Source organism: Pelophylax lessonae (assembly GCF_965119305.1).
Source record: "Pelophylax lessonae genome assembly, chromosome: 12".
NCBI classification, from domain to species: domain Eukaryota; kingdom Metazoa; phylum Chordata; class Amphibia; order Anura; family Ranidae; genus Pelophylax; species Pelophylax lessonae.
In genome coordinates, this window is record NC_138779.1 from 54,041,021 (window position 1) to 54,185,199 (window position 144,179).

Here is a 144,179-nt window from a genome sequence, read left to right on the forward strand (position 1 = left end):
GATCTTTACTGCACTGGGAGCGCCATCTCTGATGAGACCCTTCCACATCCAAAGCTGGGAGAGAGATCCGTCCATCTAAGACCACACTACAAATGGTCTGGAATACAGGATTCTTCTTGGGTATACAGTACCAAATTTGGAGATGGTCAGATTACTTGTGTTTGGAAAACATATAGAATATCGATCCACTCCAAAAAAAAAAACATTATTGCACACAGACACGCTTATGTCAGTCCATCTGGGGGGGTTCCCCATGGGTCGAAAGGTCAAGGTCGAACAATACCAATGTTACCAAATCCGAATCTGAAGCTCGAGCCTCCATCCCACGTGTCACGTGACGATAGCACCGACTGTAAGGCTCGGGTGTACGCTGCCAAAAATAGACATTGTTGTGATCACTCGAGCTGCTTTAAAACATAGTAGATCAATATTCATCAAGACAAACATTTTTTTTCAGCATAAAGTTGCTTAGCTGCCTGTCAACACTGTACACTGAACTGCGTATGTGCATGTTTGTGATTGAGGTCCTCTCAGCCTGGCCAATTAAAATGGCCGGTGATTGATATCTGCAAGCCGCTGAGTTGAAGATGTAAGCAGCCGGTGTGGGAGCGCCAGAACATTGCAGCACTGGAGAGAGGACAAGTATAGCTCCGCTGTAATGTTATTTCTGAAAACCCATTTCTTGCACCTCTTTGTTTTTCCAAGACACTGGTGATGTCACCAATGACATCCAGCTGCCACCTGAGAAGGCTACATCACCAATGCCTTCCACTGCCATATGGAGTGCAAAGATTTCACAAAATCTCAGAGTGCCTGAACCCATGGTAAAATGTGATGCAAAAAAGGAGGCAGCTCCGAATTTTGCCTGCCCACCTTGGCACAGTTTGTTATTTATACCTTGGCCTCAGCAACAAGACTGTCTGGTGGCACAATGATGCAGACGCTGCTAAACAGTTAAACCTTAAACTGTTAATATCTGGCATGGATGTCATCAGTGGATGGCACAGAGAACCAGGAAAAGGAAGCCAGCCACCAATGACATATTTGGAAAATGGCAGCAGAGGTTTTCTAATGTTGGGTGGACAAAGCTGTAAACAACTTGTAGCTAGAAAAAATCCAGTATAAGAATAATCATAATTATAATGTTCATACTGGCAGCCAAGTTTGTCCATTTCATGCACAGCTTTACTACTGATTTTTAGAGCAATATATGGAATTGTCTGCGTTTCTAATTTTCTTCAAGCTGGACTACAGACAGATATAAAAAGACACAAATTAAACACAGCTCATTAAATTTAATTTTTTTTTTTTTTTTTAAGTCTTATCAGTGCATTTACCCAAATTCGACCTGGTATCAGCATTGTGCATTCTCTCTGCATAGCAAACCTCAGACTAACATAGAGAGAGGCAGGAACGGGAGCCAATCAGGTATACTGCAATCAAACTGACCAGAAACATGCTGATAGAAGACAGCGCAGTGAGCAGAATAATAACCTTACCTACTGCTGATTGTCTGCTGTCAAGGCAGCAGACTGGGGGGAAGAGAAATAACACCCCTATGTTCCTTCGACAGTGTATAAGTATAATGGGCCATACACAATATAAGATTTTCTGAAGACTTTTCCCTTTAGATTTACCAAAACCATAAAATATGAGGTCAAACCTAAACACTTTCAATTTGTATGCAATCTGGCAGGCCCTTGCACTACATAGAAAAGGTAAATCTGAAGGAAAAAGTCTTCAGAAAATCTTATAGTGTGTATGGCCCTTAACAGAGAAAGTTGTGTCATCCGACTGGCTGTGAGTCTCAGAACTGAATGTGCATATAGAACTGAATGCACACATACAAGTCCCTTGGCAGGTACAAAAGCACCCTTAATTTCCTCTGTTTATTTAGCTGTTCATCTGGAGGTTAGCCTTATTGCAAGTCTTTTTTTCTGCTGAATAAAAAATGTGTGTATAAAATCTCTGAATGGCTTATCCTGTAATTTACCCAACAAACAGATTGTAAAAAGTCAAAATTCATGCAAACGTTAAATTCTGAAAATGTCTTTACCCAAATTGCACGATTGCTTCCCTTAGAAACAGATCTGACAATGGCTCCCAAAAACTATACCTACAACTGTAGTCTGAAGATAAAAGTCTTGTTATTTGTCACTTAAAAATGTACATAGTGGGTTCTGATAAAAGTAGTTAAAATCCTGCACATAGCAAGCAATCCCATATTTAATACTCTGTACTGAGATAACCATAATCTGGCAGATGGAATCTGACTGCTTGCTAAAGGCAAAGAGAACCATCAGTGCACCATACCTTTGGGGTTCTTGTAGAAAATACAGTTATTAGCACATGTGTCTGGATGAGCGTCCCAGAAATCTGAACCGCAGCAACACAACGGTGGCAATTCGATATTATGCAGCAGCATCTTGTCCTTCATCTGAGCCCGCAGAGCTTCAACGTAACTGGAATATCAATATCAACAACCTTTTGACACAGATAAATGCAACATTGTTACAGCTCAATGCATTTAGCTCACACCAATAGTACTGGTTTCCTAAATAAAATTAGTCACACCATACGCACCTTCCTTTCTTCCTGCCCCCCCAGTGGACAAAGTGCATGCAGAATTTTGTCCGGTTTTCATAGGTGCGTGGGATGAAGAACTAGCATCGTTAACAGCATATCCTTCCCCCACTGCTGTTCAAACCACACAGTTCAGTAGGAGGCAAATACATCATTGTGACTGACAGTGCCGGAGACTAGCACTGCCCCTGCAGCGTGGGCATGTCAGAAAGATGGAGGGGGTGTGGTCAGCACATACAAAGGCCCATAGTGTGGTGTGCTGGGAAGAGGGTATGTTAGCCCACACACCTACACAGGATCCAAATGCAGTGTACTGAACTGTTTGACGAATGACTGATGTCTACACGCCTGACAAGCATGCCCAGAGACAGCCGAGGGGGTAGTGGCTACTGGGCACTGCTAGAGCATAGGAATACCCACAAAATCAGGCTTGAGGTTTGGAGCTCACAGGCAATGGTAAGATTCATAGATGTGGTTTTCTTCATAACCATTTAGCTTTTTTTTCTCAAGTGCAAATTTTGATTTAAAAGGATAAGTTTACCTTTGGGAACGTTTTTAGGGTGGAACATGTAACATGTTCCCAATGCTGCAGCTGCTGCCCTCCCCCTCCCTGTGGTAGCAGTACGGGAAGAAGTTTCCAGTACTAGCGGTCACTTTTAAAATCAGCACGGCCATGCGGGGGTCCTCACACATGGCCACGTCATTCCTTCATTCGCACAGCTCTGTGTGTGAATGAACTACAAGCCCCAACATCCTTTGCAATTGTCGGCATGTAGTTCTCAATGAACTACAACGGTGCTGTGGAGCGCCGTGGTAGTTCATTCATTTCTTGATTTCTTCCTATCGGTGTATTTGCCTGCCTGTATAGAATGTATGGGTACACAGATATATTGACAGATCTGAGGGAGACCTGCATGGCACCGGTGATCTTCTGATTGCTGGTGCAATGCTTTACAGGCTCCAAAAGAAAAAATGTTTGTTTGGTTTTTTTTTTAAAGGTGAACTTATCCTTCAGAGCCGGTTCTCACTACCACAACCAGAAAGTCGCCCCGTGACTTTGAAGAGACTTGTTTAGAGACTTGGAAGAGACTTGTGCACTACTTTGAAGAGACAGGCGACTTTGTCTGTGGGGAATGCCTGGCTAATCTCTTTCTTCTTCCTGGAAAGTCTGATAACAAGTCGCTTCAATTAAGATAAGGAGGCGACTCCCATTGAAGTATATGGGACAGTCGGATCACAGGTCGCCTCAAAGTAGTACAGGACCCTTTTCTGAAGTCGGAGCAACTTCAGTAGTGCCAATTAAGACGGCTTTAGTTATGTCAAGCGACCTGGGGCTACACAAGTCATGCTAGTGTGAATGGGCTCTCAAGCATAAATCACCAGACCCCTTTGCAGTAAAAAAAAAAAAAAAAAAAAAAAAAAAAAAAACAAACATTCTCATCAGTACTTGGTACTTTTGCTGCCATGTGACTGGGTATATGAGTATATAGTATAATGTTTTCTTTTTAAGAAAGTGTCTACATTGACAATTAGTAATGATATGAAATATACCGGTTATACTCTCTTGTTTTCTGTGCCCTCTCTCGATGCTTCAAGTTTCTCTCTTGCTCCTTCATTACCTCCACCTCAAAGGTCTGATTTTCCAGGCTGGGCTGAGCTGTGGTGCGAAGTCTCTCCTCCTCTATTAGGCGCTCAGTCTCTCGCTCTCTTTTCATTCTGAAATAGAAACAGAGGAGGTTTTTTTTTTTTCCCCCGCCAGCCCCGAAATGTGGGGCATTTATTATTGCAAATCACAAACTCATAGCCCATTACTCCTACCTACAGCTCCACCTTTACAACCTCATCAAAAAAATAAACAAATAAAATAAACTTATAATGCCTACTTCCCTAAGCAATCTGTAAAAAAAAGAATAAGCTGAAATTGGGGCTTACAGTTCTCAAGCTCCTGACCATCCCTCCTCCTAACCCCATTTCAACATCCTGAAGCAAGCTTTAAAATACATGTGGTGCCACAACGCAAGCTCTGACCTCTTGTATTGTCTGGGTACAGTTGGTGGGAACTATGAACTTGCACCTTGCTGTAAACGTATCACTGTACACCACACTGAGCCCCATAAATGTTTGGGATTGTAGTTGCACCACTGGGTGGTTCTTTGGGCAGTGTCAGGGAAGGTATTCTGTTACCACCCTTTATCTGTAATCAACTTTCACTTTTCTGCCTAAACAGGCAAATCTGGCACGATGGGCAGAGTTGGGCAGGAAGAGGTGCGAGGAGCCACTTTCACACAGTAAAGCCTAGTATACATGGGCTGAATGTCGGGCGGCATTGGCCGGTTCAATAGGACCAGCCAACATTCGGTCCATGGGTACTTCTTCTGGCTTCTGTCAAAGAGGCATGACCAAAAAAGGTCCGCCGATTGGCTCCCCGTCAGCGCTGCCAATGGTGGACAGCGCTGACCAGAGTGTTCTTGCGGGGGGCTGTCCTTGAATATTATTTCGAAATTTGACCCATGTATGGCCAGCCTTACTATTTTTGTCTTCCTTCCCACTGAGATCATCACACCTGCACAGCAGTCAGTGCAGGATCAGCGCTTTTTTAAAGCTCTGACCTTCCAGCAAAATCTGTCGTTGCTCCTCCACACATTGTGGCATTTTACCAGTTCATATTGAGGAGGAGAACAATTAGACATTGCACAGTATAGTGCATCATTATCCTTACTTCGATATTTTCCTGTTGTGCTCCCTCTGTCTTTGCGTTTCCTTAACTTGTTCTCGCTCAATGTCCATAAAAAGCCGTCTGTACATCAAGAACTGGTTTTGTCTCTAGGATACATAAGAGTTTCTATAACATGTCATGGATACAAAGTTTACAAGCACATAGACAGGAGATCACAAACTTGAAAATCAGGAGGACATGAACCCAAAAAGATTTGCTATGTCATAGGGAACATCTAAGAATGTAAGAAGTACCCCAAAAATGTGCCTTTTGTCTTTCTGTGCATAGGCACTTCTGTATCTCCATAGCTGTATATCTGCAGTGTGAGACCACCTCAAGCACTGCTGCCTCCGACTACTAGTGTCACCAGGTTTGGAGTGAGATTTGGTGACATCACTACTGTGCTGCTCCCTGTTCCCCTTGCTGGAGGAATAGATAGGTAGCATTGGAACCCTAGGATTATCTTACTGGTGTTTTATAGTGGTGTTTGGACTGGGAGTCTGGATTCTAGGCTGGTAGTCTTTTGGTTTGTAATACAACTAAATTAATCTGGGTAAGTGCTCCAACCAGTTGCTAACGAACACTGCTCTATTACTTTATGTGGTGATCCTTAAAGCTGAAGTTTAGTCAAAAACAGCTGCAGTCTCATTGCTTACTTGTAAGCAAAGAAAAAAAAAAAAAAAAGGAGAAAAAAAAAAAAAAAAACTTATATCTGTCAGGCAGCAGGCTCACATAGAAATCTTCTGTGCAGTGATAATTCATGTAACACGATCTGTAAAATGGGGACAGAATCTGGTCTTTTATCAAACTCTTCCCCATTCACAGATCGTGTAACATGTACGGTTGTCAATGCATGGTCACTTTCCAGTAAATGAGCGTTGAGGAGGGGGTGGTCCCGGTCAATTTTTTTTCCCTGCAACTCACAGAAGACTTAGAGCTAATAACTCCCACAGCAATAGCAGCTCTGCAGCAGGAAGGGGACCTGTCATCACCGGAGAAAACTCTACAGGATCCAGCTGCCTGACAGATGCGGGACATCATCTTTTACAGTTATATGGTGTGGCTGCAGCTATAAGAGAACAAATATTTTTTGACTAAACTTCATCTTTAAACCATAATAAAATGGGAGTGAGTTCTGTCCCTGGAAAACATATAGGCTCCTTCATATTAGTCTTCTACTTGATCTTACACTGGAATAAATCTATATATGGACTATTACTCCATGGTGTGGAGCTTCAGTCTCAGAGTCCTTTCTGGAGGGGAAGCTGTAATGAAAAGTTGCTGAGCAAGGATTCCCCTGCTTCTGGTTCATTCATTCTGTGAATATTGATGTAAGAATTCTGAATTGTAGGTTGAAAAATGGCAAATCAAGGCATCCAACACATAAGCAGTATACCCAACTTAAAACGTGATAAGAGAAGAAGGTGTAGCACACTGAGCATAATCAAATGTATTTCAAATGTTAATGTAAGTGAACACATAAAAATAAATACAGGTTAAAAAAAATATAAGTAAAAGTCCATGCATCATGATGCCATAAATTAGCAATAGTCAATGGTAAGGCAACCAATGCAGTGTGCAGAATAAATGGGTGTTCAATTAAGTGCCACCAGCATATGAATTGCGAACTCCCCAGATATCAAGGCTGCCGCTACAGCAGCAAGAAAGCCTCAAAACCCTTATGTGGGTCCCTCTGCGTATCATGACAGTGGGTATCTTCCGTCAGAAATTCATAACAGGTTCCATCTGGAGATAAATCAGCTCAGCCAGAGCCCAGAAGTATTGTGATAGTGTAGTAAAGTTTATTCAATCATAGTAAAATACATAGCATGTCCAGTTAAAAATATGTACATAAAACTCACATGGATTACTGCTGGCGACCTGGAATCACTCAGCAGCAGAATGTCAATGTCAAAAATAATGTCCTGACGCGTTTTGTCCTAAAGGACGTTATCAAAGGGTCATTTGGCACTGACATCTTGGCAAATATATAGGTTTTAGTGTTTCCAATTTGCAGATGCAATCAATTAGATAAACAAGACTACATGATTGAAATGCAGAACATACTAGGTGACACCAGTACAAATAGACCTTTGAATAAAAAAAATCAGACTTTACTATATAAAAAAGCACTGAATTGGGCCAAAACATGGGATATTAAATAAAAAGGAAAAATAATATCCCCCAGCTCCCCTAATTGACCAATCCTATTCTACTTGCCTAAAGTTTATAAAAATGCAACTAAACCCCCGGGGAATTCTTTGGTTTCCAGAATAGGGGAATATGTCGATTTTTTTTTTTTATCTGCAACCTTTTGGTTGTTCACACTAAATCCTACATCAAAGATACCAAACAAGTAATCAATGTTCATGACACAATACATATTCTGATGGGTGCCTATTTAGTTACGGCCAACGCCACCTCGCTTTTACATGAATATTTTACATGATGATGGTCTACAAGAAGTTGAGTTCTATTTACAGACTGTTGATTATATTCCTGCAGTTCAGAAATGGTTCATTTTACATCTTATCGATTTTGCGATGTCACACAATTATTTTTGGTTTGATAGCTAATTCTTTTTACAAATTAAAGGTTTGGCAAAAGGGTGCTAAATTCATGCCCAGCCTCGCAAATTTTGTTATGGCAAGATGGGAACATGATAGAATATATGGGAAATATTGGCCTGCATTAATGTTTTATAAATTGTATATATCAATGATATACTTTTAGTTTGGAATGATGACCTGGTGTCTCTTGATAGATTTATCTCATATCTCAATGATAACTATGTGAACATCACATTGACAAATACTTCTAGCCAACAAGAAATACATTTCCTAGATTTGACTATTTCAGTAGAAATATTTTTCAATATACAGTGTAGAATTCTTACATCAATATTCACAGAATAAATTAACCATTCTGTGAATAGGTACTTTCTTCACCTCTATAGCTACTTTAACATCATTATCCCACCTATCAGACCACTAGTCATCAGGGGAAAGCTCTGACATGAGCAAGTGAAGCCTTGCCTCTAACAAGATAGCGGCCTCCACACAGAGACACAGTGTAGAACAAGGCAAGGGAAGTCAGCAATGGGAAAAACTCAGCTGCAGTGAGACATATGGCAACACTAATACCAATGACTAGTCATTTGTCGTCTGCTACCTTTTGTGGGCACAGCTTTAAACATTACAGGTCCTTTTTAAAAGCTGCAAGAATATACCTGGCATATCATACATACAAAATTAAAAGTACATTATAGAACTTTGACTTAAGAATCATCCAGGTCATACTCATTACATCATTGTCATGATTTGGCTCACTAAAACAGATACAGTGGTTGCAACTGACACTAAATGATGTAAAAGCTGGGACACACAAAATCTGATGATGATTTGCATGAATTAAAACATGAAAAAATGCCTAATATGTTAAAGATCTAATCAGATTTCCCCATCTGAAAACATAAGAAATGCAATTATTTAGTCTAGACTTCTATCACCAATATCCCAGTGACATCTGTTATCACTGCAAACTGTACAATTACTGGGATTATATTGTACCTCCCTCAAGCAATGAATCTCTTGTTTACCTCTGTTGCAGCCAAATACAATCCCCATGTGAGTGTTTTATACAAAACACCTTATGTAATTATGGGGTTTATTTAACCTTTACAAAGTGTAGGTATTTTACTAGGCACTGGCTGTATAAAGACATCCTACCTGTACCAAGATAATTATCAAACATTGGAAAATGATTTCTGTATAAAGCAGCTATACCAGCTATTTATACAAGCATGTCCTGAAATACTCTGCACTGCTGGATGACTTTGCTCCTCCCTTTATCTAACTCTCCTCTTCTGAAATACTCTGCACTGCTGGATGACTTTGCTCCTCCCTTTATCTAACTCTCCTCTCCTGAAATACACTGCATTGCTGTAGGACTCGGCTCCTTCCTTTATCTATCTAAACTCTCCTCTCCTAAAATATTATGTGCCGTTGGAGGACTCCGTCTAACTCTTCTGGAATAATCTGCTCCTTTCTCTCCCAAAATACTCTGCTCTGTTGGAAGACTCTTCTTCTTCTAACTCTCCTCTCTTGATATACTGCTGGAGGACTCCTTTTTCTAGCAAATGCTTCTCCAGAAAATGGAATTAGTAGTTTATGGTATGGTATAATATATATATATATATATATATATATATATATATATATATATATATATATATATATATATATATATATATATATATATATATAGAGCTTGCAGCATGAATCAGACTATAGGGGGAAAGAAGCTCCTCTTGCATAACTAGAGCTTAACAGAGGGACTGAAAACAAATGTCTTAGGCGAGAAGCATATCCGCAACTGCCTTAGGTCAGGAGAAGGCCTGAACTCAACTTAGACTAAGAAGGAAATGGTAGTGCATGTCTTGAAAAGCTAATTTGTCAGATTCTCAAGTTGCAGAAGCAAGGACTGCCAGGGAAAGAACCCTTTGAGGGTGAAAGTAAGTAGAAATGCTGTTCCTCCAAAGAGTCCAAACAGCAGTTCCTCAGAATAAAGAGAAAACTGAAATTTGATTAGACACAAATGGGGGGAGGAACATGAGAACCCTCTACACCAGGGATGGGGAACCTGCGGCCCGCAAAATAATTTGATCCTGTCTCAGCTGAGCTGTGAGAACGGAGCTGATGTTTCCTGTATAGTTCTGGCTCCGTCCTGACAGTCTGAGTGAGTTTTAGGCGGAGTGATATCAAAATGCATTCCACCTGTGGAGGAGACTGACCAAGATAGAGGAAGCATCGCCACTCCTGAGTCTCCAGCCAGCATTTCCCGCCAGCAGTATCAGCCAGCACTACCAGCCTGAGCCAGCAGTAACCACAGCAGTACCAGCCAGCAGTGTACCAGCCTGAGCCAGCAGTATCCACAGGAGTACCAGCCTGAGCCAGCAGCACCCACAGCAGTACCAGCCTGAGCCAGCAGTATCTACAGCAGTACCGGTCAACAGTGTACTAGCCTGAGCCAACAGTACCCGCAGCAGTACCAGCCAGCAGTGTACCGGCCTAAGCCAGCAGTACCAGCCAGCAGTACCAGCCTGAACCAGCAGTACCAGCCAGCAGTACCCACAGCACAGTACCAGCCAGCTTTACCAGCCAGCAGTACCAGCCTGAGCCACCAGTACCAGCCAGCAGTACCCACAGCACATTACCAGCCTGAGCCAGCAATACCCACAGCAGTTCCAGCCAGCAGTACCCACAGTAGTAATAGCCAGCAGTATCCACCAGCAGTACCAGCCAGGAGTACCCGCCAGCAGTTCTTTTCAAAACCTACCACTGCAAAGAGTCGACTGCACTCCAGACTGACTGACGCAAACCTGGAAAACCAGTTGCGAGTAGCAACATCATCAATAACAGCTAACATCACACACCTCACCAAAGAGAAGCAGTTCCAGACATCACATTAGGGGTAAGGTAATTAAACGTTTGACAAAATATAACAGGCTAATTTTTAAGTTGATAATTTTGTACGGCCCCCGAATGATGTTATAAATTGCCAAATGGCCCATGGCAGAAAAAAAGGTTCCCCACCCCTGCTCTACACATAGTCCTAAGCTAGGGATAGAAAGTTATCAAGGACGGGTTTAGACATGATGGTGTTGAGAGCTGAGCTCTGGTCCAATACCATCTGTACAAAGAAGCATTGTAAAAGTACAGAATTAGAGATGCTCCCAGTTCCTCAAATACAATGAACTGTTAGAGCCCACAAAGCCATAGGAGCCTCACTTGATAAGCGAAGCACATTCACCTGGATCGTTTCAGATCAAGAAAGATCAGTGAAAGCTTTCCTTCTCAAGTATGAAAAACTGAGGAGGGAGCATTAGAAGGAAAGGCCTAGACGCAGGCATAAGGTCTTACCCAAGAGTCTCCGCAGCACCTACATCTACTACCAGAGGGAATCGAAGGGTTCACATATGGCATCCATCACCTGTAAACACAGGTCTTGGAACACACTCAGGTGTATAGATCATTCCCCAAAGTCCACATTAAACTAACTGGGAAAGCCTACCCCTCAACTGGCTACAACTGAGATAAGAATGTCCCGGTCAGGGTTCAAACTACCTGTATGGATGCATCAAGATCTCCTGTTCCTCCTAAATTGTTAAGGCACACCAGAGCTATGATGCTGTCCAACTGGATCTAGATCAGGAAGCCCACCCAAGGGTGATGTGAAAATGAATCACATTTCCTGAAATGTCAGAATAGACTGGGCAATTATAATTCTTCTATGATGGGATCTGACAGAAGGCAGGAAGGGAAGACTTCAGGGCTGGAAGACTGAATTGTACCAGGAACTACCTTGGTCCTCTGGGGCAGCCAATTTGGTTTGCTCAGAAACATGGCAAACAGAAACAGATTAACAAAATACACCCTCCCCAATTGTGGAAAGCGTTGGCATACCTTTATGTTAATATAGCCTTTTCTGAGAGTTTGGTGGATTTTCTACCCCAGATGGCCAGAAGACCTAGACAGTATATATACCAGGAGTAAAGCAACAAAAAGGCAGACTTAGTAGCCCTTACCTTAGGCTTCTTATGCGGAGGGAGGAGAGTTCCGTTGGAAAAGTGACATCCTTGAAAATAATAAGTGTGCCGACTGGGCCTCTCGGCTTGGGGGGTAGGGGGGGGGCACTGGCTGCTACTGGTGGTCAGGTTCCTGGTCTTCTCTCTCACTGCTGGATAATGCCAGGGCTCCGGGGTTCCCTCCTTTTCCCCTGGTATTGACATCTGTGTTTTCCTTTCCCTTGGATGCCACATGTGGAGCCGAGCTATCTCTGGTGCAGACCGGTGCTACTCTGGTGGGTGGCGAGTCTGGTGGGGTCCCTCTCTCTCTCTGCTGCAGGTTGTGGAGTGCTCTGCTTGGTGGTGACCCAGTGGTACTGGCGCAGTGGGAGTGTCCAATAGCAGTGCTTGACATTTTTTGGAGGTGGGTCCCCCTTTTTACTTATGGAGTCACAGGAGCATGTTTCCCCACCTGACCCCCTATCAGAGGCTGCAGGTCCCTCGGGGTCTCAGCCCTCCATTGATGCACTGATGGTATCTTTGTTTCCCGGGTGGCGGTGGCCTTTGGGCGGCGGGCTAGTATAAAGCTCCCCCCTTTCCCCTGCCTCGTTTGTCTCTTCAGATCCTGAATCTGACTCGGCCGCCGCAGACATGGCCCACCTTACAGGGTTTACAGCCACGCTCCCTTATTTATCCGATAGTGAGGATGATTCCTCCACACCTGTAGCTGCGCACGAGAAGGCATTAGTTGATGCACTGATTTCATCTGTGCGGGAAACTTTAAGATCGGAGGATGCAGCTGAGGCTGTGGCGGAGGTGTCGGCCCCCTTTGGCATTCACAAGCCGTCGCGCCTGGTAAAGGGGTTTCCCTCTCCCTCCTATTTTGACAAATGAATCTCTAAAGAACGGGAGCATCCAAAATGCCCCTTTGTGGTGCCTAAAAGCTTCGCAGTGAGGTACCCCTTTCAGGAGTCTCTCCTCAAGAAGTGGACTGTTCCACCAGTGGTGGACCCCCCTGTCTCTAGGTTGAACAAGGCAACCTTGATTCCAGTAGATACAAGAACAGAAAAGCGCCACTGAGTGTAGACTTTTTAATATAGTACATACTATAAAGACAAATGGCAACTCACAGAAGCCAGAAAACATCAGGCTATTTAGGATGGTGCAGTAATACGGCTTCTCCTGGTAAATTGTCCGTCTGTCCGTTCTACCCGATCCTACAGCCAGGGACATCGTGGTCTGTAGGAGATGATGATGACGGCAGGCTCCCGTTTACTTCCGGGTCCCAGGCGGAGGCCGCAAAGAGACACACAGCACGGGGAGAGGCGTGTGACGTCACCGGGGAGCTAGGCAAACAACGCGTTTGAGCGTGCGCGAAGCTCTAACTTAGCATGCGCGCTCTTTCTTCAGGTATAAAATAGGAAAAAGCACAATTCCTGATTATTATATATATAGGGTGCGCTTATAATACGTGGGTGGGAAGGGGAGGAGATAAGGAGTCTAATGTCAGTGAGCAAAACAATGAATGGCCGATGTCGGTTGTACAAAATAGCTATATCAAACATTAAGCAATGTTAACACATTTAAAACCATTTAAGAACATTCCTCTAAAGGGAATGTTGGCTTGTCATAAGAAATTATGCAAAATGTGTGATTTTTTCCAACACGGAAAAAAGGTAAGACGTATACCCTTTAGAAATGTTTTTTATAATTTTTCCACGGACTACGTTGTGTACTGCCTTTTTTGTCCTTGCAAACTTCTCTATGTTGGTCGCACCATCAGACCCGTGAGACAGCACTTTGGTAAACATCATGTCTTGTGGAGGGAGGAAGCGACCAACATAATGTACCACGACACTTTCTGGAAGTCCACAACAAATCCTCGGTGGGCCTCAAGCGTGTGGGTGATTTCCAGAGACCTATCCGAGGTTGAACACTTTTCTAGACTTTGCCTTTGTAAGACTTTCTGGATATACACTTTGGATACTCTTGCCCCTCGAGGCTTAAACGAGGAACTAGATATGCATCATATATTGTGATTTGTTTTATCATGCAGTTACAGCCTGTTCCTCACATATAGTAATCGGGTTTCAGGTTATATACCCTTCTAAGATCTCCGAGAACATCCTCTAGAACTATCACCTGTAAGTATAGACATATACATAGTCCCCCAGATTTAGACTACCCCTTCATCTCCCCCTACCTCCCCCCCCCCTCTTTTTCTTTCCCCTTATCTGAGGAATGCTTGGAGTCATATGAGGTAGGCTTATGACTTATACGTTGTATAGGTCTCATATGAAATTATACATATGTGTGGTTCTTTAATACATTTGGATTTTTCATATACCATACTAATATATATATATATATATATATATATATATATATATATATATATATATATATATATATATATATATATATATATATATATATATATAGTACTTTTCTTCTACAGTCAGGAAAGGGAAAAGAACCTCATTGCAGACGTGGCCTGTCTTTCTTGGCTCACAAGTTTTTTTTTGTCCCTCAGGGTCCACTGACAAGAGTTCAAAACCTTTCAAGTCCTCATCGGGAGGTTCCAAGTGGCCCTGGTCTTGCAAAATGAGTGCAGAATTCTCAAGAACTGCGGACAAGGCTCCATCAGCATGAAAGTGTGCACTCACCCATGCCTGGGGCAGGAAGGGGGGAGGGGACGTCTTTTCTGGTTTCCGGGCCCGTGGACCTCCTTGGTAAACAATAAGTGGGTCCTCGAAGGGATACTGTCCGGTTACAAGATAGAGTTTAATTCTTGCCCTCCGGAAAGCTTCTTCCCTTCCAATGTGCGTCTGTCCGCGGACTGACTGCAAGCTGTCTTTGGGGTGGTGCAAGACCTGTTGCTTCAGGATGTCATTGTCCTGGTATCGGAAGAGTTTCAGGTTTTTATTCAAACTGGTTCACGGTCCCAAAGAAGGAGGGCAAGGTACATCCGATTCTGGACCTCAAGGCCCTGAACTGCTTTGTGTGGGTGCAGAAATTCTGGATGGAGTCCATTCGCACTGTGGTGGCATCGCTTCATTAGGGGGACCTACTTGCTTCTAGCGACATCAAAGATGCTTACCTGCAATATGTGCCCGACAACACAGCTTCCTGTTTTGCTGTGTGAGAGGAGCATTATCAGTTCGTGGCATTACCCTTTGGTCTCGCCTCTGCTCCTTGGGTCTTGACAAAAGTGCTGGCCCTGGTTCTGGCGTTGCTACATGAGCAGGGGTTTATGGCACTGGGCTACCAGGACGACTTCCTCTTGTGAGCACAGTCCTCTGTACCCTGATGGACGACATGGAGATCACTATACAGACCCTGAAAGAGTTTGGTTGGCTTCTAAACTACTCTGATTCCATCCAGAAAATTGGATTATCTGGGTCTGCCTCTGGATTCAGCTCTAGCCAGAGTGTTCCTTCCTCTGGACAAACTCCAGAAGTTGCATGCTGCGATTCATCTAATGCAGCAGGTGGTCCTCCCTCTGGATTTGCATGCAGGTGCTGGGCCTGATGGTATCTACCTTTGAGGCGGCTCCTTTTGCACAGTTCCATACAAGGTCCCTTCAAAATGGGAGATCCTAGTGAAAATGGGACAAGTGCCCAAGGTCTCTAAACAATCAGATTCGGCTGAGCTAGGAAACCAGAGAGGTCCCTAGTCTGGTGGCTTCACTCTCCGGCTCTTCGGCAGGACAAATCGTTTCTCCCCTTGTATTGGACAGTGGTCACCATGGATGCCAGTCTGTCCGGTTAGGGAGGTGTCCTGGGACTGAGCTCAGCTTAGGGTGGTTGGACGCTGGAGGAATACAGACTACGGATCAATGTCTAGGAACTACCGGCGATCAGGCTGTGCCTGGTTTACTGGTCGGATTGACTTTGGGGACTCGGTACGGACCCAGGTGGACATTGCCACGGCGGAGGCCTATGTCAATCAGCAGGGCAGAACAAAGTGTGTTGTCAGCCCTGAAAGTAGCCGGAAATCTCCGGTGGACAGAACATTTTGTTGCGGCCCTTTCCGCCGTACACATTCCAGGAGTGGAAAATTAGCAGGCAGACTATCTCAGTCAGCAGGCGTTGGACCAAGGGGAGTGGTCCCTTCACGCGGACAGGTTTCATCAGATGTGTCTCCGGTGGGGCACCCCTGAGGTGAATCTGTTGGCGCCCCAGCTCAAAGTAGGGCCAAGATCCTCTGATTTTTACGCCTTTCCAGCTCTCATACTTCTGTTGTGGCTTTTGCGCAGGATCGAGGCCGAAGGGATTCCGGTCTTTCTAGTTGCCCCGGATTGGCCTCACCAGTCTGGTACGCTGACCTGGTGCGACTGGTCGCAGACGTCCCTTGGTGACTGCCTCTCAGAAAGGATCTACTGTCCCATAAGCTGATCTTATATCTTGATTTACAGTCGCTGACTTTGACGGCCTGTTGAAAGCCAGGTGCTAAAGGATAGAGGTTTGCCTGGGTCGTGATTTCGACACTGTTGAAGGCTAGGAGGTCTACTTCTAGGAAGCTCTACCATCGTACGTGGAAAGCGTACATTTCGTGGTGTGAGTCGATTAGTTTACCCTCGTTCTTTTTCGGTGGCTTGGATTTTGACCTTCCTTTAAACAAAGTGTCGAGCAGAAATTGTCCTCGAGTACCATCAAGGGCCAGGTTTCGGCCTTGGCGGTCTTCTTTGAGTGACCCCTGGCCACACACTCCCCGGTGCGTACTTTTATTCAAGGGGCTTAACATCTAACTCCATCGGTGTGGTCTCCTTTACCGCCGTGGGATTTGAACTTTGTGCTTTCAGTTCTCCAGAAGCCTCCCTTTGAAAATATGCGGGAGATTCCCCTGCTTTTGCTGTCCCAGAAGGTGGCCTTTTTTGGTGGCTTTTACCTCTGATCGCAGGGTGTCGGAGGTGGCGGAGTTGGTTTTGTCGTACCCCCTATCTGTTGGCTCACATAAGATGGTTCTTTGCCCATGACCTTCGCTCCTTCCTAAGGTAGTCTCTGATTTCCATTTGAATGAAGACATTGTGTTGCCTTCCCCGTGTTCTCAGTCCCAAACATCCTAAGGAATTTGCTTAGCATTCCTTGGATGTGGGTCAGGCGATTCAGGTGTATTTGGCAGCCACAGAGTCCTTTCTGAGGTCAGACTCACTGTTTGTGATCACAGACGGGCCAAGAAAAGGGATGCCTGCTTCTTCTGCGACCATTTCCAGATGGTTTAGACAGACTGCCTCAGGCCTACTCTATGAGTGGTCAGATTCCTCCATTCCCTGTAACAGCACACTCTACTAGGGCGCTTAGTGCTTCTTGGGCCTTCCGTCATCAGTGGCGCAGATTTGCAAGGCGGCCACTTGGTCGTTGATGCACACTTTCACTAAATTCTACAAAGTGGATGTGTTGGCATCTACGGATGATTCCTTTGGCCCCAAAGTTTTGCAGGCTGCCCCTCTTTGGGGGTGTATTGTTAAGGTTGGGCTTCAGTTCCTTTTTGTTGAGCTCTGGTTTACCTGCTTGGATATTGTATTTAGCCTTGGGATTTTATATTGTCCCTCCCCTCATGTTTGGCACTGCTTGGGGACGTCCCTGTGGTTCTGAACCATGGAGAGCTGTGTCCGTCAATGAACGAAAGAGAAAAATGGGATTGACGGACACAGCACCCACTCCTCTATTGAGTTGTAATACTTCTGACACTGCTTGTTACTAAACTGAAGACCTATAATAGAGAGGGGGGACGTATACCACCTAGGACTGCCCATAGGCGTAGCCAAGTCTTTTTTTTTGCCTAATGTCCTACTCCTGTATGGGGCAATATAACCCTGTGGTTCTGAATCATGGAGAGCTGTGTCCCTCAATGAACTCAGATAAATTGATTTTATCGTAGGTTAAAAATGCAATTTTTGGTCACATGTGGCTGCTGTAGTAGTACTAGTAGAGCAATCTGGAATAAGGATTGTTTATGACCTGCAGAAAACTCTCTCTGGTTTACAATATACAAATAATAGTGGGAAGTTGCCAATACCACTACCATTGTTAGTGGAACACTCCCAGAATAATTACACATCTTCTATTTTGATGACTTTTATTTAGGATAGCACAGGGTGATTAACACACGGGGCAGACATTACATTGGCAAACATGTTGACATAATCTAAAAGTGGGCTCTCAGACATATTTAGAGAGCTTAAGCCTTGTACTACAACTCCTGGCAGAAAGTATGGAATCACCACTATTGGAAAAAAATTTCCTTCAATCGTTTAATTGTGTCGAAAAAAAAAAAAAAAAAAAAAAAAAACACATTACAGACATGCCTTAAAGCTATTTTCATTTAACGTTCCAACCTTCTGGCTTTAAGAAACACTTAAAAAAAAAAAAAGAAAAATTTCCCGCTAAATTTTGGAGGAAAATATTATGGAATCATAAAAAGAAAAAAAAAAAAAAAAAAAAACACTGCAGTACACCACTAGTACTTTGTTACACCACCTCTGGCTTTTGTAACCGCTTGAATTTTCTGAGGCATGCATTTAACTAATCGACAAACAGTATTCTTCATTAATCCGGCTCCACCTTTCTCCTATTACAGTTGTCAGATCAGCTTTGCAGGTTGGAGCATGGTCATGGACCATCTTCTTTTACTTCCACCATAGATTTTCAATTGAATTGAGGCCCGGACTATTTGCAGGCCATGCCATTGACATTATATCCCTGCCTTTCTTGAAGGAAAGTTTTTTCCCTATAGCAAGATGCATTATAATCCTGAGAAATTATGTCATCATCACCAAACATCCTTTCAATTGATGGAATAAGAAAAAGTGTCCAAAATCCCAATATTACTTGTGCATTTATTGAAGATTGAATGACTCCTCTCCCCTGTACCTTCACCTGACCTGCAACCCCATATCATCAATAATTGTGGAAGTTTGCATGTTTTCTTTAGGCGGTCATCTTCATACATTTCATAGGAATAGCACTAAACAAAAGTTCCAGCATAACCCTGCCCAAATACAGATTCGGAATTCATCACTGAATATCACTTTCATCCAGTCATCCACAGTCCATGATTGCTTTTCTTTAGCCCACTGGAACCTTGTTTTTTTCTTTTTTGGTGTTAATGATGGTTTTCGTTTGGACTTAGTTCCGATTTCCTTTAGGCGATGTCTTACAGTTTGGTCACAGACATGCCCAAAAGGCGGTTCTTGGGATTCGCTACATTAGGCAGACGGAGGGCGGAGGAGATGGAGAGTTTATGTCCACCCTGAAGTCGTGAACCTAGGGGCAAGTCTAAACAGTGCATACAGTGAGCAACCTGGCCACATCCTTTGAATCATTCAGCTGTGGGAGATAAGCTCATCTTATTTAGTCTGGCAGATGTAAGATGGGACTGGTGGAAAATCTTAAGTTGAATATTAAGGTCTTTGGATGAAATAACAGAGGTTTTATAGGCCTCTCCAAACTCAGTCCAGTCTGCTTCTGTAAGCGGTCCATCTAGGGACGGTCATTTCTCTTGGGCCTTTTGAAATCTGAGATTAGACTCAATCATGAGAGCAGAATAGTAGAGGGATATAACTTTGGTGGGGGTCTGATCGCCTAAATAATTTCTCCAGGGGGGGGGGGGGGTACCTGAATAGGGTTATATAGAGAACCCCAAATTGTGCACGTACAGTGTGGCGCAGTTGGTAGTAGTAAAATAAGTACATGGTAAATCAAAGTCCACACGCAATTGATAGAATGTTTTAAAAAGCAATAAAGAGATGGCATAAATACGTAACCCCTTTGGCAGACCACCTTTGTGGGTCAGGTAGAAAATATAGCTCTGGGAGACTAGGCTTTAAACCACAAAGGGTTATTGGGGGGGGGGGGTGCCAGCCATGATTCAGAAGTTTTAGCCACAATGGACTTAAATAAAGATAGGGATGTATGTAGAAGAAGTGATGCATCTGACTAGGCTGGAACACAGCCTCTATAGATATTGCTGAGAGTTTCCAGGGATGAGGTAATGGCCACCTCCATTGCAGAGGCTGGATGCAACCAGTCATGGATAGGAACTAGTTGAGAGGCCAAATAGTATAAGAGAAAATTTGGAAATGTCAAGCCAACCATGTGGGTTGGAAGTCGCAAGGTTTCAAGCGCTATCCTAGGAGGACGGCCATTCCATAGGAATGCTAGGCATATGGAATCAATGCGTTTGAAAATTGTTTAAAGTATTCTGCATGGGGAGTTCGCCATAACAGAGCAATTTGGGTAGGTGTATCATTTTGACAATATTAACCCACCCCATTAGGTCTAGAGGTAGGTCCATCCATCACTTAGTTTGAAGCTGTAGTTGAGACAATAAAGGACATAGGTTGTTACTTATATACAAGGACAGTGGTAGTTGAACTGTAATACTAGATATCTAAAATGAGGACGCCACTTGTAGTCTGGAATCTGGGTGGACTATAAGAACTGCCATTTGGTCCAAATAGAAGAGGGTGGATTTGTCCTAATTCACCCAGAAGCCAGAGTAGTCTCCAAATATGTCAATTTCTACAAGAAGTGCTTTTTGGGAACCGCAAGGGTCGGCCAGGTAAACAAAGGTATCATCTGCAGAAGGTGAAATGCGTTCCTCAATGGTACCAATAGGAAGGCCTCTAATCAAAGGGGAAGTACAGATGCGTATGGCAAGGGGTTCCATGGCCATGGCAAACAAGATGGGTTACTTTGACACTGTCAAAACCTTTACACGTGTCTAATGAGGCAATCACACAAGTAGGGGAGCAATCATGTGGATATTGCAAATTGTGGAACACCCTATGGATATTCATTCCGGTAGATCAACCAGGTATAAAGCCACACTGATCACATTGCACAAACTTCAAAACTACCGTGTTTAGATGATTGGCCAGTACTTTGTCCAACATCTTGACATTGTTAATTAAAGAGATTGGGCACATTTAAGGGGGGTCTTTATGAGGTTTCGGTAACAAATAATCAGTGCTTCACGCATTGTAGGTGGAAGGATTCCAGCCTCTAAAGCCTTGTTGAATGTATGTAGAAGGAAATGGGCATATTAACTGGTGAAATTGAGCATACCTTTCGGCCGGAAAACCATCTAGGCCAGGTGTCTGGTGTGCCGGCAGCTGTGAAATAGCTAGGGAAATTTCCTCAATAGACAGAGGAGCATTCAGCTCCTCTCATGCGAACTGAAAGGGAAGGAAGAGACACCTGAGCCAAGTATTCACTTAATTGATCTTCCGAATACTGAACTCTAGTGTCATAAAGGTCTCTGTAGAAGGACAGGAAAGTCTCACCAATCTCAAAGGGTGTGTCACTAACATGGCACTGGAAGTCAAAATTCTAGTGTAACAGCTCACCAAGGTGTGCAAGCACTCTTAACTGCAGACGAATTAGCAGATGTAATCTGATGCAGGAGGTTGGTTTAAGAGCTGCAAAGTACACAGTGATTCCATAATACTTCCTCAGAATTGAGTAATTACATATTTTTTTTTCTCTGCATGATCTGCAAAAACAGTTGCAATTGACTACAGTTTTCCTTTTTTTCTTTAAGTGTTTCTTAAAGCCAGAGGGTTGTTATGTTAAATGAAAACAGCCATGGGACGACAGCCACGAAGACCAATTTGATGCAGTGTGCGGCGAATGGTCTGAGCACTGACAGGCTGACCCCCCACCCCATCAACCTCTGCAGCAATGCTGGCAGCACTCATACGTCTATTTCCCAAAGACAACCTCTGGATATGACGCTGAGCACTTGCACTCAGCTTCTGAGTGAAACCTGTCCTGTTAAACCGCTGTATGGTCTTGGCCACCGTGCTGCAGCTCAGTTTCAGGGTCTTGGCAAACTTCTTATAGCCTAGGCTATCTTTAGGTAGAGCAACAAGTTTTTTTTTTTTTTTTTTTTTAAATCCTCACGATTTCTTTGCCATGAGGTACCATGTTGAACTTCCAGTGACCAGTATGAGAGACTGAGTGATAACACCAAATTTACCACACCTGCTCCCCATTGACACCTGAGATCTTGTAACACTAACGAGTCACATGACACTGTGGGGAAATGGCTTATTGGGAGCCAATTCAGACATTTTCACTTAGGGGTGTACTCACTTTTGTTGCTAGCGTTTTAGACATTAATGGCAACCTGTGAAGCTCTGGTGAACTTGATGCCCAAGAGGGTTAATTAAGGCAGTGCTGGAAAATAATGGTGGCCACCCAAAATATTGACACTTTGGGCCCAATTTGGACATTTCCACTTAGGGGTGTACTCACTTTTGTTGCCAGTGGTTTAGACATTAATGGCTGTATGTTGAGTTATTTTGAGGGGACAGCAAATGTACACTGTTGTTCAAGCTGTACACTCACTACTTTACATTGTAGCAAAGTGTCATTTCTTCAGTGTTGTCACATGAAAAGATATAATAAAATAGTTACAAAAATGTGAGGGGTGTACTCACTGTGAGATACTGTATCTGTAGTTTATTTTTTCGCTCAGCCCACTGGATTAAAACACATAAATAGCTTGCATGTGTTATGCAGAGCACCCTTGACCAAAAGGAATAAAATCCAACAAAAGAAAGTGGCAGGGCAGGGCAGGGCAGGCTGGGATGGAAAGGTCTAGGTGATGCAGGACATTCTCTAGCCAGGAAATGAGGCAAGCTCTGACTTTCAAATATACACTATGAAACACTGACAGTGTGCTGTGAAATTAGAGTAAGCCAATTCAGTACAGAAGAAGAGCCTGTAAAACTGTGCAAGACTGAAGGGAAGGGTCAGCTTTAACAAACAAAGAAGTTATCATAGAAACTGAATTGCAGGGTCAGCCAGCTGCTATTCCTACTAATTAAAGTGCAATCCTGCAGCACAGTAATTAGAAAAAATAATTAGTCATAGATATTTTCACCCACTTGTTTTCGGTCTTCCTCTTCATCAGCTCCTGGGCGAAGTACAAGAGCAGCTCGGTAATCTGTGTTAAACGCTGGCGCCGGACCAGCAGGATAAGATACCTTCATTAGACGATTACATATCTGAAAACACACAGGTGTCAAAAGAACAATTAATGACTACTATGTGATAATCAGGAGAAACATGAAACGTGCCACTGCGTACAACATCACCACATATTACCTACCCCATGTTAACAGGCACTTTGGTCTGGGGTTCTATATGCAGCATACAAGGATAGGCCAAACTGTGTCATGAATCCTGCAGTGCTGAATAAAGGACTGGCTGTGTGGCTTTTTGGATTTTTAAAAAGACAATGTCTACACTAAAATAGAACTGAATTAAAAAACTACCCCCATTCCCATTTTGGATAGAATAAGGGAGTGTTATAACCCTTGTTGATTTTTTTTTTTTTTTTCCCCCATCTGGGTTCCATTGGGGAAATTTGCCTTCACTTCCTGTCCCATAGCCAGAACAGGATGCAAGAGGAAATCCCTACAATATAAGGGAATCTCTGGTTCTTACTAGAATTTCCCACTTGGAAGATTTCCCCTCCATTACTGCTATGGGAATAGCCCCAAAACTGGCATTTTCTTTCATTTGAGTGATAATGGTAATTATTAATATTATATAGGATTTAGAATTTATATAGTGCCAACACTTTGCGTGCCGCTTGTAAGCAAGTAGACAGGAGCCCTAAAATGAACTTTCTAAAGTAGACCAAGTTCCTGAACAGCTGTCCATTTGAAGCTAAAAATCCTCTATTCAGTTATATCATCATATTTTACATCAGTGCTTTGGGATGTTTTCACATAACTTCTGGATAGGACCCGGGAGGGGGCAGTTGTAGTCCTTCAAACCAGGATACAGACAAAATAAAAACATTATAATAAATATATATTAGAGATAGATATGCATGTGTATACACACACACACACACACACACACACACACACACACATATATATATTTATTTTATATAGAGATAGAGAGAGAGAGCGAGACAGAGAGCGAGACAGAGATTTTTTAGAGAGGGGTTGGAGTTCTATCAAGTTTTTGTTGTCTTTTATGCCCTATTGTGGAGACTTTACATAATTTCCTGTTAGAAGATAATTTATACTAAACTTACCGGCTTACTATACCCCACTCTGTTCTCAGTCTGCTCCTCGGGTTCTGGAACAAGCAGCTCCACTGGCAGATCATGATAACCCCTTAGAAGGGACCGGTCTTTCTCGGCATGTGGTTGGTGCAGAACAGGAGATCTCCGGGAGATGGGATTCTACAGAAAGAAACAAACAAACACAAACAAACAGTGAGCAGAATATACACATTGATGGCCATGCTTCTCCTGATAAATGTATGGGTTAATAATAGTATGGACACCTACTGTTTTTTTACACCTACGGGTACTGATACTTTTGGTCAAGTACTCGTCGATACAGATTACTGATACTTTTGTGGTGCAATTTGAGCCCATACAAAGCGAATGGAATTCAATTGCACTGCAAAGAATTGCATGAGATTTGAACAGAGGTGTGATTCCTGACCGAATTGCATACGCCCCCCCCCCCCTGCACAGATCCTGTGTGCAGTGTGGTAAACTGTCCTGTTCAAATCGCATGCGATTTGAGCCCATCCATTTTGTATGGGCTCAAATGGCACCTCAAGGGTATGGGTTTTAGCTATTGGAGCATTTGACACCGATACTAGGAACCGGGGCGCGTCCAAAGGGTGGTGATAAATAACGTGTACTCAGACTGGTCTAGAGTAGTAAGGGAGGTACCCCAAGGTTCTGTCCTTGGACCAATTCTGTTTAATTTATTCATAAATGATATAGAGGTTAGGATAAATAGCTCCATCTCAGTTTTTATGGATGACGCAAAAATAAGCAGGGCAATATCTTTACATCAGGATATAGAAATCTTACAGAAAGACCTGAACAAAATATTAGGGTGGGAAACTACATGGCAAATGAGGTTTAATGTGGAGAAATGTAAAGTAATGCTCTTGGGGACTAAAAACATAAACGCAAACTACTCACTGGGGGGGAACTTCTGGGGCAATCAAGGATGGAGAAAGATCCGGGGGTCCTAGTGGAAGACAGACTGAGCAAAAGCATGCAATGTCAAGCTGCAGCTATCAAAGCCGGCAGAATATTAGCATGCATATAAAAGGGATATACTCCATAGATCAAACTATAATCCTGCCACTTTATAAAACTCTGGTCCGACCACATCTGGAGTATTCTGTCCAGTTCTGGTCACCAATCCTCATATGGGATGTGCTGGAGAGAGCCCAAAGATAGGGCAACAAAACAAATTAGGGGATTGGGGGACCTCAATTACAAGGAACGACATCAAGCACTAAATGTATTTTCCCTGGAGAAGAGACTCTTGAGAGGGGACATGATAGCGATTTACAAATACCTCAATGGGGATCCCAGCATAGGAAAAAAGGTATTCAGTCTCGGAGTGTAAGAGGACACTTGGCCACACAATGAGTTCGGAGGAGAAACGGTTTAACCTTAAGCTGCGTAGGGGGTTTTTCCCCCTCTCAGGGCGGTAAGAATGTGGAACTCTCTTCCACAATTGGTGGTGTCAGTGGGGAGTATTGATCATTTTAGAAGACTCTTGGACGTGTATCTTAAAGAACACAATATACAGAGATATGGGAAATGATTATCGTCACTGACACACACACCTACACAGGTTGAACTGGATGGACTATTGTCTTTATTCAACCTTAACTACTATGTTACTATGTTACTATGTTACTATGTAACACACAATTATATATTTCTGTACAGTCACTCCTCTATGTTTTTCTGCTTTGCCTCCACAGACAGGGCTGCGCCTTCAGTTTTTATTCTCGCTTTTCAGGGAAAGGCGACCACTTTGCCTGTACAAAATGAGTTTTTCATGGCTGAAGCTGCAATCTGAACGGTTGATATGGAAAGCAACACCTGCTACTACTACTACCGCCACCTTATAATATAGGTCACTATCTCACATGCACACACATACATACTAGGGCCATTTTAGACAGCATCCAATTAACCTACTTGCATACCTTTGGATTGTGGGAGAAAACCTACACAAGCTACACAAACAGAGGAACCCAGTGCTGCAAAGCAGAAAGCTGTAAGCACTAAGACTGTTCATAACAGCTGGCCTGCAGCTCAATTTAAAGCAGAACTAAACCCTTCGACTTAACAGTTTTTTTTTTTGTTCTTTAAAAACAGTTGCATTCCCGACATGCCAGGAATGCTGTCACATTTGCTTGTGCTCTGAAACAAACTGTGAAACCATTAAATTGCTGGTCTGATACAGAAGAAACACAGGGAGCACCGACCTATTTCATTATCCTAAGACAAATTGTACGTTGGGTAAAAGAGTGGTAAGTATTATACTCACAAAATTGGCTGCTGTAAAAAGCACATCATAAGTTCCAGCATAATTCCATCTGTGGTAAAACAACTCAAAAACTAGAAATTTGAGGTCCAATGGTCTGACGCGTTTCGAGGGTTAACCTCTTCTTCTGAAGAGGTTAAACCTCTAATTGATAAAACAACTCCTAAGACAGAAATTTGAGGTCCAATGGGCTGACGTATTTTGAGGGTTAACTTCTTCTAAAGAGGTTATCTCAAATTTCTGTCTTAGGAGTTGTTTTACCATGGATGGAATTATGCTGGAACTTATGATGTGCTTTTTACAACAGCAAACTTTGTGAGTATAATAAGTGGTAAAAGATTTCCGCGCTGATGGGAAAAATTATATATGACTGCAGCCTACCTCAAAATATAGCAAGCTATATTTAACAAATATGGGTGGATGTGGAGGTAAGTGGCACTGTCAGGAATAGGAAGTAGGGAAAATAAATATATCGGTGGGTCACTTTATATTGAATAATAAATAGTTAAGTGTATTAAAATATTAAATCCTCTTAAGTAATGTGTGATATACAGTGAATAAATATAAGAAAATAAAAAATATATAAAAAATGTTTTCCCGTGAGTGAATAGTGGGAGATAAAAATGTAAGTGTATAAAATTATTCCAATATAAGTGTCACAAAATTAAATAAATAAATTCTGTATATAACAATCAAATGTGTAAAACTGAGCCACCAATAAAACACACTTGTAAAATCAATAAATGGGGTGGTACATTATTGCATAAATTGGGTGACAAATTTTAAAATAAAAATTAAGGTGCTCTGTTCAAGTGCATAAGAGTGCTAGTGATAAAAAGACTATATAGCAATATTTAAATTGGGTAAATGAAACTTTAAAAAAATATCAAATCATGAACAGTGTCCAAGCAAAGTACATTAAATGTCCATAATATTGCTATATAGTCTTTTTATCACTAGCACTCTTATGCACTTGAACAGAGCACCTTAATTTTTATTTTAAAATTTGTCACCCAATTTATGCAATAATGTACCACCCCATTTATTGATTTTACAAGTGTGTTTTATTGGTGGCTTAGTTTTACACATTTGATTGTTATATACAGAATTTATTTATTTAATTTTGTGACACTTATATTGGAATAATTTTATACACTTACATTTTTATCTCCCAATATTCACTCACGGGAAAACATTTTTTATTTTCTTATATTTATTCACTGTATATCACACATTACTTAAGAGGATTTAATATTTTAATACACTTAACTATTTATTATTCAATATAAAGTGACCCACCGATATATTTATTTTCCCTACTTCCTATTCCTGACAGCGCCACTTACCTCCACATCCACCCATATTTGTGAGTATAATACTTACCACTTTTTTACTCAATAAACTATTTGTCTTAGGATAATTCACTAAGTAGGTGCACCCTGTGTTTCTTTTGTATGATTGCTGTGTTTCAGACTTCCCGAGCCTCTGAGGGCAGCAAGACCGATATTATCTGTATAGAACCAAGATGGAGACATAACGTACTCATATGAAGTGGGTACTCTTCCAAACGCGGGAGATTGTGTTTGTGACTGTTTGCGGTTTCATTAAATTGTTGGTGTCATAACCGATCACATGTGCAGCAGCATGGCAGTTGCAGTTTAAACAGAGGCAAAGATAGCAGCTACTTTGGCTGAAAAGGATAGGAGAGTTTAGTTCTGCTAAGGATGCTGGAGCAGTTACAGGCTCTGGCAAGCTTCCAGTGCTCTCCTCTTCTCTAGGCAGGCCCATACTGTCCTCATGTACAATGCAGGGCATTTGGTCTTTTGTTGTATGCGACGACCTCAACGTATGACCACTGGTCAGTGCGCCTTAGAGAAGAGGCTTCAAAGAACTGGTCATTCTGCGTGGTGGAAGCCTGCCGAAGCAAGGACTGCAGTAGATGTTACATCCTATTTCTCTACCCCTTAGAACATGTAAAAACTTGCAGTGTGAGAAGGCCTTACCGCAAGGGTTTATTTTACAAAAATCTTTCACATGGGCTGTATTCATTATTAATAATAATAAAATGTAAAAGTTAATAGAATGTATTGGGATTTAAATATAATGCTGTAAAAGGAGAAGTTAGAGGGGTCAGAAAAGCATATGCTATACTTTGTTCCATTAGTGTGTAATCATGTGTGTGCCTCCATTTAAGGCCAGTTTGTGTCACTTAAGCGGAGTTCCACCCTGGGACATTTTTTTAAATAAAAATACCCCCGGGACAGTCAGGGCTAGTACATTCCACAATGGCTAGCCTCTGATCTGTCCCGGGTCGCACTTACCTGCAAGAAGAAATACTTACCTTGAAAATGTCTTCTCCAGCGCTGCCATCTCAGGTGTGGGCAGCTTGAAGCCAGCGCGATCCTCTGTGTCCTCTTCCGTCTTCTTCGGTCCCACGATGCCCTGCACCGGCCCCGCCGTCACTTTCGGTGCCGCAGAGTCATCCCTGCACAGCTTCTGGGCATGCCCAGAAGCTGTTTAGCAAGGTATGACGGTGCTTGCACTGGAACTGACGTCGGGGCCGGTGCAGGTGCATTGATTCCTGGGAGCGATGATGTTCAGCTCCCAGGAATCATTGCAAAGCCAGGAAGTGACAAATCGCCGTGGCCGCCGAGGGGAGGAAAAGGAAGTAAGGTGAGTATATTTTCTTCTAAACCAGGTAAGTAAAAAAAAAAAAAAAAAAAAAATTGCGATTATCCATTTGTTTTTCAGGTGACCCGGAGCAAGAAGATGGAGGCAAGTTTAATTTTAGGGTGGAACTCTGCTTTAACATAATTTTTATCCTTGGCATGAAGGTGCTGAAATACTTTACAGCAGAAGAAAACCCAGTAAAGGTTTTGCAACATACAATTACAAGAATAAAAATTTATGATCCGGATATTCAGTGTACACGAAGCATCATAAAAAGGAAATCTTGGATTAGGTATTGCATCCTGGCTGGTGCTCAGAGGGTGAAACCACTCTGCCCTTTGGAATGGTGTAAAGTAAAAGACAATAAAGGGAAGCTCCAAACTTACATCTCTGGTGGGGGAAACCTTCCAAAGGCCCCCAGGCAGGGTTAACTCCTCACTCTCCACAGTTTTCAGAGCTGCCAGACGGCCACGAACCTGTCTCATCGTTTCCTTTAGCTGTCAGTAAAAGAGGAAACAAGAAAGACACTGAGAAAATTGTGACAAGTGCCATGATTTGCTCCAGCTAACCAAATATCTGATTTGGTGCAGCTTCTAATATACATTGTGAGAGGCTTCATGTGTGCAGTAAAATCAAGTAAGAAATTTCAGTCCAGGAGATGAGCCTGTACACACAGTGCAAGACTGAAGGGAAGGCTGGAGATTTCAGCTTTAAAAGAGGTTCATAAACTGAAAGGCATCATCACTGCTTTGACAGGTCTGCAAACGAAAAAACACACTGGTGCAAGATGACATCTAATATATAAAAAGAAAGAAGAACAAAAAAAAAAAAAAGAAGGAAAGAACCTACTGAACATAATAAGTCATAGGTAAGCCCTAAAGAGCACCCCTTACTATGCAGCAGGTTGTTTCCAAACCATGTCAATGTCACTTTTTTATCCAGGTCATACTGCACACATCCCATATGTATGTACATATATTCTGCACACAATGGTAAAAACAAAAACATTTCCATGACAGTTATCAACGCTAAGGCTGTATACACACAGACTTCAGTATATACAGTAAGTGTACAACAAGCTTTTACTAAATATTTGAAAATCCTTTCTTTAAGACAAACTTTGGTTCCAGTCATGAATTCATATGCCTGTTCAGTGACATAATACTCACAGTTTTGGAATGCTCTTTAAATAAACGGTTTCCATTTTCATCTGCTTCCTCTGTACTGTCTCCTATCTTCTGCGCTGAGACACAACGGATGCGAGGACTGCCGATGGCGACTTGTGTGTTACGGTAAGTACAGGTGTTTCTCTTTGGAGTGAGGTGCATGGCAGCGTCTGAAGACTGCTTGACGATAAGACCCTCTCGTGCCAACTGATCAAGGGAACCAGAGACAGGAAATGAGTCTGAAACATGAAGTGTCTGATACGGCATCAAATAGTTCACAGTCCATTAGGTTAGGCTCACATAGGCAGAGAATGCCACTGCCATCTGCACCTATCATTTATATTAGCCCAACGCTATAATGGGCTGCCTTAATGACCAACAGGAGGGGGCAAACAAGCTTCATCACCATCAGGAATTGCTGTTGGATTGACTTTTAGAACAGCCTAGTATACAGTTGTAACTGCAGGCTTTTGGATCTTTCACTTAAAGAGCAGTAGTCCCTCCTATTTCAGAATTTAAGCATTTGCCCAGCTTGGGGTTTAAGGGTGTAACTGTAAGAAGTAGTGAAATACAGTGGGCCCCCCATAACCCCTTTCTGTCTTTTTTTATCAAGGGTAATAGCACAATTATCTGTCCCTTTCTATATGCCAGGGTGCAAAGTGTAATCCTGGACTTGGACCTCCTTTCAGCCCCACTGTATAAGTCACTGTTCAAATCTTGCAGCCTTCATAACATTTCCAAAATGTGCCCTTTCTTAACCAATGAGTCCTCAAATCTACCTCTTGTCTTAAATACTGCAACTGCCCCATTGTTGGCCTCTACAAAAGACTATGCCCCTTTCAGTCTACCACACTCATTCACCCATCCAACCACTGTCTGCTACCGCTCATCTAAGTTCTCATCACCCAAAAAATAAAATTCAAAATACTAACATAAAAAACAAAGCCATCCACAACTCTGCCCTCAGATACAACACTGACCTGGTCCCAAAACATCACCTAAAACACCCTCTCCGCTCCTCCCTAGACCTCCTCCTCCCCTGCGAGTCTCCAGGACTTCTCCAGATCCTCTCCCTACACCATTCTATCCAGCTATGTCCTACTCTGTCTGCCTTTAGGTAATCCCTGAAAATTCATGACTAAGAAAATCTCTGTCTAAAAGCTGAACTTTTACTTTCTCTATCAATCTATTCTCACACAGCTATTATATTTTCTATTACTTGCTCCTCCTCTTTAGATTGTAGGCTCTCACAAAGCAAGGCTCTTCTAACGGTCATGTCTTGATTTGTATTGTAACTGCAATTTTCCCACTATATTGTAAAGTGCTGTGTGAATTGTTTGCACTATATAAATCCTGTAGAATAATAATAGTGCAGTCTACCCAAGCCCAAATGCTGCATTATGTGTTCAGTTGCCAATTGTTAACTGTTCTATGTAGACATGAGAACAGATCCTTTACAACTACCTGTTGACTGATTTGAGGAGACAATGACAGGCCTCAACCATCTTGTGATTCCGGTAATCTCCATGTGAAAACTCTGTCCATTTATACGAGGCATTTGCAACTTGACAGTTTATTAGTAATTGGATAGTGAAGGAATCTTATTGGGAGATAGGAGACTGACTACCTGAAGGGCTATTCATTTGTTGGAAAAACTCTGTGTAAAGGAGTGTCACTGGAAAGAAAAGGAAGTGGTAATCCAGATAGAACCTCAGCTGAGTCACAAGATTTGCTGCGGCTGGTCCTAAACAGATCATCATCCCTTGTTCCTGGTGAGGAATATGCCCATCTAGGAGTGCCATAACAAATATACTCACAAATAAACCATGACTGTGCATGCTAAGAGATAGGATGGAGCCCTTGATATTTCCTTTTGATAATCATGTTGAGAGTCAATTCTTTTTCTAAGATCCCATCACCTGCAGTTTCATATACAATGTATTGTAAACCGTTACCTGGCAATAAAGAAAAACTGCTCCTGGATTTCTGCCTTAGGTCTCAAGCCACAGTTTACCATTTTTTGTGTGAAATTTCTGTCCTGCAACCCAAACATAGTGGCTGACCTGAGCACATAGACATGTCGTGCATAGGAACAACATCTTGTAACTCTGCCAGAGAGGCACTAAGTTGCAAACTGACCATGCCCCCACGGATCTGCTTCCATGCTTGGCATAGTCAAGTTGGAACAGCAAAAAATGTGGCCGGATAGGCACACTGGGTACTCCTAATAAAAGGACACAAAGCTTATAGAGTTTCACACACCAGGGTGAAAACACGGACACACGATAATTGATATGTGTCACACACAGATTGCCTATCTTAAGAGAATTTGCGACAAGTTTGCTGGACAGACACTCATCAGAGGACGTGGGCAGCTCTGGTCTTTCCTCATGTGGGGAGAGAGGAGAAGCAGCGATACAGTGAGCTGCTATAATTTCTAATATTGTTCCCTGCTCAGTGACAGTGTGCCGGTCACGCACGGTGAAATATAGGTCTCAGTTTATTAGAAGTACAGTGCGCATAGTTTATCTGGCCCAATAAATACAGGTGTAACATACACTATACTTTTTGGAAGGATCTGAGGGATAACGCCCTTGTTCACACCAATGCATTTGTCATGAGATTTGACAATTTAAAATTGCATGACAAGTGGCACCCTATTTTTAGCAATGGAATTGTTCAAATCAATGCAAAATTGCAGTGACATCAGAAAAGGTTTTTGCGCTACTTTTCTGTGATGTAATTGCAACTCCCTTAGATTTCTGTTAAATTAAGTCTCAATCTGAACTGAAATTGCGATCCAAATCGCACGGATCTGCAGCCTTGAAAAGCCGCACTGGTTAGAACCAGAGCTCATTAAGGCTTTCACCCATAAAGAGCTGGTATGTAACTACTGAACGGATAAAGGTGAAGAAGCACTCACAGCATCGTATGATTTCTGCAGCTGGAGACGTTTCTGCTGTTTGGCATGCTGATTAACCCTTCGCTTCACTTCCCCCTGGAAACGAATCAGTCTCTGCTCTTTTTCCAGCTGATACTGAATTATTTGTTCTTCAACTTCTTCTGCGGATACCTAAAAAACAAACAAACAATACATTTAAAGCTCCATTTTTAAATTAGTAAGAAAAAGAGAAATATAACTTTTTTTTTTTTTTGACAGCGGTGACATGGGCGAATAGTGTGACAACATTAGAGGCTTGTTGGCCCCATTTAACTTTAACAGAAAAAAAAAGTCTAACAAACAGCTTCCCTCACGGGAGGGGTTCCACCATCAATATGAAATGAACAATGTTCAGTCTCCTGGCTCTCTTTGGCAGCCCCACTGCTCAGGCCAGGTGCCTTGGTCCTCCTAAACATCCAACACAGCACCCCTGGGCTCTCCTACAGACACTGTACCTCTGTTGGCTCAACCACCTTTTTTTACCACCCCGAAGTGAAAGTGAAAACTAGACCATACTATTATATACATACTATCTATTCAAAATGAGAAGAAAAAAAAAAAATAGTTTTGCCTGAGTTTCTTTTTTTTTTTTTTTTTTTAAATGCGCTCGTTTAGGGACATTGACCCCTCCTGCAGTCTGTGCCTCTGATCTCTATATTAATACAGAACTACAGAACTACGCAAGCTGACAACTTTCAAGATCTGACACCTCTGGGAGTACTGTGTCCCCCCCACTCTGTGCTGTGGTTCCTCCTGTCGGCCCATTCTGAGCTGTAGTGATGGATGGAACCAAACCGTACAATGGGGGAGAGCAGACATCCAATACACCCCAAGTGTCAGCCATAGTAACTGCAAGGGTGTGCAGATCGGAGCCCATTAGGGGGCTGAAGTATTATTAACTCAGCACCAGGCAGAGGGTCCAGGGGTGTCTCCAGTATAATCCCCTGCCCGGGGCCCTCACTCAGCACTTACCAGGGCCCTGCTGGGGGCCCCCCTCTCAGCCGCCTCTATCCAGGCCCCCACAGCTGCCACAGCCCCCGGGTTCCTCTCGGCCAGTACAGCCTGGTTCACCACCAGCCGGCTGGGTCGTCTCCCTCGCTCCGGGCTCTTCCTCAGAGCAGAGGCTGCAGGCGGCGCCATCTTTCCTCCACAGGACACACAAACTTTCAAACGGCCGCTGTTCCGTGAGAATTACCTACCCCGTGAGAATTACCTACCCCCCGTCACTTCCGGCCAGGAACAGCTGAGCAGCGCAGCAGTGCGCATGCTCACAGGGCCGGATACCTAAAGGGACAACAGAAGAGCAGACTAGTGCGCATGCGCACTAGTATAGAAATAGCACAGTGTACCGTTGAAAAAACCTACCCACGCGGCGGTTAAATAAAACAGCGGGGCTGCAATACGAATCATCTCCGCTCGTGTGCCTGTCACTTCCCTGATCTCGGCAAGTAAATATAAAAGCGGCTGGCGTCTCCGTGATTTATGTTTACATACACCCGCCGCCGCTTTTATATTTAGTTGCCGAGATCAGGGAAGTGACAGGCACACGAGCGGAGATGATTCGTATTGCAGCCCCGCTGTTTTAATGTAAGCGCTGCATTCCATACAGTGCCGTGAACCGGAAGTGACGAGGGGTAGGTTTTTCTCACGGGTAGGTAATTCTCACGGAACACCGCGTCTAGAGGTTCCCACAGCAACAGCAACCGACTTCCGGTACGAGGGGAGAAGCCGGGATTGGCTGGCGCGTATTGATCCATTCACAGTGTTCGGCTTATACTGGGGGTGTCCGGGAGGATGAGACGAGGACGCTGATTGACTGTTCCCTCTCTATGTACCTTGCCTGGTGCTGAGCTGTGGGAGGGGTTACTGCGGGAGGAGACGCTCAGTGCTTGTTACCAGGGGTAACACAAGACAGTGCCAATTGCCAGAGACAGTACCAGTTACCATAGACAGTGCCAGTTACTAGAGAAAGTGCCAGTTACCATAAACAGTACCAGTTACCAGAGACAGTACCAGTTACCAGAGACAGTACCAGTTACTAGAGACAGTGCCAGTTACCATAGACAGTGCCAGTTACCAGAGACAGTACCAGTTACTAGAGACAGTGCCAGTTACCATAGACAGTGCCAGTTACCAGAGACAGTACCAGTTACTAGAGACAGTGCCAGTTACCATAGACAGTGCCAGTTACCAGAGACAGTACCAGTTACTAGAGACAGTGCCAGTTACCATAGACAGTGCCAGTTACCAGAGACAGTACCAGTTACTAGAGACAGTGCCAGTTACCATGGACAGTGGCAGTTACTAGAGAAAGTACCAGTTATCATAGACAGTGCCTGTTACTAGAGACAGTGCTAGTTACTAGAGACAGTGCCAGTTACCATGGACAGTGGCAGTTACTAGAGACAGTACCAGTTACCATAGACAGTGCCAGTTACTAGAGACAGTGCCAGTTACTAGAAACAGTACCAGTTACTAGAGACAGTACCAGTTACCATAGACAGTGCCAGTTACCATAGACAGTACCAGTTACTAGAGACAGTGCCAGTTACTAGAAACAGTACCAGTTACCATAGACAGTGCCAGTTACTAGAGACAGTGCCAGTTACCATAGACAGTGCCAGTTACTAGAAACAGTACCAGTTACTAGAGACAGTACCAGTTACCATAGACAGTGGCAGTTACTAGAGACGGTACCAGTTACTAGAGAAAGTGCCAGTTACTAGAGACAGTGCCAGTTACCATAGACAGTACCAGTTACTAGAGACAGTGCCAGTTACCAGAGACAGTGCCAGTTACCATAGACAGTACCAGTTACTAGAGACAGTGCCAGCTACGATAGACAGTATCAGAGACAGTACCAGTTACCATAAACAGTACCAGTTACCATAGACAGTGCCAGTTACTAGAGACAGTGCCAGTTACCATAGACAGTGCCAGTTACCAGAGACAGTACCAGTTACTAGAGACAGTGCCAGTTACCATAGACAGTGCCAGTTACCAGAGACAGTACCAGTTACTAGAGACAGTGCCAGTTACCATGGACAGTGGCAGTTACTAGAGACAGTACCAGTTATCATAGACAGTGCCTGTTACTAGAGACAGTGCTAGTTACTAGAGACAGTACCAGTTACTAGAGACAGTGCCAGTTACCATGGACAGTGGCAGTTACTAGAGACAGTACCAGTTACCATAGACAGTGCCAGTTACTAGAGACAGTGCCAGTTACTAGAAACAGTACCAGTTACTAGAGACAGTACCAGTTACCATAGACAGTGCCAGTTACCATAGACAGTACCAGTTACTAGAGACAGTGCCAGTTACTAGAAACAGTACCAGTTACCATAGACAGTGCCAGTTACTAGAGACAGTGCCAGTTACCATAGACAGTGCCAGTTACTAGAAACAGTACCAGTTACTAGAGACAGTACCAGTTACCATAGACAGTGGCAGTTACTAGAGACGGTACCAGTTACTAGAGAAAGTGCCAGTTACTAGAGACAGTGCCAGTTACCATAGACAGTACCAGTTACTAGAGACAGTGCCAGTTACCAGAGACAGTGCCAGTTACCATAGACAGTACCAGTTACTAGAGACAGTGCCAGCTACGATAGACAGTATCAGAGACAGTACCAGTTACCATAGACAGTATCAGTTACCAGAGACAGTGCCAGTTACTAGAGACAGTACCAGTTACCATAGAGAGTGCCAGTAACTAAAGACAGTACCAGTTACCAGAGACAGTGCCAGTTACTAGAGACAGTGCCAGTTACCAAAGACAGTGCCAGTTACCATAGACAGTGCCAGTTACCATAGACAGTGCCAGTTACTAGAAACAGTACCAGTTACTAGAGACAGTGGCAGTTACCATGTGCTGTGTGGTTGGGGAGTAGTGAGGTGATGGGCGAAGGTGCTGCAGGGCTAACAATTTTTCAGCACCCCTCTCTCTCTCCCCCCCCCATTCCCCTCTCTCTCCCCTACCCCCTCTCCCCCCCCCATTTTCCTCTCCTACCCCCCTCTCTCCCCCCATTCCCCTCTCTCTCTTATTCCACAATTCCCCTCTCTCACTTACCCCCTCTCCCCCCCATTCCCCTCTCTCTCTTACACCCCCTCTCCTCCCAATTCCCCTCTCTTACCCACCCCCCATTACCCTCTCTCTCTTACCCCCCCCCTATCTCCCCCCCCCCCCCAATTCCCTCTCTCTCTTACCCCCCTCTCTCCCCCCCTTTCCTTCTCTTAACCTCCTCTCACCCCCTTTACCCTGTCTTATCCCCATCTCCCCCCCATTCCCCTCTCTCTCTTAGCCCCCATTCCCTTTTCTCCCCCCCCCCCCATTCGCATCTCTTTCACCCTTTCTCTCTCTCATGCTCCCCTGTTCCCCTCTGTCTCACGCCCCCATATTTCCTTCTCTCTCTTCTACCCCATCTTTCTAACCCCCTCCCTTTTCCCCTCTCTTTCATCCTTTCTCTCTTACCTCTCTCTCTTACCTCTCTATTGCCCTTCTCTCTCTCACCCCCTATTTCCCTCTCTCTTTCACCCTCTCTCTATCCCACCACTCCCTCTTTGTCCCCCCATTCCCCTCTCTCTTACCCCTCCCTATCTCACATATCCCCCTTTCTCTCTGTCATTCCCCTCTCTTTCACCCTCTATTTCTCCGCCCTCTCTCTAATACCCATCTGTGATGATATTCACCGTCACTGGAAGTTAAAAACAGAAAATTAATGGTTTGAATTGCTTTAGATGGGACAGTCATATTTGTCAGCAATATCTCCATATAGAAATATGAAGATTTTTTTCCCATTGCCATGAAATCTGTAGTTCCTACATGATGTGTATTACATATCTTTCAATGTCAGACAGGTTTTCCCTATTGTTTGTGTATTGAAAGGGAATGTGGATTGCCCCTGTCTCATTGTTAAATGTTAATGACCTCACATTTTTCTGTCTGTCTTATTATGGGATGTATATATGTGTGTGGATTGGATGCTAAGGGGGAGGGGGGATTGTCCCACATTGCATATTTGTGTGTACACTGTATGGGAGTGTAAAACTCTATTTCTATTGGATTGTGAATGTCACGTCCAGTCCTCAACAAGGTCCACCTGGGCGGTAACCTTGTGGAGGAAAACTGTATATGTCTGTTTCTTGTTCAATAAAGTTGAGTTAGTTCACCCTCAATCTAGAGTCATGTCTCTTATTGGGGGAATATGCTACAAGGAATTGCTATGGTCTTCCATACCCCCTTGGATAATCACTAAGCTATTGTAAGAGCTTGTGTAAGAGCTTGTTCTGCTGCACTCTCTGGGGAAAGAGAGGTTCACCCACGGGAACCTGGGGCCTTGTCGTAGGTCCAGGCGGACGGTGAGACCCTAACCAAGCTGCGGTGGTTAGTGGGGTCTGAGGCGGTTACGGTGTCTGATGGAGTACTTTCAGCCCTCGGGAAGCACTAGGAGCATCCGTCAACGGAGGTGCCCGGCCGGGGTGCAGGTTGATCCATTACATTCCCCCTCTCTCACTCACCCCCCTCCCATTCCCCTCTCCTACCTCCCTCTCTCACCCCCCATTCCCCCCTCTTTTACCCTCTCTCTCTTACCTATCTCTCACCCCTCTCTTTTGCCCCCTCTCTCTCTTACACACCCTCTCTCTTACACCCCCTCTTTTCTCTCACCCCTTTCCCCTCCCTCTCTCATGCCACCCTCATTCCCATCTCTCTCTCACCCTCTCTCTCCTACCCCTCCCTCTTTCTCCTCCCATTCCCATTTCTCTTACTCCTTCCTCTGTCTCTTATCCTCCTTTCTCTCTCTCTCTCACCCACTCATTCCACTCTCTTTCACCTCTATTATCCTTCTCTCACCCCATTCCCTCTCTTACTCCCCCCTCCCTCCCATTTCTCTCTCCCTAGTACTCTCTCTTACCCTCCCTCTCTCTCACCAATCTCTCTCCCCCATCCCCCTCTTTCTCTCTCTCTCTTACCCCCTCTCTCTGAACCCACTCTCGCTACCCCCCTTCCCCTCTCTCTCATGCCCCCCAATTCTCCTCTTTCTCACCCCTCCCTCTCTCCCCCTCTCTCTCTCTCTCGCACCCCTAGTCACCCTCTCTCACCTCTCTTTTACCACGCTCTCTCCCTCCCATTCCCCTCTCTCTCTCACCCATCTCTCTCCCTCACGCCCCCATTCCCCTCTTTCACCCTCTCTTTCTCTCTCCCGCCTTTTCCCCTCTCTCCATTACCCCCTTCTCTCTATTACTTCCTCTCTATTACCACCCTCTCTCTATTACCCCCTCTCTCTTACCTCTGTCTCCCCCATCCATTCCCCTCTCTTTCACTCTCCCTCTCTGTCTCTCCCCCATTACCCTCTATTTCACACCTCTCTCTCACCCCTCCCATTTCTCCCTCTTCCCTCAATTCCTCTCTCTCTTACCCCCCTCCCACTCTCTCTCTCTCATACCCCCTCTCTCTCTCACGCACCCTCTTACCCCTCTCTCTCTCACCCCCCATTCCTCTCTCTATTTTCTCTCACCCCTCTGTCTCTCTCTGTCACCCCTCTGTCTCCTACTTTCACTCTCACCCCCTTTTCTCTCTCGCCCCTATTACCCTCCCCTTTCACTCCCCCTCAATCTTACCCCCCTATTCACCCTTCTCTCCCCCACCCCTTTCTCTCACCCCCCCCCCCCCCATTTAATTTGTTTTAACAAAAAAATGTTGTGTTTTCATTTATTTATTTCCATAAAAAGGGCCACCAAAATCCTTAACACCAGGCCCATGATGCTCTTAATCCGGTCCTGCTTGCCTCAGCATGTTATACCTTTTAGCACCTGTAGTTTCCTCTAACGTATTATACATCAGGTTGTGGGAAGAGATGGTGAGGTCAGGCAGCACTCAAAACATGGAAGGACGGTTTTCAAGTAAGCTTTTATTGGATTATCACATATAACTACTGTTTGCATTGTTACTAAAATACAGTATAAAATGAAAGTGAATGCTGTCACCATAAAACTTCTTTAAATCAGGTTGACAAGGGCACAAACTAGCGTGACGGTGACATTTTCACAGGTCTGAAATCGCTAAGAATTCGATTGGCAGTGCATTCACTTACGTGAGCATTTGATGGTTTACCAGTGACTGCAAACATCAACCAGATCATCCAACCTCATTGCCGATCTGCTGTCATTTTCTCCAATCTATGGACTACAGGGGGAGGGGCTGAGATCCCCCTCTGATGTCTTCTGGAGGTCACTTGACTGCAGATCGGCAAGGTGGAATAAGGTATTTAGCAGGAGAATTAAAAAAAAAAAAACACACTGTGTATTACATTTTGTCATAACAAAGGGGCTGGCAATAATTGTGGGCAGTAACTTTACTGCCACTCAGAACAGCGGGGGGGGGGGGGGGTTTGCGGCGGCTAACACAACAGGAGCTGACAGGCAGGAAGGGGAAGAGAGGAGAGCAGCAGGATGAGGGAGGCATGTAACCTGACCACAGTAATCATGGATCAGCAGCCATAAATACCATGGTCAAAACACACAGGGAGACACAGGAGTAGGCAGGATCAACCAGGTTTTTTACATCACAGAAAAGGAAAAAATGACAATGCACAAGCACTATGCAATTTACCATGCTTTAACCACTTCCCGACCGCCCTATAGAATATTTACTGCTACAGGGCCAACGCGCTGCGCAGAATCACATATATATGTGATTCTGCACTTCTGGGTTTTAGGCACTAGTGGCACTGCCGGCGGCTTGCTCCCGCTGTGATTTTACACAGCGAGAGCTGATCAGCGGGTCCCGTGGACTTAATGTCCGCCGGCATCCACTGATCGTTCTGTACACTGACAGAATGTAAATTTGCCTATGTAAACAAGGCAGATTGTCATTCTGTCAGTACTGAAAACATGGATCCTGTGTTTCTGTAAAGCAGGGACACCGATCCATGTATCCCACTAGTTAAAGCACCTCCCCCACTACACTGAATCACCAGCTAGGCACACACTTTGATCGTCCCTGATGTTAACCCCTTCTCTGCCAGTGTTAGAGAAATTAAGAATGTCTTTATAATCATGTCATTCGTACCGTGACAGTGCATATTTTTAGCAATGATCACTGTAATAATGTCACTGACCCCCAAAAAAAAGTGTCAGTTAGGTGTCTGATTTGTCCACCGCAATATCGCAGTCCCACTATAAGTTGCTGATCGCAACCAATACTAGTAAACAAATAGAAAAACAGATAAAAATATCCCATAGTTTGTAGACGCAATAACTTTTGAACAAACCAATGAATATATACGCTTATTGGGATTTTTTTTTTCAACAAAAATATTTTAGCTGAATACATATTGGCCTAAATTGATGAAGAAATTTGCTTTTTTTTTTAAGTTTTTTTTTTTTTATTGGATGTGTTTTAGAGCAGAAAGTAAAAAATATTGTTTTTTTTTTTTTCAAAATCGTGGGTCGTTCTTTGTTTCTAGCGCCAAAAAATAAGAAATGCAGAGTTGATCCAATACCACAAAAAGAAAACTCTATTTGTGGGAAAGAAAGGACATTAATTTAATTTGGGTACAGTGCCGTATCGCAGAAAATGGCCTGGTCAGGAGGGGGGGGGGGGGTGTAGTGTAAATCGTACGGAGGTGAAGTGGTTAAAAGAACAGGATCTCTCTTTTTTTTCTTTTTTTTTTTTTTAAGGGTTACAACCTAATTAAAGTAGGGAAGGTTGTAACCCCGGTCAAATGGCCTATCCTGCAGGCTTCCTCTGTTTCCTCAATAGTCAACTGGTTTTTCCTACTGGCTTCCTATGTTTCCTCACTGGTTGCCTGGCCCATCTCACTGGTGGTTCTATTGCATCCTCTTACTATGTCAACTTCTACTACGTCTAGTATCCAGGGAAGTGAACTGAATCCAAACCCCTGTGAAGGGGAACCTGGTGAATACCATCAACCCCAAAAATCTGCTCCCCAGTGAACCTAGTCGTAGTCAGGTCCACTTTTAAAGTTTTAGGTGACTGGCAATTTCTCTTTAAAATATAACTAAAGTAAGGTGACCAGATTTTTAAATTGAAATCCGGGGACATATATTTTGTGCTGGGTACAGGATTACATAATACACAGAGCGCTGGGCACAGGACTACATAATACACAGAGTGCTGGGCACAGGACTGCATAATACACAGAGTGCTGGGCACAGGACTGCATAATACACAGAGCGCTGGGTACAGGATTACATAATACACAGAGCGCTCGGCACAGGACTGCATAATACACAGAGCGCTCGGCACAGGACTGCATAATACACATAGCGCTGGGCACAGGACTACATAATACACAGAGCGCTGGGCACAGGACTGCATAATACACAGAGCGCTGGGCACAGGACTGCATAATACACAGAATGCTGGGCACAGGACTGCATAATACACAGAATGCTGGGCACAGGGCTACATAATACACAGAGCACTGGGCACAGGATTGCATAATACACAGAATGCTGGGCACAAGACTGCATAATACACAGAGCGCTGGGCACAGGACTGCATAATACACAGAATGCTGGGCACAGGACTACATAATACACAGAGCGCTGGGCACAGGACTACATAATACACAGAGCGCTGGGCACAGGACTACATAATACACAGAGTGCTGGACACAGGACAACAAAATACACATAGCGCTGGGCACAGGACTGCATAATACACATAGCGCTGGGCACAAGACTGCATAATACACAGAGTGCTGGGCACAGGACTACAAAATACACATAGCGCTGGGCACAGGACTACATAATACACCGAGCGCTGGGCAAAGGACTACATAATACATAGGAGGGTGTTAGGCATAGAGTGCAGGGTTCAGAGGTTTGCTATGCACAGAGGACACTTCTGCCCCCATATCCATAGCCCACCTCTGCACCCTTCTCTCACAGATTATCTCTGCAGCCACCTCTTAGACCTTCCCCCACAACAGCTAAACTCTCTCCATGCAGCTGCATCAGCTCTGACACTGCTCCTCCAATGCCCTCATCTGTGTACATACAGAGACACCCCCCCCCCCCCCCCCATCTGCTCACGTCCCGTTCCCAGCCCTCCACAAGGTCAATTTTTAGCTCTACCTCTCCTCCACTGAACAGCAGCAGGAGCGGCAGTGAGATCATCCAGCAGGGGGCGTCTGCATCTGAGCCACCAGGCTGTTTTTCAGCCAGCATGGGATGCCCTTTCTACATTACCCTAAATCCGGGGACAAAACCAGGGACAGACTTGGATCGGGGACAGTGTCCTCAATCCGGGGACGTCTGGTCACCCTAAACTAAAGGCAAAATCTTTTTTAAGGTTTTGGATAGAGGGGAGAGGGATGAGAATCCTTGTCAGTTTTTATTGCTGTCTGTGCCCCCCGTTAAGGAGATTCATCCTCTTTATTTATCCTGTTTACCATTATCATTGAAAGTAAAAGAAAATCCCAAATTTTGGGTTGTTCCCAGAAAAGTAAAAGAACTGAAATCTTCAGATGGGGACACTAGTTCTGGTGACCTGGAGGTCCTCAAGGAATTAACTTTATTTGCAGGGATTTCCTCTCACTTCCTGTTTGGCTATGGGACAGGATGTTAAGGGAAATCTTCAAAATGGGACACAGATAGGGGGAAAAAAATCTGACCGTGTTTATAACCCTCTCTTTCTTTGTTTAACCACTTAAGCCCCGGAGGATTTGGCTGCTCAAAGACCAGGGCCTATTTTGCGATTCTGCACTGTGAGACTTTAACGGACAATTGCGCGGTCGTGCGACGCTGTACCCAAATGAAATTGATGTCCTTTTTTTCCCCACAAACAGAGCTTTCTTTTGGTGGTATTTGATCACCTGTGCGATTTTTATTTTTTGCGCTATAAACAAAAAAATAGCGTAAATTTTGAAAAAATAACAATATTTTTAAAAAATTTTATATGAAATTCACAAAAAAAATGTAAAAATCAAATTTTTTTAACATTTTAGGCCAATTTGTTTTCTGCTACATATTTTTGGGGGAAAAAAAATCGCAATAAGCGTATTTTGATTGGTTTGCGCAAAAGTTATTGCGTTTACTAACTAAGGGAAAGATTTATGTAATTTTTATTGTTTTTTTTTTTAACTAGTAATGGCGGCGATCTGCGATTTTTTTTGCGGGATTACGACATTGCGGCGGACAGATCGGACCCCTGACTAACATTTTTGACACTTTTGGGGGTACCAGTGACATTACTACAGTAGTCAGTGCTATACATATGCGCTGTTACTGCAAAAATGACACTGGCAGGGAAGGGGTTGACTTTATTAGTGATCAAGGGGTTAAGTGTGTCCCTAGGGGCGTGATTCTAACTGTCAAGGGGCGTGGCTTTTGATGTAACCACAGAGACATACGATCCTACATATCAGGATCGTATGCTCTCTGCAGTTACACCAGGGAGAATGACAGGCGGCTTTGTTTACATCAGCCGCCTGCCTTTCTCCCTCTTCAGCGGGAGATCACGAGTGGCCGGCGTACATCGAAGCCGCCGGTCACTCGCGCGGGGATCCCAGTGAACGAGCGCCTCCAGCGGCGCGCGCTCGCCCCCTATTGGCTGGCGGGTGAGTGACGTACCGGTACGTCACCTTGCCCAGGAGGGGCTGACTGCCTCCGTATATGTACTTGCGGCGGTCGGCAAGTGGTTAAAATGAAAAAGAAGAAAAAAAGTTTTGCCTATAGTTCTACTTTAAGCCCCAGTGGTTTTTATGGATTTCTACATAAAGGTGAAAGGGACCATTGTTGATTGTAGTGCACAACATTCAATCTGGGACAATCATAAAAGATGGAGGATTATTATAAGTAAGTAAGTGAGAATAAGTATGGCACTGTATTCCGTAACATGATGGTGTTCTGACTTGTATGTCTCAGAAAATGAATTATGGGCCCAGCGGGGGACAGGAGGCTCAGCCTCTTTCAATAAATCATCCATGGACCCAGTGAGGGACAGGAGGCTCAACCTCTCTCTGTCAGTTCCCATAAGTGTTGTTTTTGTGTTTCAGAAGAAATACACCAACGTGTCTATGACGGAGGCCTCCACATGGGACAATGGGCCCTGCAGTGTTTTCCCAGACACAAATCACCCTGTGAATGGGACAGGGCGCAGGGCAGCCTCCCAACAATCCTTCACTGCTATGGCCATTTACAGCACGTTTACAGCTGAGGTGAACATTTTTAGTGGAACATTGGGTTTTGGTGTCGATAATGTGGTGACGAAAGTGTTCAGTGCAGATTTTAAAAGAATGCTAGTACTCCAGTACTCTACACCAGTGTTTCTCTACCTTTTTTCAGTCAAGGCACCTTTCAACCTCTTGCTGACCAGCCGCCGCAGTTATATGGCAGGTGGTCAGCAGGTTCCTGCGGCGGTCCGCAGGAGCAATCCTGGGGACATGCGTGCCCACTCGCCAGCGGGGAAGCCGATCCACGGGGCCAGGGGCCGCGATTGCCGCCGGGCACCCGCGATCGCTTCCCGTGAAGAGAGAAACGGCGGTCTGCTGTTGTAAACACAGCAGACCATTGTTCTCTCTGGAATCAATGCAAAGCTCCTGTGTTCCTCCTATTTAGGATCACAGGTCTCTGGATTGATTTACAAGCCCCCCCACAGTTAGAACCCCCCCCCTAGGCTCACACTTAACCCTTTGATCGCCCCTGGGTTAACCCCTTCCCTGCCAGTGACATTATTACAGTAACTGCATATTTTTTAGCACTGATTACTGTAGTAATGTCACTGGTCCCCCAAAAAGTGTCAAAAATGTCAGTTAGGGGTCCGATGTGTCGGAAAGTCAGAAAAATCGCTGATCACCGCCATTACTAGTAAAATAAATAAATAAATAAAAATTACATAAATCTTTCTCCTAGTTTCTAGATGCGATAACATTTGCGCAAACCAATCCAAATTACGCTTATTGGGATTTTTTTTTACCAAAAATATGTAGCAAAATACAAATTGGCCTAAAATGATGCAAAAATGTGATTTTTATATATATATTTTTTGGTAATGTTATATATTCAGAATTGTCGCTCTTTTTTTGTTTATATCGCAAAAAATAAAAATCGCACAGGTGATCAAATACCACCAAAAGAAAGCTCTATTTGTGGGGAAAAAAAGAACATCAATTTTATTTGGGTACAGTGCCGTATCACAATAAATGGCCTGGTCAGAAAGGGGGGGGGGTGAACCTTATGGAGGTAAAGTGGTTAAAGGAACAGGATCTTTTTTTTTTTTTATAGGGTTACAACCTAATTAACCTCCCTGGCGGTATGATTCTTTTGGATTTTAGGTGCTGAAAGCGGTACCATTATTTTGCATGTAATTCTTGTGAATGAGCAGTCCAAACCAACTGTATACATTTATTATATATATATAATGTATACAGTTGGTTTGGGCTGCTCATTCACAAGAATTCCGTGTATATGTATATATATATATATATATGTGTGTGTGTATATATATATATATATATATATATATATACGTATATATATATATTGTATATATATATATATATATGTATGTATATATATATGTATATATATATATATATATATATACATATATTTACATAAAAAGTACAGTAAAACTGCAGGAAAGGGCACTGGGGGGCAATGTAATGTGATTTTATTTTATTTTGTGTTTGGTGCATTTTACATTTGAATTTGCCGCCGGTTCCACCACCCGGCGGACGTCACGTCGCCGGAGACGGAAGCCGGGGCTCGCAGACGATCGGGAGAGAGCTCCACCGCCGCATACCGCTCGCAGTCTTCGCTGGATCCCGGAGAAAAGGTAAGTAAAACCTCCTCCAGCATCCAGCGATCTTCTTAGCGCTACCCCGAGTGTGACACGGGGTTACCGCTTTTGGCACTAAAATCTTACCCCGAGTCACACTCGGGAATACCGCTAGGAAGGTTAAAGTAGGGGAGGTCTGTTTCCTTAATAGTCAACTGTTTTTTCCTACTGGCTTCCTTTGTTTCCTCACTGGTTGCCTGGCCCATCTCATTGGTGGTTCTTTTGCATCCTCTTACTATGTTAAAGTAGCGCAGTGCCGAATCGCAAAAAATGGCCTGGTCATTAAGGGGGGAAATCTTCCGGTTCAGAAGTGGTTAAAATCCTGTGCAATCTTGGGTCACCCCATTCTAAAAATGTAAAAAACGACACTAATAGTTTTACACAACGTAACAACATCTATCAATAGAACACCTAACCTTAGAGGAGATGTATTCTTCCAAAGCAAGTACACCTTCACACACTGGTACTGACTAGTATTCCTGTGTTTTTCTTCTCCCCTTAGCTCCTTTCCCTCACTCAGCTAATGTGATCCCAGTGCTAATGAATAGGTGCAGGAAAGGGGAAAACAAGTATGATGTGGAGGCCTCCTGCTTATCAACCGATGAGGTCATTGGTTGTTAGAATGCCAACGACTGGAAAGCTGTAATGGTGCACAAACCTGTGGCTTTCTGTAACTAAAAGGCAGGCTTGATCCATCCGCTGGTTTGTCTACAAATTTTGGGTAATTTGTAGGCATTTTGCCAAGCCACCGCTGCAGAAACCTGAAGGCATCCTGTAGAAAAAGGCTGCTCTACACCCTCTGACTTTAACCCATCCCTTATTTGCAGTCTTATTGTACAATCTTCTTAAAGCGGTAGTAAAGTCCACTTTCTGATTTTTACCCACAAGTAAGCCTATAATAAGGCTTACCTGTAGGTAAAATAATTAACTCTTAAATGGGCACTGCTTAGGAGATACAGTATTCACGGTGGATGCAGCCAGTGACGTCACCGGCGCATGCCTTCTGAAGGTCTACCATACCGTGCCGGACCTTCAAAGCACCCCGCCCAAACCAAGGGCTCCCGCACGCATGACACAGTCAGAGTCCGCAAAACCCAGAAGGAAGACTGGGGGAAGATGGAAGCCTTGTCAGCGGTGACAGTGTGCGCCGCTGTAGGGCTTCGTTTTAAGTTAAGTATTTCATATTGTGCTAGTATGTGATGCATACAGGCACCTTACGCCATTGTCTTACAGGGAAACGTTTTTTTTGCTACATCCATTGACAACCGCTTTAAAGCAGAAGTATCGTCGCTTTTTTACGTTTTACCTACAGGTAAGCCTATAATAAGGCTTACCTGTAGGTAAAATTAATATCTCCTAAACCTGCAAGGCAGCAGCTCAGAGCTCTTTGCCGGCTCCTTGCCGGAAAGTGACTCCTGCGCGCATGTGCGGGAGTGACGTCATTGCGGCTCTGGCCACTCGCAGCGCCGGAGCCGCCGAACATGGAAGAGACGCAGAGGGAACATGACAGCTCCCTCAGCGTTGTCCGGGCGACCATGTCGGGGCTTCGTTTTAAGGTAAGTATTTTATAATGACCTAGTGTGCGATGCATACTAGCTCATTATGCCTTGTCCTGCAGGGTTTGTTTTTTTCGGTGAGGATACAACCGCTTTAAAGCTGATCACACATGTTAAAATTTGTGCAATCTCCTTTAGATTTAGCAACAACTACAGTATGGTTTGTATTAAGCAAAAGGGGGGAAAAAAGCGCAACCTCCATAGTGTAGTAAATAAGTAGGGTGAATGATATTTATTTATGATTAAAAGCACAGTTACAAAAGAGGAGCTTGTGCAAAGGGGTAAAAGTCAAAGCTGCTGCCAATGGAGCCGCCATGGAATTCCCCTGCTTCGGCCGTGAGCAGGGGGGGGGGGGGGAGAGCACAGACAGGAGGGAGCCGCTGCTGCAGGAAGACAACCTGACCAGGAATGGAAGCCAAGGCCTGCATGGAGAGGATGCCTGACACCCCTGGGAGTTATCTGGGAGATAGGGATGGGTTTCAAAGCATGCCCCTTCTTCCTCATCTTATCTAAAAGTAGCTACCGGCAGAAAATAAATGCAGCACTATCGGGGTGAGTTCAGGAACGGCTGCAAATGCTCGTAAGGGGTAAAAAAACCACAGGTGCTGCTGACAGGAGCCGGCTGGTGCTGCAAAAGTGTAGAAGCAAGGAGTGAACTACTTCACATACCATATACCCTAATAAGAGCAAATAATGAGGTTGTGGCTGTGTCATTGTAAAATCATAAAAAAAAAAAAAAAAAATTATTAAAAAGAAAAACCAAAAGGTCCTAAAAAAAATAAAAATACAGTTGTATTGGAATCAAAAAGTACCTGAAAGTTGCCAACTTTGCGAAGTGACTTGCTGGCGACTTGAGTACCACTTTGATGTGATTTGATGCGACTTTGAAGTAAGGGAAGGGCTACATCGCAAGGAATGCCTGGGTAATCTTCCTCCTGTAATGCTGGATCCAAAGCATATCAATATAGATTAGGATCCGACTTGGAGGCGACTTCCATCAAAGTCTATGGGCGCAAGTCGGATAGAAGTCACCTTGAAGTAGTACACAAACCTTTTCTAAAGTTGGAGCGACTTCAGTAGTACTAAATAGGACAGCTCTCATTGACTAACATGGGATTTCACGTTATGTGACTTGGGGTCTCACAAGTCGAGTCCCAAGTCACGGCAGTGTGAACTGAGCTTTACTAACAACTGTATACATGGTAAGGGCCTCCCTGATTAGACATATATAATATCCTAAATAATCATGTAACTATGAAGTTTATACTGTATGTAATGTTATATTTTATATGAGTTATGGCAATAATTTTTATTACAAGACGCGTAAATAATTTTATTTTTCTATACCTTTTATTGAATTTTATTTGCAATACATATTTGACATTCTGTATCAATTATGATTTTTTTTTTTTTTTTTTTACAATTTTCATCTTATTATATTTTATGACTCTTCGTTATTTTACTACTTTTTGTGAGCAGAATAATATTATATTTATAATATTATTGTAGTTGTAATATAATATTATAGTTATTATTATTGATGTGTCTATGTTATATATTGTGTACACATGATTACTCTTTATATAACATTGTATCTATATTTTGAATTAGAAGAGTTATTTTATGTAATATAATTTCTTAGCCCTGATAAAGGAGGGTACTGAGTCTCAGAAACACATTGGATTTTTCTTGTGAGCACTTGTCGTGTGCAATAAAGATTTAGGCCTCTTTCACGCGGCCTTTTTTTTCATGGACACGGATGACACTTGTGTCATCTGCTCCGTATGTCCGCATATCATCCCATCCGTTTGCGGATGATATACGGACATAATGTATGTCTATGGGGATTGCGGATGTCAGCGGATGACACCGCTGACATCCGATTTTGCTTCCTTTCCTTTTTTAAATGGAAGAAAAATAGGGTTCTGTTCCAAAAAACGGAACAGAACTGAAAGGACGCAAATCGGATGTCAGAGGATGGTATTCCGCTGACATCCGCAATGCCATTGACATGCATTATGTCCGTATATCACACGCAAACGGATGGGGCGATATACGGACATATGGAGCGGCCGTGTGAAAGAGGCCTTACTGGATTTATATTTGATATGTGGCGCTATAATTATTTTCACTTTTCTGAAGATCACTCTGGAAACCCCAAGGGATACCTCGGGTTAACAGAGACTGCCCCTATAAAAGAAATTGGACCTAGTGGTTGTAAACCCTTACGTATACCTAGTGAAATGACTGGCCACGGGTGATACACAGAGATTATACAAAGCCTGCTACATGTGTACCTGTTTATCTGCAGCCTCCTTTCTCTACATCCATTCAAATTACATAATTTATACAGCCTGTCTGAGCTTTCAGAAAACAGGGGATGGGGAGCCGAACTTACACTCTGCAGATCTCCGTGAGCAGAGCTCTGAGAGCTAATTGGAGGGAAATTACACACACACCTTTCTGCTGGACTGCTGAAGGCTGCCATGAGTAGTAACTCATAGGAATGAATGGAGCTGCGGCACATGCACATTCATAAGAAGATTTGGCAGGGCCATTTTCCTTGGAAGCGTTGCGGAGTGCTTGGCTGGGCCGCACAGTGAGGATTGCTGGATTGAGAAGGTAAGTTTTTGAACAGGTGGGCTACACTATTATTTTTTAAGTTCATGCATAAGTAACATCATTTAAATATATTAAATATTACAGTGAGATTACAGTATTCCCCCTGAAAATTCTTTCATCTGCTTTTCTCTCCAAGAGGATGGCACCATCTTTGTTCAAGACTCATCCAGGGGCACCATCTGCTTTCTAATTTAGGATATTGACTCAGAGATGACACAATTATTTAAATCATGTGCAGTTTATGCATGTGTTCACCAACGTCTGATACTGATCAGCACCTGCCTTTGCTAAAAAATGTACAATCTGATCACTGTGGGAAAGGAAGAAAACATAAAAGAAAGGAGGCGTAAGCACCTAGTGCATTACCCTTGGACACCTTTAAAATCTATTTAGAATGCCAAATACATACTTACAAACATGAATGAGTAAAAAACGCATAGAAAAAGTCCACCTCGATGTGGAAAGGGCATAGCCCTATGTAAGGACAGTTGACGCGTTTCGGGAGACACGCTCCCTTCCTCATCTTTTATTAGATATGTGCATGACGAAAAAAATTGTTTAGTTTCATTTAGATTCTTTAATCTAGCTATTTAGTTTCGTTAAATTTGGTTGATTTGTTAAATTCGCATTTGGGATAAGTATTCGGAATTCGTTTTATGTTTTTTTTTTAATTTTCTTCGCATATCCTGTTTCTTTTTTCAATTTGAAACGTTCAAATCAATAAATTTTGAATCGGTTGAATCGAAAAGTTTAGATTTTTTTTCCAATTCGAGTGTGGCAAAGTGAACAAACAAAAGAACAATCTTCATCAAATTATTACAATGACTCTTTAAATCATCTTTGGCTTAACAAAAACAGCATTATTTCCAAATGGTCCCCTGAATAACACTTTCAGAAATATGTTTACAGTTCGAATTTGACTGGAATTCGATTTAAAATTCGATTCAAACTTCAATTCGAATTTCTGAAATTTGGATGAATTTGAATTAATTATTCGGAGCATTTGGTAAACTTCGTTAATACTGTAATTTGGGTATGCAGATATATCCGAATCTCCGAATAATGAAAAATGTGTCCAAATATTTAATCGGAACGAAAGGAACCGCGCATGTCTATTTTTATTGTGACATGTCAGGAATAATTTCATGCAGGGTAGTAAAGTTACTGACAGGTCCACTCCAATGACATCAGCACTTATTGCCAGTAATGGTACAGTAAATAATAAAAGGAGGGTCTCTTTACAAAACAAATCCACGTTTAATTTGATTACCATGCTGGCCTGACAGCTCTATTCATTCCTGTGCCCAGTGACTTCCGCTCCACCACATCTGGACCACCATCTCTGTCAGCTTCTGCCAGTCAGTGCCCTTCCTATATGACGCTGGGATTTTTCTGTCTGGCTGCTGAACACTGATATACGTCCTTCTGTATGGAGATGTGAAGTCTCTGAGTGTTAGTTGTCGGGATAAATGTTGTTTTTTATGAAGAGTTTGTCCAGGAGAAAAGCCAGTGGACAGAGCGAAAAGGAGAACAAAGAACAGAGTCGGCTCTATTCAGAAGACGTTGGCATGGAACACCAAGCAGTGCCGAGGGACGTGCCCAGCGTGGACAAAACATGCAAATCACCTCCGGGAAAGAACTCTTCTACCAAGATGAAGACACGGCGAACGGGCGACTCACGGGCTTTCAGCTCCTCTGCTCTTCTTCCCCTGCTCTGGCTGCTGGCTATATACACAGGTGAGACTTCTATATACTAAACTTTAATAATATATATTCTGTATGGATGGTTCTGTGCACATCTTTAGACCACAACTATACAATTTTTGGCAAACGGTAACTATCCAAATTTAAAAAATATATTTAAAGTGTATGTTCAGCCAAAACTTTTTTTTTTAAGTTTTGGATAGAGTTGAGAATGATTACAAACCCCTGTCATATTTTTGATGCTGTTAAGGGCTCCTCTAATTTACTGTCCTGGTGACAACAGTTTTATGTAAATGTCCAACAGCAACACAGCTAAAAATAAAAAAAGCCTTTTTTCTATTATAGTAGGAAAGGTTAGATGTCAGCTTCCTAATACTGTATGTGTCCCTGACTTCCTGTCTGGTGAAAGCGTTGTCACCGGGACAGTAAATAAGGGGCAATCTCTTTAAGGCTACATGTACACTACCCCACCCTGACAGCGGTCATAGGAAAGTGGCAAACTGCAAACCGCGATTTTGCAGCGGTTTGCTTTTTTCTGCAATCAAATCGTTCCTATCCTGAATGTGATTCTTCTGCATTCAGGAAAAGGATGTTTAACCTCACCTAAATGTGGCAGCTCCTAAACTCTGCTTAAAGCCTATGTGTATATGGACACCTAGGATTTTATGGAGTTGAGTTCAGGAGCTTTGGCAAAAAAAAGGCAAAAGCTCCTGAACTAAAGTTTAGGAGCTTCCAGGAGTTGCTGGTGTACATGAAGCCTACCAGAGCCCTGGTTATAGCAGTAAAACATGACAAGGGTTCTTCTGCCCTACTATGTTCAAAACTAAAAGATAAATGTTTTGCCTGGACATACACTTTAAGGGCCAGTTCACACTGTAGCAATGCCAGAAATCGCATGTGATCCGCACCGCACCGCTGTGCAAATCACATGCGATGTCTGTGCGATGCAAATTCAGCCATACAGATTCTATGGCTGAATTTGCATTGCAGTCAGACCAAACTCGTGCAGGACCCTTTTTTTGGTCCGCACTAGAATCGGATCGCATGGGTGTTTACACCCATGAAATCGGATTCCTGTTCGAATAGACAGTTTGCACTGCGATATGCCAACTGATCTTGGGGTGTCATTAACTTTGTATTGACACTCCCAGCGGTTCACATACGGCAGTGTGAACTACCTGTGAGTCGGGTGCGATGCGGGAATCTGCAGTGGATTCACAGGGTTTACGCATTGCAACAATGTGAACTGAGCCTAATTTCTACAACAGCCTTTCTCAACCAGGGTGCCTCCAGAGGTTGAGTAATTAGTAGTGGTAATAGATTTCTTGTCTGATGGTGCCTACATGGTTTTGGCACCATTATCACCCATCAGAGCCAGTGGCAAAGGACCTGTAGAGACTCGGTTGTTTCTTAGGTATATAACCACTGATCACCAGTGACAATTTTTTGTGACTGTAGAGGGGACATACTTCTCACTGGCCACTAATGTAAGGAGGTCCATCCTCTACTAATCACTAATGTAAGAGGGTCCATTTTCTACTGGTCACTAATGTAAGAGGGTATTTTTCCAATTAACCATTGTTGTATGGGGACACATCTCCATTGACTGGCAATATATGGGGGGGGGGGGGGCACCTCCCCTGACCACCAATGTAGGGGGGCACTTCTCCACTGATCATCACTGCATGGGAGGCCTTCTACATCGACCGCCAGGGTAAGGTGGACACTTTTCCACTGACAATATAAATAAAGGGGACTCTTCTCCATCGGTCATCAATATAAGGGAGATACTTCTCCACTGACCATCAATGTAAGGAGGATACTTCTACACTGACTGTCAATGTAAGGGTGACCTTTTCAACTGACCATCCATGTAAGGGGAGCCTTCTCCATGACCTTCAGTGTAAAGGGTGCATTTCTCCACTGACCATCAGTGTAAGATGGACCTTCTCTACTGACCATCAGGGTAAGAGGGACCATCTCCACTGACAATTAATGTAAGGGGTGCAATTCTCCACTTATCATCAGTGTAAGGGGTGTTCTTCTCCATTGACCATCGTTGTAAGGGGGACCTTTGCCATTGACTGTCAATCTAGGGTGGACTAACCGTCAATGTAAGGGGGACCTTCTCCACTGACAATCAGTGTAAGGAGTGCAATTCCCCACTGAACACCAATGTAAAGGGGGCACGTCTCCACTGACCGTCAATGTAAGGGGAACCTTCTCCACTGACAATCGGTGTAAAGAGTGCAATTCTCCACTGAACACCAATGTAAGAGGGCACTCCTCCACTGACCATCAATGTAAGGGGGACCTTCTCTACTAACAATCGGTGTAAGGAGTGCAATTCTGCACTGAACACTAATGTAAGGGGGGGCACTTCTCCATTGACCGTTGATGTAAGCGGGACTCCTTTAATGACCACCAATGTAAAGGGACACTTCTACACAGAACACCAATGAAGGGGGGCACTACATTGACCACCAATTTACAACTCTACTACCGACTACTTAAAACGGAAACATCAGTTTTCACTGGTTATGTTTAATTTCTGGCAATTACTATTATTTTTCATTTTTATTACATAAGCGATCCATACTGTGGGGTTGATTTACAAAAACTGGAGAGGTCAAAATCTAGTGCAATTGTACATGGTAGCCAATCAGATTCTAACTTCAGCTTGTTCAATTAAGCTTTGACAAAAAAAAAACCTGGAAGCTGGTTGGTTGGTTTGAATACTGAGTTGCACCAGATTTTGCACTCGCTTCAGTAAATCTACCCCCTTGTATCAGATACGCTAGGTATGACACATTCCTTATTCTTTTATTTATTTATCTATTTTTACACAAATTACTGTTCATGTACAGTGAGGTGAGCTGTCAATATAATACATTTTTGCATTCATAATTTATTATTTCAAAGGTTCCTCCAATGTCAAAAGGTTAATAAAGGCTGATCTACAGTATCACCCTTATACAGTACTATACCATAAAAGACCATTAGGCTCCGTTCACATGTAGGTGTTTTGGGGCGTTTTTGAGGAGTTTTTCTGCTCTAGGATCAGCTCTCAAAACGCCCAACAAGACAAATCCTATTCATTTCAATGGCCCCTGTTCACATCTGAGCGTTTTGACGCTGTGAGCAAAACGCCCAACGCTCAAAAAAGTACATGAGCTTCTTTTTGGGCAGATTACAGGCGTTTTCCATTGGTCTCTATTTAATCTAAATACGCCTGCACAAAAACGCCTGTAAATCGCGGTAAAAAGAACGTGCGAAAACGCTACGCTCAGGTGTGAATGTAGCCTAAGGCTTAATTGGAGCAGATGCTGAAAGAAAACAACGCTACAACTTTGATCTCCCTTTACAAAGTTTTTAATCCTTCTTTTAAACATCATTTGCAGTTTCATTCACCAGTCATTCAGTATTTCAGTCCTTCTTATGGCTTTGTATCTGCTTCCAAAACTAGAAAAGAAAGACTGAAAGCAGATTATCTGGGGAATGAAATGAGCCCTGCGTATTTCATCTGCATCTCACTGAGTACAAAGTGAAAAACGGAAACCAGCAGGATCAAAACTGCAACATGTTGTATTTCTAATCCAGACTGTCAATGTGAAGGTCTGTGTACACAATGGTCGTGTTTATGTGGACAAACAGACAATGAACGACCTTCATTGAGCCACCATTTGTTTCCTGCCCATAAAGAGCCCATAGAAGTGTCTATGCAGAGGAAATGAAACATTTTGATATCTACCATGTACTTATTCTTTTAAATTACTCTTTAGGCAAAAAGCTCTATTTTTTTCAATTGGCCTTAGAGAATAGATTGTGTCTGCATTATACAATAATTGTTCCTATGGACCCTCTGGAACTTACCAGTCCCAGTGAAGAGTTGATCATCGGAAACAGATTCTCCCAGACAATTGTCATTGTGCCCACAGATCAGCTGGCACGAGGGACGCCTGTTCCTTACATAAACATACATCTCAGCCAAAAAACTGTGCAGCTGATGTCATAGTCATTCTACAAAAGCTTGGTGGCCAGACTGACTTTATTTAAAGCGGAGTTCCACCCAAAAGTGGAACTTCCGCTTTAAATAGTCCTAACCCCCTGACATGCCACATTTGGCATGTCATTTTTGGGGTGGGGGGGGGAGCGGGTACCTAGTTTCGACAGGTACCCGCTCCCACTTCCGCTCGGAGCGCTGCGGCGCCCTGAGCGGAAATTCTCCTCTCTCCCTCCCTCCCTGCAATCTTCTGGGACATGTCAGAGGTCCCAGAAGATTGCCGGCCAATCACGACGCGTAGCGTAACTCACGCATGCGCAGTGCGTACCCGGCTGTGAATCCGCAAACTGTCACAGCCGGGTGCCCGCACCAGTGATGCCAGCGCTGCAGAGCAGAGATGGAGTAGAGCGAGGCTTCGGGCGGCCGCATCGCTGGACCGTTGGACAGGTGAGTGTGTGTTTAGGCTGGAACTTTTGGGTCTGGGCAGCTTTAGACAGAAATCGCTGAAGCGATCACACGTTTCACAGTTGCATCTGCTGTGTTATTTTGTTCCTCACTACCCGAGATGAGGTATTGAGGCCTGGGGAAGAGGTCGCTGCCGCTGGTTCTGTCCGGTTATTCCGGCACCCCGCTGTGTCTTGTTTTGTAGCCGCTTGATATATTGCCTTGTTGTGGCTATTGTGTTACTGTCTTTATTATTTGTTTTCCCTGGATAAGTTCCTGCGATTTCCTTCACTGACTGCCAAATAAACATGTTCTGCATATACTCCTCCCTGACTGTGCTTAAAGACTGCAGCATGCCCTCCAACAGGAGGGGCCCACTGCAGGGGCCACAGAGGCTTCCCTCTAGAAACATAAAATTACTGCTAGGACATTTTATACCAATAAGATTTAAAGCTGAATTTTAGCAACAAAACTTTCATTTAAATATATTAATCAACAACCACAAAGGATATAAAATCTTTGTGTGAAAAAAAATGCCTGTACAAGCCCATATATTACCTTGTAAAAGTAGCAGTGATGTCATCTACAACAGGGATGAGCTCAGGTGTATTCAGATCCTAGACCAAACTCACCCGAGCTATCCAACCAGGAAGCTGTTACTACACAAGTGCACAGTGCCAATCATAAGCAGCCAAGGCTTCCCAGTCACACATATTCTGGCTTAGGATTAGAGATGGCCTTGCGGTTCGCCCAGCGGTCAGTTTGCTCGTTCGCTGTTCGCTGATCTCCATTTTATTCTCTAGGGTCTCTGCTAAAAAAATATATAATGTTTGGGGGTTCTACGTGATTTTCTAGAAGAAAATACTGATTTTAACTTGTAAACAACAAATGTCAAATAGGCCTGGTTCTTAAGTGGTTAGGCAGCCCATGTAAAACAATCTCTCCTGCTTAGATCTACTCACATCAGGGCCATCTTACCGAATGGGCATGCTGGGAAGTTGCCCGGGGGCTCCACCTGCCCAGCAACCCAGCCCCAGTCAAGCATTAGTTCCGATTCCCGTGTGCATCCCGCTGCCGAACATAGCAGGTGGCAAATGCCTGTCAGCCCTGCGCCTCTGTCAGGCCACTTGGGCTGTGGAGGGGGAGCCCACAACTGCAGGAGTTACCTGTCTGCCTCCACGGGAACAGGCACACACAGGACAGTTGAGTCTGACTCCCGTCCATGTGTGTGTTCACCGGACCCAGCCGCTGAACTTGGAAGCTGTCATTAGCCTGGCACTGCTTTACCAATAAATATCGCCTTATCGATAATTTGGATTTTTATTCTTGGGGGTGATTGTTTAGGTGGGGCCCCAGTGCACTGCTTTGCCCGGGGCCCTTTAATGCTCTTAAGATGGCACTGACTCACATCATAGACTATCCAAGGAACTCACAACATAGCTGTAGGTGTTAAAAATGTCCTGGGCTTAGGAGAAACCTAACGTACATAATAACATAAACAAAGATCCAGCTGATTACAGCCTAGCTGAAAAGCATGCTACATTTACCTAGGGACTCTCCAGCTTAAGGTAGGATTCCACCATATGTTAATGCTCAACTTGTTAACATTAACCAGCTACAGGCCAGACAATGTACATGTAAGTCATCCGGCACATGCGCACTGGTGCGCCCCCTGCACCGCTGGACACAGCGGATTGCGGTGGCCAAGATATCATGTGATTACTATGTGATAACATGATCACAATGTAAACACAACTGATATGAATGGGTTTCAATGAAAACAGCTGTACTTTGTACTGTGATTGGCCCACAACTATCACATAGTACCTGGGCCAATCATATATAAATTTAATTTGCGTGTAGTGTTGCATGATTGAGCAATTGCCAGTTAAGTTAGCACAGTGCTGAATAGCTAAAACTGCTCTGGTCATGAAGGGAGTAAAACCTTCCAGAGGTCAGTTGGTTAAGGAGTACCAAAATATCCCTATCCTATCCAGTCATAAAAAAATCTATTGCTCATTCTTGAAAGGTGATGGACTTTGATCTAGTAATACACATCTTACTCCAAGTCCCATGAAAGCTTGTGGTCCAGTTCTAACTTTCTAGTGCTAGAATGTGAGACTCCTGCCAGCCGCCACGTCCCATCGTAAAGCTGTGGTCACTGGTCCTGCAATGAGTACAGTACAGACATGATAGGAGGAAAGAAGGTTGGCAACCTTGACATGATAGGAGGCAAGAAGGGTGGCAACCTTGACATGATAGGAGACAAGAAGGGTGGCAACTTTGGCATGATAGGAGGCACGAAGGGTGGCAACTTTGGCATGATAGGAGGCAAGAAGGGTGGCAACTTTGGCATGATAGGAGGCACGAAGGGTGGCAACTTTGGCATGATAGGAGGCAAGAAGGGTGGCAACCTTGACATGATAGGAGGCAGAAATGGCAGCAACTTTGACATGATAGGAGACAAGAAGGGTGGCAATCTTGACATGATAGGAGGGAAGAAAAGTGGCACTCTTGACATGATAGGAGGTAGAAAGGGCAGCAACTTTGACATGATAGGACTAGGAGGCAAGAAGTGTGACAGCCTTGACATGATAGGAGGCATAAAGGGTGATAATCATGACTGATCAGAGACCAGCATGAAGATTAGCTTTGTTGGACTGGCTGTCGCAACTGGAACTGGCGACTGTGATGAGTATTACTGCATACTGGCTCAAAAAACAAGCAGTAGATTATTTATGTCCTGAGTGGGCAAATCACTAATTCACTGTAAGAGGTGGCAATCATTCTCCAGTTTGTTCAATTACAACCAAATCAGGAAACCATCCAATATCAGTGGGCAGGCTCTGACCAATGCCAACACCCCCCAGGTGGCTCCAGGTTGGAATTTCCCATCCAGGCGCTAACTTTTTTCCCCTAAGAAATCTACAGTACAAAATCTAATATAAAAAGTGCTGCACAGTGTGCTAAAAGGTATACATGAAATTGTGAAATACGTGAGATATGTAAATATTATATAAATAAAATAATTCATAAATCATAGATGAGACAAAAATATATCAAACAATACAAATTCCTGCGATAAGTGCTTAATCGGTAAAGCATATATGAAAACAATTGTGAAGAGTTCCTTTCAAAAATTGTGAACTAAGTGAAATATATAGATAAATAAATGAATAAATAAACGTAATTATAAAACCTAGATGGGACAATAGTAAATCAAACAATGCCACTTCATGCGATTAGGTGCTAAATCACTGAAGCATATATGGAACCAATAGTGCAATTCGTCTGTGAGAACGCCATTGGCTGGCGAAACGCGTCAACGCAATTTCCGGCTTACGCCCGTAGCAACGTCACTTCCGGTAGCGGTGGAACGCACGCCGGAGCCAAGCCCCGCTGCACACCGTCATCCAAAGAGGATCTACCACTTTGTAAAACCATCGCTTGTTTTCTTCACATGAAATGTGAGTTTTAGGCTACATTCACACCTGAGCGTAGCGTTTTTCGCGCGTTTTTTACCGCGATTTTACCGCGATTTTTGCGGTGTTTTTTACCGCGATTTTACCGCGTTTTTTACCGCGATTTTTGTGCAGGCGTTTTTAGATTGAATAGAGATCAATGGAAAACGCCTGTAATCTGCCCAAAAAGAAGCTCATGTACTTTTTTGAGCGTTGGGCGTTTTGTATACCGCGTCAAAACGCTCAGATGTGAACAGGGGCCATGTAAATGAATAGGATTTGTCTTGTTGGGCGTTTTGAGAGCTGATCCTAGAGCAGAAAAACGCCCCAAAAACGCCCCAAAACGCCTAGATGTGAACGGAGCCTTATACTTTGTGTTGGCAACAATAAAGCATTTGTAGCAGGATTACACTATTGGTATCCTTTTTTCCCCTATATGACCACTATCCGGTGAGAGAACCTAGGAGACTCAAATTGGTTGCCGACTTGGTTCCAGGGACAGCTGCCCGGATCTTATACCGGACTCTGCTTGTGTGACCCTCACGCCGTACGGTCTAGGGGTCCACACCGTCCGGTATGTGGAATCACTCTTGGGGAGAGGAGTCACTTAAGCATCGCACCACTGCAGCATGTGTTTGCCTTTTCCAGCACCTGAGCACTTTATTTGATTGATGTTAGATATTTTCACTGGCTACTTGCTGAGCCAATTGGGACTATTGATATTTATTTATTCCATTTTATTCTATGTATTACACACGATTTTGGACTATCAACTAGCACTATTTATGTATTTATTTATCTTTATTATTTTATGTCACTGGGTTGTAACCACCATTGGAGATTTATATATATTTTTGAATATTTATTTTTATTATTATTGCACTGACCACCCCATTAGGTTGGCTATACCAATTTTTGCGCTGTTTACACTTGGCACAATATATATGGAACCAAATCTCTATTTTCCAAAAATGCAAAGACGTCCATAGTGCTACTAACAGGTGATAAGGTGATTAGACTACAATACAATAGGGGATCCTGTGAGCAACTATGCCTAAAGACTTGTACACACTTGACGAAAATCGGACAAAATATCCTTCGATTTTTCTCACTCATACTCAGCGGTCATAACCGTTTTTAGTTGACAGTGCATAATGTTTACGAAATTTCTTGTCCGATTTTTTTTTTTGGAACATTTGTTCCTAGTCTTCCGGATCGTCAGCAACTTCAGATCATGCGTGGTCTTACGTATCCGATTTTTCGCGGACATACTGCATACACATTAAACGAAAATTGGTCGTCTGGGGACGGACGATAAAGATTTTGGTGTTTGTCCCTCTGTTTTTTTTCATTGAAAATGTCGGCATTGGCTGCTGAAAGTTGTGTACACACTAGCCAAAAATCGTACGATTTTACCTCGGATGGGAATTTTTGGCAGATTTTCAACTAGTGTGTACCCCACTTAATACTGCAGCTTGCACTAATCACTCCCTAATCACTGAGTGTGAAAAACTAAATATAATCTAAAAAGGGTTCCTTCCAAAAATTGTGAACTAAGTAAAATATATAGATAAATATATGAATAAATAAACTTAATTAATAAAACCTAGATGCAACTTCATGCGATTAGGTGCTAAATCACTGAAGCGTATAAGGAATCAAATGTGAAGAGTCCTTTCCAAAAATGAAAATCAATCACCACCAGTGATGGATTGTGATACAAAAATATAATATTGGCTTGTCAGGTGCGTCACCTCCCCCCTCGTGACCCCCAAAGGGTAAGTGCTCACCTCACTGAATGTGACCTTGCAATTAAGCTTGGTCCAAATATGCAGATGGGGTTGTGATGTGTAATCTCCTTTGTTCCTTGTTCGAACTAAACTCCCAATATTAGGTGTATACCATCAGCTGTTTTCTCGTATGGGAGAAAAACGAGAGATCCATAGTGCAAATAACATCTGATGAAAACGACTTTATTAAAATAATGAATTCCACTCACATGCTATGGGTGCTAGAGTGCACCACTTCTGTCCCATCTATGATTTATTAATGTATTAATTATTTTATTTATATAGTATTTATATATCTCACTTAGTTCACAATTTGATGTACACCTTTTAGCACACTGCGCAGCACTTTTTAGATTATATTTAGTTTTTCACACTTAGTGATTAGGGAGTGATTAGTGCAAGCTGCAGTCTTTTAGGCATAGTTGCTCCCAGGATCCCCTATTGTATTGACATCTACAGTACATATGTAAGATTTTATAGTCTGCTGCTATGTAATTATATGGAGGGCAAACATTTAAGTGTAAACTAATTTTTCAGTGTCGGCCTATTTAAATTAGAAAAAGAGGCTCCATGTCTAAACAGCACCAAGATATGTGTGTGTACATGACCTTAGAGGCCTTCATTAATAGATTGTCTGAAACTAGGTAGAAATGGGGGCAAAGTAACAGTCCAACTGTTAACAATACTATAAAAAGTGACTCTACCTGCTGGTATCTGATTCCAAAACACACATACAGATTGGAAATTAATGTTGCAGGCGGTTACATATTGATTGATAATGGAGCCTGTCCACACATTGCTGGGCTTGCCTAATAAAATAGTAAAACCTACTGTTTGTTTGTTAATCTCATTCTTCCTTGCTTGAACCCATGCATTGATGTAACGTGCACTTACTTTAATGTTATTCTTGCTAAACCCAATAAAGATATACATTCATAAAAATGTAACTTAAGTAAAAAAAAAAGAAAGAAAAAAAAAAAAACTCAATACCCCTGGCAGCCAATCAGAATCCATGTTATATAGGCCTCTGAATTCTAATTGCATTCCTGGATTTAACCCTTTATTCCAGTGCACCCAGGACAAAGTCCTCTGGTCCCCAGGTGATGATATGGGGGAAGATCCCGAAATAAACCTCCCTTCTCCTCGAAAATGGATGGCATTTACACATACAGTGACCTGCACAAGGGCGCACAAATTACAGCTGCTGCCCACTGGGCTTAGGGTTTAGATCCAAGGACAATAAAACTGGATGGGGCACATGGTTACACCAGAGACATTTAGTTCTAATCATCATGGTAAAACCAACCTGGGTTTCCATTAACATTATTGTAACCAACATGAGTTCTTCTTTCTGGGAACAAAGGTTGACAAGCAATTTGGGAATCAGCACGCAGGGCGGGTTTTGTGTGGGAAAGTACATTTGTAGTTAGGCAATGCAGAGGCAGGAAGTTTCTGCCACAGAACCCCCCACCCGTTCCCTAGCATTGTGTCCAAGGAGATTGCCTGTCCTGCTCCACAAGCCCCCATCCCCCTAGCGTGGTGTCCTAGAAGATTCGCTGTCCTGCCCCAGAAGCCACCCACCCCCCTAGCATGGTGCCCTAGGGGGTGCCTTCCCTGCCCCCGAAGCCCCCCACCCCCCTAGCATGGTGTCCTAGGAGGGTGCTCTCTTGTCCCAGAAGCCCCCACCCCCTAGCATGGTGTCCTAGAAAGGTGCCTTTTCTGCCCCAGAAGCTCCCCACCCCCTAGCATGGTGTCCTAGGAGGGTGCTCTCTTGTCCAAGAAGCCCCCTCCCCCTAGCATGGTGTCCCAGAAAGGTGCCTTTCCTGCCCCAGAAGCTCCCCACCCCCTAGCATGGTGGCCTGGGAGGATGCCTGTCCTGCCCCAGAAGCCCCCCATCGCCCTAGCATGATGTCCTAGGAGGGTGCCTCTCTTGCCCCAGAAGCACTGCCCCTCCCGCCAGTACAGTGTCCCAGGGTAAAAGGTTTTTTTCCTGCCTTCCACCATCATGATGGATTTTTGAGGTTCTAGCTATTGAATTCAATAGGTGGTATATATGGTAATAATAGTGATAATAATAAATAGTGGAAAATCTGACTTTTCTCTTATGCTCTCAGATCCAACGGAGGCAGTGAATATCACCAGCCACATTCAGCACATCCATGGCACATATGGACAGTCAGCTCTGCTCTCAGTTCAGTACAGAAGCACAAGCAGTGACAAACCAGTGGTAAAATGGCAGCTGAAGCGAGAGAAACCCATCACTGTGGTGCAGTCAGTGGGCGCAGACATCATTGGAAACCTACGTGCGGACTACAAGGATCGGATACAGGTTTTCGAGAATGGCTCTCTGCTAATCAGTAACCTCCTTCTGTCTGATGAGGGGACCTACTGGGTGGAGGTCTCCATCACTGACGATACCTTTACAGGAGAAAAGACTATTAACCTCACTGTGGATGGTATGTGTTAAAGGGTTAGTTCATCCAAAATTATATATTTTTGTTACAGGTGAACCATAGTGGGCTGAGTCAGTTCTACCATCATTTCTAACTCCTGTCCATCCAAGAATTTTGGGTGTTCCCAGCCACCTTTATGTGTTATAGCTCCTCTTATTAGGTAAATATAAAAGTCTTTCTGTAGTTGAAAGTCAACATGTTGGCCTCCCTGGGAATGAGATAAAAGTAAAGGTATGCTTTGGATATGTACACCAAAGATGGAAGCCAGCTTAAAGGGTCAGCGCAACCAAGTAATATTTTAGTCATAGGTAAAGCCTGGTGAGATAGATCAGTCCCTGGCTTCTTATGTGTTCTGGACACAGATATCTCTCTGCCATATTGTTCAGATATAATTATGTACACCTAGAAATTTTGGGTGTCCTGCACTCCCCTTGTTGTGTTCCAGTTCCTTTTGTTACATTTTGGAATGGCGGGAACCCATCATAATGGGCACAGACAGTGTTCAGACCTGGAAATATAGCTCAGGGTTGGTGGGAGCCCCTCATAATGGGCAAAGCAGGTGTGAAGACTTAGGACTTAAGCACAGGATGGTGGAAACCTCTCATAATGGGCACAGCTGGTGTGCAGGCCTGAGAACTCAGCACAGTAATTATAGGACCCCTTATAATGGGCACAACAGGTGTCCAAACCTAAGAACTCAGCACAGAGATGGTGGTTGTGTAGTCAGGTAGAGGTTACTGCTGCCCCAGTAGAAAGCTAGGGGTTAATTGCTCTTCCGGGTTTTTCCATGGTGCAAACCTCCGGTCCTGTGTGCTAAAAAAGGGGGCCCAGGATCAGAGCAGCGGGTGAATCTATACACACTCAGAGAGGGGTGCTCTGCCTGATGCCATTGTCGGAGTCCTGTGTCCTGCCTAAGCCAAAGCTAAATTCCAGACATGGACATAGCCAACATTGGACTTTGTTTGAACAGGTATGCTGAGGCAGCCACAAGCCTGTAGACAGGGACTAAGGATTTTAGGAAATGTTTGCGTTTTATTTTATTAATGAATACAAGAATCTAAAGAATCTTTGCTATACTTTTGTGTAATGAAGATCCCATAGGTAGGGGAGGACTGCAAAGGGTCATTCTGAAAAGCTCACTGATATTGTAATTTGCATCAGTGGAGCAGTCATATTATAAAATAGCCTTTATTGCCCCTTCTAGTGAAGAAGAAGCATCCATTATGATTGTATATTCCCAAAATATCAGTGGAAAACGTATTTATAATCAGGTCTTTAACTGCTCCAAGATACTGTGATAAAGACTGAATGTTGACATCACTGGCAGCAGAAGCCTGGCCAAAGGAGACCCCAAGGATAAAAAGCAGGATATGAAGGTTTTGGCAAAAAACATTCAGAAAAGTCATACTATAATTCCTGGCAATTTATATTAAAAAGGTTGCTGTTCAGTAATTAGAAAGTGCAGGGATTTGCCTTTGGTTGATCCACATGAATATACACACACAGACAGACATACCTCCAATTAATTAGTGATTGCCAGCATTGAAAATGTCCCCAATGGGTTTGGTCTCTATTCAAATATGATGACAACTAGGAAAACTGAATTACCTGGTGTGTGTAGACAGACAATCTGTGGCTCCTCTTACTAACACGTATTACCATGGTCGCAGCATGGTAGTTTATTGGCTCTGTAGTAGTTTAGTCCTGGGCCATTTCCCATGAGGACCCTATGTGCATTGAGTCTGTGGGTTTTTCCCCCTTAATTGAGTTTCCCCAGGTATTTTTGTTACAAAATCAAAAATGACATATCATACAATACATGCATACATACATACATACATATCATACAATCAGTCACTGGCAGAATTGACTTTTCTGAATCCTGCCTGTTACATAGTTTATTAGCTGTTGATCCTGACATTAGATCTGTTATTTTTCCACTTCCTGTAACAGGCTGACAACGCTGTTTGTTCTGCAGTGAAATCACACAGCAGTATTGTTACCCTGTGGTCAGGGTGATCTTAGATGGACATCAAATGTAGTGGAGTCCCCCTTTACTATAGATGAGCTTGGCTGTCCTCCAAGTTCATCTCAAGCCAAACTCTGAACTCACGCCCTTTTTTTTTTACACCATGAGCTTCAGGCTGGGTCAGTCCCGCCCCACACATGTCATGTAAACAAAGAGGTGGGCTGCGGGGCATGCTAGCGCAGCCCACAGCCCATCGGAGTAAAAAAAAGAGCAGAGTTAGGCTAAAGATTAGTATGGAAGATCTCTATTCTTTACCCACCTTTTCAGCAGAAGGTGTTTCTTTGATTCCATTTTCACAATCTTCTGAGTTCCTACCCAGAGAATATTGGCTTCTCTGGTCCCCACCTTCTTCAGCCCCAAGAGGCTGCACCTGATGAGACCGAGGCATCTGGCCTTCTACCGTTTTATCTTGGACTGGGCAGCCAGTTTTGGGCTCAATAGCACTCAGCTTTAGGAGAAGACTTAGGCACTGAAGAGGACACTGCTTCAACTGTGTCCAGGGTTCTAAACTTTCAGTGGGGTGTTCTTCCGCCTACAGCCATTGACTTCTGTGCCCAGACCAGAGACTCTCAATGCCTCTTGCCACAGGTCTAGAAAACTATCTAGCCAGCTAGCTGGACTATCAGAGAAAGTCTACGCCCTAGTGAGAGAAGTTTTGCTCAAGAACAATGGAAGTAATTGTTTGTACCTTAATTCAGTGTTTCTCAACCTTTTTTCATTCAAGACACCCTTTAAAATGATAGACAATCTCAATGCACTCTTCAAAACTATGGAAGTCCTGGGCACCCCATTCTAAAATGTAAAAAACGATTCTAATAGCTCTACACAATGCAGCAACATCCACACGTAGTACACCCAATGTTAGAGGTGATTTATTCTTTCAAGGCAAATACACTTTTGCACACTGGAACTGACTAATATTCCTATGTTTCTCTTCTCTCTCAATTTCTCTCCATTAGTCAGCTAATGTCACCCCAGTGCTGAGGGAGAGGGGCACAGTAGGGTCAAACAAGGATGCTGTGGCGGCAACAGACATCCTCCTTATCAGCTGATGACATTATTGGTTGTTAGGATGCCAGTGTCTAGAAAGTCGTAATGGTGCATAATGAAAACCTGTGACTTTTATTACTAAAAGGCAGGCTTCATCCACCTGCTGGCTTGTATAAAAATTTTGATACATTTTTAGGCATTTTGCAAGGCACCTATGAAGAAACCTCAGGGCACTCTGGTTGAAAAGGGCTGCCTTAGCGTTCTTATAGTTTCTCTGAGTGTTTCATAGACTGTACTGTGCTGCCACCTAGTGCCGTTATTTAAAAACTGCTCCTCAGGCAGCTCCCGTTATTGTAATAGTTACATTGCCTGTTGTTGTTTGTTCTGTGTTTATTGCATACCGCCATTACTATCTTGTATGCATTGTCAATTTATCCTGCGTTCATTCAGTAAACCTTAAAGCGGAGTTCCAGCCTTTTCTGTGTTTATTAAAAGTCAGCAGCTACAAAAAGTGTAGCTGCTGACTTTTAATAAACACACACTCACCTGTCCCACGGTCCAGCGATGCGGCCGCCCGAAGCCTCGATCCTCTCCAGGGGCGTAACTACAGGGGTTGCAGGGGTTGCAATTGCTACCGGGCCCCATGCTCCAGGGGGCCCGGTAGCAAACCAGTGGGTGAACTTCCAGGATCTCAAAGGTCACACTTGCGACCGGGCCCTGGCATTTCACCACTGTGGGGAGGCCCCAAGATTGCAGGAAGGGGGCCCACTGCAGAACTTGTGAAAGGATCCTGCTGCGGGACCATAATAAAAGGCCATGCAACGAGAGTAAAGAGCCCAAGGATTAGTGGGAAGAGCCCCGGGCTTGAAGGGAAGGGCCCCGGCCAGGTGTCTGGGGGGCCCTTCATGATTTCTTGCATCGGGCCCTGAAGGTTCTAGTTACGCCTCTGATCCTCTCCCTCTGGTCTCGGCGGCGCCGGCATCACTGGTGTGGGCACCCGGCTGTGACAGTTTGCGGCTTCACTGCCGGGTACGCACTGTGCATGCGCAGCAATCTACTGGGACCTCTGAAATGTCCCAGAAGATTGCAGGGAGGGAGGGGAGAGGAGAACTTCCGCTCAGGGCACCGCGGCGCTCCAAACGGAAGTGGGAGCGGGTACCTGTCAAAACTAGGTACCCACCCCCCCCCCAAAAAAAAAATGACATGCCAAATGTGGCATGTCAGGGGGTTAGAACTATTTAAAGCGGAAGTTCCACTTTTGGGTGGAACTCCACTTTAAGTTGCACACTGCTGTTTGTTTGCTCATTTAGGTAATACAGTTTTAAATGCACTTTAAGTAAGAGGCAAGGTAAATCCCAACTCCAGCTAACACTTTTTAAGCGGGTACAATAATAGATTTTAAGGTCTATTGTATTTAATGTAATAGTAGGATCAACAGATAAGAGAACTATGTTACCGATGTTTTATTACTGAGCCAGCAGGTTGAACCACTAAGGCCAGCCATATACGGTACAAAACTGAAACCGTTAATAGGCAGGCTGAATATACTAAGTTGTTTGTTCAATCAACTTGGGTACAACCAGCCTGCTGGATTCTCCTATGATTATCGCTAGCGGCTGCTATAGCTACTAGCGATAATCCACTATCCACTCCCAGTGGGGATCGCTTCCCTCGTTCGCCTCCGTCAGGTACAGACAATTGCTCATCAAGAGCGATTCCCCTGTCAGCACTGTCTGTGTTGATGGGGGGGATCGTGCAAATTTCTTTCCTGCAACTCGTGGCTGCAGGAAAGAAATTCGCACCATGTATGGCCTACCAAAGATCTGAGGGGGAACCAGGAAACTGACAGTTCCCCAAGTGCCAGTGTCCAAGTAGACTTCAGGGGACCATTTCTCAGTAGGGGAGCAATGTTGCCGCTGGCAATGAATGCATGCTAAAAATCCAGAGTTGTATAAAGCACTCGAAACCCATACTTGAGTAAAAGTACAAGTGTTCGATCAAAAAGTGACTTGAGTAGAAGTGGAAGTGCTCGATCAAAAAGTGACTTGAGTAGAAGTACTAAAGTATTCAACATTTTTTGTACTTAAGTATTGCAAGTAGTTTTTTTTAAAAATGTTGCTACTCAAGTACTGAAAGTAAAAGTACCAGTAGTTTTGAAAAAAAATTGCTACTCAAGTACTGAAAGTAAAAGTACAAGTACTGTGTTATGTAGTTATTAAAGAAAGAAGTCAAAAGTTTGAACATCCTATTGTTTTTTATTATTTCAAATGCAGCTTTTATTTATACATACAGTAGCATTTATTTTCGTATGCGCTGAGAATACACATGTTTTGAGCTTCATGAAACCTGCCATCTACTGTTCTGGCAGTGGTCATTTTTATAATAGTAATGAGTAACTATGCAGCACAAAAAAAAAATATCGGAGTAGAAGTATTGAAATCATCGAAAAAATGTAGTGAAGTAAAAGTGGAAGTAGGAGAAAAAAATTCTACTCTAGGAAAGTACAGATACAGTAGTGAAATAGTTCTACTTAGTTACTATACATCTCTGTAAAAATCCAATATGCTGGTTATACCCAGCTTGAGTACAATCAGCCTGCCCATAAATGGACTGAATTTCAGCTGGTCCCTGCTGTACCGGCCAAGATTCGATACGTCCATGGCTGGCTTTTTGATTTTTACCTGTTGGTCCTCACATTAGTACATTCTTTTTTTGATTTTTTTATTGCTGTCTGTGTCCCTACTGGGGATATATGTGAGTATTGTCACAAGGACCTAAAGTGAAGGAAAATCAATTTTTTTGAGTTGTTACTGGAACAGAAATAGAGGAGAAATCTAGAAGATAATTGGGCTTAGGTTTGTAGGAAGTATAAATTTGGTCCCAAATATGAAGATTTTGTCTCTATCTTCTGCCACCATAGAGTCTTACTTCTACCACTGTACGTCCCATTATGTAAAAGCCCCCAACAAATATAAGAAGCTTTTAAAATGGATAATCTTCATTTTTGTTTTCAGTAAATGTCCACATAACAGAAAGGAGAATGTACCATCTCTGTGTTCCTTGCAGTACCGATATCCAAGCCCCGCGTCTCGGTTCCTTCATCCACAGTCCTGGAACTCGCAGAGAACTTCACGCTAAGCTGCTTTCACGATAATGGCACAAAGCCCCTCTACACCTGGCTGAAGGGGGGGAAGACCCTGGCCAATGACTCCAGGATACTACTATCCCCTGACCACCGAGTGATGACCATCTCCAGGGTCACCATGGCTGACGATGAGGTCTACATTTGCTTGGTGGAAAATCCTATCAGCAGCGGACGTAGCACTCCATTTAAACTCACTGTCTACCGTAAGCAAAAGGAAAAATATTCTTTATAATATCGTTTATGGCTGTTAAAGGGAATAAATGTACACTGGTTTTGTATCATTTAATATGATCAGGACTGTAAGGTACAGTTTTTAGCATTACAGTAAACCCCCCTCCATTGCAGGGGTTACGTTCCGGACCCAGCCGCGAAAAGTGAAAATCAGCGAAATAGAAAAACCCTATTAAAATGCATTGTAGGCATGTTTTTTTACTGTCACTGTACGTGTAAAAGCATTTTAAGGTCTTTAAACACACTTTTAAAACAATAGAAACTCATTTAAACTCATAAAAGATACTGAGAGACATAGCAAGAGCTATGGAAAACACAAAAATATTTAATTTATAATGATTTATATAGTAAAATAACATTACAAAAAAAAACGCAATATGCCGGGACCGCAAAAACTGAACCGCGATGGAGCGGGGGTTTACTGTATATTGTAGTGTATTGCAACATATATGTTAGAGTTTTTTTAGGTAACTATAAAATATTACATAAAAGGGCATAATGCTTTTAGGGGTTGCCAGTCGGTTAGCACATCGACCAAAAACAGCACAATGACCATTTATTTTTTTTTCTTCAATGCCAACATTTAAGCCCTGATGAAGAGGGAGTTCTGAGCCTCTAAAACGCACTGGAGTTCTTATTTGTCACGTACAAAAAAAAAAAACATCTACTGGATTCACACTAATTTCGTGGCACATCCATCCTTTTCACATTTTTTTTCAGTCTACTGGGTGGGGGCAGGTAAAACTTGCCCCAATAGAGGTTAGCAGAGTGGCCATTTACATATTGGCAGCCTCCCTAACTACATTCAATTACATGTATTTAGCAATAAAGGTCTGCACACTACTATTATCTACAACAATAGATTTAGTAAGCACACCACATATCAAAAATGTTTTAGCAGTAAAGTTGTATTAGTCATATACATACAATTATACAATAGGTACAAGTGTCCAAGTATGTCATATCACATCAAGCATTATACAGCATAGCTATTCGCTCCACTGTTGAATCCCACCACCAGAAATACAATATATTACCAAAAGTATTGGGACGACTGCCTTTACACGCGCATGAACTTTAATGGCATCCCAGTCTTAGTCAGTAGGGTTCAATATTAAGTTGGTCTACAAGGTTTAGGAGCGTTTTTATGGGAATGTTTGACCGTTCTTCCAGAAGCGCATTTGTGTGGTCAGGCACTGATGCTGGAAAGAAGGCCTGGTTCGCAGTCTGCACTCTAATTCATCCCAAAGGTGTTCTATTGCAGTGGTTCTCAACCTCAGTCCTCAAGTACCCCCAACTTGCCATGTTTTCAGGTTTTCCTTTACTTTGCACAGCTGCTTTCAATTAATATCAATGACATGGTATTGATAAGAGCTAATTGATCTAAGGGAAGTTCCCAAAACATGGCCCAATGGGGGTACTTGAGAACCACTGTTTTATGGGGTTGAGGTCAGGACTCTGTCAAGTTCCTGCACCCCAAACTCGCACATCCATGTCTTTATGGACCTTGCTTTATGCACTGGCCAAATCATTTGGTGGAGGGTGGATTATAGTGTGGGGTTGTTCTTTAGGGATTGGGCTTGGCCCCTTAGTTCCAGTGAAGTGAACTCTTACCGCGACCGCATCCCAAGACATTTTGGAAAATTTTATGCTCCCAACTTTGTGGGAACAGTTTGGGGACGGCCCCTTCCTGTTCCAACATGACTGCGCACCAGTGCACAAACAAGGTCCATAAAGACATGGATGAGCGAGTTTGGGGTGAAGGAATTTGACTGGCCTGCAGAGTCCTGACCTCAACCCGATAGAACACCTTTTGGGTGAATTATAGCACAGACTGCGAGCCAAGACTTCTCTCCAACGTCAGTGCCCGACCACACAAATGCGCTTCTGGAAGAATTTTCAAACATTCCCATAAACACTCCTAAACCTTGTGGACAGCCTTCCCAGAAGAGTTGAAGCTGTTATAGCTGCAAAGGGTGGACCAACTCAATATTGAACCCTACGCACCAAAAATGGGATGCCATTAAAGTTCATGTGCCCCAATACTTTTGGTAATATTGTGTACATGCATGAATATACAGTAGGTACAATGGACACCACTTAAATCATATAGAGGTTGATGTTCAGAAATACATACAGGTGTTCAGTACACAGAATGGAGTAATGAGAAGGATAGCTGAGCAAGACCCTGATAAAGAGAGAGAAGGAGGAAAAAGCAAACAGGGGGATGAAAGAACCCCCTCACCTCAAGAATCTCCTAGGTAACCTTTCTTACATCCCTCAAAAGTTTGTTTTTTCCTCCTTCTCCTTCTTTTTTATTTCACCAGGGTCTGGCTCCACTATTCTTTTCATTACTGAATTCTGGGTATGATTTAAAGCAGGGATTCCCAAAGTACGGCCCTGCAGCTGTTGCAGAACTACACATCCCATGAGGCATTGTAAATCTCTGACATTCACATACATGACTAGGCATGATGGGAATTGTAGTTCCTGAACAACTGCAGGGCCGTAGTTTGGGAACCCCTGATTTAAAGTGATGCTCATTGTACCTATATACTGTACATGCATGTATTTCTGGTGGTGTGATTTAAAGCGGTGTTCCAGCTGGGGAAAAAAAATTAAAGTCTGCAGCTACAAATACTGTAGCTGCTGACTTTTAGTATATAGACACTTACCTATCCAGGGAGCCTGCAATGTCCGCACCCCAGCCGATTTTGTGGATCAGCTGACGGATGCTGCCCCCGCCATACGTTGTAAGGGAAACCGGCAGTAAAGCCTTTCAGCTTCATAGCCGGCTCCCTACTGCGCATGCACTGCGCTTTTTAATTGGCCCGGCGGCAGGGGAAGGAGGAGGGGGGCCGAACTTCTGAGTGACGGCACTGCAGCGCCATCTCCTGGAAGTGGGGAAGGTTCCCCTTACCCCTGAAAGGTGCCAAATGTGGACCTGGAGGGGTGGGGGGAGAAACAGATCAGCGGAAGTTCCACTTTTGGGTGGAACTCTGCTTTAACAGTGAAGCGAATAGCTATGCTTGATGTGATATGACACACTTAGATATTTGTCCCTATTGTATAATTGGACGTATATACCGAATACAACTTTATTTTTAAAACTTTTTTTTTTTGGTATGTGGTGTGCTTACTCTATATATTAGTTCCTTAAAGTGTTACTACGACAGTAAAATCAGTGTTTTTATGCAATAAAGCATGCTGAGTATACTCACTGTGGAACCTAAGAGGTTAATTCTTCGCATTGTGTAAAAAGGCAGTTTGAACCTGTCTTCTCTGATCCTCCCCTTCTTTTACTGTCCCAAATCCATCTGCTGATAGAACAGAGACTTTGAGGCAAGCTGCACATGCTCAGTTTGGTGTGTATTGCTAGGGAGTTTTTCTTTTTTTTCTTGGGAGGGTGCATGTGATCAGCACAGGGCCAATCAGCATTGTCCACACAGAGGGTCAGGGGTCCTGCAGCCTCATAGGACAGTCAGAGCAGAATAAAAACTCCACCTACAAGCTTTAACCAGACACTGATAGAAGTCATAAGACTTCTATATACTGTTGATGAGAAAAGGAAATTAGCAGTTTATATTACTAAAATAATTGCATTTCCATGTTCTGTGTACTGTGGGAGACCATATATACTGAATGCAGGCTCCTGGGCTTAGTAACACTTTAACTACATTCCCCAAAATTTCCTAGGCTCCTATCATCCCCTGGATTCCTGGACATGATCAGGAGGTATAAATACCAGGTCATCCCACCCTCTGGTACTCAGAGAGACCACACATGATGGAACAGAAGGGACTGGGCAGGTGAGCTGTCACCAGGCACTGGACTTTCCAATCTTATCCACATTGTTCCACATATCCAGTGAGTGGGCCATCAAGGAAGGTAGTCACGGAGGACAATGTGCAGACTGGCTCTGGGATACTGCCCTGCCAGTGGGTGGCATTATCTTCAGCCTTTCGAATGTACAGACGGAAGACTCCTCCAGCTTCATCTTTGTCAAGCTTGCTAACCATTAGATGAAATGACAGCTACAGTCAGGCTCCTTGTTAAAAGGTGTTACAACCCCATTTCAATAGAACTGCAAATAACTGTATTTGTTCTAATCTGTGCTACAGTGATTGCTTTGCATGTGAACTTTTCTGATACTATTATACTGCATTGTGCTGCCACCTAGTGGTCAATAGTGAATATTATTTCAATGCATCCCTGTTACTGAAATAGCTACATTGCCTATTTTTCTCTGTTCATTACTATTGCATACTTTAGTCCTGTTCTGCCTGTATTGTCCTTTCATCCTGCATTTATTCAGTACACAGGTTGCTCATCATTGTTTGCTTTATCACTTGGCTTGCACCATTACATTACAGATGTATAAAATGCTACTGCTGTAGGTTTGCTGCTTTTCCAAGTATGTTATTTATTGTAGTAATGTGAAAAATTCTGCCTCATACAGGGAGAAGCTCCTTGTACATCGTCCTGTCTATGGGAGGGATATTTTTACTGGTTACCTTGGTAACAGTTTGCGCCTGCTGGAAGCCATCCAGGAAGTACGGTGACAGACATCAGTATTTTGACTCTCCTTCTGTTCCTCATCTGTGTCCCTCTAAGTCACATCTAATCTAATATAATAAAGTCCAAGTGTCTCTGCGTCCAGTCCCTGTGTCCGTGGGATTGCGCATGTGCCCCACGGACAGCCGTTGGGACTTGGAGCGCAGAGACTTTGGGCGGCCGGTGTTCTAAAATTTAATTTCATTCATTAGTGAAGAATGGCGACCGCTCAGTGTGTGAGCTCAGCCCCTCCTCCTCCCCGTACACCACACACCTTCCTGTCATTGTATCACCCAGGAGAAGGCAACTCCGTCCCACCTCAGCCCCGCCTCCTCTCAGTCAGCTGTTCGTAATTCCGGACCCGCATCACTTCCGGTGACGCTACGTCACAACCAGCTGGTGCGACAGCTGGTGCAAGCCCCGGTGCGCATGCGCACAAGACATTTTCCAGGTCCGATTAAATTTTAAGACTTACGAACAGCTGACTGAGAGGAGGCGGGGCTGAGGTGGGACGGAGTTGCCTTCTCCTGGGTGATACAATGACAGGAAGGTGTGTGGTGTACGGGGAGGAGGAGGGGCTGAGCTCACACACTGGGCGGTCACCATTCTTCACTAATCACACATTTCTACTGATTGTTAGCTCATGTGACCACTCTGCTTTATTACATGGCCTCTGACCACTCATCCCAAACCCTGCAGATGGGAACAGCCTTGATGTGACCAGCAGGGGGCGCTTTATGTCAGGGGAGGAAGAGGGTGCAGAGTATTGGGGGTGGAGGGACAGAGTGAGATGTAATTGGGTACAGAGAGAGCATATTGGGGAATGAATTGTAATAGGAGGGGCAGGGGGTGTAAAGTTTTGTATTGGTGTAATGGGATGCAGAGAAGTGAAGTAATGGAGGTGAAAAGTGTTGTATTGGGGGTTCAGAGTGTTGGGGTATTGGAGATACAGAGGTGGAGTAATGGGGGTGCAGAGTGTTGGAGATGCAGAGAGGTGGAGTAATGGGGGTGCAGAGAGGTGGAGTAATGGGGGTGAAAAGTGTTGTATTGGGCATGCAGGGGGTTCTGAGTGTTGGGGTATTGGAGATGCAGAGAGGTGGAGTAATGGGGGTGCAGAGTATTGGAAATGCACAGGTGTGGAGTAATGGAGTCGCTGAGTATTGGAGATGCAGAGAGGTGGAGTAATGGGGGTGCAGAGAGGTGGAGATGCAGAGAGGTAGAGTAATAGGGATGCAGGGAGGTGGAGTAATGGGGGTGCAGAGTGTTGGAGATGCTGAGAGGTGGAGTAATGGGGGTGCAGAGTGTTGGAGATGCAGAGAGGTGGAGTAATGGAGGTGCAGAGTTTTGGAGATGCAGAGAGGTGGAGTAATGGGGGTGCTGAGTGTTGGAGAAGCGGAAAGGTGGAGTAATGGGGGTGCAGAGTGTTGGAGATGCAGAGAGCTGGAGTAATGGGGGTGCAGAGACCCCCATTACTCCACCTCTCTGCTATTCAAATACTCTGCACCCCCATTACTCCACCTTTCCGCTTCTCCAACACTCTGCACCCCCATTACTCCACCTCTCTGCACCCCAATTACTCCCCCTCCCTGCATCCCTATTACTCTACCTCTCTGCATCTCCACCTCTCTGCATCTCCAATACTCTGCACCCCCATTACTCCACCTCTCTGCTATTCCAATACTCTGCACCCCCATTACTCCACCTTTCTGCTTCTTCAACACTCTGCACCCCCATTACTCCACCTCTCTGCATCTCCAACACTCTGCACCCCCATTACTCCACCTCTCTGTATCTCCAACACTCTGCACCCCCATTACTCCACCTCTCTGTATCTCCAACACTCTGCACCCCCATTACTCCACCTCTCTGCACCCCATTACTCCACCTCTCTGCATCTCCAACACTCTGCACCCCCATTTCTCCACCTCTCTGTATCTCCAACACTCTGCACCCCCATTACTCCACCTCTCTGCACCCCCATTACTCCACCTCTCTGCATCTCCAACACTCTGCACCCCCATTTCTCCACCTCTCTGTATCTCCAACACTCTGCACCCCCATTACTCCACCTCTCTGTATCTCCAACACTCTGCACCCCCATTACTCCACCTCTCTGCATCTCCAACACTCTGCACCCCCATTACTCCACCTTTCTGTATCTCCAACACTCTGCACCCCCCTTATTCCACCTCTCTGCATCTTCAACACTCTGCACCCCCATTACTCCACCTCTCTGTATCTCCAATACCCCAACACTCTGAACCCCCAATACAACACTTTTTTTACTACATCACACTTTGTTTACTACATCAAAAAAAAAAAAAAATTAGAAAGGTGACATTTTTCACATTATTCTTCTTTAACATTTCTAAAGAATAAATACGATAAGATAGAAATCAACTGCATGTTTGTCCACTTTTTTTTGTACTGGAACAAGTCTGTTTTTACAAATGTTTGACCACATATGTTCTAGCTCCCGTTAATTTAACGGGCTTAATGTCTAGTATTCTATAATGTGCTAACAGAAAGGAGCTTATATTATTCCTTCATCTATAAAAACCAGCTAATTTAAAGTAAATGTAAACCCTGGATGACATTTAGTTTGCTACAGCTTCACCCTTTGGTAGATCTGTGTTGCTGATCTCCTGCAGCCTCTTTGCAGTCCCTTCATGTCTACATGCACTCCAGCAAGGACTGCAAAGGGCTGGTTTATCGATGACCATAGTGAGCCATACCTGTGTACTGTGTGTTGAATCTTGTAGTCTCAATTTGAATTCTGTGTGATTTCGCAGAAGAACAGTGACAGAGTGTTGTCACCCTATAACAAGAAGTACCTAGACAAGAACCTTCATGGCAGGGTCAGCAGGGAATATTTTAATGAAAGCTGCAGATATTTAAAGATTGAAAACAGCTTTTGAAATGACATTAACATGTTAAAGTTTATATGAGATTTTGGTGTGTGTGTTTACATTCCCTGCACACACAATCTGAAATTTTAAATCAGGCTTGCAGTTGTTGCCTTAATCAGTTGCCGACCGCCCCACGCAGATTTACTGCGGCAGGGTGGCTCGACTGCGCATATTCACGTAGTACTACTTGATTATGTGCATGGGCTCACGGGGGTCAGGCAGCGGGAAGAGCGGCAGCAATCGCCGCCGGCCTCCCCCAATCGTCAGGGAAACTGACAGAAGACCCGCCTGCTTATGTAAACAAAGCAGGCGAGTCTTCTGTCACACAGGCAGGGAGAGATCAGCAGTTTCAACCCAAATCTCTCTGTGCCTGTCACAGAAACCCCCCCCCCCCCACACACACAGTCAGTAATCACATTTAGGCATACATTAACCCCTTTGATCACCCCCAGTATTAACCCCTTCCCTGCCAGTGTCATTTATACAGTAACAGTGCATATTATTTAGCACTGATTACTGTATTAGTGTCACTGGTTCCCAAAAAGTGTCAAAAATGTCAGTTAGGGGTCCGATCTGTCCGTCACAATGTCGCAGTCCCACTAAAAATCACTGATCCCCGCCATTACTAATAAAAAACAAAAAATAAATAAAAAGTCCAAAAATCTATCCCGTAGTTTGTAGAACTTTTGCACAAACCAATTAAAATACGCTTTTTGGGATTTTTTTTACCAAAAATATGTAGCAGAATACAAATTGGCCTAAACTGATAAAAAAAAAATGTGATTTTTTTAAAAAATTTTTATTGGGAATGTTATATAGCAGAATATGAAAAATATTGTTTTTTTTTTTTTTTTACTTTTTTAGAAATGTCGCTCTTTTTTTGTTTATAGCGCAAAAAATAAAAAAAAAAACGCAGTAGTGATCATATACCACCAAAAGAAAGCTCTATTTGTGGGGAAAAAAGGACATCAATTTTATTGAGGTACAGCGTCACACTCGTGCAATTATCCGATACAGTAACGCAGTGCCGAATCACAAAAAATGGCCTGGTCATTAGGGGGGTAAATCCTTCCGGTCCAGAAGTGGTTAATTATAAAAGGAGAAGGTCTTCTGAAAAAAACAATACTGTTGCTAGATATTGTCAGCAATTTATTTATGGAGACATGTAAACTTACTGACAGGTCCTCTTTTCTGGGACAGTATTAAAGGGGTTGTAAGCCGAAAACTATTTTTTTTTTTTCTTTTCATCCTGAAAGAGAAACCCATAATGAGCTAGTATGCATCGCATACTAGCTCATTATGAAATACTTACCTTAGAACGAGCCCCCGCCGTGCCGCTCGCTTACCTCTATGACGGGCGACATGTCAAGTCGCCCGTCTTCCAGGATCGCGGCATCCAGCCATCTGATTGGCCGGAGCCGCGGTGATGTCACTCCCGCGCACGCGCGCGGGAGCCGACGGTCACGGCACGGGGCTCTTAAGGAACGGCACGATGTAAGGTAAATATCTCCTAAACGGTACATGTTTAGGAGATATTTACAGTACCTATAGGTAAGCCTTATTATAGGCTTACCTATAGGTGGAAGTGTCAGAGGAGGGTTTACTTCCTCTTTAAACCACAGACAGGCAGACAACTAATATTTTTAGGAGGAAGTCAGCAATGACAGCCTCTTTTTATTTCTCTCCGTATTTGTCTCCTTTAAATCCACAATCCAGCCATTGAACAATATTAAATAAAATGTGGCTCAGTAAGATTTTCTGTTAGACTTTTTTCGCTGTCTATGTTCCCACGGGTGGCAGATTTGCCAGACTTCCTGTCCTTGTGACAACCCGTGTGTTAGGGTGTGACAGAGTTTCAATGGGAAAGGAAATTAATCTTTATTTTCTGCATTTTTTTATAGAGAGAAGCACAAGCTGGAGACACAAGCATCTTGTGAATATATGGACCATATAGAGGATCCTCTAAAACATGAAGGTGACTAGTACATCCATAATAAACATGTAACCCAGAATGTGAACATATCACAGCACATGAAAGTGTGGACTTCCTGTACATATAGTGCATCCGAAAGTATTCACAGCGCTTCACTTTTTCCACATTTTGTTATGTTACAGCCTAATTCCAAAATAGATTAAATTCATTATTTTCCTCAAAATTCTTCAAACCATCCCCCATAATGACAATGTGAAAGAAGTTTTTTGAAAAATTTCAAATTTATTAAAAATAAAAAACAAACAAATCACCTGTACATAAGTATTTACAGCCTTTGCCATGACACTGAAAAGTGAGCTCAGGTGTATCCTGTTTCAACTGATCATCCTTGAGATATTTCTACAACTTGATTGGAGTCCACCTGTGGTAAATTCAGTTGATTGGACATGATTTGGAAAGGCACACACCTGTCTATATAAGGTCCCACAGTTAACAGTGCATGTCAGAGCACAAACCAAGCCATGAAGTCCAAGGAATTGTCTGTAGACCACTGAGACAGGATTGTATTAAGGTACAGATCTGGGGAAGGGTACAGAAATAGTTCTGCAGCATTGAAGGTCCCAATGAGCACAGTGGCCTCCATCATCCATAAATGGAAGAAGTTTGGAACCACCAGGACTCTTCCTAGAGTGGGCTGCCCAGCTAAACTGAGCGATCGGGGGAGAAGGACCTTAGTCAAGGAGGTGACCAAGAACCCAATGGTTACTCTGACAGAGCTGCAGCATTTATCTGTAGAGAGAGGAGAACCTTCCAGAAGAACAGCCATCTCTGCAGCACTCCACCAATCAGGCCTGTATTGTAGAGTGGCCAGACAGAAGCCACTCCTCAGTAAAAGGCACGTGACAGCCCATCTATGGTTTGCCAAAAGGCACCTGAAGGACTCTCAGACCATGAGAATCAAAATTCTCTGATCTTATGAAACAAAGAGTGAACTCTTTGGCCTGAATGGCAAGCGTCATGTCTGGAGGAAACCAGGCCCCGCTCATCACCTGGCCAATACTATCCCTACGGTGAAGCATGGTGGTGGCAGCATCATGCTGTGGGGATGTTTTTCAGTGGCAGGAGCTGGGAGACTAGTCAGGATTGAGGGAAAGATGAATGCAGCAATGTACAGAGACATCCTTGATGAAACCCTGCTCCAGAGCTCTCTGTACCTCAGACTGGGGTGAAGGTTTATCTTACAACGACTCTAAGCACACAGTTAGGATATCAAAGGAGTGGCTATGTGACAACTCTGTGAATGTCCTTGAGAGGCCAAGCCAAAGTCCAGACTTGAACCCGATTGAACATCTCTGGAGAGATCTGAAAATGGATGAGCACCAACACTCCCATCCAACCTACTTATGTTCATGGGATTTTCTTTGTTTTTTATTTTTAATAAATTTGCAAAGATTTGAAACAAATGTTATTCTTTGTAGAATTTTTAGGAAAATAATGAATTTAATCCATTTTGGAATAAAGCTGTAACATAACAAAATGTGGAAAAAAGTGAAGCGCTGTGAATACTTTCCGGATGCTCTGTAGCACTATGTTTAGAGTCTTAAGCTTGAAATACACTTTGAGTTGTTTTTTTTTTTTTTCATTTAACATTTGATGCGGATGCAGGGATCTCTCCCGCTATGCTATTGAATTTTGACAGTGGAGACCCCCCCTCCTCCCCAATCAGAATACATTTATTAGCCATTGGCTGCAGCAGCTGATCGAATACTGTTTTTTTAGCAGGACCATTCAACAGAAGCCAGTCTAAAGATCGGCTTCTGTTAAACAAATAGGGGTACACATGAACTGAAATTTGGCCAGTTCCTGTTAAACCGGCTGAATTTTGATACATGTATACCCAGCTTTACTTTGAGTTAGGGTTGAAAATCCATACTTCCTAACTTTTTGAGATGGGAACGAGGGACACCAGTGTTGGAAGGACACATGGACTTCTTTTGTAGCTTGGCAACTACTAGATAATTCATAGAAATTATTATTTTCCTGCCAGTCCTTGAGAACATTAGTTGTTCCAAGAATGTAATATATTGCAGTTTCTTCATAATGGTTGTAGCAGTGATTATATATCACCGGATTGTATAGAAAGAATGTCTTAGAATATGTCTACAATAAAGAACTTTTTATTAGTCAGATAAAATTACAAATAGCAAAGGAAACAATTATATGCAACATAAATAGTATCTTCCACACCTTCCATCCCAAAGTCATATTTAAGTAATTGGAGGAGCCTAATGGACAGAGTCACCTTTTTAGATTATAATATTTAAAGAGGTTGTAAACCCTCTTGTATAACTTTTACCTATAGGTAAGCCTATATTTAGGCTTACCTATAGGTGCTATAAATATCTCCCAAACTAGCACCGTTTAGGAGATATTTACAGCGCAAACTGCCGATGACGTCATCGGCGCAGGCGCTCTGAGGGAACGGCCACCCGTGCCGTTCCTTCAGAGCTCAGTGCCGTGAACGGCGGCTCCCGCGCGCATGCGCGGGAGTGATGTAATCGCGCCTCCGGCCAATCAGATGGCCGGAGGACGCGAACCCGGAAGCGGGACGGCAGGACATGTCGCCGTCCTGTCGCTGAGGTGGCGGCACGGCGGGGGCTTCGTTTTAAGGTAAGTACTGCATAATGAGCTAGTATGTGATGCATACTAGCTCATTATGCCTTTCTCTTTACAGGGCTTTTTTTTTCTCGGATTTTTTTTTTGAGTTTACTTCCTCTTTAAAGCAGAGCAGAGTTCTGCTTTTTCTCCTTCCCTCCTCTGCCTATATTGGAAGTTTTTTATTTTTCAGGGATCTGGTACCTGGTTTTAACAGGTACACGCTCCCACTCAGATGGCCTAAATCAGTGGTCTCCAAACTGCGTTCCGGGGGGCTGAATGAGGCCCTTTGCTTGCCTCTATCTGGCCTATTCCTCCCATTGATGTTAGACACTATTCTGCCAACTTACATCAACAATGGGGCACCATTTCTCCCACTGACACCAACAGTGAGGCACTATTACTCCTCCTAACACCAAATGTGACGGTTTACTCCCACTGATGCCAGGATAGTTTTCACTCTCTCTGGCCACGGTCTGACTTCTCTAAAGTCTGAATGACAGTAAATTGGCCCTTTATTTAGAAAGTTTGGAGACCCCTGGCATAAATGATCTGAGCAGAAGTTGGCAGATCACAGGAGGGTGCGGAATCGTTGAGAAAGTGCTGTGCTTCTCAATCTCATACATGTGCAGAGAAAAGCTGGCTGTGCAGCACCAGGAAATCACAGCCAGCTTCCCATATCCAAAATGGTCCCACTGCAGACCTGAAGACCAGCGAAGAACAGGCTGGAGTTAGGACAAAGCTGGATTCCTGGGCTGGTAAGTTCCTTGTTTTTTAAAAGGCAGCAGCTACAGTATTTGTATCTATTTTTTTTCTAGAGTGATGTACCTCTTTAACGTAGAACTCCCCAAAGATGAGGAAATAGGGAGGGAATGGAGGAACACAAATTGGGAGAGAATCCATTAGTGTTTTAATATTTAAAAGATAAATTCCAAAATTTTTACAAAGTTACATTGGTCAAGCTTGGACCAATCTAAGTATGTACAGTATGTGCTAAGCTTGACCAATGTAACTTTGTAAAAATTGTGGAATTTATCTTTTAAATAATAAAACACTAATGGATTCTCTCCCAATTTGTGTTCCTCCATTCCTCGTCTTTGGGGAGTTCTACGTTAACCACTTAAGCCCCGGAAGATTTTACCCCTTTCCTGACCAGGGTTTTTTTTGCGATTCGGCACTGCGTGACTTTAACAGACAATTGCGCGGTCGTGCGACGCTGTACCTAAACAAATTTGACGTCCTTTTTTTCCCACAAATAGAGCTTTCTTTTGGTGGTATTTGATCACCTGTGCGATTTTTTGATCATGCGCTATAATTTAAAAAAAAGCGACAATTTTGCAAAAATAACAATATTTTTCACATTTTTTTATATGAAATTTCCCCCCAAAAAATGTAAAAATCAAAATTTTTTAACATTTTTGGCCAATTTGTTTTCTGCTACATATGCTTGGTAAAAAAAATCACAATTAGCGTATTTTGATTGGTTTGCGCAAAAGTTATTGCGTTTACTAACTAAGGGAAAGATTTTTGTCATTTTTGTTGTTTTTTTTTTTAACGAGTAATGGCGGCGATCTGCGATTTTTTTTTTGTGGGATTGCGACATTGCGGCGGATAGATCGGACCCTTGACTGACATTTTTGACACTTTTGGGGGTACCAGTGACATTACTACAGTAATCAGTGCTATAAATATGCACTGTTACTGTAAAAATGACACTGGCAGGGAAGGGGTTAACTTTATTGGGGAAGGAGGGGTTAAGTATGTCCCTAGGGGCGTGTTTCTAACTGTGATTGGACATGGCTACTGGTGTAAGAACAGAGATCAACGGTCATACATAGTAGAACCGTGTGATCTCCATTTTTACACAGGGGAGAATGACAGGCGGATTTGTTTACATTAGCCGCCTGCCTTTCTCCCTTCACGGCGAATGATCGCGAGTGACCGGTGGACAACGGGTCCACCGGGACACACGCACTGACTTGTTTGGGAACGAGCCGCGGCGGGGGCGCGCCTCGGCGGGCGCGCGCTCGCCCACTATTGGCTCACAAGCTAGTGACAGGCTAGTGACGTACCCATACGTCACTTTGCCTGGCTGGGGCTGACCACCGCAGTATATGTACTTGCGGCGGTCGGCAACTGGTTAAAGAGGAACATCACTCTAGAAAAAAAAATAGATACAAATACTGTAGCTGCTGACTTTTATATTGGTCTAATCTGGACCAATGTAACTATGCAAATATTGCCATACCTGGAATTCAGCTTTAAAAATTTTGTTTGATATTTTATGGAAATGAGATGGATTCTTTTATTTCCTCAAAGGAACAGGCTGTGCCAACCACCAAACACTTTTTAATTCAATGCAAAAGCATTACATAGGGCACAGACTCTTCCACTGACACATTTCGCCCTAACATAGGGCTTAGCCATAGATTAGACGTCTAGACATAGACGATTAACCTTAGGGAAAAACATGTCAGCGCCTAATCAGTTGAGGTGGTATGATTCTGGTGTTGAAGCTCAAAATAGGTGCAAAAAAAATGGTGAAGCAGAAGCACCCAACAAGTGTTCACCTCAGAAAGTTCTCACCATAAAAGCTGAAATAGGCTTTCGTTTATTTAGCAGTATTCAAATTCTTATAAGTTTCATGACATAAGGACAGTAAAGGTGACTATAAAAAAAAAAAAAAAAATCGCTGTAGTGGAAAGTCAACACGTTGGCAGCACTGGGAATGAGATAAAAGTCTTCTCTTGCTTTGGTTATGTACAAAAAAGATAGATTGCTAGCCTAAAGGGTCAGTTCATCCACACATGATAATTTAAGTAATAGGTGGAGCCTAGTGGGAATACAGTAAACCCACCTCCATTGCGGGGGTTACGTTCCGGACCCAGCCGCGAAAAGTGAAAATCCGCGAAATAGAAAAACCCTATTAAAATGCATTGTAGGCATGTTTTTTTTTTTTTACTGTCCCTGTACGTGTAAAAGCATTTTAAGGTCTTTAAACACACTTTTAAAACAATAGAAACTCATTTAAACACATATATTAAAAAGTGGTGGGCTTGGGCACGATGTGGCCATATGGTGGGACCAAATCCCCATTTTTATTTATGGACTCTCTTCAGATTTGGTAGTTATTTCTTTTGCATTTGCGTGCTATTCTTTTTTAATATACATGTCTTTTGGTTCATAGCTGCAGCAGCTTTAGAAATACATGGGTATGCTCCCCCAAATTCTTTGCTTGTTTATTATGTATTCGGTCTGACCAGACTATCGAGGTTGAGCAGCCCTCCCCACCCCCCACACACCTGTACTCAATCAGTGTCCACCATCAAGTGGATATAGGAGGAGTCCCCTGTAGTGCATTTGCACATCTTTCCCAGCAAGGAGTATTATCTCCAAGGGTTAGAAAGGCTGGATTCGTCTCTTTTTCATGGATAGTGTGGGACCCACTGATAATGGTGTACTTTGACGCAGTGGTGGGCTTGGGCACAATGTGGCCATATGGTGGGACCAAATCCCCATTTTTATTTATTGACTCTCTTCAGATTTGGTAGTAATTTCTTTTGCATTTGCGCGCTATTCTTTTTTATTATTAAACACATAAAAGATACTGAGAGACATAGCAAGAGCTATGGAAAACACAAAAATATTTCATTTTTAATGATTTATATAGTAAAATAACATTACAAAAAAAAAACGCAATATACCGGGACCGCAAAAACTGAACCGCAATGGAGTGGGGGGTTACTGTAGATCAGTCCTTGGTTTCTTATGTGTTTTGGACACTCCATATTGAGATCTTTCTGCCACATTTCTCAGATATGTTTCTGTGTCCCTAAGAGTCTTATGCATTCCTTCCTACCTTTGTGTGTTCACAGCTCCTTCTGTTACATTCTCTATAATATAATAAGAAATAATAAATCTAGCAGGGGTGGGGGTAACCCTTCATATTAGACACAGCAGATGTGCAGACTAAGGGCTCTTTCACACGGGCGTTCCTTTTTTTTTGCTAGATCAGGTCCTTTTTTTTTTTTTGTAACGGACACGGATGACACTTGTGTCATCCGGTCCGTATGTCCGTTTTTCATCCCATCCGTTTCCGGATGAAAAACTGACATAATGCATGTCTATGTAAATACGGATGTCTGCGGATGACACCACTGACATCCGTTTTTGCTTCAGTTCCGTTTTTTGAAAGGAAAAAAAAATAGGGTTCTCCTCCGTTCAAAAAAACTGAACTGAACTGAACTGACAAAAAACGGATGTCAGAGGATGATCATCCGATGACATCCGTATTTACATAGAGATACATTATGTCCGTTTTTCATCCGCAAACGGATGGGATGAAAAACGGACATACGGAACGCCCGTGTGAAAGAGCCCTAAGGAACATAGATCAGGGATGGTGGGAACCCTTCATAATGGGAACAGCAGGTATACAGACCCAGGAACATAGATCAGGGCTGGTGGGAGCCCCTCATAACAAGCACAAAATTTGTGCAAAGCAGGAACCTCAGCACAGGGATGGTGGGAACCCCTCATAGTGGCTCAAATATGTGCCCTAGCCAAGGTTCAGTCAGGGATTTCTCCCCTTTATTGTATGTTCTGATGAGGGCTGAATGGAATCCTATGCTTACAATGTTGTGTCTTCTTGCCTGCACAGTTGAAGTAATCCCGCGGACCATGGAGCTGGAGTGCAAGAATCCAGTATCATTGTATATCCTAAAAGACAAGGTGAGATGATTTTTGGGAATTTATAATATGTGTAAGGACAAAGAAACAGGTGGGAGGAAACTGTGGTGGAAAGATGTTAGGTGGAAACTTTCATTTTGTGATGTGATTATAAGCTAAAGGAAGTTCACCTACAGTGTCCTTCCATACTGGACAGGAAGCTAGCGTGTGCCACTTCTCAGATCTGAACTCTACCTTCAATTGAAAAAGGAATGATAACTGCGCTAAAGGTGAAAAAGAAATTAAATAAAGCAGCAACTTCAAGTGTGACCACACCCTCAAATCAATATGTATACAACAAGTCGCGCTAAGTGATCTAGAACAAATAAATGTCCATAAACAAAAAAGTCCCAAATTGTGAACGTAAATAAATTGAATTGAAGAAATTATGATAAATCTTGATCAGCACACAAATATCCAGAGTCTCTTAGGTAATATGCTTACCAGACAAGCAATTAAAAATTGCGGGATTCGTATGCCAAGATGACTTGATTGTGTGAAGTTTCAATGTTGGACACTCAATTCAAAGTGTCATAGATCATATAAAAAAGAAAAAACTCCATAGCGTGATACCGTAATAGTAAGTGTTAACTGATAACCTTTAAACAATTCCACCACATAAAGGGGTACATCCGTCACCAGTTGTGAAACTGCTTACCAAAAAAAGTGTATACCAAAACATAAATGACAATCCCAGTGTTAAAGCGGAGTTCCACCCAAAAGTGGAACTTCCGCTTTAGGGAGTCCTGACCCCCCGACATGCCACATTTGGCATGTCATTTTTTGGGGGGGGGGGAGCGGGTACCTAGTTTTGACAGGTACCAGCTCCCACTTCCGCTCGGAGCGCCGCGGCGCCCTGAGCGGAAGTTCTCCTCTCCCCCTCCCTCCCTGCAATCTTCTGGGACACGTCAGAGGTCCCACAAGATTGCCGGCCAATCAGGGCGCGCAGCGCGACTCGCGCATGCACAGTGGGTACCCGGCTGTGAAGCCGCAAACTGTAACAGCCGGGTGCCCACAGCAGTGATGCCGGCGCCGAGGGAGAGGATCGAGGCTTCCGGCGGCCGCATCGCTGGACCGTTGGACAGGTGAGTAAATGGCTAGAACTCCGCTTTAAGGAAGAAGGGAGAACCACCACTGATTGTAAAGCCTCTTACCAGATTGAGGAGTGTAATCAGCAGAGATAGGAAAGATCCTGAGTACACCTGAACATCAACAGTGACACTCAAAGACACTCTGAGCCCCTTACCGAACCAAAAAATTCAGTTGATTAAGATGTAATGTTGCTCTATGCGCTCCCCAACGTATACAGCAGACAATCTCAGGGACCAGGATAATGTCAGCAGATGAAACCAGACCAATCCAGACAGAAAGAAAAGCGCCAATAGTGTAAAATCTTAATGACTGTTTTATGGTAAAAAAGAAATACACTTACAAACGCATGAAGAATAAAAGCACGAAGGAATGTAGAGCCGCCGGACGGACGGCAAAACACATCCACTCTCTCAAACGCTTCCGGGGATGACGTCAGCACGCCGTGACCTAACAGCGTTTCGTCCAAGGAGACGTTTTCAAACCTTCAATTACCTTCAGCTCTGAAACACTCCGGAGATTTTAAAGTAGATGTAAACTCTAATTGGATGACATTTTGTTTACTCAGGGTTTCCTCCTCTGCAGCATCTTAGTGCCACTGATCTCCTACAGTAGGGGTCTTCAAACTTTGGCCGTCCAGTTGTTCAGGAACTACAATTCACATCATGCCTAATCATGTCTGTGAATGTGAGTTTTACAATGCCTCATGGAATGTGTAGTTTTGCAACAGCTGGAGGGCCGCAGTTTGAGGATCCCTGTCCTACAGCTTCCTTGAAGCCACTTCGTATCTACATGCACTCCAGTGGTGGCTGGCTGGTTTCCAGATGGTGTCACATAATGTGTGTCAAAATGGCTAATGACAGGGTGACAAAGCACAATTAAGAGACAGAGACAGAGCATTGTCACCTTACAGTATAATAGAAAGAACCTGAACAAGAATTTTCATGGCATCGCCAGTGATTCTTTTAATAAAAGCTGCTGATTTACATTTATTAGGTTGCTTTTGAAATTGCAGTATTATGTTAGTGTCTATGAAATTTTTGTGGTTGGATTTAAAACTGTAACAGAATACTATACCTCCTAACTTTTTGAGATGGAACGAGGGACACCTATTTGCAAAAGTATGTAGGCATAAGACACCCCTCCCCCCGATGCCCCCCTTAAAGGTGAATAATACAAATAAAACCACTGCTATTCCATTATATTGGCTTTTGAAATGTACAAATGCAGCAATTTAGAAATTGGATGAAAGTTTTAGCACTGGGAAACAATTTTTGAAACATAAAAAGTGCATTTTATATACAACTATATAGATCAGACCAAAATGAGCGACACATGAGGAGGAAAGAGGGACTTTGTCAAATCAGGGACAGTGCCTCAAATTTAGGGACAGTTGGGCTCCATGGAATACTATTCATTCTTCATACAAATTTAGATTTGAATCTTTCAATTGCAGACATTTTCTGCTTTTAGGTAATCCCTGAGAATTAATTTTACTGGTTTAAAGGATAAATTCTCCTTTAGTAACATGTTACATCCGTACTTAAAGTGTAACATGTTACTAGGCCGCACCCTCCTAACCCCTTGATCCCCCACTGTGACAGCCGGTGGAGGTCCTTCCACACTGTCTGGAACTGTCTGCCCTCACAGAGGTACAGGTAGAGAGCTTTAGGCAGTGTGTGCAGGAGCCTGACATTGCAGCTACAATCTGCTGATGGTGGGTGCAATCAGGGCCGCTGATAAGGCAGTACAGCCAGCCCTTTTGTACCGGGCCCGGCTCAGCAGGGGGGCCCGGGCAGCTTTAATTTGAAACTACGGTGAAAGCACTTTGCCTAGGTAAAAGCATTTGACAATGATGCTAGGCTTGCTGTTACATTAAATATATTTTACCTGTGCCCCATCAGTGCAGCAGAGGGGCCCAGGAGGTGGTTAGCAGAGAGGGACTTTTTTATAAATTTCGGGGCGTAGGCGTCTAGAGCCGAAGCAGCATTTTTTTAAAACCGGGTGGCCATGGCTAATGACAGCCTGTCTCTGGCGGAGTGATTCTTCCTTCCTCCCTCAGTAACTAAGGAGGTCAGAGGACGGGGCTGTAGCAGGACGGCAGGAGTTGATTTAAGAGAGAAGTGCCAGAGGGCGCAGGCAGCACAGGGATCCCGATGCACAGGCAGGCTGGCTCACAATTTCTGTCTTCTGGAAGGTACAGAGACACATCCATACTATATACTGACAGGCAAATGACAGCTTCTGTACTATGTGATCCTCATCATGATAATGATGGTGATCTCATAAGCACCGTGAGATGCTAACTGTTAGCTCTTCTTTACTTTTGTGTTTGGGTGGGAGGGGGAGGGAGTAAACATGTGCAGCTGAGCCCCTGTTTTTCCGTCCTCTTAACCACTCCCCCCAGACCCCCCTAGGCTGCAAAGGCACTGCTACCATAGTGCGGCTGTAATGGCTGGGTGTTGTGTACAACACCCTGCAGCTGTACTACAGAAGCAGTGCCTTTGCAGCCTGGGGGGGGGGGGGGGAGTGGTTAGGGGGCGGTAAAACAGGGGCTCAGCTGCACATTTTTACCACCCCACCCAAACACAAAAGTACATAAGACCTAACAGTTAGCATCTCACAATGTGTGTAAATCTGACAAGTTGATTTGGTAACTGTGCAGCCTCCAGAACACTTCCACACCCCCATAAGTTCTTCCTTTCCCTCCCCCATGTGCCCTGCTATATTTCCCATCAGCGCACCTGGGACCTGCATGGCGGGTGCCTCCGAGTAGAAGGGAAGGAGATCAACGAATGTCTGTTCATTGATCTTCCCTTCCTGGTAATGACCTGGAAGGGACATGTAAAACTTAATTTCTGGGTCTTGATGTCACTGTCCACACAATGGCTGGGAAATAAGCCAGTGGAGTGTAATCCGCACTCTATTAGCTTCATTGGAGGGCAGGTGAGACATCAGGGATCTTTAAACCTCTGATGTCTCATTAAAGAGGACCTGTCACCAAACAATGCATCACACAGGGGACTTTTTGTATCCTATGTGATGAAAAAAGCTTAGAAAATATGCAATGTTAAAAACCATGTTTAAAAAAATGGCAGTTATACATAAGCACCTGTAATTCCCCAGCAAAACTTTTTGAGCCTCCCACATAAGAACATAAATGCATGCGTCAAGGGTGCCTATGCAGAAAATTGTCCATTGCACTATACATATTACACAACACTGAGCATGCTGGAGCAATAATTCTAGACCCATTATTCATACAGTAGTTAGCTCTAAACTGATGACCTGTAGGAGCTTTTAAAACATTGCCTAGGAAAAGTGTAGGGTACCAAAGTACACAGGCACACACAATTTTAAGACTTGACATGTTGGCTATCTATTTAAGTGACACAATCTGATCTATTACATTTTACCAAAAAAATGGCTAATATATTGCTTTTAAGTGCCCTATAATTAACATTATTGTATTATTTAAATGAAAATATGTGTTTCATAAACATTGCGCTAACATTGTGTGACATAAAGATTTTTAACTACCACCGTTTTATTCTTAAGGGTGTCTGCTTTCAGAAAATGAAATGTCACTGTACACTGACAATCATAAGTGGTTGAGGCATTTCCTGCCCCACAGCCCCACATAAACACAAATCATGTATACATGTGGCTGTGGAGCAGGGAATGTCTCAATCACTTATTATTGGCAGGGCACTGCAGTTGGTACACCCGGGGGGGGGGGGGGGGGGGGGCCCTGTCAGGAATATTGTATGGGGCCCCATGATTTCTAACAGCAGCCTTGGGTGCAATGCTCTGCAGGCTCCTAAGAAAAACAAAATGCACATTTGTTTATTGCAAAAACATGTGCATTTATTATTTTTTCCAAAAGGTTAACTTAGCCTTTAAGGGACAGGTTCACTTCTTTAAAATACAAACTCCATGGCCCCCACTTTCATAGTCCTCTGACCTATTCTGATATTCCCCCCAACCAATCCAGGTACCTACTACATCTTTATGATGACGGTGGTTTCTCACAGTGCTTACAGCCTCACAGAAAATATCTTGTAGGTGTTACCTGTGTCTTTGCAGTAACTTCTTGTAGACGTGAATGAGCTGTATCCATATCATTGGCATGCAACCCCATGGATTGAGTGGGGGGAGGTTTGGAACCTTAGACAATTTGTACTGCTGTTTGTGTCCCCAATGGGGTGTGGAGAAAGTCAGATTAGGTATCAGCAGCCTTTTCCATGCACCTTCAGGTCTCACATCAACCTTAAATCCTGCATTTTCACATTAGCTTCAAGTCCTGCACCATCAGACCAGCTCCAGTTTCTACATTTTCACACCTCAGATCAGCCAGTATTCCTGCATTTTCACACCTCAGATCAGCCAGTATTCCTGCATTTTCACACCTCAGATCAGCCAGTATTCCTGCATTTTCACACCTCAGATCAGCCCAAATTCCTGCACATTCACACCTCAGATCAGCCAAAATTCTTGGACCTTCAGATCTCAAATCAGACCCAGTTCCTGCACATTCAGATCTCAGATCAGATCAAATTACTACATTTTTACACCTCAGACCTGCCAAAATTCCTGCACCTTCAGATCTAAGATCAGATCGGATTCCTGCACTATCACACCTCAGATCAGATCCAATTCCTGCACCTTCACACCTCAGATAAGTCCCATCTCCTGCACCTTCACACCGTGGATCAACCCAATTCCTGTACCTTCTCCCCTCAGATCAGCCCAATTTCTGCACCTTCTCCCCTCAGATCACCCCAATCCCTGCACCATCACACCTCAGATCAGCCCCAATTCCTGCACTATCACACCTCAGATCAGTCCCAATTCCTGCACTATCACACCTCAGATCAGTCCCAATTCCTGCACCTTCACACCACCTCAGATCAGTCCCAATTCCTGCACCTTCACACCTCAGATCAGCCCCAATTCCTGCACCTTCACACCTCAGATCAGTCCCAATTCCTGCACCTTCACACCTCAGATCAGTCCCAATTATGCACCTACACACCTTCAGATTATTCAGAATTCCTGCACCTTGACACCTAAAATGAGCCTCACACTCAGTACCCTTACAGGAATGCAGGGTAGCGCTATGGGTGTGTGGGCAGGCTTCTTCTTTACAGCACGCCAACGTCCTCTGTTGCAGGGGAGCTTTTAGTCACATCAGGGAGGTGAGTAGGCACAATGCTGTACAGCCAAAGGCAGCGGGTGCCAATGCTATTGGCATTGCATACCTGCCTGGGCACCTGTGCCAGAAGTTGTTGATGCCTGGTTTAGAACCTCTGTATAGTTTACGCTGCTGCCTGTGACTTCCTGTCCACAAGACTTCCATTCCCCCCATTATTGTCACATTGATAAAAAGTGAGGGCACATCACCCAAATGATGCATACAAAGACACCAATATAAACCTGACAAAAATCTCAAATTCTTCCCAACTTTATTAAACACTAAAAAGGAGATTTTCTTTATTTTTTTTGCTGGAATTGGGCTTAAAATGGTATTTCACTCCAGGGGAGGGCTGGCAGCCTTAGGCCTGGGGGGCAAGTCCAGTTAAGTGGCCCACTGAAGCATGGAATCAGCTCACCATCCATGCCCAGCTGGTTTTATAATAGATATTGATGTTATGAAGCAAGACAAATATGTTACAATGTGGTAACATAATTTAATGTTAAAAAGGAAGTAAACCCTCCTCTGCAACTTTTAACTATAGGTAGGCCTATGATAAGGCTTACCTATAGGTACTGTAAATATCTCCTAATCATGTACCATTTAGGAGATATTTACCTTACATGCAGCCAGTGACATCACTGGTGCATGTGCTCGGAAGGAATGGCCGCTGGTGCCATTCCTTCAGAGCCCCGTGCCGTGACAGTCGGCTCCCGTGCGCTTGTGCGGGAGTGACGTCACCGCGGCTCCGGCCAATCAGATGGCCAGATGCTGCGATCCCGGAAGACAGTCGACTGAACATGTCGCCCGTCATAGAGGTAAGCGGGCGGCACGGCGGGGGCTCGTTCTAAGGTAAGTATTTCATAACGAGCTAGTATGCGATGCATACTAGCTCATTATGTGTTTCTCTTTCAGGTTGGAAAAAAAAAAAAATTAATGAGTTTGCAACCTCTTTAATAACAACAAAGAAGGTTTAACAAAAATACATGACATCACGCCAGATGGGGCCTAGTAAGCTCCTGTCAGGCGGAGATCACTCTGTCTGACAGGGAAATGACTGTGTTAGTATGTTAGTATTGTGCCCACCGGGTGCAGGAGCGTGCTCCACTCCGCTGCAGCTCTGCAAATATAACATTGTGTAGTGGTGACCGGCAGCTGTATACAGTGTCTGGCTGGGGCTCCGGCATCAGCGCGGCCCAGGGGGCAATTGCCACTAGGGTGACCACGTGTCCCGGATCGCCCGGGACAGTCCCGCATTTGGAGAGTCTGTCCCGGTCACCCTCATTCCGGGACAATGCAGTGTCCCGGAATGATCTGAGCCCGTGCCGCACTGCCGCCGCTCCGCTCCCCCACCGAACCGGCAGAAAGGAAGAGGAAGTGCGTGGCAGCGCGAGCTGCATTCATACTAGTGCATCATCATCATGTGCTGGCCTGGTCTGGACTGTACCATGTCTGGCCGCTGGATGAGAGGATGGCTGGCTGGGCTGTACCATGTTAGAGGCCGCTCAGGGCGGGCTGTACAATTCGAGCCAATACGAGAGCAGCGTGAGTGTCCAGTGTGTGTGGCTCGGAGCCACTGGCTCCTCCCCTGCCTTGCTGCATGCTGCGCAGTGCTCGGCCGAGTGAGAGTCACGTCACGTCACGTGGTGACGTCCAGTCCGGAGCCGGGATCTGTCTGTGCGGCGCCGCCTCACCTCAGCCTGCTGTAACTGAGTCACTGACTGTGACTGTCTGTAATCCAACCACGGCCGGCCGATATCAGCATTTAAGAGGAGGACAAATGTAAGTTTAACTTAATGGATGTTGTCACAGACTGTAATTCCATGTACTTACTACACGTTTACATACAAGTCCAACTTTCTAAGTGCAATAAATATTAAACAAGTCAAATATTGACACAAGTGAGGGACAGTAATGAAGAAGAAGGAGATACAAGTGAGGGACTGTAATGAAAAAAAAGTTGACACAAGTGGGAGGCTGTAATGAAGAAGAAGGTGAAAAAAGTGGGGGACAGTAATCAAGAAGAAGGTGACGCAAGTTGGGGGTAGTAATCAAGAAGGGGACTTAGTTAAAGCAGGTGCACATTGTAAACAACCTGTTTTTTAACTAACTGGCAAAAAAAATATAAAAAATCATCTTTTTTTTTGGGTGGGGGAGTTGTCGGGGGGGGGGGTGTCCCTGAATGGCAGTTTGGAAAAGTGGTCACCCTAATTGCCACCCAGCTCCCCTTCCCAGTCCTTCCCTGTTTCACTCTTAGTGGAGTCTGAGATGAAAGAAACCTTAACAGCGTCTAAAAACTCACTCTGTGAGAGTTGTAATGGCAACACTTTGTCACTAGAGGGTGCCCCTGCTCTGATATTTAGGATCTCCAATGGGCCTGATTTTGATTGACACAGTAAATCCTTCTTAGAGCAGAAGGTATTCCATCCTATATGCCAAAAATCAAGATTACTCCAAAATGAAGATGTTTGCTTATTTCCACATGTCATATATATATCATATATCTGTAACTGGCATTGTATGCTGATTTTGATTGTAAGGTGTTTTTACCAATCTACAAGCGTAATGCAGTAACAAGTTCACTTCAAACGAATTTACTTGCCAACTTGACTATATCAGCTTATATCAGCTTATAAACATTCATATCACAGCGTGCAATTCAACAGTATGATCTCAAGTCAGTGACTACCTAGGCTAAGAAGATGCCATCAGTCTGCTGCAGGCAGGAAGAGGCATTTCCTCCGTCTCCTCTCCCCCTAGTGATCAGACTGATGCAACATTGTAACTCGTAGCAGGTCACAAGGTGAGAGGCTGCAGCAGAGGCTGATCTGTGTCAGACATTTGTGAACACAGCTAAAATCTGCACAGGCTCCAATTTATAAGATTGTGTGATCTCCAAATTGGCATCCCAGTCTGCAATGTAGATGGCAACCCTGTGATCTCTGTGAGAGATAATAAATACCTGGAAGTGTTATACTGACACATCACTGAGCATGTTGCATTTAACGTGAAATAAATATATCTAATGCTGGTTCCATGTCAAGAAAAGGCTGCATTTGCCTATAAGAACCTCTTCAGATTATTTGAACATTGTCACTGACTGTAAAATTCTTCGTATTTTTTTAGGAATCCACTGAAGCTGAAGAAGATTCCCCCACAGAATCGAGGACGGCTTCTGACGCGTCAGGCTCCCCCAGTTACACCAGCACAGTGCCGTCCAGCAAATCCACCGCACCTCCCATCCACTGCTCACACCGCTGCCACCGCTCTCCATCCAGGTCACCTGCAGACAGCCAAAAACACGCATCTTCACCCAGAAACACGACATGCTCGCTGCGAGCAGCGGAAGTACACATGATACGGGAGCAGGAGGAAAACACCGCCTTACAGAACAACACCTAAATCCTGGAGCGGCACATAGGGCGGGAACTGTCACAAGAGGATTTCCGTGATTTGGGAATCCTCGTAATAAAGTTTAGGATTATTGTCTATCACACTCCTATATAATGTACCTTATAATTACAACTTCCTCACTGTAGTGCTACAGAATAAAGTCACTTCTGACAGTAAAATAATCACTGCAAAAAGTACAAACAAGTCAAAGTTTCCAGAACCATCTTTTAATATCAGTTCTAGAACGATGCAAAGAAAATCAAATGCAGAGGTAATGTCAGTATGCCTACATCTTCATAAACAAAAGACTTGTGATCTGTTTGGGTGCCCGGATTCCTGGACAGCCAGATACAGTAATTCTGTGCACATCTGTAGAAACATAGAAGACCAATGGTCCATCAAGTCTGCCCCTTTTTAGGTTTTTTTTTTTTAACCTTTTTGTCTATGTCTGTCCCAAGCATGTTTTGATTTACTTACTGTTGACCGACTCACTACCCCTGCTTAAAGTTTATTTCAAACATTAACTTCTCTTTGGGTAAAATAATACTTTCTAAGGATAGTTTTGAACTTTCCTCCTGCTGGTTCGAGGTCATGCCCCCATGTTCATGATCTTAAAGCGGAGTTCCGGGCACAGAAGTCAATTTTTAACAAACATACCCCCGGGACAGTCAGGGCTAGTACATTCCACAATGGCTAGCCTCTGATCTGTCCCGGTTCGCACTTACCTTTTAGAAGAAATACTTACTTATAAAATTTCTTCCACAGCGTTTCCATCTCTCTTGTGGGCAGCTGAAGCCGGCGCGGTCCTCTTCTGTGTCTTCTTCCGCGTCTTCTTGTCCCAGAATGCGCCTGCACCGGCCCCCGCTCGTCACTTCCGGTGCGGCGCTGCATTCCTCCACAGCTTCTGGGCATGCCCAGAAGCTGTTTAGCAGGGGAATGCGGCGTCGCCCGGAAGTGACGAGCGGGGCCGGTGCCGTCGCATTGATTCCTGGGAGCGATGACGTTCAGCTCCCAGGAATCATAGCGAGACAGGAAGTGACGGGATGAGCCGCGGCTCCGAGGGAGGAAGTACTCTGAGGTGAGTATTTACGATCTTCAATTAAAAGGTAAGTAAACAAAAAAAAAAAAATAACTATCCAATTCCTTTTCAGGTAATGTTGAACTAGCGGAGGGGCACAAAAAAAAAATATCGTTTTTGTGCCCGGAACTCCGCTTTAACTTTATATGTAGCATCCAGCCCTAAAAGTTTCAGTCATGTACCCCCTTTCTTGTCTTTCCCACTTTACATTAGGGATCAACCGATTATAGGCAAAGCTGATTTATTGGAGGCCGATATATCGGAATCGGACACCAAGGTGCCCAATATTGCCGATATTTCTGGAAAGTGCTTATACCGGAGTGATGCCTGCAACTAGAGGCATCACCCTGGTACCGGCATCCATAGCCGACGGTCGGCTGTCTTGTAATGACAACCGATGCGACTGAATAGCCGCTCGGCTGTCATTACAAGGAGCGGGAGGGGACGCCCCCCGCCTCCTTCCGCAGCTCGCAACCAGCCTGCACTGCCGTGAAGACCCGATCAAAGCCGCATTCGCCTCTGATCGGGTCTCCATGTAAAAACCCGGAAGTGATGTCATGATCTCACTTCCAGGTACTGGCGCCAGATTTTAAAAAATGACAGCATTCAAAACAGCCAAACTTGGCGTTTTGAATGTTTTTAAGTGCAGAGGAGGGGTTTTTTAGACCCCCAGATCCCTCCACAAGAGTACCTGCCAAGTGATAAAAAAAGAAAAAAATTTTTTTTAATGTACAAAAATATCGGCCAATATAAGCCGATACCGATATTCAATGGACAAAATATCGGTATCAGCAACAAAAAAACGATATCGGTCGATCACTACTTTACATATTAATTTTTGGCAGTCTCTCCCGATATGTTTTATCCCTCAGACCTTTTAAAATGTTTGTTGCTTATCTCTGGACTTGTCATATCTTATCAGTATATTTTTGTAAGGTCTCCAGAACTGGACAATTACTTTTAAATTAGGTCTAATCCAAAATCTGTATAAAGATATGGGGACCTCCTTCCTCCTGCTGGTGATCTGTCTAGGGATAACTAAAGATCTATATAGAGGAATCAGGGCCTCCTTCCTCCAGCTGGTGATCCCTCCAATGATATCTAAAGATTATATAGAGGAATCAGGGCCTCCTTCCTCCAGCTGGTGATCCCTCCAGTGATATCTAAAGATCTATATAGAGGAATCAGGACTTCTTCCTCCTGCGGATCCCTCTAGAGATAACTAAAGATCTGTATAGAGGAATCAGAACCTCCTTCCTCCTGATGGTGATCCTCTAGTGATAACTAAAGATTTATATTAGGGAATTAGGATCTTCTTTCACTTTCTGATGATCCCTCTCTAGATGATTAAAGACTTATATAGGGGAATTAAGACCTCCTTCCTCCTGCTGGTGATCCCACCACTAATGACTAAAGATCTATATAGAGGAGTCAGGACCTCTTTCCTCCTGCTGCCAACACCTCTAGTGATAACTAAAGATTATATAGAGGAATCAGGACTTTCTTCTTCCTGCTGAAGATCTTTCTAGTGATAACTAAAGGTCTGTATAGAGCAGCCTTTTTTAACCAGGGTGCTTAGGCACCCTGGGGTGCCTTGAGGTTTTTTCACAGGTGCCTTGGCAAAAGGCCTAAAAATTGCCCAAAAATTGTATACAAGCCGGTGGGTGGATGAAGCCTGCCTTTTTAGTTACACTAAGTCACGGGTTTTCATTGTGCACCATTACAACTTTCTAGCTGCCAGCATCCTAACAACCAACAGCATCATCAGTTGATTAGGAGGATGCCAATGGCCTGTACAGCATCCTTGTTTCACCCTACCCCTGTCCCTCTCCATTAGTGCTGGGGTCACATTAGCTGAGTGATGGAGAAAAACTGAGGGAGAAGAGAAACATTGGGATACTAGTCAGTACCAGATTGCAAAAGTATATTTGCTTTGAAAGAATAAATCACCTCTAACGTTGTGTGTCCTACTTGGACTTGTAGATGTTGCTGCATTTTGTAAAACTATTTTTACATTTTAGAATGGGACACCTCAAGGCTGTCCATAATTTTTAAAGAGTGCCTGGAGACGGTCTATAATTTTTAAAGGGTGCCTTGACTGAAAAAAAGGTTGAGAAACACTGATATAGAGTAATCAGGACCTCCTTCCCCTTGTTGGTGATCCCTCTAGTGATAACTAAAGATATGTATAGTCCTATAGAGGAATCAGGAACTCCTTCCTCTTGCTGGTTATCCCTCTAGTGATAAATACAGATCTATATAGAGCAGGAGTGTCAATCTCAACTTCATCGAGGGCATCAGCATTATGATTGCCCTCAAAGGGCCGGTTGTATCTGTAATACTAGAAGTTCAGAGTATCCCAACCCCCTTATATCAGATGCCAAGAGTCTCCCCCACCCCCCCCCCCCTTACAGGTGAAGACTGGCAACTTTCGGCCCAGGAGGCAAGTACAAACCAGAGGCCCATGGTGCAGCAAATCAGCCCCATTTCCACTCTCCCTCTTCATGTCCTCCTCCTGCCCCCCATTCCAGGCTGAAGCCCTGCTCCAGGTACTTTCTCCTCACCGGCTGAATCCGGGTTCCCAACCTGGCCAGCAGGGGGCAGTTGGGGGGAGCTTGGACAGCTCAGTTAGGGCTGGCCAGGGGAGGAGAGTCTCCAGTGGGGCATGGAACCGGCCTCTGCTAAGACACAGTTTACGCTATCCATGCTGGGGAGAGAGGCCTGCACCCTGTCCTTGTCTTCAACCCGCACGCAGTAGCTCAGTGGCAGAGACTTTTTACTTCTTTTCACCAGGAATCCTCTAGGCATGTCTGTGGCAGAAGCAGTGCAGCCTTTTTACAGGACATCAGAGCGGCCCAGGGGGCAATTGCCCCCTTGCCCCCAGGCCCAGTCCTCCCCTGCCCCCTTACATCAAAGTGCACAACCTTACCTTGTGTTGCTGCTGGGAAGAAGCTGGGAGTAGAGCTAGGAAGCAGAAAATTAAGGGTCTGGAGTAGACCCAAAGGAGGGCTGGAGCTCTACTGAAGCTCTAGGAGAGGTGTGAGGGCCACATGAAATGGCCTGGAGGGCCGGATTCAGCCAGCGGGCCTTGTGTTTGACACATGTGATATAGAGGAATCAGGATCTCCTTCTTTCTGCTGGTTATCACTCTAGTGATAACTAAAAATCCATACAGAGGAGTCAGGACCTCCCACCTCTTGATGGTGGTCCCTTAAATAATAATTAAAGATCTATATAAAGTAATCAAGATATCCATCCTCTAGCTGGTGATGCCTAAAGATCTATATAGAGGAATATGGACCTTCATCCTACTGCTGTGGATTCCTCCAGTAAAAACTAAAGGTCTAGAGGAATCAGGTCCTCCCTCCTGCTGGTGAGTGATTCCTCCAATGATAATTAAAGATCTATATAGAGGAATTAGGTCCTCCTTCCTCCTGCTGGTGATTCCTCCAGTGATAACTGAATATAAATGTAGAAGAGTCTGGACCTTCCGCCTCTTGATGGTGATCCCTCCACTGGTAAATACAGATCTATACAGTGGAATAAGGGCCACCTTCCTCCTGCTGGTGATCCCTCTAGTGATATCTAAAGATCTGTATAGAGGAATCAGGACCTCCTTCTTCCTGCTAGTTATCTCTCTAGTGATGCATCCCAGAACTCTCCCCACTGCCTGGCCACACAATTTGCTTATTTTGCAGCCATCTGAAATAAGCACCCCAAACTTTCCTCTGTAGTTCTGGCCTACAATGTACCCCCAATAATGTACTCTATCAGAAGATTATTTTTCCTAGGTGCATAATTTTGCATTAGGCTCCGTTCACATTTAGGTGTTGCTATTTTTACAGATGTTTTTCGGGTGTTTTTTCAGCGTTTTTAAGCAGGCATTTTGAGTTGACAAGTGACCAATGAAAAAAAGTAAAACATCTGTATTGGGCTAAAAAAGAAGCTCATGTACTTTATTGAGCGACAGGCGTTTTGCTTAGACGACAGAGCACCCAGATGTAAACAAGGGCCATTAAAATGAATGGGATTTGTCTTGTTGGACGTTTATAGAGCTAAGGCTTAGAACAGAAAATCACCCAAAAACGCCTGATGTGAACGGAGCCTTAGAAACATTGAACTGTGGTGTCCGTTGCTTTGACCAATCTTCAATGCCAAATCATGTTCCATGTTACAAACTCCTCCAGGGATATCAAACCTAAATGCATTATACTTTCAAGGATTTAAAGGATAAGTATACATAGTTGGGACATCGAATGAGTATGCAAAGTGATGCTCTTACCTCGGCTTTGTCTTTCCCCGTGTTTTAAAAAGCCATCATCAGAGGAGTGGGCCAGTGTAAACATTGCTTTGCTTACATTTAGCCTGTCTGCATTCTGCACTGATCAGCAATAGAGAGCAGCTACCTGTAGGATTCAATGTCTTTTCATGGCAGAAGTTTAACCTCATTACTAGACATGTGCAGTTCATTTCGTATGAATAAATATTCAGATGAATTTTTACTATAAGGAGATTCGGATATATCAAAATACTCTAATTGCAGTATAAACAAAGTTTACCGAATACTTTGAATAACGAAACGAAATTTGTCAGAATTTCGGAAATTCAAATCAACTTTAACATTGAATTCCAGTTGAATTCGAACTGTAAACATATTTCTGAAATCAAATACTGTATGTGTGTTATAAGGGTACCATTTCGAAAAAATGCTGTTTATCTTGCCACGTTTGAATTAAAAAAACAAAAAAATCAAATCTAAAGTTTTAGATTCAACCGATTCAAAATGTATCGATTCGAAAGTTTAAAAAAAAAAAATAGTAAAAAGTAAATTTGAGGAAAATTTGAAAAAGACATAAAACGAATTCCGAATATGAATCCCGAATACGAATTGAACGAATCAGCAGCCAGATAAGATTTTTCTGAAACTATCAATCTTAGATATCTCATTAAAAGTATTTGGCCGTACTCAGTGTGTAGACAGGATTTCCTCAAGTCTTCATCCCCCTGCTCCTGTAATTGCCTCATTCTTTAGTCAGAAGTCTGAACAGAGGTTGATACCAATTTTTGCCCTTAAAGTGCCTGTAAACCTCAGACATGAAATATGAACAAAGCACATCCCTCTATATCGTGTACTTGTCTCAGTACAGAGCACTACATTTATTTTCTCTCTGTTGCCTCATTTCTCTATTATCAGCATGAGTCATTTTCCTGACAACAAAAGGTGACAGGGGAGGGCAGGGGCATAACTAGAACCTTCAGGGTCCCGGTGCAGCAGACCATGAAGGGCCCCAACCCTGGCAGGGGCCATTTCGTCAGAGTCCTGGGCCCTCATTCTCCATCTTTGCAGCCTCAGCTGCACAGAATGAATGGACAGGAATAGCTCTGTATAGAGCTTCCTATTAATTTACAAACTGAAGCATAGTAAACATTTACTATGCTTCAGGTATGAATGGACATAGTGAGTGTGGTACTGATCACTCACTGTGTCCATTCAGGAAAGGAAGGGGCCTGGAGGAGGGCACTGTAAAAGGAGGGGGTTAGTTTAACAATAAGGGGCTAGTATGACAGGAGGGGGGCAGTATGACAGGGGTGGTAGTGTGACGGGGAAGTAGTATGATGGGCGGGTATTGTGACAGGAGGGGGACAGTGTCGCAAGGGGGTAGTGTGACAGGGAAGTAGTATGATGGACGGGTATTGTGACAGGAGGGGGGCAGTGTGGCAAGGGGGCAGTGTGAGGGGGGGGGCAGTATGACGGGGGTATTGTGACAGTAGGGAGGCAATGTGACAGGTGGGGGGACAGTGTGACAGGAGAAGGGTATCTGGGAAGTGTGACAGGAGGGGGGTGTGATAAGAGGGTGGCAGTATGACAGGGGGGCAGTGTGATAAGAGGGGGGCAGTATGTCAGGAAAAGGGTACCTGGGAAGTATGACAGGAGGGGGGGCAGTGTGATAAGAGGGGGCAGAGGGAGTAATGTGAAAGAAGGGGGCTGTGTAACAAGTGGGGGGTAGTTTGACAGGAGGGTGGTAAATATGACAGAAGAGGGTAGTGTGACGAGAGGGCAGAATGATGGAGGGGCAGTATGACGGGGGGTATTCGGACAGGAGTGCAGTGTGACGGGATAGTGTGACAGGTGGGGGGCAGTGTAACGGGGAGATAGTATGACGTGGGCAGTGTGATAAAAGGGAGTCAGTGTGACAGGTGGGGGGCAGTGTGACAGGTGGGAGGGCAATGTGACAGGTGGGGGGCAGTGTGATAAGAGGGGGGCAGTGTGATTAGAGGGGGGCAGTGTGACAGGTGGGGAGATTGTTATAAGAGGGTGGCAGTGTGACAGATGGGGGCAATGTGACAGGTGGGAGGGCAGTGTGGCAGGTGGGGGATGTGATAAGGGGGGCAGTGGGACATGTAGGGTGGCAGTGTGATAAGGGGGGCAGTGTGACAGGTACAGGGGCCGTGTGATAAGAGAGGGCAGTGTGACAGGTGAGGATGCAGTGTGACAGGTGGGATGGCAGTGTGGCAGGGGGAGGGCAGTGTGACAGGTGGAGGGGGCAGTGTGATAAGAGGGGGGTAGTGTGACAAGGGGGAGGCAGTGTGACAAGTGGGGGGGGGGGCAGTGTGACAGGTGGGGGGCAGTGTTACAGGTGGGGGCAGTGTGACAGGTGGGGGGATTGTTATTAGAGGGGGCAGTTGGACAGATGGGAGGGCAGTGTGGCAGATGGGAGGGCAGTGTGACAGGTGGGGGGGCAGTGTGACAGGTGGGGGGGCAGTGTGACAGGTGGGGGGTAGTGTGAAAAGAGGGGGGCAGTGTTACAGGTGAGGGGCAGTGTTACAGGTAGGGGGGATTGTTATAAGAGGGGGGCAGTGTGACAGGTGGGAGGGCAGTGTGACAGGTGGGAGGGCAGTGTGATAAGAGGGGGCAGTGTGACAGGTGGGAGGGCAGTGTGATAAGAGGGGGCAGTGTGACAGGTGGGGGGCAGTGTGATAAGAGGGGGGCAGTGTGACAGGTGGGGGGCAGTGTGATAAGAGGGGGGCAGTGTGACAAGTGGTGGGGCGGTGTGACAGGTGGGGGGCAGTGTGACAGGTGGGGGGGGCAAGGTTACAGTAAGACACACAGCATGCTTAGGTGTCAGGCTTACCTTACAGGAGAAACCTTGATGTGAGAAGCAGCAGGTCTTGTACATACTGTTTCCCTGTAATGTCTGCGGATATCCCTCCGGCTAGCAGTTCACTTCCCGAGTGTCAGTGTATATACGGAGGAGAGGGGAGGGGCCTCTGACCCTGGCAGGTATTGGCAACAGTGTACAACTAGAGCGACTCCCTTATTAACTGAATCTGGTGCCTGCCGGGTCAAAGGCCCCTCCCCTCTCCACTGTATACACCAACACTCGGGAAGTGAACTGCTAGCCAGAGGGACATGTTGTGGACATCACAGAGCTGCCGATCGCCCCCTCCTGCTCTCCTCCACTGTATAGTTAGCTGCCAGTCAGAGGTACAGGGGGAGATGCCGGGTCTTGGGGCCCCCTCACAGTGGTGGAATGCCAATGCCTGTGACCCTGGTAGTTCCGCCACTGGGGGAGGGATCTCTAGCACACAGCCTGTGATGGAAAGCCTCAGCTCTGCCCTTGTGTGATGGGGGTGTGTCCTTTCCCTCCAATCAGCTTTCTTCACTAAGCTCTGCAGATTGTAAAATGTAGACTAAACATTCTGAAGATAGAAAATTATATTCTTTGCCTTGGCCTTGTATCATTTTTTGGAGTAGTAAAGGATGTCCGTTTTATAAAGTGAATGATCACCATGCCTGGTCTGCATCAAAGATTCTAAAGGTTTTGGTAACTTCTAAAGTTAAAAATAAGACATTTTACATTAAAAATCCTTTCATTTTTTCAAGCTGACCTCCAGCCTTCTTCTGTACTGAAATTGCTTACTCTGATTTCACTGCACACTGTGGGCTTCTCATAGACACAGTCAGATATAGCCCACCTTATTTCATTTAGCCCCCTCTTCCCAAACCTGGAAGTCACTGGCCAAACCCCTTCCATTTATGGGATTTTGGTTGCCTCAATCATGGAGCATCAGCATCACATGTAGGAGTTACCTAGGGTGGTATGCATCATGCATGCGTGTGCAGTCTGCCTAGAAATGCCCACTCCTCCAAACTGACATTTTCTGTTCAAGTCATTTTGATATTCACATAACTCCTCCCAAGATCCAGCCCACGGTTTTTATCAGGGCCGCGTGCGCTTGAAAGGGATACTGAGGAAGGGTGCTGTGTTTTAAGGAAGCTTTGTACAGCACCTCTTACCAGCTATGATCTGCCTGCATTACACTAGGAAGCACAGAGGTCCAGTGATTGCATCACTGGGTCTAAAATATGGTGCAATGGATGAGCCTCACCCTGGGAAGACCACTTTCATGATCACGGTATCTCCACTGCCGGGTCTAAAAAATAGGGTATCTTATGAAAATTGAGAAAAGGTCATCAGCATATTAATGAGGGGACAGGGAAGACAAAGATATAATCAGGTTAAACTTTAGCTTTAAATCTTTTGTGCCATTCTAAGCTGTCTATTATCTCTCATCCTACATTTTGCTAGGTAAACAATTAGTATAATTATTAATAACAAGGAATAGGAAACCTTCCAATTTGAAGGTTCAATAAACATTTTAAACAGAACATTCTCTAAAATTCGCTCATCCATGTCTTTATGGACCTTGCTTTGTGCACTGGTGTGCAGTCATGTTGGAGCAGGAAGGGGTCATCCCCAAACTGTTCCCACAAAATTGGGAGCATAAAATTGTCCAAAATGTCTTGGTATGTAGATGCCTTAAGAGTTCCCTCTACTGGAACTAAGGGGCCAAGCCCAACCCCTGAAAAACAACCCCCACACCATAATCCCCCCTCCACCAAATGATCTGGACCAGTGTCACAATCATAAAGACATGGATGAGTGAGTTTGGGGTGGAGGAACTCGACACGGAGTCCTGACTCAGGCCTTCTCGTCTACATCACAAATGTTCTTCTGGAAGAGAACACACTCCTAAACCTTGTGGACAGCCTTCCCAAGAGTTGAAGCTGTTATAGCGGCAAAGGGTGGGCCAACTCAATATTGAACCCTACGGACTAAAACTGGGATGCCATGAAAGTTCATGTGTGTGTAATGGCCGGCGCCCCAATACTTTTGACAATAAAGTGTATGTACCTTGTAAGATCAGGTTGATTAGACTCAAGTGGTGCATGTGTTTTCAAAAAGTTGTGCCAGTCCAAAACTGCATTTTTAACCGCTTGCTGACCGCCGCAAGTACATATACTGCAGCGGTCAGCCACGTGCAGGCAAAGTAACGTATGGGTACGTCACTCGCCTGTGAGCCAAAAGGGGGTGAGCGCGCGCCGCCGGAGGCGCGCTCCCGCCCCCGCTCGTTCAAGGACACCTCCACGCGAGTGACCGGCGAACCCGATGTCCGCCGGTCACTCGCGATCGTCAGTTACAGAGGGAGAAAGGCAGGCAGCTAATGTAAACAAAGCCACCTGTCATTCTCCCCAGTGTAACAGCAGAGATCATACGGTCCTGCTATGTAGGATCGTAGATCTCTGCTGTTACATGAAAAGCCACATCCCACAACAGTAAGAATCACGCCCCTAGGGACACACTTAACCCCTCCTTCTCCAATAAAGTTAACCCCTTCCCTGCCAGTGTCATTTTTACAGTAACAGAGCATATGTATAGCACTGATTACTGTAGTAATGTCACTGGTACCCCCAAAAGTGTCAAAAATGTCAGTCAAGGGTCCGATCTGTCCGCCGCAATGTCGCAGTCCCGCAAAAGAAATCGCAGATCGCCGCCATTACTCGTTAAAAAAAAAAACAACAAAAATTACAAAAATCTTTCCCTTAGTTAGTAAACGCAATAACTTTTGCGCAAACCAATCAAAATATGCTTATTGCGATTATTTTTACAAAACATATGTAGCAGAAAACAAATTGGACAAAAATGTTGAAAAATTTTGATTTTTACATTTTTTTTGGGGAATTTCGTATAAAAAAATGTGAAAAATATTGTTATTTTTGCAAAATTGTCGCTCTTTTTTTGTTTATAGCGCATGATCAAAAAATCGCACAGGTGATCAAATACCACCAAAAGAAAGCTCTGTTTGTGGGGAAAAAAAGGACATCAAATTCGTTCAGGTACAGTGTCGCTCGACCGCGCAATTGTCCGTTAAAGTCACGCAGTGCTGAAACGCAAAATAGGGCCTGGTCAGGAAGGGGGTAAAATCTTCCGGGGCTTAAGTGGTTAAGGGCATGGCAGCCCACTTTTATTTAAAGGAACAGAAAAATTCACAGAAGACAGCAATTTCCCAAGCAGGGGTTCCACTCTTACTGTAAGCTCCACAATACTTCAGCCTCCTGGCTTACTCACTTGCCACACGGCTGCTTTAAGCCTCAAGCCTAGACTTTAGGTCTGTCCCTCAGACCAACACAAAGGTTTCCTTCCAGTCAAGCTCTCTCTACATAGTCATTCTAGCATGCAAACCTGTTATTATATAAAAAAAACTAACATAGCATATAAGCACCTAAGATTTTCATTTAAACATTAATAAAACATATACTAATTATTTTTCTTAATTAACATAAAAGGTACGGAATTCCACACAGTGTCGCTGATTACAGCGTAAAACTAGGGGCATCCAAAAACCTTTAATCTCCTTCGCGGTGTTCTTCTTGAGCCCTCCACGGCCAGTGAGATGTATGGCAATGGCTGTTAGCTGACTGCATTCCTCAGGCGATGATAGATGTTGGGTAAGACGCTTGTACGTGGGTTGGAAACCAATCCGGCCTAGATAAAGGGGATTTAATGAAACAGAGTCAATCCTATTAGTTATGGGTTGTGTGTCTTGGAAGACAGGACACGACTAGTGTGAGGCTCCCGCAGACACTCGAAGCTGTGTGTGTGCGTTGTTGCCATTAGGACGCTACTCAATATAATGAAGTCACTCGAGTATCTTCTTGTTGCAGATGTGTTTCTGTTTGCTGCATGCTGTTATGCTGCATTGATTTTTCTGGAGAATTGTTAGAATGTTTGTGAGTGTAAAACACTTACGTCTGTGTTTAAAGTGTACCTGTGAGGGCGGAGAAATGGGAATTCTATTCATGGTTTGTTTTTATCCTTTACTGCTCCTCCTCCCATTTTCTATCAACTTGGTAAAAATGTATACTTACCTATGTAAAGAGACCTTCGTCGATTTTATGTATGAAAATTTGAAAGATTTAGGCAAAATGTTGCCATTTTAGCTAAATACATTGAAGTAAAGGAAATTGGAAGGGTAAACATAACAGCTTCCATACTGGGCCAATTCCAGCATTCCTCTTCTACATGTAAAAATCATCATTTTTCTGCTAGAAAATGACTCAGAAACCTCAAACATTATATATGAGTACACCCCTCACAGTTTTGTAAATATTTTATTATATCTTTTCATGTGACAACACTGAAGAAATGACACTTTGCCTCAATGTAAAGTAGTGAGTGTACAGCTTGTATAACAGTGTAAATTTGCTGTCCTCTCAAAATAATTAATCACACAAAAGTGAGTACACCTAAGTGAAAATGTCCAAATTGGGCCCAATTAGCCATTTTCCCTCCCTGGTGTCATGTGACTTGTTAGTGTTACAAGGTCTCAGGTGTGAATGGGGAGCAGGTGTGTTAAATTTGGTGTTATCACTCTCACTCTCTCATACTGGTCACTGGAAGTTCAACATGGCACCTCATGGCAAAGAACTCTCTGAGGGTCTGCAAAAAAGAATTGTTGCTCTACATAAAGATGTCCTAGGCTATAAGAAAAATGCCAAGACCCTGAAACTGAGCTGCAGCATGGTGGCCAAAACCATACAGCGGTTTAACAGGACAGGTTCCACTCAGAACAGGCCTGGCCATGGTCGACCAATGAAGATGAGTTCACGTGCAGAGCGTCATATCCAGAGGTTGTCTTTGGGAAATAGACATATGAGTGCTGCCAGCATTGCTGCAGAGATTGAAGGGGTGGGGGGTCAGCTTGTCAATGCTCAGACCATACGCCACACACTGCATCAAATTGGTCTGCATGGCTGTCGGAAGCCTCTTCTAAAGATGATGCACAAGAAAGCCCACAAACAGTTTGCTGAAGACAAGCAGACTTAGGACATGGATAACTGGAACCGTGTCCTGTGGTCTGATGAGACCAAGATAAACTTATTTGATTCAGATGGTGTCACGAGTGTGTGGCGGCAACCAGGTAAGGAGTACAAAGACAAGTGTGTTTGCCTGCAGTTAAGCGTGGTGGTGGGAGTGTCATGGTCTGGGGCTGCATGAGTGCTGTTGGCACTGGGGAGCTACAGTTCATTGAGGGAACCATGAATGCCAACATGTATTGTGACATACTGGAGCAGAGCGTGATCCCCTCCCTTCAGAGACTGGGCTGCAGGGCAGTATTCCAACATGATAGGGAGCCCAAACACACCTCTAAGAGGATCACTGCCTTGCTAAATAAGCTGAGGGTAAAGGTGATGGACTGGCCAAGAATGTCTCCAGACCTAAACCCCATTGAGCATCTGTGGGGCATCCTCAAACGGAAGGTGGAGGAGCGCAAAAGTCTCTAACATCCACCAGCTCTGTGATGTTGTCATGGGCTGCAGTGGCAATCTGTGAAGCTCTGGTGAACTCCATGCCCAAGAGGGTTAAGGCAGCGCTGGAAAATAATGGTGGCCACACAAAATATTGACACTTTGGGCCCAATTTGGACACTTTAACTTTAGGGGTGTACTTATTTTTGTTGCCAGCAGTTTAGACATTAATGGCTGTGTGTTGAGTTATTTTGAGGGGACAGCAAATTTACACTGTTATACAAGCTGTACACTCACTACTTTACATTGTAGCAAAGTGTAATTTCTTCAGTGTTGTCAAAGATATAATAAAATATTTACAAACATTTTTTTAGCAGAGACTGTAGGGAATAAAATGATGGTCATTGCAATTTTTTTATGTCACACTGCATTTGCGCAGCAATTTTTTAAATGCAATTTTTTGAAACAAAAAAAAAAAAACACTTTTATGAATTAAAAAAAAAAAACAGTAAAGTTAGCCCAATTGTTTTGTATAATATGAGGGATTATGTACACCAAGTAAATAGATATCTAACATGTCACGCTTTAAAATTGCGCACACTCGTGGAATGGCGCCAAACTTCGGTACTTAAAAATCTCCATAGGCTTTGTTTGAAATGTTTTACAAGTTACTATTTTAGAGTTACAGGGGAGATTTTGTGCTAGAACTACTACTCTCGCTCCAACGTTCGCAGCGATACCTCACATGTGTGGTTTAAGCGTCGTTTACATATGCAGACGTGACCTACATATGCGTTCACTTTTGCGTGCGTATTGTTTTATTTTATTTTAAGGTTTTTTTTGCTTGCTTATTGTGTATTATGTTTTATTTTTTTTTTTACACTTTCCCTTTATATTTTTCTTTTTTGATCACTATTATTCCTATAACAAGGAATGTAAATACCCCTTGTAATAGGAATAGGGCATGACAGGTCCACTTTATGGGGAGATGTGGGGTATATAAGACCCCACATCTCTCCTCTAGGCTAAAAAGCCTAAGATCAAAAAAAAAAAAAAAGAAAGCCTTTCCAACTGAACCCTCATGGCAGTGTTTACAACTGCTGGGGCCAGACGTAACATCATAACGTCATGTCCAGCCTATGAGGGTCATAGAGATCCTCGGTCAGCTATATCTGAATGATGCCTGTAGCTGCAGGCATCATTCAGATATCTCCACTGAAAGCCTAGGACATCATATGACGTTCAGCGGTATGGAGGTGGTTAAAGAATTGATCTCAAACTCTGTAACCCGAGTTAAAATTGCAGTATGAATGGAGCAACTGGGCGGAAAGGGCGGGCATAGTCGGGCATTCTTGATGGGAGTCTTTGACAGTCCCATAGTTGTATTAACTCCTTTGTCGCACTGGAAGATATTGGTGGCAGAGGTTGGAAGGGATGGATGAAAGAGAGTTTCAACAAACAGAAAAGACATCAGCATAAGCGACACATCCTACCTAATCTAAGTTATGTCCCTTGTGCCAATTTTTGTGTTTTAACTTGCCATCCAGCCACTATATTAAAAATGGCCAGATGGCTGCCTTTAAAAAGTCCTCCCACTCAAAGACACTGTGCAACCATCCTTAAAGGCACACAGCAGTGCGCCACATGATCACTGTCGTCTTCGGATCACAGCAGATTACAGATCTTGGTACAGGGTCAATGAAATTAGCCCTGTATCATGTGATCCCTGTGACCAATCAATCAATGGGCTGTAGTACTCAGTATGTAAAGAAAAAAATATATTATTATTATTGTTAGAGTAGTGCAGTGCTACTATGGTGACATTGTTGTCCTTGATTACTAACCACAGAAGTACAATGTCACCACACCAATGCAGCCAATCAGTGTGCCCCTGATCAGTGCCACATCAGTGCACCATGTCAATATACCAGTGTAGCTAGAAACAGTGTTCCTGATCGCCGCCACATCAGACCAGTGCAGACAGTCACAGTATTCTTGATTGCCCCTACCTCAATCCCACTGTCACCAGACCAATGTAAGTTATCAATAGTGTTCCTAATCACCGTCACACCAGTCCCAGTGTCACTAAACCAGTGTAAGCCATCAATCGTGTTCCTGATCGCTGCCACACTAGTCCCAGCTTCACTAGGCAAGTGTAAACCAGCAATGCTAGTTTCATCAGACCATTGCCAGTCAACAACAGTGTTCCTTTTCACTGTCATACCCATACAGTGTCACAAACGCCAGTGAAAGCCAGAAACAGAGTTCTTGATGGCCACCACACCAGCCCCAGCGTCAACAGACCAGTGCAGCGACTAACAATGTTCCGGATCATCACCACACAAGCCCCAAAGACACCAAACCAATGTAAGCCAGCAATAGTGTTCCCCAATCGCCACTACACCTGTGCCAGTGATCCAAATGAGTGCAGCCAGCAATAGTGTTCCTGATCACCGCCATACTAGTCCCAAAGTCACCAGACCAGTGTAAGCCAGCAATAGAGTTCCTGATTCCCACCACACCATTCCCACTGTTACCAGGCCAGTATAAGTCAGCAACAGTGTTCTTGATCACTAACCACACCAGTCCCAGTGGTGGCAGACCACTGTAGTCATCAACAGTGTTCCTGATTCCCGCCACACTAGTCTCAAAGTCACCAGACCAGTGTAAGCCAGCAGCAGTGTTCATGATCTCTGCCAAACTAATAAAAATGTCATCAGACCAGTGCAGCCAGTAACAATGTTCCTGATTGCTAGCCACACCAGTGCAACCATCAATTTTGTCCCTAATTGCTGCTACATCAGTACAGTTTTACCAAAACCAGTGCAGCCAGCAAAAGTGTTCCTGACCAGTGCCAGTGTTGCCAGACCAGTGTAAGCCATCAGCAGTGTTCCTAATCACTGCCACACTAGTGACAACATCACCAAACTAGTGCAGCCAGCAACAATGTTCCTATTTGTTTGCTACACAAGTGATGATGCCACTGGAACCAGTGCAGCTCTCAACACTATCCCTGTTCACTGCCACATCAGTACAGTGTCATTAGAGCTAGTGCAGCCCTTAACCGCTTGCCGACTGCTCACAGTATATTTACTGCGGCAGTCAGCCCCTCACAGGCAGAGCGACGTAGGTCTACGTCGCTAGCCTGTGAGGCTCTGGGGAGCGAGCGCCCGCTCCCGCGCGGTCACGGACCCCCCCCCCCCGCGCGTGTGACCGGCGGACCCGATGTCCGCCGGTCACTCGGCGATCGTCGGGGGAGAGGGAGAAAGTCAGGCGGCTTGTGTAAACAAGCCACCTGTCATTCTCCTCGGTGTAAAAACACTGATCACACGGTTCTACAATGTAGAACCGTTGATCAGTGTCCCTACAGCTCAAGCCACAGCCAATCACAATAAGAATCACGCCCCTAGGGACACACACAGCCCCTCCCTCTCAAATAAAGTTAACCCCTTCACTGCCAGTGTATTTTTACAGTAACAGTGCATATATATAGCACTGATTACTGTAGAAATGTCACTGGTAACCCCAAAAGTGTCAAAAATGTCAGTCAAGGGTCCGATCTGTCCGCCGCAATGTCGCAGTACAGCAAAATAAAATAACAGATCGCCGCCATTACGCGTTAAAAAAAAAAACAACAAAAATGACAAAAATCTTTCCCTTTGTTAGTAAACGCGATAACTTTTGCGCAAACCAATAAAAATACGCTTTTTACAATTTTTTTTACCAAACATAGGTAGCATAAAACAAATTGGCTGAAAATGTTAAAAAATTTTGATTTTTACATTTTTTTGGGGGGAATTTCATATAAAAAAATGTGAAAAATATTGTTATTTTTGCAAAATTGACGCTCTTTTTTTGTTTATAGCGCGTGATCAAAACATCGCACAGGTGATCAAATACCACCAAAAGAAAGCTCTGTTTGTGGGAAAAAAAGGACGTCAAATTCCTTTAGGTACAGCGTCGCACGACCGTGCAATTGTCTGTTAAAGTCACGCAGTGCCGAATCGCAAAATACCCCCTGGTCGTTTAGCAGCCAAATCCTCCGGGGCTTAAGTGGTTAACAGTGTTCCTGATAATCGCCACACCAGACTCTGCCTGCTGCCTGTACTGAGCCTGGACTATTTAGTGACTGCTACCTGCTACCTGGACTGATCCTTTCCCTATTTGCTAACAATGACTCTGCCTGCCACCTGAACTGACCCATCTGAACATCCCACCGTTTACATTCCTGCGAGTCATCAGTCCCATCCATTCCCTGCGGACAACGTCACTCCTGACATGGGAACATAGGAATTCTTTTGTTCACCCTTTCTTCATCCTCCTGTACCTCCTGGCCAATAAACATGGCATTCCCAGGGGCAGCCATGTACCAGTAGACAAGGCTTGCTTGGCTTATAGGAGTGAGGACTGCTATAGGTGACGCTACACTAAGCTATATTTCTTGAACACTCATATAGACATCCCAGTGCCACTGTTTTTAATACAATGTTGGTTGATTTTTGTGATACACAAGATTAAATGTACAGTACATGAGTCCAAACATTGAACAAGTCTGACAAGTGTGGTATGGCCATACTCAGAAGAAGTAGCAGAATGTGTTTATGGGTGAAAAGAATATTCTCTTGCTGTGTGTGAAATTGACAACTTTGTGTTTAAAATACAATTTCATTTTCTTTGCACATTTTCTAAAAACTTGTGGCAAAATATGAAATCTTCAAAAGACTAACCATGCCTCTTAAAAATACCTTGGGGAGTTTTCTTTTCAAAATGTGGTAAATTGGTGGGTGTTGTCCTGGTGCTTCAGGACCTTTAAAATATGTCAGTTAGTCAGGAAATTAGATAACTAACTGTTGCCCCTTGAAGCTTGAAGGTGCTCCTTGAATTTTGGGTACCTGTATGTGGCTAGACTGCAAAAAAGTCTCACATAAGTGGTATCCCCATACTCGGCAGGAGTAGCAGAATGTTTTGTGGAGTGTAATTCTAAGGAAGTTATGAGGAAGCAAATTTAGTTTGTGAAACGCGTTAACTGCTCCTGTTCGTGTGTCCTTGATGTCTGTACCATGGAACATTATTTTTGTTCAATAAAGTCAGTTTGATCTTCACTTGAATGTTTGCTTTCCAAAATGTGATCATTTTGTTTGTGTTTTTACTGTCCCGGTGCTCCAGGATCTCCAAAATGTGATAGTTAGTCAGGAAATTAGATGCATAATTTAAGCCCCTTCAATGTCTGAAGGTGCTCTTTGAATTTCGGGGCTCTCTATGCGCTTAGGCTCTGAGAAAATGTTTCACACATGTGGTATCCCCATACTCAGGAGGAATAGTGGAGTGTTTTGGGGTGTAATTCTAATTTTGCCCTTTCTTTAGGTGAGAAATATCTTATGAATTGACAGCTGTATGTTAAAAAATACAATTTCATTCTCTTTCTTCATTTTCTGAAAATTTGTGGCAAAACCATGTGAACTTCAAGATTTACCATGCCTCTAATTAAATACGATGGATGGTCTACTTTGCATGTGGTAATTTTGTGGGTGTTTCACCTGTTCTAGCACTTCAGGGCCTCTAGAAATGTGACAAGTAGTCAGGAAATCAGAAGCATTATTTATGCCCCTTTAAAGTCTCAGCCCTGGTTCACACTGATGCGATTTCTGATGCATTCCAGAATGCATGATAAACAGGCAAAAAATTTGGGGGAGCATACCCATGTATTTCCAAAGCTGCTGCATGGAATCGCGTGACAAGTGAAATAACATGAGTTTCTGAGGAGGCTGTTCACCAAATACCCTTGAGTGTCTATGTTCTGAAAATGTATATTTAGGGGGACTTTGTATTGTCCTGGCATTTTAGGGCCTCAGTCAATTAGATACGCAGTCAGTACATGACAGTGTTGACAAATTTCAAATACTTACCTACCGTATACAATGTACAAGTATATATATATATATATATATATATATATATATATATATATATATACTGTATATATATATATATATTTATTATATACTGTATATATACATATATGTATATGTATATATATATATATATATATATATATATATATATATATATATATATATATGTGTGTATATATATATATATATATATATATATATATATATATATATATATATATATACTGTATATATATATATATATGTAGTTGTGAAATGTTTATGTGATCTCACCTGTCCTGCATAGGGCAGCCTATTCACATCAAAGGGTTGCCCTATGTGTGTTTGTCGCCCAAAAGAATCCCCTGCTCTTTTTTGGGCAGTAAGCTTAGTGCCATTTTTAAATGAACGTTTTGCCACGTGATTCTTTTACGCAACAATTGCAGCAGAATCGCACCGCATTTGGGGGTGCCATTAAGAATAATGCGGCGATTCCAAATTGCGTAACGTGAGCGGGTCCTAACTTTCAAACTGTCCTAACTAATATATACCTATATGTTTTATTTTAACAAAATAAATGAAGCAGATTATAATTTGGCCTAAATTGAAGAAGATTTTATAACAGAATCTAAGGGAAATAGTTTTGTTTTAAAAAATGTCAGTGTTTTTTCATTATATAGTAAAAAATAAAAAACCCAGTGGCGATTAAATACCACCAAAAAAAAGTTCTATCTGTTTTTAAAAATGATATAAAATTAATTTTGAAACTTGAGTAATTGTTAGTCAAAGTATCACAGTGCCGAAAACTGAAAAATGGCCTGGACTGAAATGAGGTTTAACATGCCAGGCTTCAAGTGGTTAATGCAATGCATGTTAAACTGAAAAAAAAAACAAAATAAAGGAAAAGCAGTGATAAAAAAAAAAAAAATACATTTTAGTTTAAACCGCTTGTTATGTGCATTATTTCTCATGGTCCGCATTACTGGAAGCGTGGCAGAGGCACGTCTGTTGCCTACATACTTTGTGCTATAATGTGTCCCTCCTTCCCACCTCAGAAAATTGGGAGGTATGGTAATATACATAATTGAGATCTGGGCAAATAGGAATGCATAAAAAATAGAATAATCAGCTTCATTGTATCAACACCATTTGTGCGTATAAAATGGATTCACAGCAACCCCCACCACATACAGTCTTTTTTACAGTATATCTTTTTAATTGTATCTTTTGGGATTTCTTGTGACTCCATTTTACATGTTCAGTTTATATTGATACAATAAAGCAGAGATTATTCTATTATATTTTTTAGATGTATAACAAGTAAAAATTTCTTTATCTTATTTACTCCTTTTTTAAATTGCAAGTTCCTGTGGGCAGAGCCCTCTCCCCTGTTTGTTGTCTGATATTTTACATATCTATTTAGTGATTTCCCAAGTTTCTTTGTGCTTTGAAATATAAGATTTTGCTGCTAACCCTTCCAAGACAGGTCCTCTCTATTTTTCCTTTACGTTTGTAATGACCACACAAGGTCAGGGTTAGTTTGTAAAAATGATTGCCATGATTTAGTAAAATGGAAATAGGAATATCTTTGGTGATAAGGAGTGACAGGCGTGCAAAGATTCCTCATCTTTAGTTTCAGTTTATATTGATACAGTAAAGCAGAGATTATTCTATTATATTTTTTAGATGTATAACAAGTAAAAATTTCTTTATCTTATTTACTCCTTTTTTAAATTGCAAGTTCCTGTGGGCAGAGCCCTCTCCCCTGTTTGTTGTCTGATATTTTACATATCTATTTATTGATTTCCCAAGTTTCTTTGTGCTTTGAAATATAAGATTTTGCTGCTAACCCTTCCAAGACAGGTCCTCTCTATTTTTCCTTTACATTTGTAATGGCCACACAAGGTCAGGGTTAGTTTGTAAAAATGATTGCCATGATTTAGTAAAATGGAAATAGGAATAACTTTGGTGATAAGGAGTGACAGGCGTGCAAAGATTCCTCATCTTTAGACATTGTAAAGGAAATAATCCTGCACATTACACCCCCCTCCTTCCTGACAGAGCATCATAAATGTCAATGCCTTGAGCTAGATGTAGTCATTGGCATCTTCTATAGCTCAGCGTGGCTCCTGTGATAAACTTTCTACCTTCCTTGTGAGGAAACGGATTTCTACATTTTAATGAGTAAAGCGTGAACAAGATACATCAACTTAATCTATTCCTTTTAACCGAAGCAAAGTCTTTTTTTGCCTTTTAAGAGTTGCCCCCTGAATAGCCTGTGAGAGGGAATTTGTAATATAATAACAAGAGTCGGAGTGATGATTTAGAGTGTGGTAAGTCATAGTGCAAGCTGTGCATATTCTGGGCTCATTAAAGCAACGCTACAGGCAAACACAGAATTTAGGAATAAATATGTAAACGGAAAGACTTTTTTTCTGTACTTTTTAGGGATTTTGGTGGCATAGTAACCATTGTTAAGAATACATTTCAGCATTGAATTCTCCCCTTATCTACTTCCTTTGATTAGAGCAGCTTCCCCCAACTTTATTGAAATATATAACCCTATAAAAAATAGTGTTTGTGTACTTACCCACTTAAGCCCTGGAAGATTTTACCCCCTTCCTGACCAGGGCCTATTTTGCGATTCGGCACTGCGTGACTTTAACGGACAATTGCGCGGTCGTGCGGCGCTGTGCCTAAACCAATTTGATGTCCTTTTTTCCCACAAACAGCTTTCTTTTGGTGGTATTTGATCACCTGTGCGATTTTTTGATCATGCGCTATAAACAAAAAAAGAGCGTCAATTTTGCAAAAATAACAATATTTTTCACATTTTTTTATATGAAATTCCCCCCAAAAAAATGTAAAAATCAAAATTTTTTAACATTTTCGGCCAATTTGTTTTTAATGCTACATATGTTTGGTAAAAGAAATTGCAAAAAGCTTATTTTGATTGGTTTGCGCAAAATTTATTGCGTTTACTAACAAAGGGAAAGATTTTTGTCATTTTTGTTGTTTTTTTTTTAACAAGTAATGGCAGCGATCTGCGATTTTTTTTGCGGGACTGTGACATTGCGGCGGACAGATCGGACCCTTGACTGACATCTTTGACACTTTTGGGGTTACCAGTGACATTACTGCAGTAATCAGTGCTATACATATGCACTGTTACTGTAAAAATGACACTGGCAGTGAAGGAGTTAACTGTATTGGAGAGGGAGGGGTTAAGTGTGTCCTAGGAGCGTGTTTCTAACTGTGATTGGCTGTAGCTACTAGTGTAAGAACAGAGATCAACGGTCCTACATAGTAGAACCGTCTGATCTCCATTCTTACACAGGGGAGACTGACAGGCGGCTGTGTTTACATTAGCCGCCTGCCTTTCTCCCGCTCTAACGGACGATCGTGAGTGCCCGGCGGATCGTGAGTGTCCGCCTCTGGTGGGGCGCGCTCGCTCCCTAGAGCCTCACAGGCTAGCGACGTAGCCCTACGTCGCTTTGCCTGTGAGGGGCTGACTGCCAACGTAAATAGTCGTGCAGCGGTCGGCAAGCGGTTACAGTATATAAATATATCTATTAAATATCAGCTGGTATTACTCATAACTTATTATGAATTTACTAAAAGACTCTAAAGAATAGCACATTTTATAGATAACAAAGGGATTTTACAGCACTCCTATTTTAGAGAAACATTAGAGATACCCCCTAGTGAAATGTTTCACTTGTGTCAAATTACCCATTTTATTTAGTCTTTCAATAAGTATCAGGTAGATATAACAACTAGAACTTTATTTGAAAATAAATGTATACGTAGTCGTGAATCGCGCGGAGGAATCTTGGAGCTATATCTCCTCTTCAGTAGCCAGAGTAGTAAACCATCATACCAAACAGCATGGGAATCGGACCTGGGTGAGCAGATAGAGGAGGAGGTGTGGGCAAAATGGTCAACCCTGGTACATAAAGGAATGCTTAATACCTCTTTAGTAGAAGGGAATTAAAAGGTGCTATCTAGATGGTATCTTGTTCCGGCGAGGTTGGGGAAAATCTATCCTTGAGCGTCATCCCACTGCTTTCGTGGATGTGGCCAGGTGGAAGATATGTTCCATGTTTGGTGGTCTTGTCCGAAAGCTCAGATATTTTGGATCCGAATATTCAATTTTATTTTGTCTGTGATGGGACAAAACATACCTAAAAATCCCAAACTGGCATTGTTTGCTGACCTGTCGGATGAGATCTTTAGGCACCTCTGAACCCTTATTGTTTCATCACAGCATCTATAATTACAATAGGGTGAGCATGGAAATACTTGTGATCAACATCACATTGGTTAAACACAAAATATCCTGGATTAAGATTAATGAAAAACTAACAAATATCCTTAAAGACAAGCAAACCAAATTTGAAAAAGTATGGAACCCCTGGATTAAATACCTACAGGCCCCCTAGTGGCTGGGGCGCCCTGCGGTAGAGGATCCAGATCGAGGGGACTGCTTTTTGTTCTTCTTTCCCCCTTTTCTTTCTCTTTTCCTCTGTTTCTTCTTCTCCCCTACTACTAACTGATGTTTTTTGTATGGATGCATGCTGGGGGTCCATAGAGCCTCCCTCACTCCGAATCATTTATGGGAGCAAAGCATTGTGCCTTGAGGTACTGAACGTAACTCCTGTCATTATCGCTACCACGTTTCTTTTAATGTAGCTCTGTTACCACTTGACTAATTGTTACTGTGATGTTCTTATTTAGATAGGCCTCTATCCTGTATTTGTCATAGGGTGACTATACTCACTGAGTTTATGCTCTTGGTAAACAGATGCTTTATTAAGAGGTCCCAGATTTTTAGGCTCATTTATTTGGGTCCAGTTCGTCACACTCTGCCCCATGATTGTATTTGAGGGAGCACCGTTTTTCTGATATTTGTCTAACCACATTGGTATTTCTGTATTTTGTTAAACTTTTGAATACAAATCTATTGAAAAAGAATTTACTAAAAGAAACATGAGTAACCCTTGGATCCCTGAGAAGTAAATCCAGGGTCACTTGTAGTAGTTAGGTGTAGGCTGGTTTCAACTGTATTATGTGTGCCTTATATTTAAAATGACTGTTTGGTGATGTCAAATACAACTTGCTGAGGTGTGTCTGCCATTTGGTCTGTAGACTGGAGTATTAAAGTAGGAAGGGGTTTGGCCTATCGTTGGTCTGTGAAGAGTTAGAGAGGAAGATATTGGTCAAGGGGTAGAGAGATACCATACACAGAGAGATGTAGTGCTGCACCAAAATGGGGTTACCCTTTGGCGAAATCCTGATTGGGACTATTATGAGCCACATTACCTTTGGTGGGGAACTACTACAAACTAGAGGTATGAGATACCATAGCATATCCCTAAATAATCTGCCCTATGGTAAAAAGGAACACTGTTTACCTAATTAGCCTGTTGCACTGCAATATGATTGCTGACATGCCATTCATTCAGTAAATAAGTTGTTGGTTAATTAAATCAGTTGGTCTGATTTACTGGGAGTATGGAGTCAAAGTGAAATCCTACTGTGTATGGGAACAGGGAATGAAGTGTAAACCTTTTTGTTAATCTCAAAGTAACAAGTGCAAAAGAAGGAGCAGCAGCCAGTTCAAGAGAGAAGGCGGCGTGGTGGCCGGTGACGGAAGTTCTGTCGGAGGGGTGGATTGGTGACTGTATGGTCTACCTGTCTAAGTGGCAGGGACCCTAAGTTAGGGCCCACTGCATAGAAAAACTTTCCTATAAACTGGGCCAGGATCACAAGTGTGGAAGACCAGCAATTAGGGTTGAGCGAACACCTAGATGTCCGTGTTCGACGGGTTCGGCCGAACTTTAAAAAAAAGTCCGGGTCCGTGTCCCGGACTTTTACCGAACTTTTCCCGGACACCGAACCCCATTGAAGTCAATGGGGACCCGAACTTTAAGGCACTAAAATGGCTCTAAAACACCAAAGGAAAGGGCTAGAGTGCTGCAAATGGCAGCAAAACGTAATTAAGAGCATGGCAAGTGCTCTGCAAACAAATGTGGATAGGGAAATAACTTAAAACAACAAAAAAAAAACAGAAAAATAAAACAATGTTCTTCTTCATCTCTGAAGGACGAGGCCCATATGGAGTAGGAGGGAGGTTGAGGTGGTGGTGGATGTGGCGGTGACATAGGCGTGCGCACAGGGTGTGCTGGGTGTGCCTGGGCACACCCTAATCACCTAGGGCACATAGCATTGCCAGTGAGGAGATGGGAAAGATCTCCCTGGGACCTGCTCTGCTCTATTTCTCCTTGCCTACAGGTACATGGCCCCGATACATTACTCTCCCTGCTGGCAAACACATGCATGTGTATTTCAACTTTGGGGTGCACACCTTAATGCAATAGTCTGCGCACACCTATGGGCGGTGTAGGTGGAAGCGGCGGTGGAGGAGGACCAGGGCCGGATTAACAGCATCATGGGCTTGGTGCTGAGGATTTTGAAGGGCCTTAAGGGCCGTGCCTTGCCATGCACCCAGAGGAGGAAGGGTGCAGCCATGCATGCCTAATTCAACATGGGATGCTGTCTCTGAAGCCCATAAACACATCCATGCATCGCCAACTGTCCCTCCTTGTCCGGCCTTCACGCTGTGTGGGGAGGTTCTGAGGGTGCTGCCTGGGGAAGCGAGCATAGAAGCCAGACTTCTGTGTTTACAAGTGACAGAAGAGCGGTAACAGTGAATATGGCCAACCCGGGGCCTATATAAAAGGTAGGGGCCTGGAGCTGCAGCTCCAATAGCCCCTACATTAATCTGGCCCTGAGGAGGAGGACGAGGTAGCCAACACTGCTTCTTTTCAAAAATTTTAAATGAGGGTACACCCCAAAAGAGTGAGAAAGAGCAAAAATGGAACAATGGGTGGGTAAGGTCGGTATCCATTGCTATTCTGCATAAGGTACGGAAAAGTCCCGTGGGATCCATGCCTGGTTCATTTTAATGAACGTGAGCTTGTCCACATTGTCTCTGGACAGGCGGCTGCGCTTGTCTGTTATAACGCCCCCAGCCGTGCTAAATACCCGTTCAGATAATACACTGGCTGCAGGGCACGCCAGCACCTCCAAGGCGTAAAGGGCAAGCTCAAGCCATGTGCCCAATTTGGAGACCCAGAAGTTGAAGGGGGCAGACCCGTCATTCACTACATGTAGGCGTGTGCACACATACTGCTCCACCATGTTGGTAAAATGCTGCCTCCTGCTAAGACGTTCCATCTGAGCTGCTGGTGCTGCTGTTTGTTGTGGCGTGCTGACAAAGCTTTTCCACATTTCGGCCATGCTAACCCTGCCTTCTGAGGTGCTGGCGGTGCCCTGGTTGCGTTGGCGACCTCCTCCTCCTCCTCCTCTGCCTTGTGCTTCCACTGTGGCCCCGCTGTCAGATGGGAATGCCAGCAGCATGGCGTCTACCAGCGTGCGCTTGTACTCGCGCATCTTGCGATCGCGCTCCAGTGAGTGAATTAAGGACGGTACGTTGTCCTTGTAACGGGGATCCAGCAGCGTGGCCACCCAGTAATCAGCACAAGTTAGAATGTGGGCAACTCGGCGGTCGTTGTGGAGACACTGCAGCATGTAATCGCTCATGTGTGCCAGGCTGCCCAGAGGCAACGAAAGGCTGTCCTCTGTGGGAGGTGTATCGTCCGTGTCCTCTGTATCCCCCCAGCCACGCACCAGTGATGGCCATGAGCTGGCCTGGGTGCCACCCTGCTGTGAACATGGTTCCATCTCCTCCTCCAGCTCCTCCTCCTCCTCATCCTCCTCATCCTCCAGAACTGTGCCCCTGCTGGACAATTGCGTCCCTGGCGTTTGCGTGTGCAGGAACCCACCCTCGGAGCCCCTTGCGAATGACTGCCCTGAAAGCCTTGGAAATGTTACCTCTTCATCCTCCTCCTCCTCCTCATCCTGTGCCACATCCTCTTCCATCATCGCCCGAATTGTTTTTTCAAGGAGGCATAGAAGTGGGATAGTTAAGCTGAGAACGGCGTCATTGCCACTGGCCATGTTGGTGGAGTACTCAAAACAGCGCAACAAGGCACACAGGTCTCGCATGGAGGCCCAGTTAAATTAAATAGCGGAATAGAAAATATGATCCAAAAAAAGTGTATGTATATCACACGTACACAACCACACTGGGCCCCAATTACTATTGTTTGTACCCCTAAAAGGCTAGATGAGGAGTAGGGGGAGTATGGAACAGGCAGCACCCTCAAACCTTCAGAAGTATGAGATGAACCCCAACAACTTGGAAAGGTGGATCTCTCTCACACGTACCGACACAGACTATCCCGCAATTCAATTGATCCTCAAAGGTTTTTATTGAATAGCGGAATAGGAAATATGATCAAAAAAAGTGTATGTATCTCGCACGTACACAACCACACTAGGCCCCAATTACTATTGTTTGTACCCCTAAAAGGCTAGATGAGGAGTAGGGGGGGTATGGAACAGGCAGCACCCTCAAACCTTCAGAAGTATGAGATGAACCCCAACAACTTGGAAAGGTGGATCTCTCTCACACGTACCGACACAGACTATCCCCCAATTTAACTGATCCCCAAAGGTTTTTGATTAAATAGCGGAATAGAAAATATGATCCCAAAAAAGTGTATGTATATCACACGTACACAACCACACTGGGCCCCAATTACTATTGTTTGTACCCCTAAAAGGCTAGATGAGGAGTAGGGGGAGTATGGAACAGGCAGCACCCTCAAACCTTCAGAAGTATGAGATGAACCCCAACAACTTGGAAAGGTGGATCTCTCTCACACGTACCAACACAGACTATCCCCCAATTTAACTGATCCCCAAAGGTTTTTGATTAAATAGCGGAATAGAAAATATGATCCCAAAAAAATGTATGTATATCACACGTACACAACCACACTAGGCCCCAATTACTATTGTTTGTACCCCTAAAAGGCTAGGAGTAGGGGGAGTATGGAACAGGCAGCACCCTCAAACCTTCAGAAGTATGAGATGAACCCCAACAACTTGGAAAGGTGGATCTCTCTCACACGTACCAACACAGACTATCCCCCAATTTAACTGATCCCCAAAGGTTTTTGATTAAATAGCGGAATAGAAAATATGATCCCAAAAAAGTGTATGTATATCACACGTACACAACCACACTAGGCCCCAATTACTATTGTTTGTACCCCTAAAAGGCTAGGAGTAGGGGGGAGTATGGAACAGGCAGCACCCTCAAACCTTCAGAAGTATGAGATGAACCCCAACAACTTGGAAAGGTGGATCTCTCTCACACGTACCAACACAGACTATCCCCCAATTTAACTGATCCCCAAAGGTTTTTGATTAAATAGCGGAATAGAAAATATGATCCCAAAAAAGTGTATGTATATCACACGTACACAACCACACTAGGCCCCAATTACTATTGTTTGTACCCCTAAAAGGCTAGGAGTAGGGGGAGTATGGAACAGGCAGCACCCTCAAACCTTCAGAAGTATGAGATGAACCCCAACAACTTGGAAAGGTGGATCTCTCTCACACGTACCAACACAGACTATCCCCCAATTTAACTGATCCCCAAAGGTTTTTGATTAAATAGCGGAATAGAAAATATGATCCAAAAAAAGTGTATGTATATCACACGTACACAACCACACTAGGCCCCAATTACTATTGTTTGTACCCCTAAAAGGCTAGGAGTAGGGGGAGTATGGAACAGGCAGCACCCTCAAACCTTCAGAAGTATGAGATGAACCCCAACAACTTGGAAAGGTGGATCTCTCTCACACGTACCAACACAGACTATCCCCAATTTAACTGATCCCCAAAGGTTTTTGATTAAATAGCGGAATAGAAAATATGATCCCAAAAAAGTGTATGTATATCACACGTACACAACCACACTAGGCCCCAATTACTATTGTTTGTACCCCTAAAAGGCTAGGAGTAGGGGGAGTATGGAACAGGCAGCACCCTCAAACCTTCAGAAGTATGAGATGAACCCCAACAACTTGGAAAGGTGGATCTCTCTCACACGTACCAACACAGACTATCCCCCAATTTAACTGATCCCCAAAGGTTTTTGATTAAATAGCGGAATAGAAAATATGATCCCAAAAAAGTGTATGTATATCACACGTACACAACCACACTAGGCCCCAATTACTATTGTTTGTACCCCTAAAAGGCTAGGAGTAGGGGGGAGTATGGAACAGGCAGCACCCTCAAACCTTCAGAAGTATGAGATGAACCCCAACAACTTGGAAAGGTGGATCTCTCTCACACGTACCAACACAGACTATCCCCCAATTTAACTGATCCCCAAAGGTTTTTGATTAAATAGCGGAATAGAAAATATGATCCCAAAAAAGTGTATGTATATCACACGTACACAACCACACTAGGCCCCAATTACTATTGTTTGTACCCCTAAAAGGCTAGATGAGGAGTAGGGGGAGTATGGAACAGGCAGCACCCTCAAACCTTCAGAAGTATGAGATTGTGTTCACTGTACCCCACAAAGATTGAGTTCACTGCACCCCACAAAGATTGTGTTCACTGCACCTCACAAAGATTGTGTTCACTGTACCCCCCAAAGATTGTGTTCACTGCACCCCACAAAGATTCTGTTCACTGTACCCCACAAAGATTGTGTTCGCTGCACCCCAAAAAGATTGTGTTCACTGCACCCCAAAAAGGATGTTGTTCACTGCACCCCAAAAAGGATGTTGTTCACTCCACCCCAAAAAGATTGTGTTCACTGCACCCCACAAAGATTGTGTTCACTGCACCCCAAAAAGATTGTGTTCACTGCACCCCAAAAATGATTTTGTTCACTGCACCCCAAAAAGGATGTTGTTCACTGCACCCCAAAAAGGATGTTGTTCACTCCACCCCAAAAAGATTGTGTTCACTGCACCCCAAAAAGATTGTGTTCACTGCACCCCACAAAGGATTTTGTTCACTGCACCCCAAAAAGATTGTGTTCACTGCACCCCAAAAAGGATGTTGTTCACTGCACCCCAAAAAGGATTTTGTTCACTGCACCCCAAAAAGATTGTGTTCACTGCACCCCACAAAGGATTTTGTTCACTGCACCCCACAAAGATTGTGTTCACTGCACACCAAAAAGGATTGTGTTCACTGCACCCCAAAAAGATTTTGTTCACTGCACCCCAAAAAGATTGTGTTCACTGCAGCCCAAAAAGATTGTGTTCACTGCAGCCCAGAAAGATTGTGTTCACTGCAGCCCAAAAAGATTGTGTTCACTGCAGCTCACACACAGAAAAATGGATGTGGATCACTGACACCTGCCTATCTCCAATCCCACACCACACAGCAATATCGATTGTAGTTTGTAGAACACAGTTTCCCTAAAATTCAGCAGACTCTGTCCCTAACAGGATTGAGAAGAGATCGTAGATCAGGATTGAGTGCAGACCCCACCCCCCACACAGCAATATCGATTGTAGTTTGTAGAAGACACTGACCCTATAATTCAGCAGACTCTATCCCTAAAATGCCTACAACTCGCCCTGCCTAAACACTCCGACCTGTCCCTCAATTCTATCCGGACACAAATGGTTTTTTCCTGCCTATCTTTCCCTAATCAGCAGCCAGCACGTTGATGTGTGCTCTGTCCCTGAATCTAAGCAGCATAATGACGCCGCTGCGGCTGCCTCGAACTTATAAAGACTTGGTCACATGCTTCAGACGGCCAATCACAGCTACTGAGACATTTGCAGGCATGGCTGGGATGGCTTAAGGCACACCAGTTAAACGATTGTTGATTGGCTGTTGAAAGCCCGCCATGAAAAGAGCGCCAAAGCATGCAAAACCCGGAAATAAAACGACCGAACACGGATTTTTACCCGAACATACAGTAAAGTGTCCGTGTCCGTGTTCGGGTACAAAAAATCCAATTATTCGGTACGAACACGAATAATACAGTCCGTGTTTGCTCAACACTACCAGCAATGTGTACAGCAGCTTCCTTTCGTGCCTTCAGGTTGAAGAGTAAGTGTAAAGTGTAATGTGTGTAAAGAATGGGTGGAGGAGACTCAGTGTTTCATGCTATTTCTCCCAAAATGACTTCAAAGTCAGTGCCAGGACAATGAAAGGACGTTATCCTTCTGGTGTAGTGCTTTGGATTCTGACCACAAGGGGCAATAACTCACACAGAGTGAGGAAGCAATGCCATCATGCTAACACTAACTAATAACCATATAAAGTTGATGGCATGCTGTTCCCCCATGCACCAACCAAGGCTTGTGAAATTAAAGGGTAAGTTCACCTTTTCACAAAAAATGAAAAGATGAACTAACGCCATACACCCCTGACACCCCCTGGTCCCTGCTGTACTTACCCCTTGGGTGAATAGCTGTCACTGTCCATGCAGCCAGTGCACCAATGTTGGGACTTGAAAGCCCCGCTCTTCTTCCCCTTCTTTTCTCAGGGCTTCTGGGATGGATCAGAGCAATTCTGATTTGTCAAAGTGGTCATATGCAAACATGTGACCAATCAGAATCATTCTGATCTGTCCCAGAAGCCCTAAGGAAAGAAGAGGAAGAAGAGCAGGGCTTCCAAATCCCTGAACTGCTGCACCAGCTGTGTGGGAAATGCAAAGGCTTGTACGGTGTTAGTTGACCTTGTTTTTCACCACTTTTCTTAATTTGTTGCATCACTGTCTTGCTGATCTTCTGCATCCTCTTTGAAACTCTTCCTTTTTACATGGATCCTCTTTGTCTTGGTGATCTCCTGCATCCTTTTTCAAACTCTTCCTTTCTACATGCACTTGCTCCAGCATCAGCATCACACCATTGCTCTGGATAGCGAAAACAGTGGACCAGGACTGCACAATATATACGTATATATCAGCATGGCTGCTTGTAGACCCCACCTCGGGAGCTTGTGACAGGGTGACAATGTAGGAACTTAGGTGTTACTAAACCTAGTAGCATGAATTCACTATATCTGGTCTCTCTCACAGTATACAAAACATGAAAAAGCAAACATTTTAGTAAATATAAACTGCTAAATACCTTTTCTCCTCAGTATATAGCAGTCTTGTGACTTCTAGCAGTGCCTAGTTAAAGATTGTAGGAGGAGTTTTCATACTGCATTAGGTGTCCTATCAGGATGCAGGTTCCCTGACCTTCTGTCTGGACAGTGCCGATTGGCCCTGTGCTGATCACATACACTCTCTCAAAAAAAAAAAAAAAAAAAAAAAATCTCTAGCAATAGACACCAAACTGAGCATGTGCAGCCTGACTCCAGTAACTCTGTCTTATCTGGACATGTTATGGGGAAAATGCAAGAAGAGGAGGATCTGTGCATACAGGATCAAACAGTCTTTTTACACAATGCAGAAGATTAACCCCTTCGATTCCACAGTGAGTATAACAAGCATGCTTTACTGCATATACAGACTAATTTTACTGTTATGGGCTTAGTAAGACTTTATTTGGGAGAAAGGGACAGAGCATTGACACCTTATACCAGAAAGTGTCTGACCAAGGAGAATCACAAGGTATTTTTTTTAATGAATACTGCAGATTTCAAAAGATTGAAAATAAGTTTGGAATTTACGGTAAAGTTGTTATGAGATTTTACTGATTGGGTTTAGGTCTACTTTAAGGAATGCATTACATCAAGCTGAATAGCTGTGTGAGAAGTTACATATGGTTAACACTTTGTACTGACAGGCTATATGCTAGTTCTGGGGCAATGAAGCATTTGATCAGCATCGCTATAAGTGAGGGGGCTTCCCTGGAGAAGGAGGAAAGCAATGACTTCAAACTTTAGGGCCGGTTCACAATGGTGCGATGCGGGAACCCTGCAAATCCACTGCGGGTTCCCACATCGCACCCGACTCACAAGCAGTTCACACTGCCATATGCAAACTGCTGGGAGTGTCAATACAAAGTTAATGACACCCCCAGATTAGTTCCCATATCGTAGTGCAAACTGTCAATTTGGACAGGAATCGGATTGCATAGGTGTAAACAATGCTATCCGATTCTGGTGCAGACTAAAAAAAGGGTCCTGCACGACTTTGGTCGGAATGCAATGCAAATTCAGCCATACAATCTGTATGGTTGAATTTGCATTGCAAAGACATTTCTTATGATTTTGCATAGCAGTGCGTTGCGAATCACATGGGATGTCTTCCATCGCACCAGTGTAAACCGTCCCTAAGTCAATGAAAATTATAACTTCATATTGTTTGTATTATATCCTATATCCTGGCAGTCATAAAATGTTTAATTAATGTACAAAGGAAAATCAGTGATGTTCATGACGTGGCAATTATCTTTTATTCTTTAATTAGCGCTAGACACATTACCCATGGGAGCAAAATCTAACTGCAGACTGCAGACAATACAGACACTTTGCCCTGCACTAGATGTTAGCCATGTCTCATGGAATGCAAAGAAAACCCTCTATTGCAACTTGAAAATGTCTTTCCCTGGAAATCTTTGTACACTCCAGAATAAACTGTCAATCTTGGGCATCAGTATATGAGCATAGCGTGAATAGCATCGTAGTATATAATTAGGTGCCATATAGGCTGTCCTTTGGGATTGTTTTAGTAATAGTGTTAAGGGATGGGTTAGGGTTTTACAGTAAACCCCCCTCCATTGCGGGGGTTACGTTCCGGACCCAGCCGCGAAAAGTGAAAATCCGCGAAATAGAAAAACCCTATTAAAATGCATTGTAGGCATGTTTTTTTTACTGTCACTGTACGTGTAAAAGCATTTTAAGGTCTTTAAACACACTTTTAAAACAATAGAAACTCATTTAAACACATAAAAGATACTGAGAGACATAGCAAGAGCTATGGAAAACACAAAAATATTTCATTTTTAATGATTTATATATTAAAATAACATTACAAAAAAAACGCGATATACCGGGCCTGCAAAAACTGAACCGCGATGGAACGGGGGTTTACTGTAGTCATATATTTTGTCTTACAGTTGGTATCTGAGTAGCAAAAAAGTGATGATCAGTTGGCTGTCTGGCCAATCAGGTACCAGTTCAGTGCCATGCACTCACCGGGGTCTCCTGTATAGTGCCAGAGTTTGATTCTTCCCATTGGGTATCCCATGCCGGACCACTGGGAGCATGAGGATCTCTGTCTGTGTCTTTAAAATGTCCAGTTGTCACTGCTACCCATCTGGTACAATCCATTTGAAGTTCCCCCTTGCCCAGTTGCTACATGGTGTAATTAGCGAGGATGGCCATTTTGTTTATAGCAGAATGGACCTAAGTTAGGGCGATTATTTATCAATCTGTGCCTATGCTTCTATAGCTGTTTGTTTGGTAACCCCCAAATTATTATTATACAGGATGTATATAGCACCAACAGGTTGCGCAGCACTTTATAATATGAGGGAAGACAATACAGTTACAATACAATTCAATACAGAAGGAATTATAGGGTCCTGCTAGTTAGAGCTTACACCCCCTAATAAATATTGTGAACTTTATTTATCCAAAGAACGGTCTTTGGTCTATTTTTGAATGATGTATGCTTTTAATATATGTTTATGTGCTGTTAAGGTTCCCCTATGTCATCCCATAAAGTAGGCCTATTTGTACCAACAGCATTTTGAGCCTAGAAGGTGTGAACCAAAATTCTACAAAATTCCAGCATTTTACCAACCCCCAAAAAATGCTTTTACATGCTCACTTGTATTTGGCATTTGCTATCCCCACAGTACAGAGAAGGTGAATTTTTTGGTGGTTTTCTTTTTTTGTGGGTGACCTTGTTTTGGTTGTCAGCTCTGGGGGACGAATTGGAAAATGTATGCAAAGCCAATGGGGGCTAATCAGCACCTTGATCTGCTTACTGCGCCCCCACCCTCACCCGTCTTGGAGTGGGAAAATACTGGGAACAATGCCCTCCCGATTCACTATGTCATTGGAGATTGTGTATGGCACCCCCTTTGTCACGTTCCAGCTGGGAAGAAGTGACAAAGAAATCCCCCTTCCTTGCAGCCAGAGTTACTGGCATTCAGCATCACTCAAGCAGAAGAAGACCTCGGCTTCGGCTTTTTCAAATCCCCCTTTCCCCTTTTTTGTCTGCGCTTAACAAAATTCCACTTTTAGCACCTTTTCCACTCCCGTGACATGTCCGGCCCCAAGAGAAAGTTGTACTTTTCGTTTTAACTGACTGTGAAAGGGCTCTTTGCACTTCATATTTCCCTTTCATAGGCAGCAGGTTTGGCTCCAGGCAGGGAGAGAGGATAGAATAGAAAGGCCAGGCCTCGCCGTTGCCGTTGCTATGGCAATTGTGTGTGGGCCTATGCCCAATGCAAAAGATAAAAAAGAGCCACCCGAAAATGGCTCACCTGCCGTGAGGATGAATTTAGCAATTTCTCAAAGTGCCTTGATGTGTTCAGTTCTACACTTTTTAGCCTTGGAAGCCGTCAAATGGCAAAGGATTGTGACAAAGGCCTGGGGCTAAGAGAAATGGCCTCTCCACAGGGAAGGAACAGAAAAGCTGAGCATTCCTGTGGGGATGATTAGGGTCCAATTTAAGGGTCAAGCTAAGTGCTAAAGACTCATGCTGATCTGTACAGCGCGCAACTACCTGCCTGCCGGGCTGGAGTGTGCCGTGGGTGGCCCCCATGGCGAATGTTTCACAGGTGCCTACAGATTAGGGATGGAAAGTTCAAAGGGGAGCAGCAAAGCTCCAAACTAATACATATTATGGAGAGGCATATAGTTGTTTCCTAAATAGCTCAAAATTATTTATTTCCTTCTAAGAATATGATGGTACTTTCGTGTATAGGTATGTATTTATATGTACACGTTTTGAGAAGTCATGCCCAATCCTTGTTGCATTAGCTTTTTTGTTGTTTAGATGGTGGTTGGAAAATCCATAATTGGTACTTCTGTGTACATTATATTACAATAGTTTTCTCTGACTCGTATTAAGTAAAATTATTCGTGTTTTTGACTACACCTTCCACATAGCCTGACAGTAGGTCTACAGCCAGCATAGTCATTCTGCTAGCCTCAGTTGGTAAAAGGTCTAGGTGGATCGAACAAAAATTTATTAAAAATGCTCAAAAAGAGAGAACATTTTTCCAACACACAAGAAGATCATTTCAATCAATGTGTCCTACTTGTTTAGTCATAATGATTGTTTTGGTACTGATAAGGAGAGATAAAAGTGGTAAATAAAGGTCAATGTTGGACAGGACAAAAAATTATTTAAAAAAAAATTAACCTTTTATGTAAGTCAATTGACTGACAGTGATACACACAATTATGATTAGATGTTACCTATCGCTCTAAAGCAAAATTCTCCAAGCTATGACCCAGGGTCCAAATATGGCCCACTATAGGGCTGCATTCAGCCTGCAGCTGTGGTCAGGGTTCCCCTGTCGTGCTGTCTTTTTCCAAAATAATTAATTGTGAGCAGCGGAAGACTTGCTTGCCCCAGCACTAGGACAGAACTTCTTTTGTTCATACCTTCTCCAGACTTGTTACTACGCTGAATACAACCACACTATAAACAAGATAAGGGGAGACCACTGATAGGGTATATCATTTTAGGGGGACTCTTATGTAAGGAGAAACTCCTAGGGTGGACTCTGATGTGATAGAAACGGTGATGTATTGGGGGACTCTGAGGATGGATGTAAGGGGGGATGCCTCATGTCAACCGTGATAGTAATGGGGGCTCTGATGGGGAACCTGATGTAAGGGGAAACTGATGGGGAATCTGATGTAAGAGGGACTCCAAAGTTGGACTTTGATGTAAGGGATGCTCTTATAGGGACCCTCATGTAAGGGCTATGAAGTTACTAAAAAAAAAGGGGACCCTGATGCTGATTCCAAAAACATATTTATTCATTGATTTCTAAAAATGATTTTTATGGCTTGCAAATATTTATAAAATAAACCATGTGGCTCTCGTACTGAAAAGTTTGGAAATCCCTGATTTAAAGGATAAGTTCACCTTTAGGCAAAAAATAATATATGCAGGAAAAAAAATGTGTGTTTATTATTTTTTGTTGCATGAGCCTGTAAAGCATTGCACCAACTATCAGCAGATTGCTGATGCCATGCAGGTTTCCTGCAGACCTGTCAGTGTACCTGTTTGCTCGTACCTCATACAAGCAAGCCGATGCATGCTGACAGGAAGAATCAATGAGCTACCACAGCGCTCACAGCAACGGGTAGTTCATTGAGAACTACAAGCTGACAGCTGCTAAGGGACTTGTAGTTTTCCATTCACAGAATATTGTGAATGAAGCCCCCTAGCTGGCAAAGGTGGGAATTGGGGGGGGGGGGGGGAGCGGGGGCCGGTTCTTTCATAACGTGTTACATGTTATACCCTAAATATGGGTGTAACATGTAACATGTTTTGAAAGGTAAACTTATCCTTTAAAGAACACAGTCTGAATGACAGCAATATAATATATAATTTCAGATACAAAAAAACATAATTGGTTATTAATTAAGAGCCCATTCACACTAGCGCGACTTGTGAGGCAACTTGTGTCGCCCCAGGTCGCCCCAGGTTGCTTGACATAACAAAAGCAATGTTAATCAATCAGTGCCGTCTTAATTGGCACTACTGAAGTTGCTCCGACTTCAGAAAAGGGTCCTGTACTACTTTGAGGCGACTTGTATCCAACTTGTCCCAATATACTTCAATGGGAGTCGCCTCCTTATCTTAATTGAAGCGACTTGTTATCAGACTTTCCAGGAAGAAGAAAGAGATTAGCCAGGCATTCCCCACATTGCAGCCATGCCTATATGGTATATATATTCCATTATCTCTGCTTGGTCTGTGTGAGTGGCACTGGTGGACACAGATAAGTGGCACTGGTGGACACTGATTCATGGCACTGATATGTGGCACTGATACGTGGCACTTGTGGACACCGATTCGTGGCACTGATACGTGGCACTGGTGGACACTGATTCGTGGCACTGATACGTGGCACTGATACATGGCACTGGTTGACACTGATACGTGGCACTGATACGTGGCACTGATACGTGGCACTGGTGGACACTGATTCGTGGCACTGATATGTGGCACTGGTGGACACTGATACGGGGCACTGACACGTGGCACTGATATGTGGCACTGGTGGACACTGATTAGTGGCACTGATACGTGGCACTGATACGTGGCACTGGTGGACACTGATTCGTGGCACTGATACGTGGCACTGGTGGACACTGATTCGTGGCACTGATATGTGGCACTGATGGACACTGATTCGTGGCACTGATATGTGGCACTAATACGTGGCACTGGGGGACACTGATACGTGGCACTGGTGGACACTGATTCGTGGCACTGATATGCGGCACTGGTGGACATTGATACGTGGCACTGATACATGGCACTGATACGTGGCACTGGTGGACACTGATACGTGGCACTGATATGTGGCACTGGTGGACACTGATTCATGGCACTGATACGTGGCACTGGTGGACACTGATTCGTGGCACTGATATGTGGCACTGGTGGACACTGATTCGTGGCACTGATGGACAGTGGCACTGGTGGACACATACGTGGCACTGGTGGGCAGTGGCACTGGTGGACACTGATACGTGGCACTGGTGGACACTGATACGTGGCACTGGTGGGCAATGAGGAAATGAGTAAAAAAAAAAAACAGAAAAGGGGAATTAGGTCACAACACATCATATTCTGATTGGCCAAACACAAAGTCGTCTGTCATATAAGTCGTGCAAAATAATTCACAAGTGGCGCTGAAGTCGCGGTAAAGTCGCGGTAAAATCGCGGTAAAAAGTCGCTCCGACATGGGGCGACTTTATGGTCGCGGCAGTGTGAACCGGCTCTTAATATTATTATGTGTTTGAAAATGTATCATATTCTTGGGTAAGATTTCAGAAATATACATTGAAGCAGATGATATCCTTGAAAGATCAAATATATCCACTTCAGTAATCAACAGTTTACAGGTTCATTTTGTAAAATCTTTAACTTTTTTGGAATAATAAAACCTAGGAGAAAAGGATTTTACGGTAAGACAAAAATCCAGTTTTCTCTTTCATTGTTCTTGGACCCTTGGGACGTCCCAGAGCAGTGTCAATATGAGGGATGGGAAAAAAACCCAACAAAATATATAATTCCCAAAAAGGGCTAAACGTAGCAAACCAGGTAAACTAGGAGCTCAACCAGGAACAACTAGAGCTGACCACCAGGAAAAAAATACACCCTAAAGAGGCAGGAGCCTCTGCAATCGCAGCCTGCAAAACTTTGCGGCCAAACGCAGCATCCGAAGATGCAAGGACATCCACCTTATAAAACTTTGTGAATGTGTGCACAGACGACCACATAGCCGCCTTGCACACCTGAACCACTGACGCCTGATGACAGAAGGCCCAGGAGGCACTAACCCCCCCTAGTAGAATGCGCCTTGACAGGGAAAGAAGGAACCTGACCTTTAATAGAATAGGCCTGCACCACCGTCTTTCTGATCCATCTGGAAATGATCGCAGCAGATGAAGCCTGTCCCTTACGAGATCCAGCCTTAAGGACAACCAAAGAATCTGATTTATGAATCGACTCAGTCGCCGCCAGGTACACCCTGATAGACTGAACCACATCCAAGGAGTGTAAGGCAATTTCTTTAGGATGTTTTAGCTTAGGACACAAAGACAGCAACACAATATCATAATTTAAATGAAACCCGAGAAGGAACGTCTGACAGGTTCGTAACACCACTTTGTCCCTGTGAACCACCAGGTAAGGTGACCGACAGGACAAAATAGCCAACTCCGACACCCTACGGGCAGAAGTAATACCCACCAAAAAGGCCATCTTCTGTGACTGAGTGAGCAGAGGAAGTTCACGAATATTTTCAAAAGGAGGCTTTTGAAGTACCGACAAATTGAGATCCCACGGAGGTACCAGGGATATCAGCAGAGGAGCCAGATGGCGAACCCCCTGCACGAAAGTGTGAACCAAGGAATTCGCAGCCAACGGCTGCGGCGTGAGCCAGAGGATCCCAAGACCTTGACAGGAACCTCTGCACCTTCCTGTTGAGATGAGAGGCCAACAGGTCCATATTGGGAACCCCCCACCAGAGACACAGTTGATGAAACACCTCCGGATGGAGAGACCATTCTCCCTGATCCAACGACTGCCGACTGAGGTAGTCCTCCTGCCAATTCTCTACCCCCGGAATATGCACAGCAGAGAGGGCCAGAACATATCGTTCTGCCCACCTTAGGATGCCAGCTACTTCCCAGGCCGCCAGGGCACTTCTTGTGCCCCCTTGATGATTGACATATGCCACGGCTGTAGAAATGTCCAATTGTACCCTTACCGGGCACCCCTGCAGGCGATCCGCCCACTGGGACAGACAAAGCCTGAATCTCCAGGATGTTGATCGGCAGACTGGACTCCTCCCGAGTCCAAACTCCTTGAGCCGAGTAAACGCCCAAGACATGTCCCTACCTGGACAGGCTGGCATCCGTGGAAACAACTGTCCAATACAGGGGGAGAAAGGACTTCCCTAGACGAAGCACTGGAGAGTGGAGCCACCAAGTCAGAGAACCTCTCGTACCCCGGCTCAACAGGATCACATTCTGTAGCGACTGTGGATCCTTGTGTCATTTTTCAAGAATCTCCCTTTGTAGAGTTGTGGTATGGAACTGAGCAAATGGAACCACTTTGAAGGTGGAAGCCATCAAGTCCTGAGAGACGACCAACGATTGGAAAACAGGAGTTAAATCGCATCCTGCAACTTCAGCAGTTTCGCCTGTGGAAAAAACACCCGTGCCGAGGCTGAATCCAGCGTCATGCCCAGGTAGTCTAGCTTGGTAGACAGAGTTAGAGCTGATTTTTGAAAATTCAGTGTCCAGCCAAACTCTTGCAGAGTCCACACAGTAATGTCCAAATCGACTTCTAGAGCCGATGAAGACACCACGCAGAAGCAGATTATCTAGGTATCCCAACACCACAATGCCCTTCTGCCTGAGCAAGGCCAACACCAGGGCCAACACTTTTGTAAACACACAAGGAGCTGAGGCGAGACCGAAGGGTAAAGCCACAAATTGATAGTGGTCCTCGCCCACGGCAAAGCGAAGAAAACGCTGGTGCCCGACATATATTGGGATATGAAGCATAGCGTCTTTGATATCGATGGAGGCCAGAAAGTCCCCTTAAAGAAGGAATGCCACTACCGTGCGAATGGACTCCATCCGAATCTTCTGAACCCGCACAAAGTAGTTCAGAGCCTTGAGGTCCAAGATCGGGCGGACCTTGCCTTCCTTCCTGGGAACAGTAAACAGATTTGTATAAAAGCCTTGAAAACGTTCCAACTCTGGAACCAGCACAATGACTCCTAGTGCCAACAGGTCCTGCACATCCCTGTAAAAGCCCTGCAGACTATCGTGAGACAGGCGTAGGATGGAAGGAAAGAACCTTGCCGGAGGCAAGGACCAAAACTTGATCTTGTAACCGGACCGAATCAACTCGTGGACCCATTTGTCCTGAATGAGCAAGGTCCACGGGTCCAGAAAGAAACAAAGATGTCCCCTTACCCCAGATACAGGTGAGGGCGCCCCTTCAGGCTGAGGAAGGCTTGTCTATGGAACCAACAGAGCTCACTTTTGACTTACCAGTCCAGGGTCTCTTGCAGCCGCCCGCGAAGGTACGGGTGGATCTTGAACCCTTGTCCTGCGATCCAGTCGGATGAAAGGGCCGCTTGTGAGCCAAGAGAAAAGGACCCCAATTAAGACAGGTACCTTGCCCTTAGCAACCTGCGGAAGCAAAGTGCTCTTACCTCCCATAAGACCTTTAATGATCTCCTCCATAGAAGCACCAAACAAACAGTCTCTTACAAAAGGGAGATCAGTCAATACCTTTTTAGAAGCCTGGTCGGCCGATCAGTACTTCAACCATATAATGCAGCGAAGGATCACCGCCATCACAGATGCTCTGCCAGCCAAAGGGGCTGCATCAAAGGATGCATGACAGATGTACAATAGCCCCTGAATCAACTGATCCACCAGCTTCCATATCCTATCGTAAGATTTTTGTTCATCCCGTTAAAGTCTGGGATACCAAGGTGATAGCACACACCGGCCCAAAATTTAAACCCATCACTGTAAAAAGGTATCGGACCAGATCCTCAGCTCTCTTGTCCATTTAGAGGATGGGGAATCCTACGCCGGTAAAGGTGCGGCCTTATTCAACCTGGAAATCTGAGAGTCCATTATCAGTCAGCTTCTTCAAGAGAGACTCCTCAAAGGGATATCTCCTAGAGAAATGCTTAGGTATTCCAACCATGCGTTTCGGGGATCCCCACTGACTAGCGATAATCTCGTCAAAATAGGCAGAAAAGGGAAATACCTTAGTCACCTTGGATGATCTGCGGGTTCCAAACTGCAGCGGCGTAACCGACTTAGCATCAGCTGAGTCCTCCAACTTTAAAGTTTCCCGCACTGACACAATCAGTGCCTCCACCAGTGCCTTTTCATGCGCGGCTGCAGTGGATTCATCTTCATTGTTAGAGCACTCAGAGTGCGTGGACACAGACCCAGTGGTATGACTCATGTCCGCCGCGGCCAAATCCACCTCAGACTCTGAGGATGCAGGTGAAGGCGGGGGCACTTCTTGCCAGGCTGTTTTTGCAGGGCCATATCAACCTTTGACACAAGTGACTGCAGGGCCGCCGTCATGACTGCCAGGGAGAATGGGTCAGGTTGTGATATTCGCTCCAGGTGCTCCATGATTAAATCAGAGGTCACACAGTGTAAAAAAAAAAATTGTTTTTTTTTGCCAAAAAAACCCCTTCACACCGCCACTCCTGTGGTACTACAAGGATCAGCGCACCAGCGGCGCTGCTATAGCAGAGAAGGGGCTGTATACCAACAGGGACTCACCACCATACACTCAGAAATGGATACAGAGCGCCAAACTGCCTGCCACGCTGCAATCAGAAAGGAAGAGGAAGCGCTGACACTATCACTAGAGGCCACCACCACACATCAATGCTCCAGACTTCAAGAAAATGGCCGCTGCATTGACTATGGGAAACTCTAAAAACATGGCCGCCGGACTAAACAAACATGGCAGCCGAGTCTGAACACAGCCATCCACAACAAAATGGTGGCGCCACGCTGGGTATTTGTAGTCCACCGGGGGGGAGCCCTCACAGGGACCCCCTGCACAGCCATTGTCGCAGGCACACCAGAAAGGAGCCAGCGGCGGCGCGTTCCCACCATCCAGCCCATCACCAAACAGGGACACCCCTCACCCAGAAACGCTCGTGCACCCCAATCGAGAACTAAGGGGGGAAGAGGGGGATAGGTGAGGGTAACCAATACAGGGACCTACCAACCAGAGGAAGGGCCAGCGTCCACCCCAGCATTCCCGAGAGAAGAGAGGGGGGACACGACTCACCACACCTGAGAACCAAGCGGGCACAGCTCCTGGCAGTCCACCAAGCCATCTTGGAATGGGGGTGCTGCGGCCAGAGGTACGTTGTGACTCTGGTCGTGACCATTGTAGTGACCAGGGCTATGCGTCCTCGCAAGGTGTTTCACTCGCTGGCTAGCCCCTGTCCAGTGGGGCTATGTCGCGGCTATGTCGGGCCAACCTAGCACGGAGCTAATAGTTGGGTCGCGCTCGCAGGCCAGACTGAGAGACCGTAAAGTTCTATGATATCCAGCCCCGTCCGGCTGTTGATTGTAGTTCACACAGGAACAGAAAATAACAAAGGAAGAAAAAAATTCAATTTAAAAAGGAAAAAATGCCAGGACCGCAGATCCCAGTAGGGAGCCAGGTCCTTACTCCTGACTAGGCAGAAAAAACTGAAATCCTATAGCAGGAAGTGAGGGTCTGGGACTGCCTCAGGGGTGTAGCCAAATTTGTTTCCGCCTAGTCCTACCCTGAAGAGAGAGCAGCATAAGCCCAAGGGTCTAAGAAGATATGGAGCTGTGTCTTTCAGTGAACGAAAAAGAAATGACATAGAAAATATGATAAATAACATAGAAAGATGATTCTTCCCTGTCAATATTTTTAATGACTGGATTCTCATTTAAATTCATCATATTCATGCATGGCCATGATAGAAGTTTCCAATACACAGGTCAAATATCTGAAAGATTAGGTTGTTTTGGAAGCAATCTCCCAGTGAGAAAAACTGATGAAAGTCAATGAAAGGTCAAGTAAAATGAACACTTTACCTATTGGGATACTGGGTGGCATCCAAGATAGGACTATGGGGAAACAGTAGGTTATAAGGCCCTAATGGCACTTTTCCACGGCAAGTACCGGCTAGTACCGGCTCGGCTCTACTCGGCCCTGCTTGGCCCGATTTGCTTTTCCACTGCTGGTACCGCATGGTATAGGGTCGGAACGGTTCGGTACGGTACGGTATAGGTTTGCTTTTCCACTAAAGTAGTACTAAGTTAAGTGGGTGGGATAACAACGGGGTGGGTGGGATTCTCTGACCAATCAGTGGCTAGTAGTGACTGCATGCAAAGGATTGTGGGATATGGTACCAGTTTGGTACCTGTTGGAACCACAATCGAGTAGGTACTGTTTTTTCAGAGCCGTACCGTACCGTTCGGTTCCATGCAGTGGAAAAGCAAACCTATACCGTACCGTACCGAACCGTTCCGACCCTATACCATGCGGTACCAGCAGTGGAAAAGCACAAAAGGATGCCGAACCGGTACGGTTCCATGCAGTGGAAAAGCGCCATAAGTGACTATGAAACTCCAGAATATACAAACACCATAATACTTCAGGAGTGCAGTACTCCCTTCTTCAGGGTTGGCTAAGGTGGGCTGCCAGAGAGCTCTGAAGAAGGGAGCTTGACTCCCGAAACGCGTTGGCGGTCGCACTTTCCAGGACATGTTCCAACACACGTGTGATGGGAATTTGCAATACGATTTCAATTCTTCATGTTTGTGAGTATGCATTCAGCATTTTATTAAAACATTTTATACAGTACCACGGGTAATGCACTAGGTGTTTGTGCCTCCTTTTCCTTTCTTTTATGCCAGAGAGCTTGACTTGAACTTCTGGTCATTATTTGCAACCAAGTTACAGAGTTTTGGGCAAGAAAATTCCATAGGAACAGAACATATACAGTATGCAGGTAGCTAATGGAGTAGGTATATTTATTAATTTCGAGCACCTACACTTTCATTGCTGGTCACACACCGCATGGAGTTCAGCCTAACTACTGGAATCTGATTTCCATGATTTCCCTACTCTACGCTACTTCATTAGAGAACGGAAAACCGTTGATCTATTGATCGGACATCTAAACAAACATCATCGTTGTTGAGGTCCTGAATAACAAGTCTCCAGATAAAGGCCAGAGACAACAATCTATTTGCTCTAAGGATGAAGTCCTACAAAGACATCTCCAGCCTCATTCTGAGTTCCATGTTTGCCAACACGACTATCTGAAGCCATTTTCTGAAAGGGAGCATTGTCACTGTTGCATGAAACAGAGGAGCCTCTCTTATTTGCACGTGTGACCAGAATATCAAGGGGATTATGGAAGGTGCAGAGAACGGGAATCCCATGTGGGAGATTGGAGAGCTGCCCTGCAATGATTGGAGTTGGTGACACATGTTTGGCTGAGGGAGCTCTGCTCTTCAGCCAAATTTCTTTGACGCTTTGCATGTGAAGCCTACGTGTGATACAACTGTCACAACACAATGCTCATGCTGTTTAGATAAAGTGGAACTCTAGCCAAACCATTTTTTTTTCATTGGAGTGGCAAGGGCTCACAGAACTGTGAGAACCAAACGATTTTCTGCATTAGATCGCTCGGTTCTCAGTGTTACTGCCGGTTCACACTACCGCGACTTGTCAGGCGACTTGGTCGCCTGACAAGTCGTGCTCCATTCTGTGCTATGGGAACCATTCTAATAGGAGCGACTCAAGTCGCTCCAACTTAGAAA

At 43.9% G+C, this 144,179-nt stretch overlaps 2 protein-coding genes across 2 annotated transcripts; one reads left to right on the forward strand and one right to left on the reverse strand.

The window, feature by feature from the left end:
* Positions 1-211: 211 nt before the first annotated feature.
* CCDC15 (coiled-coil domain containing 15) lies at positions 212-34,723 on the reverse strand. The gene is made up of 11 exons (XM_082274225.1): positions 34,659-34,723; positions 33,958-34,162; positions 32,968-33,117; positions 30,048-30,251; positions 29,265-29,375; positions 23,928-24,077; positions 22,762-22,881; positions 5,303-5,406; positions 4,135-4,299; positions 2,314-2,462; positions 212-370 (listed from the first exon to the last, which is right to left on the reverse strand). The coding sequence occupies exons 2-11, from the start codon at positions 34,123-34,125 to the stop codon at positions 267-269; spliced, it is 1,425 nt and encodes a 474-aa protein (XP_082130351.1). The 5' UTR covers positions 34,126-34,162; positions 34,659-34,723; the 3' UTR covers positions 212-266.
* A 17,558-nt stretch (positions 34,724-52,281) lies between these two features.
* HEPACAM (hepatic and glial cell adhesion molecule) lies at positions 52,282-97,846 on the forward strand. Its single transcript, XM_082273535.1, has 7 exons — positions 52,282-52,710; positions 64,490-64,831; positions 70,914-71,195; positions 75,683-75,776; positions 80,588-80,661; positions 87,935-88,005; positions 97,412-97,846. The coding sequence occupies exons 1-7, from the start codon at positions 52,443-52,445 to the stop codon at positions 97,685-97,687; spliced, it is 1,407 nt and encodes a 468-aa protein (XP_082129661.1). The 5' UTR covers positions 52,282-52,442; the 3' UTR covers positions 97,688-97,846.
* Positions 97,847-144,179: the final 46,333 nt, after the last annotated feature.

What these genes read in the sequence shown, in the direction of transcription:
- HEPACAM (XM_082273535.1), top strand. Translation starts at nt 52,443, where the DNA reads ATGTTGTTTTTTATGAAGAGTTTGTCCAGGAGAAAAGCCAGTGGACAG. An exon ending in ATTTAAACTCACTGTCTACC is followed by an intron (nt 71,196 to 75,682) that starts GTAAGCAAAAGG and finishes TGCCTCATACAG; the next exon opens with GGAGAAGCTCCTTGTACATC. An exon ending in GGATCCTCTAAAACATGAAG is followed by an intron (nt 80,662 to 87,934) that starts GTGACTAGTACA and finishes TTGCCTGCACAG; the next exon opens with TTGAAGTAATCCCGCGGACC.
- CCDC15 (XM_082274225.1), bottom strand. Translation starts at nt 34,125, where the DNA reads ATGGCGCCGCCTGCAGCCTCTGCTCTGAGGAAGAGCCCGGAGCGAGGG. An exon ending in GGGCCCCCAGCAGGGCCCTG is followed by an intron (nt 33,118 to 33,957) that starts GTAAGTGCTGAG and finishes TTTGTTTTTTAG; the next exon opens with GTATCCGCAGAAGAAGTTGA. An exon ending in AGGTTTCCCCCACCAGAGAT is followed by an intron (nt 24,078 to 29,264) that starts GTAAGTTTGGAG and finishes TTCTTTCTGTAG; the next exon opens with AATCCCATCTCCCGGAGATC.